Genomic DNA, 121,896 nt, shown 5'->3' with positions numbered 1-121,896 from the left:
AGTAAATTTCAAGTCCTCTCCTGCTGGAAAACTTTACCATTTGTATGAGAAATAAGCATCCTCCAGCCAGCACCTTGCTGAGATAATTCAGATTCATTAAGGTGTTTCCATAAACTTCAGTAAATCAAAGTATGCTGGAAGAGCTCTGAGATTACCTCATATTGAGGTAAATATGCTGATAATGTTCTAAAGTGAAATCACAATGCAGGATATTTATCTTAACCAAAAGTGCAACTCTGCTTAGGTTGGGAACATCACAAAGAACTGCAAATGAGATACACTGTAGAAAAAAAACCAGATAAAAACACAAAGTAGGCAACCTGACAATTTCCTAACACAACAACAACTGAAATCTGGTCTGCAAATATAATTCTATCAGCTGCAATATTAGAATCTGGTTTTGAAAGCCATGACATGCTACAGTCTGGATCATAGTGAATTTAAACAGGGAAAGGAAATCTTCCTAATCCTTAGCTTTGCTTTTTTATATCATTTGGTTAAATTAGATCATCTGTATTGACTGATGCCTTCAACGTGCTCCCAAATGAGCAGAAGTACTACTAGTCTGTCTTTTTTGTGTTTTGATGTGTTTATTTAATGGAACCTGAGGTCAAAATTACTTTTTAAAAAGTTTTTTGCTAGAGTCATAGGAACAACATTCATTGTGAAGAGAAAAGGAGAAAATAGGTATATCAGATGAAAGGTTTCTCTCTCCCCACCTAAAAAGAAAATAGATTGAAAGCATATTTTGATTTTATCATGCAAGTAAAAGTCAAAAATACTAATGAATTTGCTTTTAGTTACTGTTTTTACTGTTTTCGTAATCCAAATAACTTGAAAATACAATTCCCCTTAATACCGTTTAGCTATATAGCAAACAAATGGATTTGAAAACTTGGTAAGGGAGTGGCAGGAGGCTAAATAAACACATAGAAATCACAGTGTTTTGGCATATAACAAACTACAATAGCACTTCAAAGTTTTGGACAGATTTCCTTATATTATGGGTTTAGGGTGTAGCTGTGTGGAAAAATCTAAATGTTGATTTTTGGTATTTACTTTACAACCCTTTGTAATCTTCAGCTGTATTTATAGCTTCAAGCGGGAAGGAATCAAAATTAAAGAGGCCAGCTTGAGCATCCTTTGTAATCAAATGCTTTTCCCATTTCTCCTTAAAATAAATGTGCAGCCTGCACATTTGGCTGTCTGAGGAGACCACCCGAAGAGTTTACAAACTGTGACCTTACAGTGAAATAGTTTTGTGGAAAAGCACAAACTGCAGGAACACACAAAGAGGAGTCGTGGATAAACTAGCCGGTTTTTTGAGGGGAGAACGAGTAATTCGGCTTTGAGTTGGAGGGTTTAACTAGCGGTAAGAGGGAAGGGGTGAGGTTCTTATTCCAAAGGAGCTGGGATCGCCACTCACTCTCGTTCAGCAGCGCAGGCCGCCCCGGGCCGGGCAGGGCACAGGCTGCAGTCCCAGGCCGGGCAGTACACAGGCTATAGCCCCGGGCCGGGCAGGGCAGGGCACAGGCTGCAGTCCCGGGCCGGGCAGGGCACAGGCTACAGCCCCGGCGGTGCCCGGGCCGGGCAGGGCACAGGCTGCAGTCCCGGGCCGGGCAGGGCACACGCTACAGCCCCGGCCGTGCCCCAGCAGCCGCCGCGGGGCCGCCCGAGGCGGGCTGGGAGCTGTGGGGTTGGGCCGGTAGCGGAGCCAGGCGAGGGGGGCCAGAGCTGCCCCCTCTGAGCTGCTCCCCGAGCCAGGCACCGGCCCAAATGAGTTCTATCTGTCTTGGACTGGGAAGATAGGAGGGGAGGGAAGGCCGTCCGAGGGGAAGTCACTCCTGTGAGGGCATGGCTGTTGCAAGGCGATGAATCCAGTGCAACTGGCAGCGCAACTGCGCCAGCTGGCAAGAGCCAGCGACGAGCGCACAGGCAAATAAGGGCAACAAAATGCAGAACCCAAGGCGGAGGGTGAAAATTCGGCCAAGAGTTACCTGAAAATGGCTTCTCTTATTAGAAAAAGGGCTATTTGAGAGCTGCTTTTAGGACTTGACTTTGCCCTGTTGTTTGCTCAATGCTCGAGGCAAGGTTTATGAAGAGAATTGCTTTTTATTGGTCTAACTGCATTTCTTGGCAAAAATAGCTAAGCTTTGGGGTAAACAAAACCTTCAGACTTGTGCAGCTATGGAAAGGTGTCATGGGTACATAAATTACAGGATATCCTCTCCGTGCTGCCAAACACACTTGGTCTAGGATTTAAAAACTGTTGCTACATAGGGAATATCCCTGGGGAGCAAAGTGGGGGAGTTCAAGAAATACAGGAGACTGAGATAGCTTTTGGTTCTGAACTGTCAGTATAGTGAAAGCAGGCCCTCATTCGTTATAACTGAAACAAAAGTAGAAGTGCTAAGGGAAGACAAAATTTATCTCCCTTAGCTGCTTTGGAAACATCCCAGAGGTGTAGTTGGAGGAGTATCATTGCTGTGTTTCATTGCTGTGAAAGAAACAGAACAGGAACATTTTCCAAAATTCCAAGTAAGAGAGTTTGCCTTTTTGCCAGCTAACCTAGGTCTAGGGATTAGATCACAGCTACATTTCATTTAAGTTTTGTTCCTTTATGTTTGGACATAATGTCCGTTTTGCCTTGTGCTTCCTCCATTGCTTAAGTCTTCTGATCTGCTTTATTTCTAAACAGAACACAGGATCAGAAAATATTTCATGGGTGATGGAGTCTAGCTCCTTCCCTGCAGCATTTAAACCTGTCATATAACCCCATTTTGAAATTTATCAAGCTTTCATCTTAAAACTGGTTTGTGGGTTTTGCCCCCATACTCCTATTGGGAAGATGTTGCAGCACTTCATGTCCCTAATAACTGGAAACTTTTTGAATCTCTGTGATGAATTTTCATGGCAATTTTCTCAGATGATTTCATGCTGTGGCAAAGTTCTACTTCAAGTATCTTTCCTTTTAGTGTTTCTCTTACCCTCCTTTATCCCCAGTATAACTGGAGAGAAGTAATAAACATTTTCACAGATTTTCTTTAAATAGCCTAAATAATGTAATGAAGTTAAGGTAACAAGCTAAATTAAATAAGGCAATAAACTAAATAAGAGAAATCCTTTTTAGGGGAGGGTTTCATAAATTCACCTCCCTCATAGTATACAGTTTTGCTGCAACAGATGTATATAGGTTTATATAGGTTTTTTACCTAATTTTTTCTAAACTATAAACTATCATCTGGTAATAGAAAATGCCTGCAATTAATTCCAAGTCTGCAATTGTGCACTTTGTACACTCTAACCTCTTCTTCTTTCAGTAACTGAAGTTCATGACCTGTATGATATTCCAAGCCTTTTCTAGTTTGACACTGCCTCCAGACTTTGTCATCAGTAAATGTCATAAGCACACACTTACGCTGTACCAAAATTAGCCATGATACTATCTGCTATTTTTAGTCTCCAAGCTAATCCTAGAAAATTCGGCTGGTAGCTTTCTTCCAAACATGCACTTTCTCTTTCAATGCAATGTTTGTATTTGTGAAGATAGTAGAGTCAGTCCAACACTGAGGAATTTGTGGTTTTCTCTGTAATTTTGATCTGATTTCAGATACAGTAGTTTCACGAATACAAGGCACACGGATTATAAGCCGCACTTCCGGTGCCTCGACAATGTTGCTGTCTTTGTCAATAGATAAGCCGCACCCCGAATATTAGCCGCACTTTTGTTCGTCGCGAGAATCCGTGCGCAGCTTTCACAAATTGGCCAATTAGTAACAGGATCGCAGCATAGCGGGCTTTACTGGCTCGGGGCGGGGCCAGGAAGGCTCGGCCCGCTCATGGTTGCCGACGGGGCCGGGTGGCCCAGCTCAGTGCCACGGCTCGGCGGGGCTGGCCGGGTGGTGCTGCCGCCGCCGCCGGGCTCGCTGGCCCCCCTCTCCCGTCAGCACCGCCCGCTGCCGCATTCGCTCGCCCGGCCGGCGGGCTGCCGCCGCCGCCGCCGGGCTCGCCGGCCGCCCCGCGCCGCGTTTGCTCGCCCGGCCGGCGGGCTGCCGCCGCCGCCGCCGGGCTCGCCGGCCGCCCCACGCCGCGTTCGCTCGCCCGGCCGGCGGGCTGCCGCCGCTGCCACCGGGCTCGCCGGCCGCCCCCTCCCGTCTGCACCGCCGCCGCGTTTCCTCACCCTGGCCGGCACTGCAGGCCCCCGCACCGCCGGGCTCCCCCACGCTGCTGGCCCCAATTCTGCTGGGCTTCCCCCGCTGCCAGGCAGCCCCACCCGCCGGCCTTCCTGCTTCTGCCATGCTCCCCTGCACTGCTAGCCCCAGTTCTCCCAGGCTCCCCCGCCCTGCTGGCCCGGGCTCTGCCGCCCCCTTGCCCCGCCCTGCTGGCTCAGGCTCTGCCGCCCGCCCCCCACACTGCTGGCCCCGCCTCTGCCAGGCTTTCCCACCTCTGCCGGGGCCGGCCGGGCTCCAGCTTGGCTTGGGGCTGCCGCGGGCTCTCACTTCCGTGTTGGCAGCTTTTAGAATTTTGTTAATGTATTAGCCGCCCCGGAATATTGGCCGCACTTCCGGGTTTCCACCAAAATTTTGGTCAAATTGGTGCGGCTTGTATTCATCAAATTACTGTAATTTCCTTCCTCTAAATTATTTTTTTTTCTCACAGTGAAGTCTTTCTCCCATTGTGGGCTAATTGTTGATGGGCTGATGTATAAATGGTTTAATAAGGTAAACTGGAAAAAAAAAAGGAATTGTTTTTATTTGGTAGAAGGCCATTAGGTAGATTTCTCATAGTCTCATAGTCTGTTTGACATAAAATGATTTTTTATCTTTCACTGTTTCAAAATTCCATTTATGTGGATATGTTAATTGTTCTTTCCCATGCTGTTTGTTTTTAAACCTTTCATAATATTAACGTCATCTTAATGGGGTTGTAGTTTATTTAGTTACTTCCTCTCCTCTTCCATACTGCATTTGCTAATCTTTAGTAATATGATGCAATATGTGCCTCATTCACTTAGCTAACATTCTGCTGTTCAGTTCACCATTTCAGGCAAATGTATTTTTAAAAAGTTAGATTTTAAAAAAATTTTGTCTTTACAAAAATAAGCTTTTTAAGGAGTAATGTACTATTAGGAGCAGAACTGGGGTGCCTGAAGCAACAACTATACAGAACTCACTTGGCTGTGTGCTTAATCGTTAGTAAATTCACATGAGTTTTATCTAAACTGGGGAATAGAAGGAGGAGCCTCACTGTAATTGTATCTCACTTAAGTTAATTGCTGAAGTTCCTGGTTTTCCTAGGCTTTGTTACTAGAAGTCACTGTGATTTACTGTAACAATTACTAATCAGTTTGGTCTGAATCATTCTTCTGATTCATATGCTACGTTCATAAAAAGTAATACAGTAATTTCACTACTATAAGGCGCACCGGAGTATAAGGCGCACTCCCGGGTGTTGGCAAATTTCCAAACTTTGTCCATATATAAGGTGCACCGGATTATAAGGCGCACTTTTCTTTTGCAGCGAGGATCCATGTGCAACAAAGAAACGAATTAGTAAAGGAATCCTGCGATCACGGGGTTTATTGGCAGGTGCTCAATTTAGAAACATTTTTCACAGATTGGCGTAGCCATTGAATGCAGCCCCAGGCGCCCTCCCTGTGCTGCGGGCCGCTGCAGTCCTGCCCACCCCCGGCACCGGCTGGCACAGCTCGGCGCTGCCACGGGGCCACTTCTTCCTCACGGCTCAGTGCTGCCACGGGGCCGCCTCTCCCTCATGGCTCAGCACTGCTGCGGGGCCACCTCTCCCTTGCGACTCCATGCTGCCATGGGGCCGTTCCCCCTCGTGACTCAGTGCTGCCGCGAGGCCGCCTCTCCCTCGCGGCTCAGCTCTGCCGCGGCTCGGGGCGGCACGGGGCTCCTGTGGCACTGGGAGTGCTGCAGAACAGGTCTCCTGTGGCTCGGGGCGGCCATGGCGCCGGGTTGCTGCGGTGCGGGTGCAGCTTGCAGCTCGGGGCGGCCGCGGCTCGCACTTCCGGGTTGGCAAATTTCTGAACTTTGTCCATATATAAGGCGTACTGGACTATAAGGTGCACTTCTGGGTTCGGACCAAAATTTTAGTCAAAAGGGTGCGCCTTATAGTCGTGAAATTACTGTAGTTTTTTCAGTTGTTTATGTTATCCTTAACCTGTTCAAATAAATTTCATAATTAACGTGTGATATTTTTTCCTGTATCTACACCAAAACAAGAAAGATGTGCAGTATTCTGACTGACCAGCATTCTGGAGAATCTTGTTGGAACTTCCAAAGACCACAAGTGAAAATAAAGCTTAGGGTATTCTCATCAGCTGTAGTACATATTGTACAAATGTTACTCCATAGCAGGTATTTAAAATGAAATTTTTCTGTGTTGACAGGTCACTGCAGAGCTCAGGCATCTAAAACTGCCATCCAGATATCTTTTATTTTAATGCAAATGGTAAAATTTTCCATTTAGATTCTTACAACATATATCTCAAACTTATATAAACATGCTATTCTAGGATGAAACAATAATTTCATTGTTTCCCTTATGCTGTAGAAAGGAATGAAAAATAAGACCTGCAAAATTTTTGAGAAGGAATCTGAACTTCTGCTGTTTGCATAAAGATCTTTCTTTATGGATTTTTCTTTGTGATATGCACTGTAAATGATACCACTTAGCATTCGCAGTGATGATTCCAAAGAAATCTGATTTTTGCTTAGTAAAGAAAGCATGTCAAGTTAGAATTTCTAAAAATCATGCATTTAAATTTTGACCATTATCTGGTAATATAGAAGGCCTTAATATTTTCTTTTAGGTTCTGATTCTCTCATATGTTCATCTGTCTTACTCTATTAACACTATTGATACAAAGCCTTAGCCATAGAGCTGGAGCAGTCTCCCATGAAGCCAGAAAATATGAGAAGGAAGCTGTCCTGGTCCGATGCCTTCCTTTCTCAACAGTGGTATTCAAGGACATGCAGTAGCTTATTCTGCATCTTTGAAAACCATGCCTCCTGATGGTTGGTTTCTTTGGTTAATGTCCTGAAATGTAAATAGGAGGTCAGTGTGTACCGTGTCTGCTATTTCAGGGACATAGCTATTAAGATGGGAGAAAGAAGGCCTCTGCTTTGCTAGGCACCAAACAGATGGATCAAAAGGGCCTGAAGCCTGTGGGTTTCCTCATTGACAAAGAATGCAGCTTGCTTCTAAGTTTCATTTTAAATCCCAGTGAATCAAGGGCTTCAAATATGAAGTGAGAGATAGCAGATTCTGAAGAGAAGACTGGCTTCTATAGATGTATCATGTGAGTTGCTGTAAATGTTAGGTCTACAAAAGAGCCTTTCAAGCCAGTGGCCTGAAAATTACAGTCTTAGATGGATAGGGTGAGGCTGAAGTGGAGAGTGAAGGACATTATCCCAATCTGCCAAACTGCGTAGACTCTGAGGAGCATGGATTCTGGAGGAGTGAGTTACATTGTATGGAGACTGTTGATCTCATGTTTTACTTCAGTCGGAAGATACATCACTGTGTCATCTTGGTACAAGATGCTTGCTCTTCTTGTTCTTTAGCTGTGAATCTTACATGGTATGAGGCCATAAAAAACCACCTGCTGGAGCTCAACTACATTTTTCAGAGTAAATAACCTGAAAAGCTTGCATTGTTTAAAGTGCAGGGGAAAGTATGTGAGAAGTTTGTGTTCTACATGTCAAACAAATTATTCTTCTTTACAAAAGGTTTGTCAGCTAACCTTGTGGTTTGAGCCCTCTCATGACAGTGTCTATAAAAAGAAATGACTGGTTTTATATTTGGCTTAATGCAAAGTTCAGGTTCTGCACTTCCCTGATATACACAGACACAGGGATTGTTTAAAGACAGGTGTGTAAGTTGCTCATCTTCTCTTTTTCTTTTCTTCTCTTCTATTTTTGACAGGTTAACTCATACCTCCTTAGTTATAACTTTGGGAAATTTCCCAAGAAACCTAAAAAATTCACTGAGTGTTCTTTGAGCTAAAAAGAGACATTAAACTGTAATTCTATGCTTTCAGATTATACAGGAAGATTATGAAGGTCATACTCATATTTCAGATCTGAATAAAATTTTATAGGCTGCTGTGTAAATATACACAGAGTAGTTCTTATGTGGTTTCCCATGATAGTTGCTTTAGGTTTTCATCTGGTCCAATTTTCACTGAGTGCCATAATGACAGGTTCCACAAAGGCCCCCTCATTCATTTTTAGCTCTAACAATTCAAAGACAGAAAAAAAAGATCAGGACAGAACAGCCAGTATGTAAACCAGACTGAGAAACAAGAACTTCTACTGGTAAATCCTGTCTTCTGACAATGGGAACTGGTCACTCTAACTCTGTTGAAAAGCTGTATGTATAAACAAATATTTAGGATGCAGTGGAATAGAGATGGTTACTGGCATATTAGGCAAGGTGAATGATGAGTGGCAGCAAGAAATGAATTAATTTTATGGGACAGGTCAGTTTAACCAGATCAAAGGGACTAAGCACAAAGGCTAAGGATCAAATGGAGCCTTTCCCACAGCAGGTAGCCAGCTTTGGAATCATGTTCTGGATGAAGTAAGAACTTTACAAGTAAGAACTTTACCAAGCTAAGCAACTAAAATCAGCATGCGTAGTAATTTCACGATTATAAGCCGCACCATTTTGACTAAAATTTTGATCCGAACCCAAAGTGCGGCTTATAATCAGGTGCGGCTTATATATGGACAAAGAACAAAAAGTTGCTGTTTTAGTTTGGAGGACAGGTGTCTGCTGAGAAAGGCAGGAACTTCTCTTTGAAATGGAGAATGTAAACCCCCTCTCTCCAAATTATTATAATTTGGAAATCAAGGGGCTTTCAGGCAAAAATATGGAAATTAGGAATAACAGTTCTTTTCTAGGGAAATCAAAATAGAAATAGAGTACTACAAAGAAACAAACTCCAAACCCTGACAAAGTCAGAGTACAACCTGAGACCCCGTCAGGCAGGGTGTTGGTAGCAGCCCCATTAAATGGTGGCTGCATCCTCCTGCAGTGACAGATGTGGCTCAGTTGGAGCAGTGCTCCTGTACAAGGTGCACTTTCCCTCTGGAGGTCCAGTGGTGATGTGGAAAAATCCGGTTTTCCTCTGGAGTCCAGTGGAGAAAGTGGCTACCTTAGTGTCCCAAAACCTCTGTTTTATCTTGGTAAGAAATGTTGGGCTCTTCCCCCTGGCTGGAGCAATTTCCAATGGGATGCAGTAATTTTATCAGTCACACAGTGGGACTCAATGGGCCATTAGCAGACAATGACTCCCTGGAGGAAGGATGGGGTGTGAAAAGATAAAGAACAATGCCCTGCCTGGTTTCAATGGATGGCCCATTAGCAGATTATCTGCCATTGAGATAAGGATCACTGTCCCCACCCTCAACAGATGGTGATAGAATAGATACCTTTTATCACACTCTGTATTGTAACATGCGGCTTATAATCAGGTGCGGCTTATATATGGACAAAAAAACAAAAAGTTGCTGAAACCCAGAAGTGCGGCTTATACTCAGTGCGGCTTATAATCGTGAAATTACTGTAAGTCTAATGAGTTTGCTGAGAAGATACCCTTCTTAAAAAAAAGAATTTTAATAAAGCAGTAAAGATGCTCTAGAGCATCTGGAGCTAATTAAGGAAAATTAGAATTATTCAGTTAGAAGGAGCTTCATCTCTGTCTGAGCTATACTTTTGGTTAACTGGGGGAGATTAAAATCATAAACTGTAACATAAACAAGAAATGTGTACTTCCTGTCATGATCCTTCTCCTGATCATTGCAGCTTACCTTTCTAAGACAAAATTCTTCAAACCTTCCTCCCCACCAACTAAAAAAAAAAAAGAAAGTTTGTTGAAATATGCATAAAGCAATCCTGTATCAATATTCCACCTTGTTCTAGTAAGATCATGCTCTCCACTCTGCTCTGCTGACCAGTTCCTACAGAGAAAGATTTTAAAGCTGCCTTATCTCAAGGTGTAATTATTCAGGTAAGTTATTGAAATCAAAACTCTACATAGAAGCCTTTTGGCTTAGAATCTAACCAACTAATCCTCATGCTTCTGCTACTCTGTATAGTAGATTGAATTTAGGTAGCACTCTATTAACTGCCAATTGAGATATATAGATGACATTTACATGTGGCAACCTAAACCTCGATGTAAAACCATTTGTCCTAGTCAAAACTACTATGGTATTAATCATCAGTGAATATGTAAACACTGGAAGTGTTGAGATGATGTTTATGGAGCACTAATGTTTGTCTCTAAAATTAGCTCAGGAAGAACAATTTTCTTGAAAGGACTGTATATGAATGCCTGTATTTCAAGTAATTTAATATTGATAATCTATTTCTATTCACAGACTAACAAGATGGCAAGCTTTGTATAAAGGAAAATTTGGATATGAATACAGATATGATTCTGCCAGAGGTACACATTGCTTTACAAACTCAAAGCTTTCTTTGTTTCCTACTTATGTAACTTCTTCCATTTTGCTTCCTATTCAAATGTTTTCTTTTTTTTTTTTTTTTTTTTTTTCCAGATTACTGTGAGCTTTTTTTTTCATTCTGCTATAACATCTTGGAAAATTGTCCTGCAGCACAGTTTTCTAGAGAACAAAAATACACTGTTGAAATACTCTTTTTCCTGCATGACTGTATTTTATATCATTAAAGCCAACTCTGGGTAATAATATGATAAATTACTCACCACAATAAATAAATCTCATAAGATTTCTCTAATTACTATTAGGCATTCTGTTGAACATTACCAGAGTCCTTTGTGGGAATTAACTCATAAGTGAATACATATTAAATGGATTTCAAAGGCCATATACAGACATAACCTTTATAAAGATTTAGAAATGTGGGACAAACTGCAGGATTACCTGTCATGACCAAATGAGACACAGTGTAAAAGAGGAGTTCATGCTGCCACAAATCAGGTCAGTCTGTCCCTTGACTTACCAGATTATCTGTTTGCTCCCTGTTCACTGCCACTGGGCCTGGTATGTGTTAAGCTTCTGGAGTCTGAAGAGAGTGTTCAAATTGTGAGGTACAAACTTTAGTAGTCGCTCTGAAACTGAACATACAGTTCAACAATCTGACTCCCATGCCTGTTCTTGGCTCTTCAGGCTTTTTATTGTTGTTGTTAAAGCCACACTTTCAAGAAGAATTTGACATTTGAGGCTATGTTTTAGTTCTTTGTGCATACATAGAAATGAAGGTAAAGACTCAGTGAGCTGCAAAAGAACTAAAATATGAACCCTCTTTATTTACAAGGTAGTAGATATATTGGTTAAAACCCAGTAATGCAATTCACTTTTAAATTTCAAATTATTAGATGTCTGTCTGTTTAATGTGACAGGACTCCTTCCTGCAAATTTACTTTTTGCTCTGGATGAAAATGCCCATGTTACAAGGTTAGTTCTTAATATTGTTTAAGTTCTCAGCCCCTCTTGCAAAAGACTTCTTTATCTTAGTCATCACCTTAGGCAACCAGGTAATTTGTAGCTTAAATACTCCATCCTTTTCCCCTGCTGCAGACCAGAAAGGGTGCACTGTAAAACAAGTATCTCCGTGGATAAAAGATAATATTAAAAATGTTACAATCTTAGGCCAACTTCCCTTGGGGAATTCTGCTTCAAAATGCAGGTATAAAAATGACATATGGGCTTGCAATCAATGTTTTGAAATAACACAATTAATAATCAGCTTACTCTAACCCTTATAACAGGTACATGAATACAAATGTATTCCACATAGACACAGTATATTAGTATATTTGTAACAAATTTTAACTGTCATCCAACTTATCTGATTGGATTCTGTATTAAATGAACCATTTTATATTGGGAGGAAGCTTGATATGATTAGAACTATTTAAGACAGAAAGATATTATGAGAAAGAAAGATTCATGATAAGGACACATGATTACAGTGCTCATGAAGTAATGATTCATTTTTACTGAGACATTTTACACACATATATTTCAGAAAAACTTTCCTGCCAGGTATATGTCTTCTTTCCTAGTTTTTTGCCTCCTTTTTTTTTCATTCTTCACATGATAATAAAAGGACCTAGTTTTATTCTTCTCATGCCCCAGTATATCCTGGATGCCTTGGAGGCATCATTTTTGGTATTATATTTTTTTTCAGGATTTCTTCCCTCAATTCAAAATTTAAGCTTTTCTGAACATCCAGGTACTAGCCTGGAACCATTAGCTGGTGTTGATGAACGAAATGTCAGATTCTGGATGCAATCCCATCTAGTCTACTCGTTGAAAAGTTTGTCCAAGATATTTCAGTCTTTTTCAGTCAGTAATAATAATCCCAGATCTTTTTCCTTGGGTATCCCTTGACATCTCATTTAGATGTACAGTTAGGGAATACTAGTGACTCAAAAGATTACTCCAAAGAGTTTTTAAAGTTGAAAAAGTTTGAAAGGTGTCCGTTCCCAAGACCTTTATAAAACTATTTCTCCTTTTTTTTTTTTTTTTTACACTGTCTATCGTCACAAGAGAGAATTTTTAAGGCGTTAGAGAGGAGTGAAGGTCACCAGACAAATGGATCCAACCAAAACTGACTGTGCCCACAGAAAAGAACAGTTAAACTGTCAGCTCTTTTTTGTTGGTTTTCTTCTATTTCAGTTTTGCAGGTCAGCATAGCAAATAGTATTATTCTTGGACATGAAAAGGAATAAAAGGAAATAAATTATTACTGTAGGATTTGGAGACTGATCTCCTGTTAGCTACTGGGCTGAAAGGCTCTTTAAAAGGGCTAAAACCTTCAGATCTTTTTGATTTGATTAAGTGCACTAATCATCTGTTTGGCTTGAGTCAGCATGAGATCCAAGTACCAGCACTTCACAAGCTGTTCCCTGTGGCGCTGTGACCAAAGCCACAGAAAAGTCAGCCTGAGACCAGCACCTGCCCAAGGCACCAAGGTGAGAAACTGCTCCTTGGGAACCAAGTCAGCTCTTAGTTAACAAACCAGCCAACCAGCTGCTGCTGCTGCCACCTTGAACCAGGAGAGGGGACACAGGAAGTGACCAGCTCTAGGGTCGAACTATCACCAAGACAATGTGCAGCAGCTCTGCTCTGAACCTGGTTGGTTTTGTATCCCACTGAGGATTGAAGCAGTTATTCTGGGAAAACATGAATTCTAAGTTCTTTAGAGGTGACTCAAAGAAAGTATTTCAGTTAAAGCTGCTTCAGAGTTGCACATCTGACAAACAATTCAATATTTTTAGCTTTTAGGAAAATGTAGCTTAATGAAATATTTTCTATTGGAGAAGGATTTTCCCTGTTCTTGAGGTGCTATATTTAAGCACCTTTTTAACTGAATTAGAAATGTGTTTTGAGTCTCTGGTCACTTTGGCCATTGGGTATTCTCCACCAAAATAGATTTTATAATTCTGTACTAGCAGATGCCACCTAAAAGTAGAATAATTTTATTGAATGTATATGAAATAGTGATATTTTGGGTGTATAAGTCTTCGGTTTCAAAGCATTTTCCTCAATTTAAACAGCTACAGTAAAAAGAATGATTATTAATATGCTACAGAAGGAGAAATGATATGCCGAAAAACATTAGCCATGTAGTAATTTTGCAGACCTATTTCAAGCATTCATTTTTCAAGGATGTTTGGCATCTACATGCTTCAGTAATTCTGCGTAGTCCTCCAAAACTTACATCAATAGGTTTGATATTGAACAACAAATAGCAGAAGAATAATGTATAAATTACCTTTTTCCCTCCCAGTACACATTTTATGATCCCAGTCCTGTTTTCTAACATTTTTTTCTGGAAACCTTCAGTGTTTCACTTTTTCAGTAGTGATTCATACAAAGCTACATTTCAAAGTTAATGCAACTCAGCAATCTGTCTTACAGTATCCACCAGCACAACACTTTTAACACTTTTTTACAGAACGTTTTCCCAAGTTTTCAAGTTGTTGTGGGCAACATTCTACTTAAAAATTATCTTGGAACTTGCCAATTTCATTTAGGAAAAAAATAGAACTTTAAATTACATATATTTTTTTTCCAAACTGATAAAGCCAACTAAAGAAACCTTCATAAAAATTTCTTGAGAATAAATAATTCCTGGGGTAAATATCAGTTACATTCTCAAAATATGCCACGGTTGCATTGGTAATCAGATAGTGTGGCTCCTACAGCTCTTTCCAACAGGTGGGTTTTCATATGATACAGTCCACTAGTCAGTAGTCCAAGACAAGATATATATTTTTTGTCCTAAACTTGTTATTCTTAGAAGGTGGATTTGCATGTTGAAAGCAATAAATTATTGAAAAGCACTCTAATAGTTAACTTTTTGTTTGTAAGAAATCAAATGACTGAAGAAGAAATTGTATACAATTACTTCTGAGAAAGGGTCTTCCCTATTAAAAAAAATTTGTTTGAATTCCAATGACAAAAGCTATCATTAAGTTAAATGATGTATGAAGTGAGTAGCAAACAAAGTGGTAGAATACTTGTAGCTGACGAGAAAGCAATTCAATAATAGAGAGAAATTAGAAATTACTTTTCAAATATTTGTATACAATTAATTTACTTATATTGAAAACCATCTCTTCTTGGAAGGAACTTCCTTTTCAACACTTGTGATTTGGCAAAAACAGCCCTGGGGACATTATGTCCTGACATTGTTGACAGGCGTGAAAGTCCTCTGTATGTTTTCATTCCTAAGAAAACAAACTGATAGCTCACATTAACTTTCATTCTCAGCTTGTGTCTCCTACTAGGATCATAGCTAAAAAGTGCTGGTCCTTCTTTGGCTTTAGGATAAGAACTGTTGCATGTAACTTCTTCATCTTTTGCTCATCTGATAGGAGCTGTAACTGCTCATTATTCCTGTTCTCTTTCCTAAGCAACTTCCTGCCTGATAACCTTCTTTTGTTCCGCACCTACTTCGGAGATCCCACCAGGTTAACTTATTTACGCATTTGCCACAAGACTTTTTGCCCCACTTAATGTCGTGTTTGGAGATGTGGAAAAGGAAAGGAAAAAAATTAGTTTTCTTCAAATGTTGAACAAAGGCTTTAGTAGGAATAGAGGGATAAAACACCTTCAAAGTTACACTGTCTTTAGTTCTGCCTCACTAGAGGTCCCTCTGTCTAGCATTTATCAGTTTTATTCCTGTTTAAATAGACAATGCACGTGTCATTTCTTGTATCTGCCAAAGACAAGGTGACTATATAATACCTAAATTCAAAATAGACCAAGTCATATGGAAAAAAGACATCTCTCATACAGACAATTATTTTTAAAGTTTTGAACACTGGAATTAGGATATTCTGGGTGTTAATTACTAAATACACAGAGGCACACACAGCAAAGTATTCAGGTTTCTAAGTGTACGCCTAGTTTGCAGTCAAATTCAATAGCATTTGTGAAAGTGTCAGTAGTGATGTAGGGCTACCTAAAATCCCTGTGTACTTACAGAGCACACGGGTAGTCATTTATCTTCGGGAATGTAGTACTTAGCGCTCTTGTAAAGTTAATTCTTTTTGTTGTTAATGATAAAGAACAAAATAAAATAAACCCCAAGTAAGAAAATCACCCAACTGAAAACCTGAATTATTTCTTATTCATTGAATGACCTCTAGTGGTCATTCATCACAGCTTTTACAGCAGTTGAAATGCCAGTTTGGAACATGATGATAATTTTTTGTGAAATACAGAGCATGAGAATAAATTCTTTTTCAAAAATGCATTATGAAAATTTTCTCTACCTCTGGCACTGTTAAAATCATATTTTATTTCAATTTATACAGTGACCCTGGGACCTCTGCTGAAGTTTTAAGCCAGAGTTCTAGCACCTGCACTGCCCCTTGCTCTTTTCTCTTTGCTAGCCACTGCCTCTCTCAATCTTTGAAATCTCCCTCAGCCTCTTTGAAATTTGTCAGAGACACCCTTCTTTCGTCCAGCTCAACCTTGGCTGTATTCTGTTACCTTGATAACCTCTGTTCAGCTTCTCATAACATCACTGTATTACCTGAAAAGGGCCACCAACCATCATCTTTCACAGCTGGCCAAGTAGACCATTCTGAATATAGATGGCACACGGAGTGAGCTTATCTGTCTAAAGAGCAAACTCAGCAGATGTAATGCTTGCAATATAATTGGGAAGAGAGCTCTAATCCTCAGTATTGTGGGACATGAAAAGAAGTCTGTGTTAAACATTCAGCAATATGTCAGAAAACAAATAGTATTCTCATCACTCAGGGCTTTTATCAGCATTTCAGCTGATCTTTCTGTGGCTTCTTTAAATAGTTGGGCCAGATTGTTCTGCTGGACATGCATATCAGTACAAATATGAAATAATTTATTGAAAGCTTTTGGTAAAGACAGAAAATAGGTTCTGAGAAATATCTCCTCTATTTTTGTCTTTTTCAACTATGGGTGTTATGCAGGACAACTTATATTTTATTTTGTATGTAAATTGTGTCATATCTGCAACCCAAGCTACATTATAGGTGAAGTATCCACATTATAATTTTGTTAATCTCAGATAGCTCTTAATAGTCATCTTTTCCACTACACAAACCTGATAACAGAGGAAGAATAGCACCTTCAACAGAAGACCAGTAAATAAGGAATTTATGGTTAAAAGCCTTTAGAGATTGTTTCACAGCCTTACTTCCAGTATTGAGCGATACTTGACAGGAACTTGAACAAAATGTTTAATCTGTTTTAAAGGCATTCTGAAACTCTTGCTTCCTAGAATAGTGTCAAAAGAAGAATGATTTATGTGAGAAATAGAGTTTGGAAACTATGCTGACAGAACAGTGATAAGCCTTTTCTATGTAGGCAGCGTAATTTACACTGAAGATATTTTTTTCTTAAAAAAAGAAAAAAAAAAAGGATAAAAACTGTGGACAGCCTGTATGTCAACTTGAGTTGTATTGCTCTGGGTATTCTGCAAGGAAAAAAAAAAGGATAGATCTGTACATGAGCATGAGGTGTCATCACAATGTGATCAGAATGTTTACCAAAGGAGCAATTCCAGTATTAAAGGAAATTTCTCCCCTAATTTTTTCATTCATTTTATTTTAAGTGACAGCAGTAGGTGGATTCTAGAGAATGCTTCATTAATAATTTTTTTCTTCCTAGAAATAAGAGGAGATGCATCTTAAAAGTAATATTTATAGCTGAGGCACTTCTGGACTTATATACCAAGTCATGTAGATGGTCAGTCTTTAATCATAAAACCAAAGTGTTAGAGAATACTTTGTCTCCAGTCTGTAGTCAAGTCTAATTCAGACATTCTTTTTATGTTAGAATTGATGTGTAGAAGCTACTAAAAATATTTTTTCTAATATCCAATATTTTTGAACATCTAAAGCTTGATTTATCTCTGTTTGGTGAAACACCAGTAAAAAGTATCAGACAAAATATTTAGTATTATAATTAAATATTTTTTATTTGAAATGCTGAATTCTCCATTAAAAATTTGCACGTTTCTTTGGAATATAACCTAAGAAGAACTCTTCTTGTCTTGTTCCTAATATGATCAGTTGCTCAGATTTTACTGGAGATTGAAACTGTATGGTACCATGTGTGTCTCTCCTCAGTAATTTTAAATTATACACATTGGGACTCTTATTACATGTTTGGGATTGATTGGTATTAAGTAGTATAATTGGCTACGCAAAAGCTAACTCAGTAGAAAATTATTTTGTATGTAACTAGCCTGTAGAATTAAAAGGATTTCCTTAAGTTTGTCTGGTCAGCGTGTTTGTTTGTACCATTTACTCTGGGCTGAGAGTGCTTCTTCAAGAGTATTATGTGCATGTAGAGTGCTTTGCCTAAAACTACCTCTGTGCTCATGGACTATTTTTTTCCCAACCTTCATATCAAAATCCAACATTTCTTTAGTTTCTTTAACTAGTCCCCGTCCTGGCTATGAAGATTCTGGTACTTGGTTTTTAACAAATAACTCCATTTTAATGTAATTTTCCTTTTTGAAGCTAAGCCCAATATCAATGGCTATTTTGGGTTTGTTGCTCCTGACATTAAATCCAAAATTATTATCATTATTTTACAGAGTAGCTCTTTGACAGAAATATTCAGCATCAAAATCAACTCAAGGATACTAAATGGTGGATTTTTCAGAAGTTGAGTAGGTCTTCTTTTTGGAGGTTCAGACTAGCCAGAAATATAGCTCATGATCTTTTAGCTCAATTCTGCCTTCATTTTCTGAGCAGAATTTAAAATTTAGCAAGGCCCCAGCCTTAGCTGCATAATCTTTGTATAAATGAACATATATTTGCTTCCTATGTTTAAAGAAAGCTCTTCTCACCTCCCTCTTTAATAGTTTGAGGCGGTTAAGATGTTAAAAAGGCAAAATGTGTGGGCAGCAATGGATGGACTTACATATCAAACTTCTGTACGATAAAATTTCACGACTATAAGGCGCACCCTTTTGACTAAAATCTCCCCCCAAAACCGGAAGTGCGCCTTATAGTCCGGTGCGCCCTATCTGATCTACAAAGTTGCGACATTTGCCACCCCGGAAGTGAGAGCCCGTCGGCATCAGGGCCTCCCCCGTGCGGGGCGGGTCCGCCGGCATCGGGGCCTCCCCCACGCGGGGCGGGCCCACCGGCATCGGGGCGTCCCCGCCGGCATCGGGGCCGCCCCCGCGCGGGGCGGACCCGCCGGCTTCGGGGCCTCCCCCGCGCGGGGCGGACCCGCCGGCATCGGGGCGGACCCGCCGGCTTCGGGGCCGCCCCCGCGCGGGGCGGACCCGCCGGCATCGGGGCCTCCCCGCCGGCATCGGGGCCGCCCCAGCGCGGGGCGGGCCCGCCAGCATCGGGGCCTCCCCCGCGCGGGGCCGTCCCGCCGGCATCGGGGCCGCCCCCGCGCGGGGCCGGCCCGCCGACATTGGGACGGCTCCCTTGCGGGGGGTGTGAAAACCGCAGGAATCGGATCGGCTGCTGCGCGGGGGGGGGCGAAAGCCCCCGGAATCACGGCGGCCGCCGCGCGGGGGGGCGAAAGCCGCCGGAAGCACGGCGGCTGCCATGCGGAGAGGGGGAAAGCCGCCAGAATCGGAGCAGCTGCCACGCGGGGAGGGGGCAAGCAGCTGGAATCGGGGCAGCGGCGGCACGGGGCAAGCCTGCCGGCATTGGGTCACCCGGAGCGCCAGGGAACTCCCAGAACAGCGGGGCCCTGGGGATGCTGCACGGAGCGGCGGTGGGCGTAGCCTGGCCCTGCCGGGTACAGGCAGGCCCGGGAGCCAATGGCTGCCGGATTGAGGCGGGGCCTCGGCCAGCAAGCGCGCGGGAGGAGCTGGGGGCGGAGCCTCGCTGCAAAAAAAACCCGGTGCGCCTTATAGACCGGTGCGCCTTATCTGATCTACAAAGTTGCAAAATGTGCCGGCTCCCGGGGGGTGCGCCTTATAGTCCGGTGCGCCTTATGGTCGTGAAATTACTGTACATTTACATTTTCACTGAAAGTGACAAGAGCTGATTAAATGTGACCTATGCTTGTGACATTAGCCTCTGTAAAATATGTTATTGCTTATTCTTGGATATATTGCATTAGGAAGATCATTGCCAGCAGGTTGAGGGATGTGCTCTTCTCCCTCTATTCAGCCCTGGTCAGCCCCATCTGGAGTTTTGTGTCTAGTTCTGGGCTTCTCAGCACAAGAAAGACATGGAGCTCCTGAAGCAGGTCCAGTGGAGGGCTATTAAGTTAGTCAAAGGTCTGGAGCATCACTCTTACGAGGAAAGGCTGAGGGAGCTGTGTCTGTTCAGTCTTGAGAAGACTCAGAGAGGTCCTCCTCAGTGTCTGCAAGAATGTGGAGGGAGGATGCCAAGAGGATGGATCCAGGCTTTTCTCAGTGGTGCCAAACAATAGGACACAAGGCAACAGGCAGAAACTGATGCACAAGAAGTTCCACTTGAATATGAGCAACTTGGTCCCTGAAATGTGTCCCTGCCCACGGCAGGGGTCTTGGAAGTAGACATCTTTAAGGTGACTTCCAATCCAAGCCATTCTATGATTCTGATTCTATAAGGAAGAACTTCTTTACTGTGCAGGTGAACACTGAACAGATTGCCCAAGGAGGCTGTGGGGTCTCCTTACTGGAGATACTGAGGAAACATCCAGCTGCAATCCTGTGCCATGTGCTCCCTGCTTCAGCAGAAAGGTTGGACCAGATGAGCCCACTGGTGGTCACTTCCAGACTTACCAGTTTTGTGATATACCTCATCCAAGTGTATGCCTGTAATATTTTACTATACTATATATGCATATGTATGTATACATTATTTTAGAATGTATAGTGATTTGTTTTAGGAATTGCTGTTCAAAAATGCTTTTTTATTACCTCTAGGATTATGTCATCTGTCTGACCACTACTGTCTACATTTGCAGACATACTTCACATTTCACTCGTATATACTTCATTCATCAGGGTTTCTTCAACAGTTTCTGGAAGGAATCACGCAACTCCCCACCTTCAGTCTGAGCAGTATTGTATATTCATGCTGATCAATACAACTGCATTTCCTTCTCTTGTCGTTTTTCAAGCTGTAAATACCACAGCCTAAAACTTCACCAGTGCTAAATGCCTTGTTTTCTCAACCTTTAAATCAGAATGCAACACTTCTTTAGAAAGTATGTAGCAGAGAAGCTCCTGTGATGGGATGAGACTTCTTGCTGCCAAACAGCTGACCTAGGCTAAACTCCTATGCAAACCATTAAAAAATCCCAAAGTATTTTGCTCTCAGCCCATGTGTGAGTATTACAGGGGAGCCAAATGGACCTGTAAGAAATCACTGCTGCATAGTTAAGTGGGCTGCCTTTGTTTTTGGATTTAACTTAGAACCCTTGTGAATGACTTTTTTCCCCACTATTGTCTCTCAGAATGCAGAAAGAACAGTACCAATCTATACCTATACATTCAGAAGAAAATAGTAGAACTTAAAAAAAGAATGTGACCATAGATAACACTGAGAATTACTCTTAAGCAGTGTAAAATGAGCACACCCTAGCCATAACTGAATAGTCAGCAGGTAGAAGCTCTCAACTCACTGTTTCACAGCAGTGTGCTGGTTCCACACAATGTGATGGTTCTCTTTCCATAACTGGGAGAGCACTGCATGGGAGATTTTGCCCTGGCTTTGTTACTCTTTGTCATGATCAGAATACAGCCTGGGACCATTTGCTGAACAATTACTTACAGAGCATCATGTGGTATAACATTCAAATCAAGTCTAAATAAATAACTGCAATTTTAAATTTTGTAGTTACTTATTTGTTAATTCCATCTGACCTTCAAATTGGCTGAGAGCATTTCTAACTATTTTTCTTGATTTCAGAGACATTATCTACTTTGCATAAGGATTTTAATCAGAATATTATTCTCTCTTTTAAGCCAACACCTTCTTTTCTTTGGAAGGATGTCTTTCTGATACAGCAGGAGTAAAGATTGATCCACAAAGAGAGCCTTTTTATTTCCTGTTTAAACTGTCATTGAACAAACACTCTCCAGACGTTGAATGGCTTTAAATTATTTTTAAAGTAAATGCAACTCCTTTGATTACAGCACTATTTCCACCCATAACACTTAAGTGCTAAAGTACTTCCTTTCTTGAACTATTGTAAATGGACTTATATTTGTACAGTAAATGCCAGTAAATCCTGTTAGCATGGCATTGTCTCCACCTTAAGATTAGCACCCAGCTGCTGAAGCAGTTCCGTTCTGGAACTAAGAACCTAAGAACTTCTAGTTCTAAATCTACACTAAGAGACATTTCCTAGACAGCAGCACGGGATGAGCTTTGTTGGAGAAATTTTTGTCACGGAATAATGCCACTTCGCACATTGCCTGCCTCGAGTTTTTCACAAGGCGCGTACCAGCTTCTCCCCTGTGCATTAAGTGGAAAAGGTGGAGAGGACACGCCCAAGAGATGACATCTCCGCTATGCCGGCCGAGGAACGCTGTAGTGCGGAGGGTGGGAAGCACACCATCCATGGGGCTGGAAAAGACCTGGGAGCACATCGAGCCCAACCTGTGACCGAACAGACCATGGTACAAGTGCCCCATACAGTCTTTCCTTAAACACCTCTAGGGACCGTGACTCTATCCGCCCCCCGGGCAGCCCATTACAGTGTCTCATCACCCCTTCTGTGGAGAACTTCCTCCAAACGTCCAATCCACACCTCCCCTGGCGCAGCTTCAGGCTATTTCCTTTCATCGTAGCTTAGGACTGTGTCCTCTTGAATGAAGCGAGCTGCGTTCGTGGAAGCAGGGCCGGGCCGCGGGGGTCCGCAAGGACACGGACATGGGCAGGAATAAGGGCAGGGATAAGGAGAGGGACACGAACACGGCCGGGGTCAGGAGCGGAGCCAGCGGCGGAAGTGGCGGCCATGGCGCCCCCGCGCGCGTCACGGCGCAGGCGCCTGGCGGGGCTGCGGAGGCTCTGTCTCCCCTCAGCCGCCTCCCTCCGTCCCTCCCTCCCTCCGTCCCTCCCTCCGGCCGCCGGACCGCGGCTCCTCCCTGCACCACCTTTGGCCGAGTCGCGGGAGTGCGCCGACGGCAGCTCCTCGGCGGCAACGGCTTCATCCGCGCCGAGCATCAGTCGGGAAGGCGCGTCCTCATCCCCTGCCTCCTCTTCTCGCTGCCCCTGCGGCCATGGAGCTGCCCGAGAGCCAGTGCAAGAAAGTCAAGCTGAGCAACAGGGTGCCGAGCTGGGTGAGCGGGCGGGCGGTGCGCCGGTGGGCAGGTGGGCGTGCAGGGGCCGAGGAGCGGGGAGCAAGAAGCGGCCGAGCGCCGTGCTGATGTGGCAGTGGGCGCAGCGGGAGCCGGCACGGGGGGGCTCCGTGCGCCGCTGCCGCCCGGGCCGGGAGGGATGCGGGGCAGGGGCGCGGCGGCGCAAGCCCGGTCACGGAGCGGTAGCGCCGGGGCCCCGAGGGCAGCGCGGCCCGGGAGCCCCGCGGGGCGGCCCGGGGCAAGGCAAGAAGCCCCTCCGCAGAGGACCCGGTGTCTGTAGTTTTCATCCCTGCCTCTCCCGCCGTGAGCCCTCGGCTTCAGCTTTTTGGAAGAAGGAAGACTTAAGAATGCGATGTACAATGTAACCATTCATAAACCTGGGTTGGCCAAAGACTGGGGTTCTTTGTATGGTGGGTGTTATGTGGAAAACTGTCGAGACAGGGCTTAAAAAAATCTAACCAAAGCCTTCATTCTTGTTCAGAAAGATGGGGGAAGATCTGTTTACAGCAAAGACCAAAATGCAACTATTTGGAAGAGACATTGCAGGCCTTTCAGAACATTTGGTACCTCTGATGATGCAAGACAAGTGAAAAGAAATGAAAAAGAAAGTATGATTTCTTTCTATCAGTACTGAGTTGAAACAAGCAAGACATAAGATCCAGAAAACATTTGGTATGAATGTAAGAGTGTGAATCAGTATTTGAAGTCTTGCTGTGAGTAGTGCAGGCCACAGCTTTCCTGAAAAAAGCAGCTGTTGCCTGAAAACGGGGAAGTTGCTGTTATGCTGTTCGGTAGCTGTTGTGCCTGTCCAAGCCTCTTCCAGTAGGTACAAGCTCAAACTTGTTTACATGAGAGAGTAATAAGCAGTTTACATTCTTTCAATTTCTACTAGGAAAAAGCAAAATTAGATGTTTAGAAGATAGTGAAATAGACGATGTCTCTGTGGGGCTGACAAAGCGTATGCAAAAGTGTCATGACTCTGTGTCATTTCCTTAGTCTGTAAGTAAAGCGCAGATAGATTTGTCCAAACCAGGAAAATTCCTCAACAGACATGAAGTGTTTGCTGAGTTCAATTGAGGTTGGCAGCCCCCTCTCTGCTACGTGGCAAGCAGAGGAAGTCTTCTACTTCTTCCTTTTTCTTCAGAAGACCTCAACTGAAATGCTCTTTATAAACCAATAAGCTTCACCAGGAACAAAAATGCTGCTGATTCACATGCTGTGCAGGCAAATGTTCTGGCACTTCTGGCTCTGCATCTGTTCAACTGAGAGCAAAGTCAAAGCGACTTATCCTGATGGATCTGACTGCCCCTAGGATAGCAGGCAGAGCGCTGTCTTTCAGAATTTCTCTGTGCTTCCAGTGCTTTTCAAAATACACCTCTGCCTGTGGAAATGCCCTTGACAAGCCCACCTCTGAGAACAGCAAACAGTTACTCCACATTTACAGAGTACAGCATAGCCACAGACACTGCCATTAAGTGTGGAAAACATGGCTTGATAGGCAGATGTGTGGAACTTTCTTTGGAGCAGCTTGGATTCCCAACACAACTGAGCTGTTGTGTCAGTTTGCAGGTGACTCCAAATGAGAGCTTGCTCCAATTCTTGTTTCCAAGAGCATATTCAGTAGGGTAATTCTGCTTTCATTTTTTATCCTTTGCCTCTGATGCCACCAAGTGAGTCCCCTCCAGCACTGATCAAATGAGCTGTCTTTGCCTTTGGTCATGCTGGTACTGCAGCAGGTGGCAAGCAAGGACACATTCCTTAATAATGTCTTTAGCACTGAATGTCTTGTATCCACAGTACTGGAGAAGATTCTGGGTGATTTCTGCTGCTGTGATCTTTCAAATTGTCCCAGCTTTAGAGCACTTGGCAAAGGGGAGCTAGTCTGTGTCAGTGGCAGGAGAGCATGCATTCGGCAGCTCAGGTGGTGCTTTATGTAGAGGTGTTGAAGTGCCTTTTTGTACTGGTATCACTACTTTCTGGTGGGCTGTTGTAAGGATCCAAGTAAGAATTCTTGATGTAGGTGGGAGAAATGTGCTGTTGGCTGTGGCAGAATATGGATTAGGGAATTGTTAAGTTTTTAAAAGACTAGAAGATATTATTGTTTGATATTGCTAGATATCATTTCTGGGCTTGCCCTTCCTTCCCAAGCACAGTTGTCCAAATCAATGCACAGATTTTCAAACCAGAATTTGAGAAAGTAACTAATGGAAGGTATTCCTGATAGGTAGTTTAATCCTAAAATCTCATATAAATGTGTAGGTAGCTGAATTTTTGTGTTGGAACCATGTTTTTCCTTGCTCGTGTTTGTATGTAGGTAGACAAAAAAAATGGGCACTGTTCCATGTGCTTGAGTTGCTGTTTGGCTGAGTTGCTACTGTGAGCAGGACAGTTTGCTGGGGAAAAAAAGAAAACTACCATTTATCAGTACTGAATATTGAATGTCATAAAAATGTGTTGTTGTCGGGGAATCCCTGGTTTATAAGAGGCACGTGGTGAGCAAGTTAGCTAATGACCTAATGGCTGGGAAATGAGAAAGGCATTGGAAGTAAGACTGCGATTCAGAGGGGAACCTGCTTCTGTTCCTTTTCTAGCTTATGGAATTTCTTGGCTTGGGGAACCAACACTGCCATCTTAGAGCAGAAGGATATGCAAATAGTCACAGTTTCTTCAGTGTATGTGGTTTATATGGAAATCATGTCTGTTTTCTCATACTTCCAGCCTCAAGCTGTCCCAAGTTAGTGCTGCACCTTAGGCAGTCTCAGCTTGCCCTGGGAGGATTTACTTCCTTCCCCAGAGGTCTTGCTTTGTGAAAACTTAAAATTTGATACTGGTAATAGAAGTACAATATTGTTGCTTGGAAGTAATGAAGAATAAATTCAGCTTATGCCAGTGTATATGCTATCTGTCTGTTAACCATAAAACAATTAAGCAATAATCTGTTATTTTGGCTGTCTTTTGGTCTTGGCATTGCAACTTGGGTTTGCTTTCTGTCGTCTGGATGCCTGTCTGTGTTCTTGCATCAAAGGTGTTTGGCACTGATAGTCTTTGTCAATAAAAAAATTATAGATATAACTGGGCAAAACATCAAGAAAAGTAAGAAAAAAAGTGTAATCTCAGGAAGTCTGTACAGAGAGAAGTGACAGAGTTAGTATTTCCTTTTGACCCCCATTATCTTTCTTTTGTTACTTTGGTTCTAAGGTGCCTGTAGTGATTCATTTTCTTAGTCAACTACCTGCAAAGCTAAAATTTACCTTCATGGCAGAAAAAGTAAACAGTGGAGTTGTCCTTCCTTCTTTGTCATTGCAGCTCCCCAGTGGACATGTATGAAAGGATTTCTTTAGTACCCCTTTTTTTACTTCAATACCAAGATGTTTGCTTGTTAGAGCAATTTTGATTTCATGTGAGAAACAAACCAACACAGTGGGAGAGAAGAAAGGAATATATCAGCATTCTCAGCTGACATTACTGCTATAATGAAACACAGTTAACTGAAGCACTATTTCAGTTTAACATGGTGAAGTAGGAGGGAAAATTTCAATATGAAGTGTTTGTCTACATAAAGCAGAAGCAGTGTGTTGCAGGGTGGAAGACATATTTTTGTGGGGGTGTCAGAGTGAAAATATCCAATGTCTGTTAAAAAACCAGATAAACATTGGTGAATAATGCCCTTTTTTCATTAGCCCCTTTACAAAAATATAGTGTATCCTTCCGGGAGCGACTACTGTAGTGAATGTAATTAGACTTAGAATTTCAAATCAGCTTTTTCAAAGAGTACTTGCTCATCTCATTGAGTTTTTCTATTCCATGTTTTCTTATGTTTCATTTCTTTTAACATTGTTAATATAGATCTCCAAGGTGAGGGATGCTTTGATATAGTGTAAAAGGAAAAATGACTGTTCTTTATGTCTGGCATAATTTTGGTTGGTCATTTAATTTCCTCAGTTGATAGTCGGCAAATTTTATGTACAAGAATTTGAAGACTGACTAAATAATTTAAGAGCACAAACAATATGTGCCAGTGAGTATTTTTTTCTGCCACATCAATGTTTGTAGCAAGTGTGTATGTGAGAGATAGTAATTAAAAAACTGGCTTGTTGAAGATACAACGTTCAGCTTGTACAGCTGTTTATGCTCAGTGATGTGAGCAAATCATATGGAAGCAAATTATTTAATGGGAAAGTGGACATAATTAGGGAACTCTATTTTTTTTTCAGCCACAGAGAATGACTTGCTAAATTATTAACTTTTTAGAGCTACTATATGAAATTGCTTTTCTGTCAGAAGATAAGGGGGATTTAGATACTGCTTTGCCCAGGATTAGTACTGAACTGCCTTGTTTGTGTGCCTGTACACAGATACAAAAGATGGGGCAGCTGATGACTGGTAGGTGTGTTTTTGAGCGCATGCAGACTCTTTGGGCACTTTAACCTTTAATCTTAGGTACCTGCTTCTGAAGTACAGGTAGATTATTGTCCCTCTGTTCAACCCGCTGGCTACTCCACTGCCCATGTGTGCCTTGTAGTCTAGCAAGGCCTTCTCCTTGCTGTGATTTCTCATCTCTGCTAAGTAGGTATTAATACTTTTTTTTTCATAAAAGTTGTGCCTTTTTCATAATTTTAAGAATCCCTTCAGTCTGCTTCTGCAGGGTTTCATTTGTTTTGTATGCCTAGTGTAATACCCTGATTAGTTTCATTGCTGCTTTCCTAGTTTTGGGAAAGAGAGGAAACTGATGTAACTTATGAAATATGGACTGGAAGAGGTTTCCTTCAATGAGGCATTTGACCTCCAATGTATGAGTTTGATAATAGACTTGTTGCCAGGGGTCAAACGCAAAGCATATGTGGATTTATGTCTTAACCTAAGAGAGCTTAGTGAGACAGTGGTGTGGGATTTGTGCTTTGAGACTATTGTTATCCAGTGCCTGGTACAATACAGTACAACTGCAATTAATGAGAGAGAATGTAGCTGTTACTGTGTTTGCTTGAACGGCTGTGTGCATTCATTATGCACTATATGTCTTTTAATTGAAGCACTTCAATTATTTTTGTTGATTTTAATTCCACAATTTATGCATTTGCTCACTGAGATCTCCAGTTTTATGTCATCCATTATTGTTCCTACTCTTACAAAAAGAAAGATTTTTATTTTTTTAGTTTTGGTTTTAGTCAGCTGTAATGCAATGACTTTGTGCACAAAACAGCTTTGTTTTAAGAGATAAATTATTTGAAGGTAACATGATGAGCAAGGATAACTTCATTTTGTATGGGTATAACCTGTTTGCAGGTTGTGGTTTATTCCTGGTTGATATTCAGTGTTCTAATTTTAGTTGCTGGACTGTCACCACTGAAATACAGAGTTACTGTATTTAAAACCGGAACATAGGTTCTTACTGTGAGCTTCTGTTTCTGTTAGCTATGAGCCCAGCTGTGTGTAGAAGAGGGGACATATAATCGCACAACTTCATAATTTCCAAATAACTTACAGATAAACCTTTGAATAGAAGAATGATGTAGCAGCAGTCCTTGAAGCCACAAGCAGATACCATATTTTTGTTAATTCTACTTTGTGGTGTCTCTCTCTGAAACTATGAACAGGTCTTTGCTACTACTCCATAAAGGAATATAGTCTCTCTTTTATATTAAATATACTGCATGTTTTTCTTTTTCAACTGGCACTGATACAATGATGAAAGAGAACATAGTGCAATGTATTCGCAAGCAAGGGAAGCCAAAGCAGCATTACAGATACCACTAATTCCACTCATCCCCTATCCACCTCCCTACTTTTTTTTAAGTCTTCTTTTTTGTTTGATTGTTCGTACATGGTCTGACAATCTATGGTCTTGATCTTTCACAAACAAACTTCATATAGCCAGATACCATTAAAGTCTGAGATGATGCCAAGGCTGATTTTCCTGCCGGCTCCCTCAATTTAGGTTGTAAAATGTGTTTGACAGCAGAGTCATGTTACTGAATATATTTGTAGAGCAGGTTATTATGATGAATAGTTTTAAGAAAATCAGTAACCAGCTTTATTTTAATTAAAATTATATGAAAAAAACCCTATCTTTTAAAACAAGTTCTTTAAAAAGTTCCTTGAAATAATAATTTCTTTAAACATTTAGAATCTATGATAACTATGTCTTGTCTGGAGACTGGTGGTACCATATGTAAAGGCACTTGCTTAACTGAAATTTGGAAGACACATGCATAGTTTGCAATGAAAAGACCTCTTAGGAGTTAAAAATGATCTAAAGAACCAGTGCCACCAAATTTGACAGGCATGATTTGCCCTTAGTGAAGCCAAGTTGGCTGTCAGAAATCACCTCTTTTTTCTGTGTATCTTAGCATAGTTTCCAGGAGCTTCTGCTCCATGATCTTGATGGGCAGAGAAGTGGGTTTGTAGTTGCCCTGGATTCCTTACTTTCCTTTTTACAAATGGGCTTATGTTCCTCCAGCATCACCAGACTGCTGTGACTTCTCAAATATGATGGATTGTGGCTTAGCCACATCCTCTGCCAGTTTGCTCAGGGGTTGTGGATGTCTCTCCTCAGGTCCCATGGACCTGTGCACCTTCAGGCTCTGTAGATGGCCTCAAACTTGGTGGTCTTCTACTTTGGGCAATGGTTCTTCATTCTCCCAGTCCCTCCATTTGCCTTTCGTGACCTGGGTGGTGTGACTGGAGCACTTGGCAGTGAAGATTGAGGCAAAAAAAGTTGTTGGCTACCTCAGCCTTCTCCATGTCTCTCTTTTCCATCTAGAGAGAGCCTCTATTTTCCATTGTTTTCCACCCACTGTAGGATCTATTTTTGTCTTTGAGTTTGTTGGGAGTTCCTTGTTCATCCATGCAGGTTTCCTGGCTGTTTTTGCCTGGCTTCCTCTTTGTTGGGATGCATCACTCCTAAGCTTGGAGGAGATGGTCCTTAAATATTAACCAGTTTTCTTGGGCCCCTGTTCCATTCAGGTCTTTATCCCATGGCACTCTACCGAGTAGATCCCTAAAATTACTTGAATAGAAGTCAAGTCAAACAGCTCTAGCAGTTCATCTGTCATTTTTATAGTTGGATTTTCTTAAGCAAGTTTTATTTGAAAGTAGTAGTTGATTAACCAATCAGTCCCAAGCTTCACTAAGTAGCACAATGGATCTGGTTGTCTATGGCTGACTGTTCTGATTTCCCATCCCTGCTTTGATCCATGCTGGAGCTGGTGGAATGGGTATTGGTTTTACTTCCATTTTTCTGTCTCCAAGTCTTTCTTTGTGCCTGTGGATGGATTTGTTTGCTTTACCAATTTACCCTTTATCAAAGACTTAATTGATGTCTTCTTTTGCAGGGAATGCAAAGGGCAACCAATGTTACCTACCAAGCTCATCATGTCAGCAGGAATAAGAGAGGCCAAGTGGTAGGAACAAGAAGTGGTTTTCGTGGATGCACAGTCTGGTTAACAGGTACAGCCATGGATTTCTGAGGATCCTTTTGTTTTAGTTGCTCCATGGATTTCTGAGGACCCTTTGGTTTTAGTTACTCCTTTGAAAAGCAACTTAGCTGTAGCTCTTTTTTGCATGCAAAGTTGAATGTTTGTGAAATCTAAGACCTTGATGCAATTTTATTACTATTTTTAGGTAGACTAGCAGGAAGTTGCTTTGGAACAAATAGTAACTTGAGAATGTATTTTGTTCAGTGCTCTGGGAAGGTTGTTTGTTTGGTACTGTCTGCTACTTAATTCTAGTTTTCTTGGTGTATGTTGCTTTTTTTCTTTTTTTTTTTTGTTTTTACCAATTCTGTCTCTTTGTACTGTCCATTTTATCTATTTAGAAATGAAATGCAACTATTTTTGTAAGGGTTTGTACTTCTGGATCTTTTCTGTAAAAGCCTCTTCTCTTTAGATTGTTTTTGTCTCTGTGACTTTTCAACATTTCAACATAATCCTGTGCCATTGGGCAGCAATTGCATGTTCAGGCAACGCATATTGGCAGTTATTTTTGAAATCAACTCTGTGGGTTTTTTTTGTAAATAGATGAGGTAAATACATTGTGGAAGACATTTGTAGTTTCGTAACAGTGAGGGAATTTTTTTGTTCTGTCTTTCAAAGTTTTTGGAAGCTTTAAAATATTTCCTGTAAAGTGGGGGTTTTTTTTCAGTTAAAACTGGAATTTAAAAAATAGCAAAATATGTCATTTAATTGGCTTGTAAATCATTTAGAACACTGTTGTATTGCAACATAAAAGATCCTCACAGAGTACAGTCATTTCACGAATACAAGCCGCACCAATTTGACTAAGATTTTGCTCCTAAACCAGAAATGCGGCTAATAATCAGGAGCGGCTAATATGTGAATAATTTTCTGACATTTACAACCTCAGAAGTGCCAGCCAGAGTGCGGAACCAAGCTGCTGCAAAGTCGGCATTTTGCAATTGTTACAAATCGCTACTCTGTTGCACCGCGGGTGGAGCCTGGCTGCCTGCAGGCAGCACGGGGGGCGGGGAGAGAGGCGGGAGAGCTACCTCCTTCCCTCCTCTACCACAGCCTGGGGGAGAGACAGGGGGCCCCGCACCACCATTGCCGTGGCTCTGGGAGGAGAGGGCGGACCCGGGCCGCCCCTGCCGAGGCTCAGGGAGGAGCGGGGGGACCTGGGCCGCCCCTGCCGAGGCTCAGGGAGGAGCGGGGGGACCCGGGCCGCCCCTGCTGCGGCTCGGGGAGGTGGCGGGGGGCTCCGTCCCCGCCCGCCGCCGCCACCACGGGAGCGGGGGGGGCTCCATCCCTGCCTGCCACCACAGGGCAGCGCCGGGCCGTGGTGACCGAGCCCAGTGGCAGCGGCGGCTGGCCCCCAGTGGCCCTGCTGAGCGGCAGCTCCGGGCTGGGCTACCTGGCCCCGTCAGCAGCCCCTACTGGGCCGAGCCTGCACAGCCTTAGCTGAGCCAGTAAACTCCGCCCTGCCGCCATTCTGTTAGTATTTGGCAACTTTGTTGCACGCGGGTCCTCGCTCCGAATGACAGAGCGGCTTATATTCAGGTACAGCTTATTTATGGACAAAAAACGAAATATTTGCCAACACCCAGAGATGCGGCTTATACTCACTGCGGCTTGTATTCGTGAATTTACTGTATTAGAAACTTACTGCATTTACATTAAGTAAAACTGATTTCCACTAGTGTTAGTAAATGTGTGTGAAATGTAAAACAGTCATTGATAACAAACTGCTGAGAGCCATTCCCAGCAGATTTGATGCAGTGGCTTGCTGTCATGTATTTCTTTGGGAAAAGAATGGAGTCCTTTCTCTCCCTGTTTCCATCGCACAGCTCCAGCCTTTCTCTCAATGCGTAAATGATTTGGTGTGCTGCCTTTCTGTTCCTTCTGGTAATTCATTAATCTAATTTTGAAGAGGTCATGATAAAAATGTTTTCTCAGTTATCTATATGGCAACATTTTCCAGTCAATGTTTTTTTTTTAACAAATGTGATCTTAATGTCCAATTTCCTTTATCTTCAGGAAGGAGGGTGTTGATAGTAAGATATCAAGAATGCGTGTGGGTAGCTAGGTTATTGAAGAAGTTTGAGTAGTAATGTGAAAGGGTATAAAGGATTGTAGGCATTGAAGTAAGCCATTCTAGAACTGTGCAAACATGAGTTTCAAAATTCTGATAGGTATTAGAATAAAAGCTGAAATATTGGTACGCTTCAAGATTCTCTTGCTTTGTCAGCACTCATGGAGTGGGAGTGTATGGAAAGATCTTTTAGGGATTGCTTTTCATTTTTCAAGGTAACCTTTATTTGAGAGCTCTATTTTAATGAATGTTGAGTCAGAGGGTCCTAGTAAACTGAGGAATTTAGCAAAAATACAGAAAAAACGTTGCTTTCATATGTAAAATAATCTGCAATTTTTAGAGTGTAAGTTATTTTAAAGACTTGTCAGCTTGAAGAAAGTTTTTAAATTCATTAATGTATAACCTTAACTTGTGCAATTCACTACATGTTGGAGATCAAATGATGTGTGAAAAGACTGTGTTTGAGTGAATAGCAAGCTAGATGTGGGGACAAAAATGGCAAGTCAAAGACTGCATCAGTGAGAAGTAAATGATGAAGTGCTTGAAATCTTCTTTTGGACTGTTGTGCCTGTTTTCTCTGGTAGGAGTGTACTTAGTTGCTGCCAAAAGAAGACTGTTCTGTTTCCTGCCTTGTGTTCCTTCTCTTGCCTTGCACACACTGTACCTCTTACCCAGCTGAACACTGAGCTGATTCAGCTTGGGGAAATCATCACTGAACTTAACACAGCCTCCCCCTACACACATGAAAGGGAGAAAAGGGGTAAAAACCACCTGAGTATGGGGGGGTTGAATTAACAGACTGAGCTGGTTAAAAGGCACAAAAGTTGCACCCCAAGCTTCCTTTGCACTTCGTGGTTTTTTTTTTCAGGGCACACTTCTTAACATGGTTGCTTATCCTTTGCCATAGATGTCTTGGAAGTAACACCAAGCTACTGCTTTTGTGTGATTTTTCTTATTTTTCTCCATTCTCTGAAAGTTAGAATAAATATTGATCGCCACTAATACTATCTTTTTTATACTAACATTTCCTTTGTTTTTTCCCATCAATCAAAGGGTAATGTCAACTTATGAAGATCTGAGCATGTGCTCCAGATAAATTGAAATCTAGTCTGGAAAAATTACTTAAATACATTTCCAAATGAAAGTGAACAGTGAACTTTCTAGGACCAGCATGGGTTTGTTGCCAAAGATTCTAAATTAGACCAGAGTTTGATAGTACAATTTTTTTTTTTTTTTGCTAACACATGCCAGTGAGTGGAGCATTGCTGCTTTGTGTGAGTCTTGAGTGAGTCAGTGGTGTCTAATTCAGTGCATCATCTCTATAAGCAGCAGCAGAGCTCGAGACCAAACTCTTGCCTGCTTCAAATTAACTTTTACCTTACTCTGTCTTTACCTATTGTTTGTGTAAAAGCCACTTGTTTTATATTCCAAGTAAACTTATCCAGAAGGCATTGCTGCTAATGCCTGTCATTTTGGGATTTTCATAATACACATGTACTATAACTTGCCTTAACTCGTTCCTGTGCTTATATATTTATATTATTATTGAATATTTTAGGTCTGTCAGGTGCTGGGAAGACTACAGTGAGCATGGCACTGGAGGAGTATTTAGTATGCCATGGTATCCCATGCTACACATTGGATGGTGACAATATTCGCCAAGGCCTTAATAAGAATCTGGGTTTCACACCAGAAGATAGAGAAGAAAATGTGCGTCGTATTGCTGAAGTTGCTAAATTGTTTGCAGATGCTGGTTTGGTGTGCATTACTAGTTTCATCTCTCCTTATGCGCAGGTAAGCGAAAAACATCTAGATGAAATGCAGGAAAATTCAAAAAAATTGTTCAGAATCCTAGTTACAGAAATTAATTTCTGAACTTAGCCAGAATCAAATACTTACTTGTTTTTTTGGGGTTTTTTTGTGTGATGTTTGTGCTTTATGGAGATGATTACTCAAAACAGAAATATTAATTTTAAATATGAAATGTTTACATTACTTCTGTAACTGGAATGATCCTTCTATCCATTAGACAGAATTATTACTCTAATATTACAAACAAGCTCAAATGATGTTCCAAGAAAGACTCTTAAGGTTGCAATATCTTGTTTGATCCATGTAGGTTCCAGTAGTTTATAAATATGAAAAATAGATGTACACTTAACCTGAAGACTTAGGTAAATTGCTTTTAAAAGCAATTTTCCCATTAGTGAATTAATGGTGAGAGCTTTATTTTTACCAAGTGACTTAAGGGAAAAGTGTTTTAATTACTTGTAGGTCCTATTTACTTGATTTCATGTGTATACAACATGACATTATATAGTACTAAAAATTAATGTAAATCCACATTCATGTTGTGTGTGGACTGTTTTTGTCCATGCATGAGAACCTGGAGGGCAGAGAAAAAAAGGATATGTGAACATCCAAGTATCTTAAAGAATGACCTAGAGACTTTAAGCTTAGGTGTTTCATGGCGTGAGAATGTGTTATTTCGTTGTTTAGAGTGGTGAAAACACTTCTTCTGATAATAATTTGGGGAACTTGAACCCTACAGCATAACAGAAGTCTTTAGATATGAGAAAAATAACTAATAAAAATAAATGATATTTAGTAAGAAAAGATTTTAGTGGATTTTGGAAGGTTTTTTTTGTTCTCTTCATGAAAGTCACCAATACTGTTCCAATGCTTGTCAAGCCATAAAAATAATATGATAAAATAAAAGAATGCAAATAATACAATATGTTGACTACACAAGTCTTGTCAAATTAAGGAATGTAGGGAAAACTTGTGCTGGGGAGAGAAGGGTGGTTATATCAAGAGCAGCAGGTAACACCTCATCCTGGCTGTACTCAGCTAAGCAGATGTAATTCCTTAGACATATATCATATATGTATAGATATAGAAAACCCTGCATTCTATTGGCTGGGTTTGGTTGTGGGTTTCTCTTACAAACCAATATCTCACATCTTTCTGTCAGCTTTTACCATGTGATGTACTGTAGCCAAAGTGATGTAGCTTGCAGGACATCAGTTAATCAAATCGCATTTCTTTTTTCAAACTTTGAAAGCTTGTTTACATTGTGCTGCCAGCTTCTTTAAAATGAACTTCAAAGGCAAAAACCAGTAAAAATATGTGGGGATAAGCTTTTAGGATTTTTCTTCTGTTTTCTTTCAGGATCGTAATAATGCCAGACGAATTCATGAAGGAACAAGTTTGCCTTTTTTTGAAGTATTTGTGGATGCTCCATTGCATGTCTGTGAGCAGAGAGATGTTAAAGGACTCTACAAGAAAGCGAGGGCTGGAGAAATTAAAGGTGAACTTAGATGTATTCACATCCTTTCTGCATAAATGAAACATTGGTATAATTTGACTTCACTTAAGTGCATGTGCTCAAGTCTGAGTGTATCACCCTTAAAAGGAGCATGGATTCAGGACAGGACTGAGAAGAAAATTGGAATTGACTTCTCACTCATGGAACTGACTAGTTAAATGTGTAGGACAGAAAAAGGGTAAAAGCGGCTAACCACACACAGAAAAGACCTTGAGCATGTTAAAGGTTGCAGTAGAAACCACGTAACGATTGAGGATTAGTCTTGTCTCCTTTGCGTGTCCATTGACCAGTTAAAAAGAACCTGATTCTTAATGAAGTCATTAAAGAAGTGCATTAATAAAACTTGCTAGTTTCTTCCAAAAAGTAAAACATGGCCACTGTCTACCTGCAGACAATTAAGGACATTTCTAAAGATACTAACTTGTACTTTGAAATCTGTGTTCTGTTCTAGTACCCATGAACATTATTTCCTATTTGCAGCCTCAGGTCAATTTAAGTATAACCTGCAATAAAAAAAGCTTAGCTTGCAATCATTCACTGCAAGTATTGTTTCAAATACTGCTTTGCTCTGTGTTGCATTATAGTTTGCAGAGGCTGAGGATAGATAGTAGCAAAGCAGTTTTTTTAAAGTAACCATTTTTGGGGGTGGAGTTTGCAGATGCTTTATGAATTCATGTTAATCAGAACTGATATAAAATTCAAGAAATCTATGACATTCTTTATGAGTGGTTGCTTGATTCTTCTAGTACTACAGAATATTTCATGCAAACACCAGGAATAAAGAAATCTGAACTAAGATTTGTTCAAAATCAAAGCAAGATGGCTTGAGCTGATATGATACAAAGATACAGTTCTGTACAAATCCTTATTTGTGCCTATTTTATGACCTATCTGATATATGAAGGGTAAAAATGAAACAAACTTTCCACTTCACAAGGAATGTCAGCAACTGTTATCTTCTTTTTCTCTGGAAATGGTAATGAGACGCTTTCTTTGCCTCCTGTTCCTGCTCCCCCTGTAATCAGATCCTTCTAAAGTATGCATGTTTTAGAAATGGTATCAGCCTTTCTTTATCACATGGGGTACTGTAGTAATTGGTATTTTTCTTAGATGAGGAACTAAACTACTAATTTTGAGGGTATTTAAATCCAAAGTGAAAAACTGGAGTTCTAAGGTTTGCACTTGTGGAGAATGCAGATATCGAGTTGCTGAAGCCCAGCTGATATTCTGACAAACATCTGATTTGTAGTGCTTCTACTCTTTGCCTTTGGGCTTGATTTTTCCTCCTTGTTTATGCATTGGTGGTTAGAATCTCCACAATTTCAAAGCAGAGTGCAAGCAAGCTAAGTAGGTCAGAACAAGTGTCACTGGTAGCTTGTACAGTCTGTGACAGCTATAATAAACAAAGTCATCAATCTTACATTAGCAGCTATCTTCAGATGAGTATATTAGCTAAACTAACGTAAAAGGTGATGAAATTCCTTACTTCAGAGTAGTGCTTGATGGTATGACTGTGAATTTACATATATACTGGATGTTTGTAATATTTTTTCATCTTTTATTAATTTTTTAAGAGCAAGTCAGCTGATAATGAAAGAAAGTGGATGCATGACTAACTCTGGCTTGATGTGTACAGTTCTTCTGCCAGTGCTCTTTTCTTTATTCACAGTAAAAATCAAATAGCTTCACCAACAAAAAAGTGCTATGTATATACGGCAGAATGCTGAAGTTTGATCCTGTCAGATACTATGATTAGCTAAGAGTGTGAAAAAGAAAAAACCTGCAGATTTCCCTAAAAATTCCAGTATTAAGGAAGCTAAAACTCCATGTTCTTGCCTGTTGTGTTCATTTATATATAGAAAACTGTCTGTGAACAGCATTAAAATGAAGTCATCATTTGGAAGAAGTCACCTAATATTTTTATTTTGTGTTCTATAGGTTTTACTGGGATTGACTCTGAGTATGAAAAACCAGAAGCCCCAGAGCTTGTGCTGAAAACTGATTCCTGTGATGTGAATGATTGTATACAGCAAGTTGTGGAACTTCTTCAAGAAAGGGTGAGCAGAAATGGAGACATATCTTAGAAACTTTTTTCCCAAGTACTCGTACCTGCAATTTCCGAGTATTTCTAGCCTTTAAGTGCTGGGAAAAACAAAGATAGTTTTTGAGACACAAAGGCTTATGCATCATTCAATTCAAACTTTTAAACTTGTCCTATTGTGTGTTTCCTTTTTAAACCTAAACATTGCACAGCATTGATCTCCAAGTGAAGTAAGAGTTGGACAAGTGGAAAATTAATTTACAGTAATTTCATGACCATAAGGTGCATCGGACTATAAGGCGCACCCCCCGGGAGTTGGCAAAACTCGCAACTTTGTAGATCATATAAGGCACCCTGGACTATAAGGCGCAGTATTTTTTTGCAGCAAGGCTCCGCCCCCAGCTCCCCCTGCACGATTGCTGGCCGAGGCCCTGCCTCAACCTGGCAACCATTGGCCCACGGGCCTGCCTGTACCCGGCAGGGGCGGTGCCGCGAGCCACTGGGCCCGCCTGGACGCGGGAGTGGTGGTGCCGCGGGCCCCCTGGCCTGCCTTCACCCGGCAGCCATGGGCCCCTGGGACCGCCTGGACCTAGGAGGGGTGGTGCCGTGGGCCCCCGGGCCTGCCTGGACCCGGGAGGGGTGGTGCTGCGGGCCCCCAGGCCCGCCTCCACCCAGCTGCTGCGGCACTGCTGGTTCCCCCCGTGGCTCGCAGCTCTCACTTCCGGGTAGGCAAATTTCTGAACTTTTTCCATCAGATAAGACGCACCAGACTATAAGGTGCACTTCCGGGTTCGGGGGAAAAATTTTAGTCAAAAGGGTGCGCCTTATAGTCGTGAAATTACTGTATATCAATAACTGGGAGGGAGAGAAGGCTGTCTCAGTTGTTACAGGACCAACAGTCAATGCTGACTTAAAAATGCTAGCAAGCAATTCTTAAGAGTCTGAATTTTTACATTGTCTCTATAGCATACAAATTAATATATACTGCAGATGTGAAGAGATAGGGGTGCACTTACATAGTGATTTGATCTCATTTAAATAGGGGCTGCTGTGCTTGTGTCTGCTTTTCCTTGTTTCCAGTGTTTTTCTTGTACTAGTTAAAGTGGTCCTGCAATTGTGTAATGACCAGCTCAGGAAGCAGATCTTCTTGACATGAGTGAGTTGAGTTTATGGTTCATAGCTTCTGAAAAGGTAGATCTTTCCTTGTTCATGCCTGCAATCTGCACCATCTCTTTTGAAGTCTCTGGGCCTTTTCCTGTTGCCTGATAAGTGGATTTGGCTCATTACCCAACCTGAAAAACCTCACACCCAACAAACCCCACATAGAAAGCAAAACAGGCAGACCAAAAAAAGAAAACCCTAAACCCAACACTAAAAGTGAAGGCAGCAGAGAGATGGCTTTATCCTCTTGAAATCATACCCCCAGAATTTGCTAATCCTCACGTAGAAGAAATGTGTTTCCTTACATTCTTATCTATAGTCAGTGGGTAGTAGATGACATTTCAGACTATTTTTTTTTAAGTGAGATACTCTTGCAGATGATAACTCATGTTTTTTAATGTGAGTTGAATGTTCTTTAAATTTAGGATATAGAGAGTAGTTTGAGTAAAGCTCCACCAAGCGTTGAAGTTGATACAAGCAAAAGACCTCACCATGTAGCCAGCATGAGTTAATTTTAACCCTCTGTGGAAGTATAGCTCTGGAGAGATTTAGTCTCTTGCACTGAAATTTTCAAGAAAACTCCTCATGGATGAGTGCTTGCTCAGGGTTGCTCAGGAGATAAGACAGGGTAGAAAACTGTAAGAGAATTGTATATTTTTGCCCAAATCCCCATCTGAATTTTATTTTTGGAAGAAAATAGGAGAGCTGTGTAGGAGTCCTATGAGAGGTGGCAGTTCCTGACTGGGGGGGGGGCCCTGTGCCTCCTGCTCAGAGCAATTAACGGTTTTAGAAACTTATGTCACATGTGCCAAGATAATGATCCCGAGGGCTTGTACTGGTACACAGTGCTGACTGCTGGCTCCTAGCCCATCAGCTTTGTTTAAAGCACATCTAGCGCTTATTTCCTTTTCTTTGAAGATAACAGTGTAATGAATGGCAAGATATCTTAGTGGTTTCTTAGTTCAATGAGGGACAATGAAATCAAGGCAAGGCTAAACAGGCACATCTTGTTTTTAGACTATGTTAATGCAATGCTATGTTGAGAATATAATTTCTGTAGATTTCCTGTAGTTTGAACAAGATGGCTTATAGGAAGGCTGAAGAAGGGCGTTTTTATAAGGGCATTTAGGGAGAGGACAAGGCTTTAAACTGACAGAAGGTAGTTAAGATTTGATATCAGGAAGAAATTCATTACTGTGAGCCTGATGAAGCACTGGAACAGGCTGCCCATAGAAACTGTGGATGCCCCATCCCTGGAGGTGTTGAAGGCCAGGTTGAATGGGGTTGGTTTTGAGCTACTTGGTCTGGTGGAAGGTGCCCCTGCTGGTGGCAGGGTAGTTGGAACTAGATGGTCCTTAAGGGCCCTGCCAACCCCAACCACACTCTGTGCTTCTATGATTCTATGAAATTAATTGTTTGGCATTTTAAAAACATTTGTCAGCATTAAGAGAACATCTGTCTGTGCTGCAGAGAAGACTAACTGCATGCTCTACTGTAAATGACAAGAGCATAGTCAGGAGCTTGAGGGAAGCAATTTCACAATTTTATATTGCACTTGTAATAGCCTATCTGGATACCTTGTCCAGGTTTGTGCCCTTCTCCTTAATCCAGAAGAAAACAGACATTGATGTGCTTCTGTCAGCTGAGCAGAAGGTCACCAAGATGGTCAGAGGCTGGAGTATGTCATTGCACAAGGAGAGCCTGAGGGGAAGTGATTTGTTCAGCCTGGAGAAGAGACAGCTAAAGGAGTTCTTGTTGCAGTTTCTATCATCCAAGTGGGACAGTACAGGGAAGAAGACTGATGAAGACTTGTGTTAGAGGTGGAGGTGTACAAGGGTAGCATGAGGGACAGCACACATGAGATGAAATATGGGAGATTAAAATTAGACATAGGGGCAAAAACCCTTTTCCTATAAAGGTGGCCAATTATTAGAACAAATTGCTTTGAGTATTCATGGCTGTTCTGTCCACATGCTTGTCCGCATTAAATGCTTGGTTGGCCAATGTCCTGAGCAGCCTGCTGTAGTGGGACCAATTTTGAGCAGGAGGCTGGACTGGATGATCTCCAGAGGCAATCAGTATCAGCAAAGAATCCATCACTTCGTTGTGAGCAGGCACATTTCCGTCACGCATCTAGTTTATTTTTTTACTATTTTTGCTATTTTTTATATGAATGCATTGAGAAATAATAAATATTGGGGAATATTCTGTAACTTGTCCTTTGGGAATTAAGCTTTCAGTAAAATTAATGCCTTAGAATGGTCACTAGATGGCTTGCTAGCCTAGCATTTTCCTGATTCCTAAAATTCATGCAATTTAAAGATGCATGGATTCCTTCTGTTACTGGTTTTCTGTTTTGTTGGGGTTTTTTTTAATCTATGTTGATGTTTTAAGTACCAGTTTCATGTGTGCAAGGGAGTCTAGATTTACCAATCCTAGAAGTTCTCTAAATGTCAGACTCAGTTGCTGAAACTGTCTTCAAGCTGTTTACATTTGTATAATGAAGTAGGTTGTTGAGAGAAACTGCATTGTGAGACCTTTGTTTTGCCTGTTAGTGGGGCACTATAACCAGGATAATACTTGAAGAGATCTTTTTAATAGGCGTGCTTATTTTAAGCTATTGATGGTTTGTAAAATTAGGACATTCTAGCCTGGTAATGAGCCAGGATCCAGAGGGAAATCTGTGAAGCAGCGTAATGTGCACTCCATCATTATAGTGCTGCTTGCAGGAGGCAATACCTTCAATTGATTCTGGGCTTGTTGCTGTGACAGGAGACTACTGCAGCTCTCCTGGGCTGTAATGCTGCTGCTCAGGCAGAGAAAACAAAAGGCTGATTTTGCCAAACTTACAATGTAATAAAATCTGCTTCCAAAATGATGTCTGATACATAATGGATGAAGCTTTTCCTTATAAAACACCATTTTTAAGTGCTAGTTTAATTTGTCTTCTTTTGGTGTATCTTTGAGGATATGAATTATGCAACAGCCAATGAGATTCATTGCATCTTGTTACTCCCATAGTCATTTTCTCTCTCATTCTACTGCCTTTGTTTTACTTTCCATGGAGGTAGTGCCTAAGGTCTGATAATTGCCCTAAAATTCCTGAGCTAACGTTGTGTTTTCTACAAGCATACCTATTTACTCTGGCCTGCATATGCTGGAAAAGTAAAGATAATTTATTTATTGTTATTATGGGTCTGTATATACTCTGCTCCGAGGCCGAGCTTTTTATCATGATGACCATCTCTTCTTTTAATTATGTTTTTATCTTTGTGTCAATCTCTTTGAACAAGTTTAAGGTCTTACGTCTTGAGCATTGTGGAGTGAGAATATCTTGTTTAATACACATGGAAGAACACTGGCTTTTTTTGGTTTTTTTAAAATAAAAAATTGATATGTTGGTTATAGAGCTTGATTTTGGTTCATTGCATATGTATGCGCAGATGGCATCACATTTAAATATACTAAGAGTTAGCATATAGGTGAAAATACTGGTCTTATGTCATTAGTTGTAGAAAGTACATTTACAGTAATTTTACGATTATAAGCCGCACCTTTTTGACTAAAATTTTGATCCCAACCTGGAAATGCGGCTTACATTCAGGAGTGGCCAATATATGAAAAAAGTTTGGAAATTTCCCTACCCGGAAGTGCCAGCCAGGGTGCCGAGCCGAGCACCTGCCAGTAAAACCTGAGATTGCACGATTGTTACAAATTGGTTACTCTGTTGTGCAGCGGGTGGGGGCATGCTCTGTGCTGGCAGCGGAAGGGGAGTGGTGCTCCCTCCTGCTGGCCCCGCGGCCCGAGGACTGCTGCGCCACGAGAGCGGGCGGGCTCCGTCCCTGCCTGCCACCACAGGGCAGCGCCAGGCTGGGGCGAGCGAGCCCAGCGGCGGTGGCAGTGGCACCCGGCCCCGAGCGGCCCTGCCGAGTGGCAGTGCCGAGCTGGGCCACCCGGCCCCATCGGCAGCCCCGAGCGGGCCGAGCCCGCCCAGCCCCAACCGAGCCAGTAAACCCTGCGATCCTGCGATTCTGTTACTAATTGGCAACTTTGTTGCACATGGGTCCTCACTGCAAATGACAGTGTGGCTTATAATCAGGTGCAGTTTATATATGGACAAAGACCTAAAGGTTACCGACACCTGGAGGTGCAGCTTATAATCAGGTGCGGCTTGTAATCATGAAATTACTGTAATTTGTACTTCTGTATTAATTTTCAGTAGAGAAGGAACTTTATTTATTTTACCTTAATGTTACAATTTCTAATGTATCTTGTATAGTGAATGACTTAAATTCAAAAATGCTTAGTCTCAAAATCTTTTTACTTCTTAAGCACGTGTAAAATCATAGAGTCTATCTTTCTACTGTAGATACTGTAGGCGTTAATAAATCAGAAAAACTTAATTCAGTAGTTAAATATTTAATAAGTATGTGTTATATGGATTACTTAAGGTTTAGAAAAAAGTCTCTTGTCAGAATGTATCAGTTTAGCCAGCCTGCTGGCTTGAGCAACTAGCAATATATAATAATCCTGGAGCAGTGCTGGGTTTTAGATGAGTATAATTGCATAATTAATAAACTCTTACTACTCTGTAGTGCAACATTATAATTTTACTTCTTAATGTGTGTTCAGTGCCCAAGAGGCATTCTGAGAAAACATTAAGTTCTGTTTATTCCTTTTATACAGGACATTGTACCAGTGGATGCCTCTTACGAGGTGAAAGAGCTTTATGTGCCAGAAAACAAGCTACAGTTGGCCAAAACTGATGCTGAGTCTCTGTTAACCCTGGAAATAAATAAGGTATTGTGTGTTCAGGTGTCTCATTGCTGCAGTTGAAGGAGGGTCTGATCTGTTGCTTAGTCTAAGTAGATGTAGTTGAAATACCTGTACTGGTTACAGAATAACCTTGAGATACTTTTTCCCCTCTTCCGTGGAGTGAAAGCACAGTGTCTATGATTTCTTTGTTTACAATGCCTGTCCTTGTCAAAAACATGACCAAGTCTTAGTAATGCACATGCAGAAATAATGGGGACCACACACTAAGTCATAATGTGACTGTGTGCTAAGGAAGGAAGGAAATTCTGTGTAAACTTATATGTCATACTAAAATAACTACTAATCCAGTGAGAATTTTACTTCTGGATTGTCTCAGTAGTTTATGAAAAAAAATATTTCTCATTTGTTTAAAGATTAGACCTCTTAATACTTACACCAGTAATTCAGATATTTTTTGTGGTAATTGTGTTGCTATTATTTTTTTCTTTTTAGCATCTTTGTTATCTTGTTTTGTCAGATAAAGGCAAGTGGGATTCTCTCATTTTGTTAAGGTTAACTTTATCAAGATTTCCAAATAAAATTTGTTGTTGTGTGTTTGTTGGTTTGGTTTTTTAAACAAATAGAAATTTGATCACATGTGAGGACTGGAAAATAGCCAAAAATATGAACAGTGAGGAACAAATTGTTCCTTTTTCTTTACTTGTAGAGATTTTAACTTATTTGTGATTAAAAACTGTAATACTGAGAAATCTTCCACTTGTACTGTCCTGCATTTTAGAATTAAATCATGATCTATTATGATTAATACCTGATACCAGTAATTAAGCAGCAACTTTGATCTGCTCTAACTCTATTTCTTCATTTCTTTACAAGGTGGATATGCAGTGGGTACAAGTGCTAGCAGAAGGTTGGGCAACACCCCTGAATGGCTTTATGAGAGAGAGAGAATACCTCCAGTGCCTTCACTTTGACTGTCTCCTTGATGGTAGGGTAAAATACACCATTTGGAAAACCAAACAAACTGATCATACTTCTAAAATATTTTTGATGTTTTGCTTCTTAGTATTGGTGCGGTAGCACATTATCAGGCTTGTGCACAGCTTGAAGTCTGAGATAAGAGAATAGAATATTATAATAAGCAGTTTTAGATGTGCTGTTTTTTTCTTTTTATACCTACCATCATATTAGAATTTGAATATTTTGTCTTTTTGCCTTTACAAAATTTTTTTCGAATATCTTAATTTTTGGAAAATGTTTATTTCTAAAATGCACACTTCTAATTTGTTCTGAAGAAATAGATCTTAGAATTTGGAATTTCAATTTAATTGCTGTTTAGCTCGGTGACCAAAAGATTTGTTCTGTATTAGTAATGAAGGAAAGCACAACAAACTGACTTGAGTGATAGGGCTGCTGCAAGTGTAAAATCAGATTTTGAGTATGAAAAATTGTCACATGTAATTGAATTATTATGATTTAGTAATTTTCCTGGGAGGATTTAAATGAATAAGTTTTATTTTGCATTGCTAGTTGGCTAAGAACTTTGTTAAGAGACTGAATAAGTCATAACATCATCAGATTTTGAAGTTTGATTGTGATCCTCTGTCAATTTTCATTTCTTCCTCTTTGAAGGCTGTTTTACTCCAGCCTTTTTCCTGTATTCATGCTTCCTTTTGCATCACTCTTGTCTTGATAGAGACCAAATAGCAGAACAAAAAGAAGTCACTTTTCTCTCAATTCTGCGATACAGACATCTGTCATCCTTCTTATATTTCTTAACTCCCTTTTGTCTAGGTGCTATCCTAGACAACATAATGCCATCCTGTTACTTTGCAGTATAATTTTGGGTTACTAGTTTTGTTCTCATTTCATTTTTGCCTTTTGTGCATCCATCCAGGTGAAAGGTCCTCTGCAGATGACATGTAATACATTGAGCTGCTAAAATAACTTGTAGGTCCTTGTTCTGTTCTGTAATTTTCTGTAAATCAGGATTTTTATAAGGCATTTAAGACTTTGTTTAGGTGAGTGTTTCAGATATAACAATATAACAATTTTTTGAACTTCTTTTGCTGTTGTTTTGCGTATCTTGTCTGTGCTACAAAAAAATGAGAGTAATGAAAAATAGCAACTTATTGATGGAAACAGTTTTTAGTCCTTAGCTTGGATAAAATCATTATGTTCCTTTAGATGTCCTTTTACTGATTTCTTCTTTTTAGAGATCTACTTCTTTTTAGAGATCTAGGGATTTACATGTGTAAATTTTTCAGAAAAGTATGATTGCTTTAAAGTTACTTTGCTACTTGCAGCAATGGCAACATTGCAAAAAACATCCTTAAAGTTTCCTCCTTCTTGATATGCTAATTCTGAGTCTTACAGCAGTGGTCGTTTTGCAGGGCTTTGATTCTGAAGAGAGGGAAATGGTTTATTACCTGCAATGCATCTCATCCTTTGGGCTTTAAAAGCAGTGTTCATACTGACTGACTTCTAAGCTATGGAGATCAGTGCAGATGTGTTGATAGTCTTCCTTTAAAGATTAAGTTGTCTGGAAAAGTCTCATCCTGACACTGTGCTCATCTGTGATTTAAGAGATTTGCTTCAATACATTTCCTCAGTTTCTTATTTGTACAGTGGCCAAAGGAAAATGTAGAAGATGTTGCTTATTTATTACTGGTTATGGACAAAATAATCAACAGATCTGACATCTCTTCATACTTTGAAATGTTTATTTACTTGTCTACAAAGCAAAAATGTTTTTTTTCTATGATCCATTTTGGGGTGTCAAACTGCTTTCTGTGGTTGCTGCCAAATTCAGTTTTATGACCTAGTTGCTTTGAAAATAACTCTGGACACCAAAACTGAACTTGGGAGAAGATGCACAGCATGCATTATACATTTTGCATTATGAAAGAAGGAGGATCTATTTTTCTCTTAAACTTTTCATCCAGCTTTATAATTTTTAATTTCCTAAGAAGTTTAATTTCCTAATGAAAAGTGTATTGCTTAAATAATAGCAAAATTAGCCTTATTTTAGTCTTGGCAAATGCCAAAACTTCCATTAACTTCCATTAACTTTAAAGGGTCCATGACTTTTTTCCTGGAGGCCACCCAAAAGTTTTGCATATACTTATAAGAGCACAAACCTTTGTAGAAGACTTACGATATTTACTCTGATGGGCTTCTCAAATCTCACTCTTGTAGAAAAGAAAAACAGGACTTTAGCATCTGGCAGTGAAGTAGGTCCCTAAAAATAAGGACCACACATAACATTAAAATTTCAGTTACATTGGCTTAATTTTAGAAGTAAAGTAGCTGGTAAACTTTCAACTGAACAAACTATGCAAAATGTTTGCCTGACTGAGCAGTTTTTTCTGAAAGGCAAATGCTTGAATCTGAATATGGTTTTAAGTAAACAACAAAAGTCACCTCCTGAAATACAGTAATTTCACGATTACAAGCCATACCTGATTATAAACCGCCCTTCCGGGGTATCAGCAACATTTCATTCTTTGTCCATATATAAGCTGCACCGGATTGTAAGCCGCACTTTTGTTTGCAGTGAGGATCCATGTGCAACTTTGACAGAGTTGCCAATTAGTAACAGAATCGTGGGATTGCAGGGTTTACTGGCTCGGCTCAGGGCCGGGTGGGCTTGGCCTGCTCGGGGCTGACAATGGGGCTGAGTGGCCCAGCTCGGCGCTGCCGCTTGGTGGGGCCGCTCGGGGCCGACCAGGCGGCGCGGCTGCTGAACTCATTCACCCCCACCCAACACCTGCACTGCCGCTACCGCCTCTGCCTGCCTGCCTCTGCTGGCCCTGCTGCCTCTGCCGGGGCCAGCCGGGCTCCAGCTCGGCTTGGGGCTGCCGCGGGGTCTCACTTCCGGGTTGGCAACTTTCAGAACATTGTTCATATATAAGCCGCTCTGGATTACAAGCCGCACTTCCAGGTTCGGACCAAAATTTTAGTCAAAATGGTGCGTCTTATAATCGTGAAGTTACTATGTATGTTAACTACTTGGGTACATTTGTCTGCTCCTATTGTGTTGTTTTTTCCCTTGGGGGCTGAAAGTATGTTTGCTGAGAATATAATTTCTTTTTTACTAATTTTCCACTCCAGTAGAAATCTTGTCTGATATTTTAGATAGTCTATTTTATAATGTCATTTGTGTATTTTTACTTTCTATGTAGATTCTTAAGAAAGATATTAATTTGAGTTTCCCAAAATGTATTCTCCTCGCAGTTTGAATATTTTTGTGCAGCTCTAAGTACTTGCTATTTTCAGTACTGTGTTCACTCTTTTTCAAACTTCAGTGGTTGCTCAATTTTATAGCACATGTATTTTATGGAGGCATGAGTTAATTCTAAAAGTTGTTTAATCCCTTTTAAAGTAAGTGTTTCAACTACCTGTCATGTAATACACTTACAGCCTTAAAAGTAACTTGTTAATTAGGTAGATTTGCATAACAACATCGATGACTGTTACTAAGGATAAAGGACGCTTTTTTTTTTCCCTCTGCAGGGGGAGTTATTAATCTGTCAGTGCCTATAGTGCTAACAGCTACTCAAGAAGACAAAGAAAGGCTCGATGGGTGCACAGCGATTGCCCTGGTGTATGAAGGTCACCGGGTTGCTATTCTCCGTAATCCTGAATTCTACGAGCACAGGAAAGAAGAACGCTGCGCTAGACAGTGGGGAACAACATGCAAGGAACATCCCTACATCAAGGTATATGTTTAAAAGTTGAAGATTTAGTCTTATTTGCTGTACTGTTGTGGAGCTGCAAATTAAGTGAAGTGCATGCCTATGATTGATGTAGTTTGACAAAAAAAACTACTTTGAAAATTAATTAAAATATCTGAGCAGAAACAAAGGTAATTTTTTTCTATGCATCTGTTGAATAGTCTGTACTTAGTGTGAAAATCTAATGTCAATATGTACACATGAAATGCATTTAGAATGTACTGTAGAATCTGTGCTACAGGAGAGGGAACTTTGCCCTCCAGTGTGCCTAGGAAACACATCCCTCTGTGTTGCCAGATGGATCATCAAAGCTCCTTAATTAGTGGATATATGCATTGTGAAGGATAGAAAATTTCTTTTCTGCCTGCATGTGGTGCACGTGAGACCTGCCTGTTTTAGATGTTTTTCAAACAGGCCCTCTTCCTGGAGAGTTCATAATTTAACTCTCTGGGGAGTAATTTCCCATCCATTGTGTTCGTTATGTTTTATTATCTTGGCCTTATTTGTGTGTGGTACTGAAATGTTCTAATTGTAACATGCTCATCAGAGTGCTGTGTTGGCTTATGCAAGCTGATGTGAACGTTGCATTTTAGCTCTGCAGAGCCAAAATGTGTTTATTTCCTCATTTGTCTCTGAGGTATTTTTGTTTACAGGTATGACATAAAATTAGGTAAAGAGAAATAATGCTTTATTTCTCAAATTATTAGCTTGCTCTTGAAAAGGGAAGCCTTTGAAATGTTGTAAAAGTGTTTGTATGACTACTAGAAGATTTTCAACGCCCTTGATGTGTTCTATGATGTTGAACTTAAGATTATCCCTTTACTGAAAACTTAACACAGATCTAATACATTCTAAGAAAATCTCATGCAGACAAAATTTTAATGACTTCTTATGTAGGAGGTGAGGAGCTTGTATTCTTATGCCTGTACTGGACTGTATAGTAGTGACATGACAGCACATGAATTTGGTAGCCCTTCTTAATTATTCAGAAATATTTGGGCGTCTGAGAGATTCTGTAGTGCGGAGTTTTCTCATCTTTGTATCATTATCACACCTTCCCTCCACCTGGGTAAGATGTTAAAGTCTGTCATTTTCTTCAGGAAAGGAATGGTTACTGTGGGATCATTTAATTCCAGCAGGTCAAAGGAAAACTAAATTGAAAGATTCATGCCTAATTTTTGCATCTTGGCTTTTTGATTTATTCTCATTTCTAAATTGCATAAGACTAAAAAAGTTATCAGAAATGTGTATGAATCTTGGAGGTTTTTTGTGATTTCATCTTCAAAAGAAAATGCATTATCAGAAATTAAAAATTTTGAAGTAATGTCTATGGCTATTTGTAGAGTATGTTAAGCAGCTTACCATAATTTTTGATAAAGCGTGAGGTGATACTTAAAGATATAAAAAGAAGTGTAGTGGCTGTCCAACATCTGTTACTTGGGTAAACTGCTACCATGAAACAAATCCAAAAGCTGTTCTACTTCAAAGATTCTGATTTTATTTGTAAATTAAAGTAGTTAAGAATTGATTTTTTGTTACTTTATTCCTGATGAAAATCTTGTAAACTACAGAGTGACACTGCAACAGCGTTTGCTTTGACCAATAACTATAAAGCATGCAACTTCATTGTATTGCTATATTGTTATTAAATTTTAAAATATGTACTAATAAAAATACATGCTAATGTATGCTAAATAAATTGTAATAGACAAGGCTTTCCAGACACTATCTATCTTTGTCATGCAGTGCTATTTGCATTTCTGTGTATTACGTCAATTTTGAAAGAAAGGCACATACCTACTGAAGATTTATGCATCTCTCCTGCATCATGGTATAACATGACTGGACTGTGCTCCAGTTAGTGTTAAAAAAAGGAAAAAAATTGATGCTTGAGTTATGACCATAAATAAAATCAACCTGAAATGCATTCCTTGGTAGAGATGTGTTCCCACTGCAATGCTTTAGGTACTCAGGAGAAGTTGATAACTAATCCTGACATGGACTTTTCTTTCTTTTCTTAGATGGTTATGGAACAAGGGAACTGGCTTGTGGGTGGAGATCTACAGGTCCTTGATCGTATTTATTGGAATGATGGACTTGATCAATACCGTCTCACTCCAGCTGAACTAAGGCAGAAATTCAAGGAAATGAATGCCGGTGAGTAAGATTTTTCTTTCTTTTTTCCTGCATACGTTTATCCAAATGTCTGCTGCCACCACTGAGGGGGGCATTGTTTCAAGGATGAAAATTTTAAATGCTCTGTTAGGTGGCATTCTTTGCTTTTTATAGTGAAAATTTTTATGATCTCAGGCTTTGCGTTGCCTCAATACATAACAGAAGCTGGTAATGCCTGAGGTTCTGAACTTTATCTTTCCATGCACTGTAGACATATAAGTAATGCAAGAAAAGATAATGTTAAAATGTGGTAAGATGTGATTTAAAAATTATGTTTGGTGAAAACTACAGAGGTATGGTTGAATGCTGAGCTTTCATACTCTGCTATTTTTAAGTCTGTTCCATGCTGCTTCTGGGGAACAAGGCTTCTGAAAGTAGTGCAGGTAGGCTGGTGCCAAGTTTCTTTTCTGCACAAGAAATAAAACAGTTTTTTTCACCAAGGTAGTTGTGTTAGGCAGATAAGTAAGAGTCTGAGGAATGTCTTAAAGCAGAGAACAAACATGCTGCTTTCACTGTGGCAGTGACTGGCAGGCAACTGCGCTTTTAAATGTGAGGAGAGAGATTAACATCAAGAATGCTAAGCACAACTGGTCCTGAGCTGCTGTTGTTGTTCTGTGTGGTCAGTATGTCCAGGAGCTGTAGGTCTGGGAAATCAGTTTTTTGGCTAACCCCTAAGCAAACACACATTTGAAATCTGAAGAAATCCTGCTCTCAAGGTTTCATTGGTTCCATATTGAAAAACCTCTCAGTTACAGTGATTTTGCTATCTTGTGGGGTACTTTAGTACATCTGAATTTGCAGGAGAGAGAAATTCTGGTTTTGGCAGGGTTTCTCATTTAAGGGTTTGTAATACTCTGGAATAGCAGTTAGTCTGGCTTTCCTTCTTACCGTGCTTAAAATCTACTAAACTAAGGTGAAGGAGACTTAGTAAGGAACATGTTATTAGTTTTGTTCCAAACAGGTCCATTTGTTCTCTTGATGGTTGATTTAGCCTTTAAGATAGGTAGCATAGTTTGATTTCCTCTTAGAATATAGTACCCTTATGCAAGTGAAAAATCCAAATAGAAGATTATAGCTCTTGGAGAAACCAGAGTAATTCTGCGGAAAATTCAGAAGTTAAGGCAGCTGATTATTTTCTTTGTATGTTTGGTTTTTATTAGTTTTGCTTATGAAGAACAACGATTTTTGTAATAATTGAAAATTCTTTAATGACCTGTGAGCACTGCTTTTATACTTGTTTAATGGAGTTCAAAAGAAAGCATGTACTGAAGATTTTTCTGTGGCTGTACAACTCCTGATAAAACAACTTGCTTCCTTTATATCTTGTCTTGTTTTTTTACTGCACAGATGCTGTCTTTGCATTCCAGTTACGCAACCCAGTGCACAATGGGCATGCTCTTTTAATGCAAGATACTCATAAGCAACTTCTGGAACGTGGCTACCGGCGCCCAGTTCTGCTCTTGCACCCCCTTGGAGGCTGGACAAAGGAGGATGATGTTCCTCTTATGTGGCGCATGAAGCAGCACGCCGCAGTGCTGGAGGAGGGAATCCTGAATCCAGAAACAACAGTGGTAGCTATATTCCCTTCCCCCATGATGTATGCAGGACCAACTGAGGTAAATATATCAAAAGTTTGAAGTAAAACAAAACCCTTTTGATAGTGCACTAAAATATTTTGCGCTATGTCTGATGTTTGTGTGTTGTGTTGTTTTAATGGAGGGAAAGAGGAGACTAATTTTCCTTGAGAATGCAGATTATCAAGTCTCTGTCACCAACCAAAACATTCTCTTCTGAAGAAAATTCTATATTGGAGGATTTTGCAGGAAATGGTGGGAGAAAATACTGGGTTTATAATTTCCTTTCTTTACAGTTCCAAGGATATGATAATAATTTAATCCTTCCTCCTTAGTTTTACAGTCTTTTTCAGAAGGAACTGTGATATTTGATGCCAAGTGATTATCCTGAATGTTAAAATACTTAAGTTTTATGATTGTTAAGCAAAAAGTTTGTATGTCGGAGGGGTATTAAGAAAAAAGCAGTCTTTTTTTTTTTTTTGGCAAATGTAAATTCAGAGAGAATTGTTTCAAGGCTTTTGTGTGAAATAATTCTTTGGCAACACTTTATTTAGGAGGAGTCCCTAGTGGTTTATGGGAGGCAGCAGAAAGAATAAATGTTCTCAGTTGAGGACAATTCCTTGAGGGGATATTGATTCTCCATCTCATTCTGTTCCTTTTTTTTCCCCGTTCCTTTCTTTTTCCGTTCCTTTTTTTTTCCGATCCTTTTTTTTTCCTTTAATTTTTTGAGTTATGACCAGGCTCCGAGGTTGACTCCAGGGTAGCTTTTTTGATAGACAGGAGATCTTGCTAGTGAATTTAAATTAGGCAGATGCCACTTATTTTCTGCTGACCAGTTGACTGGTCAAACAGAGCTTTCAGTGCTTTTCAGTCCAGAGAAAAAACTGCAGTCCAGATCTAGCTGAGGCATGTGACTGAGTTAATGTGGGGAATCTTCTACTGTTCTCCATAGGTCTTCTGTGAGAATTAACAGAAATCTTCTACCTCATTCTTGTATGTGTAGGAGGAACAAAATCCACATTCCTTATTCTGAACAGGATAAAACTTTTCTCCTTACCTATATGACATTTTCAGTGACCTCAGAGTACAGCCTGGCAGTAATGTTTGTTCAAGTAATAAAAGAGTTTCTTTCTTTAAAAATTGTTGTTTAAAAACAATTGTTTAAGTTTCTACAGCACAAGTGCTTTACAGAAGAACAAGCAGCTGGTAATATGGTTATCTACAGGTTGGGTGGGTCCTTCCAGTCTGTAAAAATCCTAATGGACAAGTGTAATAAATATCAGTTTAGCATTTTTTGTGTTTTTAACATTCCTGATAAGTGCCTTGGAAGAAAAGAAACAGTTCTGTAAGGCAAAGCTGTATCAAAATGCAATAAATTCACCTGCTTAGGAAAGTAAATCTATTACAAGCATTCATGTGCATTGTGTACCTAGTTTATGTGTCCTTTGGGTTTTAATGTTTACACAGACAAAGTGTTAGTTCTGCTTTGAACAACATCCTTGCCACATGTACAAGTTGAAAATGCTGAACATGGGTTGTTTTTCATTCTGAATGTGTAGATAGTGCTGAAGTAATTTTCTGGGTGCCTACTGTGCAGATAAAAGGGAATAGTATGTTTTAGCTGTGAGTTTGATGGTGATAAACTTAACTGGTTCTTTATTATGTTGTGGCTCCATAGTAAAAGTCGCATCTGATTACACTCATTACACAGTGCATGCCCATTTTGAGAGCTGCAGTTTTGGAGCATTTTCTTCTGTTAATTGTTTTTCCTGTCTCTGCTGTAGGTTCAGTGGCACTGCAGATCACGGATGGTTGCAGGAGCTAACTTCTACATTGTAGGACGAGATCCGGCAGGGATGCCACACCCCGACACTGGGAAAGATCTGTATGAACCAACCCATGGTGCTAAAGTGCTGACAATGGCTCCAGGCCTCCGAGCACTGGAAATAGTACCCTTCAGGGTTGCAGCTTATAATAAGAAAAAGAAATGCATGGATTATTATGACTCTGATCAGTAAGTTGTATTTTCATTTTAAGAAAATCTTGAACAATAGCAGCCTCTTACCCCTGCACACATTAAAAAAAAATTGTTTGTAATGAAATTCATATTGCTCAAATATGGCAGTGTTTGGACATGGTTTTAGATCAATGTGACTTTTAGACAAATGTAGCTTGATTTCAGCATGATTTGTTTCACAGTGCAACTACCTGCTCTAACTTCAGCTGCCACATGGAAGTCCCCCAGGTACTGGGGTTTCTGGGACATAGTGGCTCAGATTGGTAAATCCAGAGAAAGATATTACTATTTATTATAATGGTAAGATTAGCTTTCTGCTGCTTTGTCTTTCTAAATAAGCTTCTCAAGTGTCAGGTGTGCATCAGATAGGAGGGAAGACACACAAGTGACACTGTGCATGGTGAAGAAAGTGGACAAGATGGGGTGAAAAATAGCTATTTATTTTCTCTGTTAGTAATAAAGCACAATGATGCCTTAGAGAATATTGCGTCCCAGGGTTTTCAGCTGTTTTGTTGTTTATTTTTTTAAATCCAATTACAGAACAGTTCATTTCACCTTCTGTGTGCGTATTTCAATTCAATGTTATTTTCCCCTTGTGTGGCCTAGCAGCGTCCAAAACTTAGTGTATGTGTTGCTCTGGTGACTATGAATGATGCTGGGAAGATGACTTGTCATTTTAATTTAATCCTATTTATTCAGATTATTAAAATGTACTTCCGCTTTACATCAAACTACAGTTGAAATTGGTACTGAAATGCAAACTTCTCTGGGCAGCCTGTTCAGTGCCTCACCACCTTCACAGGAATGAATTTCTTCCTAATATCTAATCTAAATCTACATTCCTTCAGTTTAAAGTCATTCCTCCTTCTATCACTACAAGCCCTTGCAAAAAGTTCCTCTCCAGCTCTCTTGTAACTTCTTTTAGGAGCATGAAGGTGCTATTAGGTCTTTCTGGAGTCTTCTCTTCTGCAGACTAAACAACTCCAACACTCAGCCTGTCTGCAGAGGAGAGGTGCTCCAGATCTCTGATCAAATTTTTGCCCTCATCTGGACTCACTCCATCAGATCCATGGACCTTCTATGTTGAGTACTGGGTGCCGTACTTCAGGTGGGCTGTCACAAGAGTGGACTAGAGGGGAAGAATCACTTTTCTAGACCTGCTGCTCATGCTTCAATACTGAAAGATCAAAGTGAAGTAGTCTTTTTGGTGTGTCAATTCTTAAAAAGTTAGAATAATAAGGGAGTAGCAACATTACTGGCCAAAATTCAGAACACTAATTCTCTGATCATCAATAGTGTACTCTCAGCAGGATAGATGTGATTTCAATCAAGGCAAGTAAAATTATACTTCTGTCATTAGCCATAGCAAATGATTAAAAAAATCCAAAACAACTCAGATTTTTTTATAAAAAGTAGTAGGAGCAGATTTTGCCTTCTACCACAAACTGCATCATGTGCACCCTTTTATCCTTTCACTGTGTCTGTGAGGCCTTGGTTTGGGTACTTTTTTGCCTGGTTCTATAACTGTCATGGAAAAAAGGCAGTGCTGCTACTAATACGCGGTTCTGCCCTGGTGCTGTCAGGATGTAAGCCCATTTGTCCTGTCCTTTCCTGAATACTGTTTGTGGATGGTCTGGAGTGTGGCAGCAATCCTCTAGATGTGGCAGCAGTCCTCTAGATGGCAATGCAGACACGTGCAGGCTCCTGTTCCTGCTCCTGCTTGCCAGACGGAGCACTGTGGTAGGCTCCAGACAGAGTTAGAGCTTGGGTGGGTGCAGATGGTTGCCTTTCTAGATAGTCCGTGTAATGCTGAAAATGTGGTGGGCTCCTGGACCATGTGGTGTTTGACTCTGCAAGGAGGATGGCAGGGAAGAGAGGATTGCCTGGAGGCATGAGAGGATCAGTACTAGTGGAAGACCCTTGCATGTGAAATAGTGATGCTTGTGGGAATGTTTCCTGAGCTCACTTGGTGACAAACGCCATTGCTGTGACTTGCTTTAGAAAAGGGTAGTTTGGTATCTCTTGCACCCTTGCCAGGTTTTTGAGGCTTGGACAACCAGCCAGGCAATTCCAGAATTTACATCACTAATGAATGTGTGGAAGCTTATGGCAAGGGGATTGCCTTTGGACTGTGCTATAGCTGGCCATGTATCTTAGCTGCTGGGTGTAGTTATTCTTTCCTTGTGTGATCATATCTTCTGTTCTTTCAGGCCTCCTAGACCCTTCTGTTTGGGAAGGTGCTTGTGAGAAACCATAATAGACCCCATCTGCTACCTTGAGTGTCTCTCTAATTTGCTAGAGTTGCACCCACACCTGGCTTGGCAGCAAAGACATGCAGAGGTTATTGCAGTCGGGCTCTTTGCAGCTATTAGTGAAATACCTTTTGGCTTCTGAGGAAAATCCTAAGGATGGTGGGAGATGAATCTTTGGCTTGTGGTGAGAGGTTACCAAAAGCTTAGTCCAGCTGCCAGAGGGATGTCTGAAAAGTTGTGGCTGCAGAATTAGCAATGGCAGAGTTGCTTTGCTTGGCTTTTATGAGAAAGGTGTAACGCTTGCTGATAGCATTCCTTGTGTCCCTGTGGGGGTGGGTGTTCAGGGGCTGGGTCACCACTGGTCAGCTGCCTACAATAAGGTGCTGGGCAGCTGTGTGAGAACTATGGCTATGGCTGGGCTGCTCATGACCTTGCTGGCAAGCCTGGAATCCACAAAAAAACCTACACTGGCCCGGCCTCCAAATTAGTACCAAAGGCCCTCACTTCTCTGGTGTGCTGCCTGTGATTCCAAGAGATTTTTTGCTTAAGGTCTTCTGCTCCCAAAGGTGTCCCCACAAGCACAGTTTTGTAGAGTTTGTGTAGAAGTTCATTTTGTTTCTTGCTTCTGTAAGTACCTTCCGGAACATGTGCTGCCCTTGGAGTTTCAGTGGACCCAGTACCTGCTTGGGACCAGTCTGGAGACTCGACTTGAGGTGTCAGGACCTCATGCTGCTGGTTAACAGTGCTGAGCTGCTGTGGTGCTGTGTGGAAGCTGAAGTCACTTGGCTCCTGTTAGTAAGGAAAGGCAGAAATATCCTGGTGGCATTCAGGGTAACAGAGCATTGTCTGTGAGGAAAGGGGTAAGGAAAGACTGATGTGAAAGCCTTTATAACAGCTGCAGAGCAACTGTAGCTGCAGCATGATGCACAAAGCTTAACTTGTATAAATTGTTTAAATAAAGTTACCCTTTAGAATATTAAGACATATGAACAACCAATGACTTGGAATTATATTTGTGTTTTACCTCATGAAGCCAACACAATTTTTAATTTGCTTCTTGGACATCTTAGAACTAGTTCATGAAACTGAACTCCTGAAACGTATTTTTGAAAAACAGTTTGTCTGAAACTTAGATCTAGGAGAGTGATTTGTGAAATGCATTTGAAATGATGTATAGCAGTACAGGTAGAGTAAATTTAATTTTTTTCCCCCTTTGGTCTAAATGAGGATAATAAAAATAAAACTGCCATTTTTACTGTTGCTCAAGTCAGATAGAAAGCCTAATATATAAGTTTCTGTGTGGGAAATTTGACCATTTCCACTTTCATAGAATTCTGAATTAATGCGTATAAAACCTAGTATGAATATTGTTACAGTCCTTATCAAAGTTTTTGTGCTTTTAGATTTCATATAATTTTTGATCTATAATTGGATATATCCAAATGTGTTTTAGAAAAGTTTGCAGGAAGAACTCTAGTTATAATGGAGTAATTCAAAATGAATGTCTGACCTGTAAATGACTGGTAGAGTGAAGTCTAAAGAAAACAACCAGAGAACCAAGAAACCAACAAATAACACCACTACCCACCTCCCCTCCCTGAAAAAATAGCTTACCCAATGATGAAATTCCTTCAGAAAAGCAATGTGTGTTTCTTCAGCCAAAAAGGCCTCACAAACAGTTACCACAGACAAGTGTACAGTAATTTCACGATTATAAGCCGCACTGAGTATAAGCCGCACTTCTGGGTTTCAGTAACTTTTCATTTTTTGTCCATATATAAGCCGCACCTGATTATAAGCCGCATGTTACAATACAGAGTGTGATAAAAGGTATCTATTCTATCACCATCTGTTGAGGGTGGGGACAGTGATCCTTATCTCAATGGCAGATAATCTGCTAATGGACCATCCATTGAAACCAGGCAGGGCATTGTTCTTTATCTTTTCACAACCCATCCTTCCTCCAGGGAGTCATTGTCTGCTAATGGCCCATTGAGTCCCACTGTGTGACTGATAAAATTACTGCATCCAATTGAAAGTTGCTCCAGCCAGGGGGAAGAGCCCGACATTTCTTACCAAGATAAAAACAGAGGGTTTGGGACACTAAGGGAGCCCCTTTCTCCACTGGACTCCAGAGAAAAACCGGATTTTTCCACATCACCACTGGACCTCCAGAGGGAAACTGCACCTTCTACAGGAGCACTGCTCCAACTGAATCACATCTGTCACTGCAAAAGGACTGCAACCACCATTTAATGGGACTGCTACCAACACCCTGCCTGACGGGGTGTCAGGTTGTACTCTGACTTTGTCAGGGTTTGGAGTTTGTTTCTTTGTAGTACTGTATTTCTATTTTGATTTCCCTAGAAAAGAACTGTTATTCCTAATTTCCATATTTTTACCTGAAAGCCCCTTGATTTCCAAATTATAATAATTTGGAGAGAGGGGGTTTACATTCTCCATTTCAAAGAGAAGTTCCTGCCTTTCTCAGCAGACACCTGTCCTCCAAACTAAAACAGCAACTTTTTGTTCTTTGTCCACATATAAGCCGCACCTGATTATAAGCCACACTTTGGATTCGGACCAAAATTTTAGTCAAAATGGTGCGGCTTATAATCGTGAAATTACTGTAATTTGGGATTGGTGGCTTAATAATAGAAGCTGGTTTTGTGAGCAGAGATTCCCGGTTCTTTATGGAAGATCAATCCTATAAAATGCAGCCACAGACTGTTGCTGAGAAAAAACTCAATTAAGAAAGGAAATTAGTCTGGCAATTAAAAAAGCCACAACAGTGTCTGAAATTAAATTTCCTGAAAGAAAACCAAAAAGAACATTTTGGCTAAAAGAAATCCAGAAGTAAGGTGACTGGAGCAGATTGTTCATCCTGTCTATAAAATGTGAATGAAGTGCGGGTATCGGTGAAGAAGAGAGATTTTAACTTTATATGTTTTTTTTGGTTTTTTTTCCCAGGACCTTTAATATGGTTACCATTACTGGTTTAATACTATCAAATAATACTTATAGGAGAGCTGCTTCAACTTAATACATACTGTTCTCAAATTTGCTTTTTTTAAGTGATAGTTAGAGGCTGGGATAAACACACTTGATTGTTCTCCTTAATTTAGTTATGTGAAATATGGTTTTTCAAATATGGTTTTTCATTAATACATAATGTAGGATACACTGAAACACTACATCAGGTCGGGAGACTTAAATCCTCCTGCCACTCAGAAAGGAATTAGGAAAGGATTTGCTTTGCATATGTTGATATTAATCACAATATTGTATTCTAATTTCATAAATACTTTTTCTCCTGGCTTGTTGGGATTTGAACCTAGCTGGCAGTAGCTGGTTCATTGAGCATCATGGCGCATTCATTCCCAAGGCCTAAAGTAGACTTCTTGTAGGAGTTAATGGTGTAAGTCATGACTTGATGCTGCAAAGGCAGGTTTAAATTCAGAGAGAGTCCTTCTAAAAAGGATTTAAGGTTAGAATTGGAGCCCAGACAAGGAGGTCTGTGAAGTGTCCTAGAAATTAGTCTGAAGTCTACTAGCTGAACAGAACATAGCAGTTGTTTTGAAGACAGACCAGGGTGAATAACTCATATTATTGTTTTATTTGCCTACTGTTCAACTTGCCTAAAAAAACCTGGCAAAACTATGAACGAATGGTCTTAACTTTTATCACGAGTTTTGTATTTAAGAGTAATTCTTTAAGACCTTGAAACATTGCCCTCCACAGAGAATGGGAATTCCTAGAAGATAATTTGCACAGTGTTAAATACCTAAGAGGCGGTCAGGGTTCCCAAGATTATGACTGATCTTTAGTGCTCCTAGATGAAAAATCAACTATGTAATGTGTAGAAATAAAAATATTCTGTGCAGTTACTGTATTAATGCACTGTATTGAAACCTCAGAGATACAGGACAGTAGGTTTCCTTAGGCCTGTGACAGTTGCTTCCTATTTGCAAACTAATGATGTCCTTGTTTTATCACAGGAACTGTAAGGTCTCTGAAATCCCTGTTCTCCATAAGTAAGAAAATTTCACAGTGTGTGTAGGTATGTTTTTTTCCGCACTGTGAGTGTAGTAGAGTTCTAGGATGCTATGCCACAGAGAAAATACCAGTCCTCAGAGTGGAATGTTTCAGGACTGGTTTTCTGTTGACAAATTTTTGTTGTGGTTTTATTTCTGCCTTCTTTTCCTCTTTCTTTTTTGGGAATGCTTTTTATTGCAGTGGCACAAAGTATTGTGTCAGTACCAGTCAAACTCAATTGCAGTGAAAGGTCAAGTCAATGTTACAAGTATTTAGTAGCATCCAGTGTGGCTAAAAGAAAGCTGATTGCAGCAGCTACTGAGTAGAAATTTCAAAGGCACTTAAATGCCATACTCAGAAAAACCTTGTATTGAGTTTCATTGAGGGTCATTTCCAATCTGAAAAGAATGGAATTTGAATGGCTTTGGCATTTAAATTTTATAGTGCCTTTAATGGTCGAATGTTTCCCCGTCTCATGTTCCACTCAAATCCACCTCGTATGGAGTAACTCTTAGTGTCCTCAGAATTCACTCTGAATGAAATTACTTGGTGACTCCTTTTACTGTCGTCTTCTACTGAAGCAAATGACTCATACTGATATGTTTAATTTCAAAATGCTTGTAGGTCACATCACGCCACAGTGATCACAGTACTGATAAGGTTTTCCTCCTTAACAGGAATCTCAGTTTCTGAAATTTGATTGAAATTTGTTAATGCAGTGATTTTTAAAGAGGCAAAAAATACTGTCTTGTTGTGTATATATTGCCAAGACTCCATTTGAGTCACTTTAGCAATTACTAATTCAAGTAATTTTTTTTAATAGAGAAAAACCTTTTCAAAATAGACCTTCAGGATAATGAGAGGACATTATTAGTATTTTTCTAATTTTTAATAACGTTTTGCAAACATGTCTACAAATGAGATGCTGAATGTACTGTGTTTCTGAAATGATGCACTCACTTTTTTTCCTTTCATTTTTTAATAATTTCTGTAGATCTCCTTAGCGTCATGTTTCTCTCTGGTATGTCTGCTTCTTACCTGCTTTTTGTGCAACTAGGGATAAGAAGCAGCTAAAGAAGTTGTATGTCTTATTGAAGCTTCTATGACATCTATATGTAGTGGCTTAATAGTATTATTTCGCTTGTTGGGTATGGGACGAAGTTGAATGCTTTTCTGAAAACTTAAGAAACAAGGGAGAATTAAGCACCTTTTTTTTTAAATACTCCAACTGTTTGTGTGGAGAAAAACACACACGGAGAAAAACTTCACAGTACTTGCTTTACTCTTCCTGATCATCTGAAGACTTGGTATTTTTATGACAGAATTAACCAGATTTATCACTTTCCCACATATATTTTATATAAATAGTTCTTTGCAAAGAACTCAAGTTACCTTCAGGCAGTGTTAGTGAGCAGCAGACATCTCTCTGCTAAGGAATAAAATTTTCAAATATAAATAGCAGTGCCAACTTTTTCTCCCATGGAGTTACATCAGGTTTAAATTTTCATTTTTATATAATTTATATTTTGCACAGTAGGGTTGTTTTTTGTTTTGTTTTTTTTTTTGCCTTGTGACACTTCAGGAACCCACAGTCCCAAATTTATAGCAACAAGAAAAGAGCATGTGTGATAGTGCTGGTGTGTAAATGTATATAATCCAAATAAAAAAAGTTACGGGGGTAGTGTTGTTGTGAAAGGGAACTGTGGAATGCTTTCTGCATCTTGCTAACTTCCATACCCTACTGAGCATAGACCAGCACTTAGAGCCAAGTTCTGCCCTCTGATGTGCACATTTGGCTCCTGTCTCTGTCTAAGGCATGTGCATCTGAGATTAATACTTGGTTTTTATTTCAAACAGACAAGTAAAGAATGAGTAATGCATACATGTTGCAAATGGAGCAAATGGTATAAGTAAAATTGCATATTTAATTTAGAAATACATATTTTTTTTCCCTTGGAGCATTTGATTGAACTCTGGCATTCATGTCTTACTTTAACTCTTTCAGTGCTGTGAGGAGTAATTTAATTTGTGGAACTTTTGCTGCCCACATAACTGAGAAGTTAATAATAAATCAGATTCTTATGTTAACAATGGTAAACAGTCCTGATCTGTGTTCAGTTTTGCATTTGTCCAACTGAATTCTGTTTTTTAGGGAAAAAACATCTTTAGGAGGAGGTATTTTTATTATTCCATTGCTTTCCTCTTTATTTTGAACCGTATATACCACGTTACTGATATGCATAAATATGTATACGTGTGCTCAGTGTCTTGAAATGGCACAGCTGCGAAGCATGCCTCTAGATTCTGAGGCTCTTACTTTCTCTGTTCACTAAAATGAAATGAAAAAGGCACTGAAATGACCTTCTTGAACCAACATGGGAACATTCAACCAGCTCCTCAGGCTGGTCTTATGCCCTGGCAAGGCAAGGTGTAAATCAGGATGGCTGCTGTTGCCTTGGCAGAGGGCTCAGACAGTAGGTAGAATAGATGGTTCTCTTTAAACAGGAGTTTGTTTCCTCACAGATAGCGAGCCAGGCTCAATGGAAGCACAGACTGAATTCAGTCCGCAGGGGTTCAGTTGCACCGTGCTGCTAAAACCTCAGGAGTTACCAAAGCTTTATATTGTAGAGGATGTATATTCTTGAGATTTACTGGCGTTACTGGCCTTGAAATGACAGCTGCTATACAACATTATACTTCCAAGAAAAAATGTATAAAGCATCAAGAAAGTAGAAGTAATATGAGCAACTTTGCCTGCTTTTAAAGTATGTTCTTTTCCTCCTCCCCTTTTCCTCCACCCCTACTCTCTCAGCCATGAAGACTTTGATTTTATATCGGGGACCCGCATGCGCAAGCTGGCTCGAGAAGGACAAAACCCACCAGAAGGCTTCATGGCTCCGAAGGCTTGGACTGTGCTGACAGAATACTACAAATCCTTGGAGAAGGCTTAGGCCTCTTATTAACTGCAGATCAACCTTTGACGCCTGATTTATTTACGAGAAGGGGACCACACAGTCACCAGTCATGTTGCTTTGTTGTGGTGTCTGTCAGGAAGTTCTCTGAAAACAGACTCTTTCTTCTTAACTTAGCATCATTCTTTGCCTGCCCTTATGGGTTCTATTATGTCCTGGCACCTAACTAGCTGCTGGTTTTAATGTCTTCTCTTTTATTACAGTTAATATTCTTGTGTAGGATTTTTAACTCTCGTATTTTTTTTTATGTTTTACTAGCTCTGTCCTGAGTTCTGCAGCTGTTAAGTAGATGCAGCTTTTTATGTTATTTAAGGTGCTGGATAGTGTCTGGTTTTAGTAGTTTGTAGGAGAAAATGTAACAGTTAATCCCTTAACTATGGATAGATTATCTATAACTCAAAAAAGTAAAGAATGTTTCGAAACATCTGTAAAAGTGTCTTCATCTTTATCTCATCATTATCATCTCCAGAAGCACTTAAAATTTATTTCTGACTATATGTAATCAAAAAGAATAAGGTTTCTTTATGCAGCATAATTAAAATTTTGCTTTCTTTAATTTTGGAGTTTGAGTTGTATAGTGGTTCTCTTCTGCTGTGGACATGTAAAGATGGCCAAGTAATGAATAAAAGAAACTGTCTAGTTTTCACTTTGAATTGTTAACAAATTCACTTATTGTTTTTGTATATGCTTGCTGCCATAGGTGTCAGTAGGATATGTTTTATTTCATTTGATATAATTTGCTGGTTTTTGATTCCAGATATACTTAATCAACCAACTACAACTTTTTAGAAAGCATGATAGCCCAAACTTAATTTCATGTTTAATTATTGCAAGAAAAATAAAGAAAATCCTTAGATTTTGGCATTTCCTGTGGTAAAAATGCTTAGATATTATTTTTCTGTCTATTTTTCAAGGAGTCCAAAGAGTAATCTTCTTGTGAGTCAGCTTTGCTTGCTTTAAAGACAAAGCATATGTTCTTTTAGAATCCTGAAGAAACATAAGAAATGGAAAGTAAAACAGTTCTTCAAGTGTAAAGTAGCACTGTCCTTTTGGTGTCTTTTCAAGGTAATCAGTGGAACAGTCATAACCTCTCTTAGCTAGAAACTGCCTCATATCCTTGCCACAGAAACTTACTTTTTTCTTGTTAAACAGTTTATGTAGGAAGAACCAGCTCATAATTGTTGTGGAATGTTGATACTGGATGGAACATATGTTCATCTAGATTTTTTGGATGGAGCGTGTGTTCATCTAGATTTTTTGGATGCTGGGAAGGGTGTGATGGGGGGGGATCTGTGTAATGAATGGGATGATGCTATTTGGAAGTCTTAATTTACTTTTTCACAGTAGCATTTTAGACAAATTCTTTGAAACTAACCTCCTTTCTCTGTCTCTGAAGAGATGTTGAATGTATTTTTTAGAGGAATTCTTTCCTCTGATAGACAGTAAGGTGGAATTGGGAAAAAGCAAGAGGCTTGTTTATTAGCAAACCACAACAATTGCTTGAGACAAGCTTATTTCTTCAGAATCACTGAACAGATTTTCTTCAAACTTGGCTTTTTTTTAAGATTATATCAATATATAGGATGTATAAAATCCAGAAGAAAGAGTCTGTTCGTCTATCTATGTGCAGCTGTTCATGCAAAACTTCGTGTTTAACCATGAAGGTGAACTAGAGTTGTCAGCTGCTAAAATGGGATTTACTGTTGGAAGTTGTAGTTTGGACTCTCTTCTGTCAGGTTTGATTCTTTTCCTATTTGTGATGAAAGATTATATTTTGACAAAATAGCAAACACAGGTGAATGTCTATAGAAGTTAATGTTTCTAAAATGCTATATGAAGCCTGGAAAATGCGTGATGAAGGTGAATGTGAATCATCCTGTGAAGTTAATTTAGAAGCAGGAATGCTGTCAAGCAAATTAATACAGTGATAACAAGACCTAGTTTTCTAGATGTAACCTATGTTGTTGTTATAATGCTTCTGCAAAACATTTCTTGGAGGGCTCTGCATTAAAGAAGCTGCAGGCTTTTGTGAGCTTAAAGCCACAGCACTCCCAGCATAATGCTAATTGGGAGCCAGAGCATCTGATTAATTTGTGTGCAGGACTTGCTCTATACAACAGTATTTTCCTCTACTGTATGAGTTTTCACTGTAGAGTTCAAATTTTTCCTCCTGTCTGCAGCTTCCTTATTTGAGGAAACCATACTTAAAAGAAAGGGCTGTCCTACCAAAAATTATTCTTTTGCCAATGTCCCTTTAGCTTCTCCCTGCCTTTTCTCAGTGGATAGCACTATCAGTTGACAAGTCCTAATATTCTGCTTTTAACAGTAGGTTCAGCTTTGTTAAGGGTGTTATGGAATTTGAGGTGCTTCTGAGACAGCACTTGCATGTTCTCCGGAAGGCAGCAGCAGGATCAATGAGGTGAGGGTTGTTGCACCAAATATGTGCCTTCCCACAGCTGCTCTGGCACCAAAGGGCAGTGACCTCAGGACATGTCATGCAACAGAAATAATGTGATCCATGGACCACTGTGTGATCTCATATGAGGATAGCACCTATCCTCAGGATTACATTTGATCAATGTAAGTAGGACCTAACTTTGCAGCTGGAAAAATAAGCTACATTGTCTTGCTTCTTCATTTCCTAAAACAGTCTTTTTTTTTAAACTGGAAAAATGCTGGTGTGTACAGGAGTCATGAATCTGAGCAGTTGTATAGGTGTGCTGTTACAAAGAGCAACAAAATCAAACTTCCAAGCATGTTGTCTTTCTAAAGGTTGTTTAATGGTCAAGAGGAGTTTTACTCTCATAATTAACACGAGAAATGTCAAAAAGTGTTCCCCCTGCCTCATATTTTCTGCCTGTACATTGGTTTACCTTATAAATGGTTCTTTACCTGGTACTGTTGTATAGGATATTTCATGGCAATTATCCTGTACTTTTTGTACAGTCTCAAAATGATTATTCTCTTCCAGAGGATCATTCTGATGTATTGGGCATGTGATCTATGAAAGTAGTAACACTCTTGATCTAAATGGCTGATACAAACACAGTCAGTTTTTCAAATCACCAGATGAACAAAGCAGGTGGAGATTACCCTAATTCTTAGGGTTAAATAAATGGTACAAAATTACTGCATCGCCTAGGTGAAGTAATTCCTGCAGTACCCATGAGCAACTTAAGAAAATGGAAACTTTTTCTAAAGGAACTCAGGGTTGAGAATTCATTTTTTTTTCCATTGTGAGTTCTTGTATGCTTTTTTTAAATTTTTTTTTAACTAACATGAATATGTAGAGTAGTTTTTCACATTAGGCTCTACAGGTTGTGATATAAAAATAGTAGATAAATGCTGAGGATGCTGACTTCTCTCTGATTTTTTTTTTCTAGTAGGGAATCTGAGCACTAGCAGCTCAGTAGTGCATCAGAGATGCAAAATGGAGAATGCAGACTGGGTCCCAGGTTGTTTTTCAGATGCAGCTTGGAGCTAATCAAGCTTCTACATCTGGAATAATGCATTAGAAATCAGGAGGGGAAGGAAATGAGAGTCTGTCCTGGCATGGTGGTTGTGTAAATAGACAAGGCTGACACAACCTGTGTAGCCAATACTGTAATTGCCTGAATTTGAACCTCTCTTGGCATATTTCTTTAATTTTAAAAAGTTTAATGAGTGGGTCATTCAAAGCATTATACTTATTGTCTTTCCATGCTAGAAAAGAAGTTATTTTGAGCACCCTAAACAAATATTAATGGTGTAGTCCAGATTATTTTCCTAATAGTTTAAAGGTGTCAACCAGCATATTACACCCTTTCTCTGTAAATGTTGACAGCTTCAATGCATGTGTGCATGCATGTGTGTGTGACTTTCAGCATTCCTTGTTTCTCTAGTCATGAACCTTAAAGTTATCATGCTAGGGATTGTAGGAGCACGGAAAAAAACCTCTCATCTCTGCTTCCCTGTGAGTCAGAAATCTGTTACTTCATCTATGGCACCTTCTCCAAAGAAAAAGGTAAAACTAATACTTCACTTAATATGGGAGAACTGATAGGGTAAAAAGAGGAGGGAAATTGGATCTTCATCTAACTTTTTCTATAGGAATGTGATTTACTGTGTGTTAGAATGTTTATAAGAAGTGTGTAGAGATGGTATTCTACTCAAACCTGACATAGAATCCCTTCCCCATCACCTGGAAAAAGCCAGGGACTTCAGCCTGGAGTGAGTAGGTCAAATTAAACGCTGCAATGAAAGCAACTAATAGCTCAGAATAAGTATGTTGTTTGTCTTCTTGAATGAGTCTTTGAAATTTGCTTACCAAAATTCTTCATTTAAATGCCATTAAAGAGAAGAGTGACTCTGACTCCATTTTTTTTTTTAATGCTTGGTTTTTTACTGGTGGAGCTGAGAGGCTAGACTGCTAAGGGGAAATTTAAAGCCTTCAATGGACAATTTGATGGATATGAGAGTTTCTTGACAGCAACCAAACAAGATAAATGTGTGGTTTTAAAAGTAGCTGTGTAGAGGTTTCTGCTCATTTACGTTGTTTTTACCTTGAAGAAAGCCCTGAAGGGCTGAAATGCTGGTGCCTCTTTAAAATTAGCTTTGTCATTCGCAAAAAACTTTTTGATTATAAGTATAGCTGGATTTCTACTAGGCTTTTGAAGTGTTCATTGAAGGGGTTTCTTTGTTTCTCCTACAAACTCTGTGTCTGCTCTTGTGGAATTAATTTTTTTTTAACCTTTTCATTATTTAGGCTTTATTAAAATCACTTTTTTCTTTTCTATGGAGGTTATATATGCTCATGAACCAGAATCACGCATTCAGTATTTCCAGAACTGTTTGCCCTAGAAATCTCATCTTGATATAATTTTAAAGTTGAGGGGGAAAGGCAGCAATACTGAAAGCTAGAAAACACAACTTTAAAGTCACATCTGGAATTCTTAGACTGTTAGTGGCTCCAACTTTAAACAGAGGGTACTGAGATTTTATATGCCATAAAACTCAAGTAGCTTTGGATTCAGTATAAGAGTAGTCGCCTGGCCATTATGTGAAAATCCATCTACATAATGCTTTGAAGAGTGATACCTGTCTATGTATAAAATGAGGAAAAAATGTAAGTTTCAGTATAAACTTTAGTGGGCTGGAAATTGTGCCCAAATCTTTATTTTATCCTCTGCAAGCAAAGCTGTTTTTTCTGTGGAGTCCTGTGTTCATTACTTAAATTTTATCACATGAGAAGAAAACAAATATTTTGGCCATATCCATTTAGTTTCATCTCATAACAGCAGTTATGGTGCCTGTAAAAAAAGCCCTTTCAGTCCAAGCTGGGAGTTTTTATATTTTACTGTGCACCTGCAGATCTCCCTGCTTTCTACCCAGATGACTTGTGCCTGAATTGGCGTGGTCTAAATCAATTATTTTTATAATGATTGATAGTAAAGTTTATTGCAACAATTGCGATGAGACAGATGAGAGGCACCACTATCCGTGTGTTAATGTTCCCTGAACATTGTCAATACATTTTATTTATTATAAATGTGACAGTTTTTTCAGGACAAATCTACTCTTAATATGAGACTATTTCTCTGATTTCAACAGTGCTCCTTAAAAAATGAGATATTATTTAGGCTTTTCTTTTATTAATTTGATTTCATTGAAAACTTTCTCAAAAACTCAAGTGGAAGCAGAAGAAACTCCTTTACCCTTAAAGACTGGGTTCAAATGGGCTGCCTGCTGTAGAATGGAAAACTGTACTTGATTAGTCAATTGAAGGTTATTTGCAGGATTGCTCATGTGTTATTGAGTTCTGCCTTGTTTATAGTTCATCTACGACCTGTGAAAAACAATATTTTAATGATTTGATCCAATTGTTTCCAGACAATGAAGACAATTAAGAGACTAGTTTGTTCATGTTTAACTTTCCACTAGGAAAAAGTTTAGTGTTATTACTGCATCCTAGTTTAAATATAAACTGTCTGAAAGATACAGTGTTTGTAGTTATATGAGCAAAAATTTCCTATCATACTATGTGACAGCAGAGCAATAAACATACCATTGGAGCCAACATCATAAGTACAATGCAAAATGCAAAGTATTATTGACACTTCTTTATTAGAGACAGTTATTTATAACTTCTTTGTTCCTAATTTCTTCAAGGAAAAATCTGGCTTCTTTCTGAAAACAGAAAATATGTATTCCTTACTTGGTAGTTAGAGACGTTCAGAATAGCAGTGATTCTTCATAGTTTTTCTGATTTGCTGTGAATATTTTTAAATACACAGACACTTATAAGCTCTACCATGAAACTGATTTGCAAATAACATGTAAGTTTAAAAGTTTTCCTGTGTAAATATTCTTGGCTATTTTGCTTATTGTAGTTTGATCATTTTCCTTTCTGTACAAAGAATTTGTCTTCTAAACATCAATCTCATGTAGAGATCAGTGAATTTTCATCAACTATTAAAACAACTCCAACTCTTTTCTTTTTCATATTAGCCTTTGGTTCAGGGATTCATTTGTGTTGTGAGGATTTCTTGTCAAATACTTTATGGGCTGGAGAAAAGTATTTTTAAAGATGGTGATTTGGTGGTAGAGAATTCCAGGATAACCTTATTCAAGCACTGATAATAAAAACTCACATCTTGTAATATGTGGTTTAACCCCAGCTGGCAACTAAGCCCCACACAGCTGCTCACTCACTCCCCCCATGTCTGGATAGGGGAGAGAGTCAGAAGAGTGAAAGTGAGAAATTCGTGTGTTGAGATAAAGGCAGTTTAATAGCTAAAGCAAAAGCCACACGCACAAGCAAAGAAAACAAGGAATGCGTTCACTGCTTCTTATGGGCAGGCAAGTGTTCGGTCCTCCCTAGGAAAGCAGGACTCCATCCTATGTAATAGGTTCTTAGGAAGAAAAACACCATCCTTGGAAATGTAAACCTCCTTCCTTTTTTTTTCCTCCAGATTTTTATGCTAAGCATGCTTACATATGGTATGGAATATTCCTTGGATCAGTTGGGGTCAGCTGTCCTGGCTGTATCTGCTCACAGCTTTTTTGTGCACCTCCCTGCTGGTGGGGCGAAAGCCACCAGCACAACTTTAAAAGAATATGGTGCCTTTTCTACAATCACAATTAACGTTAAATGCAAATTTAAAGCAGCATGTTTTACCTAAAACATGCACATTTTTAATGTGCTTGAAAAATTAAATATAAAAGTACTGATTTATGCAAGCGTCTCCCCTTCATAGGGGACCAATGTGTTTTCTTTCTCTTATTCAACCATTTGCATTACCTTCAGTTTGAGAGCTTGCTGCATGAGAATTGGCAGAGAACTGAAAAATCCTGGTCAATGTAGACCAATCCTGCACTAGACAGTTTCCAACAAGCAAACTCATGTTTTCATCTAGACATAAATAATTAAATTTTTCCACCTGTAAGCAGTAATTTATCTTTTGAGATTTTTCTACATAACCATGTAAGTAATGAAAAAAATTTCAGCCTCTCTATGCACTCTTGGTTTATTATCCTACATGTCTGTGGACCTTGAAGCTAATGCTAAGGAAGTAGGTTCTTTTCCATGTTGACTTTCTGACTTCAACTCTGGAAGATGTGTTTGGTGCTCATCAGTGTGAAGTTGAAGAAAGATCTGTCTGCTTGTGGAGAAATGAGTCTGTGTTGAGAGCCTCCTGAGCTTCTCTCTTTCAGTCTACGACAAAATGTTGGACCACATAGAGCTTTTATTTTGACAGAAAAGGAGTTAGGCACTTTTTTCTAAATATGTGACACAATTGGGTTTTCCAAAGAAACAGACTTATCTCAACAAGCCAAATAAAGACAAAAATGCAGCTTACAAAATGATCAGTACAAATTAAAGAAGGTCTGCCCACTAAAACCCAGTTTTGTGACCGTGTATACTCCCCACGGAGATTACCGCTAAAGTCAAGAATTCCAACATTGAAGAGGATTTTTTACAATATGAATTTATTATGCATTTCATGATTCCTGTGGAATTTTCAATGTCTGCTCCATCTCTGCATGCAGTTTTAACAAAATGTCGTACATTCACACAGTATTGTAACAGCATACGTTCCCCTCTTGAATCTTCTTCTTCCTTTTCTCATGAGATACCATCATTGTTTCAGGCTGAAAATTTTCTCGGCTCAGTTGTTCCAAGGGAAGCATTGCAGCTTAAAAGGGAACGCATGCAGTTCACAGTTTCATCAGTCAGCTGTGCAAAGTGAGAGGAGGAACTAGACAGTGTTCTCTGACAATGGAGATGTTAGTCAGGGTCAATATAAAAGGAGCATACAGTCTTGTCTTTTTGTGTTTATATTGTTTGCTGACTGTCACAGATGTGTAAGGGGTTTTCATTTGTTTTAGTAAACATTAGTCAGCCTGTCATCTTTTAATGGTAGTCTGCGAGCCTTTCTGGGAAGTGCAGCTCACAAGTTTTAAACAATTGCTCTACAAGAATGGTTAATGAGTTTTCATTAATTTTGTTTATGCAAAATTGCAGAGTACAGATACATTTAAAGAAGCAAGAATTTAAATAAAGAGGAAAAAAATATTATAAATTGAGTAGGCAGTATTTGAGATGTTGGCATGTTTCTAAAGAGGAACTGAGACCCTGAACTCTGGGACTGGATATCTTGTGCACAACCTAGTGAGTTGGAGCCAAAGCAAATACTACTATTTGTCTGGTAGAATGTTCATCTAGAAGAGTCTTGTTCACACAATATGTTGAACCTTGTCTGTGTAAGAAGAAATCTCTTTAGAAAAGGAAGTATTTTCTTGGACTTGATGGCCTTGACCTTTCCTACTTTGGGCTTACCTGGACTTTACCTACCATAGTGGGGCTCCAGGAGCTAATTTTCTTTGGGCTCAGCTGCTTCCTAGCTGTGACAGTTGTTGAATGTCTCTCATAGCCAAATTTTTTGGGTTTCCTGAGCATGCTTTTCAGTGAGCTTTGCTATTTTTATTATTTCTGGAGGATGTTTTTGTGGTCTGTGGTTTTGGGCAGGTGGTTTCCACCTCTCCCTCGTCATATATGTGGAGCTGAAAACAAGATATGTAGTATAAACCAAAATGTCCTAATTCACCATCTCTCTCTGCTTCTGCTGCTGCTTTTTATGTCACAGCTTCCTGTCAACAACCCACTTGCTGAGAAACAGCGAATGCACACAATATCCACCAATACTCAAATACTGGTGTGCTACCAATGCTGTTCAAGTTACAAATACAAAATACAGTGTCATAGGAGCTACTGCAAAGAAAGATATTTCCCTCCCAAACAAAGCCAGTACACCTTCTTCACAAGGGCTGTGAAGGTTGTAACAGCTTTAGCTCCAGATATCCTGGGTTATTTCTGTGTTTGGCAGAAACTGCACTTTTGATGTGGCCACATAGTAAAGACAGTTGCAATGCTTGTGGACTGCTCTAATTCCATCGCTTCTAGCTCTAGTTATAAAAGATTCTCTCTGTGGAATACCAAGGGCAAGGCACGGGTGAAGCCTGCTGAAAGAACTTGTGAAGATCTGGAAGCAGAACACTGCATTTATTTGTATTTTTTTTAATTCTTGCCATGTTATATTCCTTTTGTTGGTACAACAATCAGAATTGTTTCTCCTCAAAAATGAGGAGACAGTACAAAATCAAGTGACATGGAAGCAGTTGAACTGAAGATAATGAGGAGCTCTGAATTACCTTTTTCTCTTAATGTCTCTAAATAATACATACTTCATCTTTTGATCTCATCTCTTCATTGTTCTATATTTTGTTCTCTAATGCTTCTCTGATAAGCAACATAGACCAAAGAGACTAAACCTTGTTTGCTACTCATCTGACATAAAGGGCTTGATTCCTCAGTATTTCAAGGTAAAATTATAATCATGATAATGAGGAAAACTTTTTTGTTTGCAGTATGATATAATTAAGCTGCATCTAGTAGTACAGTAATTTCACGAATAAAGCCGCACGGAGTATAAGCCGCATTTCCGGTGTGTCGGCAACGTTGATGTCTTTGTCAATAAAAAAGCCGCACCCAAATATTAGCTGCACTTTCGTTCGCTGCGAACTTTCAAAGTCATCATTTAGTAACACAATCGTGGGATCTCCGGGGCTTACTGGCTTACTGCTGACCTCGGAAACATTGTTTCCAAGTGAAAAAAGACACAGACCATAGCTGCGGCAGCACCCTTTATTTACAAGCCAAAAAAGACACGAACAATAGTATGGTCATTTTGCGAGCGTTCCCAACGGATCCGCGTTGCCTTTAAACAGCAGCTCAGCTGTGCGGGCGAGTGGCCGAGCTCCAAGCAGAGCCAAATCTCCGTGCTGGCACAGCCACCCTGCTCAGCCGTGCGGGCGAGTGGCTCCCCCACCCCTCTCCTTGTGAGCCGAGCACCCCTCCCACCCCTCTCCTTGCGAGCTGAGCGCCTCCCCCACCCCTCTCCTTGTGAGCCGAGTGCCCCCCCACCCCTCTCCGTGCGAGCATGGCCAGCCGCACAGCTGCACAAGACTGAATACACTTAAAAAAGTACAGAGAAATATCACATACTTTTATCAAACTGCCAAGGTAACTCGCCAAGGGAACTCACCCCGATAACACGCCCCACCCCTCAGTAAAGCCGTCATCCACAGGCAGGCAATAAGCTGTTCTCTGATTGGTTCATCGTCGGAACACCAGGAAACCATGGATTTCAAACCATTTTGGCTCGGGACAGGACCAGCATGGTACCAGGTAAGGGCAGATATAATATTTTTTTTGATAAATTAGCCGCCCTGGAGTATTAGCTGCACTTCCGGGTTTCCACCAAAATTTTGGTCAAAACGGTGTGGCTTGTATTTGTGAAATTACTGTACTTAATTTGCGAAGTGTTCACATTAGTACCATCTATGGTACTAACGGGGAATGGTACTAACCTAGGGAATAGTCAAAAAGACTCTATTTTTTAGAAGCTTCATTGGAAACAAAGAGCAGAAGAGAAGCCTGCTCCTTTTCAAGTAGAAATATGCTAATCCTGCAGTGAGTGTAGGAGATATGAAAACATAAAAATTCCAAATCAATACATACAAAATACTAAAGGAATTTAATGCTTTCACTTATATTGGTCTTAATCAGCTTTTTTTATTAGAGACGATTGCATAAAAACTTAAAGATTAAGCTTGTTCAAAGAACTGAATATCACCGTTTTTTGTTTTTGAACTGATTTTCAGTAATCCAAGAGCTACTAAATTTGTTTTAATTAATAACGCTTTTAAATTGTAGGAGGATGGAAAAGTGCACTTGTAAAGTAGTAAGTTTCTTAATGTTTCAGATTTTTCCTTTGTCTCTGGTACCATGACTGTTTTCAACCTAGTCTGAAAATATAACACTTAATCTGCACATTGATGGTTGTTACACAGGAGCATGTCTCTGGGCTCTGTTAGAGCCTCTCTGAGGGCTGTTGACCTTGCCCTAATTAGAAGATGTCATTCCCAATGGACTGACAGCAGATCTGCCCTTAACATTCATGCTCTGGGATTAATTTAATGGGTGCAGTGCAAAATGTTATGTAGGTTTCTGTGAAAACAGGGTACTATGGGAACAGCTGTTTAAGCATGTTCTTACCTTGGTAGACTTTCAAGTCATTTGGACTTTCTTTCTGTGGCAGTCAGTGCTGGCAGATGCCCTCATATTCAGAGGTGAATCTTGTCCCTGGAAAAGTAATTTTGTAAGTGCAAAGAAAGGGCATTGTGGTTTCACTGCAGGAGTCACTGTTTGATCTTTTCCTGACACTGCTGAACAGGCCTTGCTGTCTTGTATTCTAGACTGACTTACTTGTTGAAAACTTAGTGGTTGCTGAGGGATTTTTTCCCTTTTCTTAGTTAGTAAAATTGAACATTCTCTGTAAATACATGTAGAAGAATAAAAATATTCCCTTTGAATATTGTTGGAGTTGTGCTGAATAAGCAGGACTATATCAGTCTTCCCCAAAATTAAATACCAGCTGGACCTGCTGCTCATATGTGACATACTTATTTGCATTTGCTGTGATCTTTTGCCCAAATAAAAAAGCAGGAACTGAATGGGATTTAATTACAGGCTTATTTAAGCTTTGTTTTGTGGAGACAGTCATGAAGTGTCATATTTATTTGAGTAGAACTTTTGAAACGTGGTCCTTTTTACTCTCCATTTTATCTTCTGAAGAAGGAGATATCTGATGTTTGCTTTTTTGTGTTTTGTTTCATTTCCTTCTGACAGAAGCATACATTTAGTGTAATGACATTAGGGTACTTCTGTCATAAAAAATATAATTAATTAAATTAATAATTTTTTCCCATTGTAAGTCCTAAGCAAAACAAGTTTTTAGGGAATGTAATTTTATAAGGTTCTATTTCATTAGAGCATGAAGGCGATAATAGACCAGATTAATCTTTCTAAAGTTTGGTGGGGCTTTACATTGCTTCTCAGAAGAACTTGTCCAATCCAACTTCTGTCAATTTTGGTTTATTGGTTTCTCTGGATTTCTATTAAATTATAGTTATTACCTATGAACCAAATTATTTTACTTGTGGCTTAACCATTTCAATTAACATAAAAACCAGACCTAAATATTCAGCCATTTTTAGAAGCAATTTATTTTTCAAAGTAAGTTTACATTAATTTTTTTTCATGTTGTGGTGTTTTTCTCATTCAGTAGAAAAGTGCACTAGATATGCTGGTCTTTTTCCACAGGACAAGATGCCTGATGATGTATGAGCAAGATCTACTCGGTATGGTGAAATAATGTTACTAGATGAGTTCTACCCTAATTTATGTTCAGGAGATGAGTTTTTTTCAGATACTTTTTGGCTTGCTGAATTAGTTCTGTTGAGTTCTGGTGCTAAGCATTATTTAGTAAGAATCACATTCTGAGAAATACAAGAAACCTCTTACAATAAAAGCGCTACCTGTAATATTTTTTTATATGAAGTGACAATTGAGTGGCATTCTTGTTTTCTTCAATGTTGCTCCCATTCGAGGATTACCAAGGTATTTTTAAGTGTTTGTGTATCCATGTAGAGAGATAGAGAGAGAGATGGGAAAAGAGAGAAAGTGTCTTAACCACAACATATGTTTCTCTGGAGATTCATCTGTTTTCTTCAGTGACAAAGCCACTTGATTATCTCTGTTGGGATTGCAAGCTAATGCAGCTATGGAAGAACAAGCTGGATGCCATATTGCTTAATCAGCCAAGTGGTTGGTTAGTCTAGTTATTTAGTGCAGAGGACAGATGCCATAGCCTCTGGCAGAAACAATATAACTTGAATTTTCAGATCCCGTCATTCTTTGCTACCAGCTGGAAAAAAGATATTTCCTAGACAAGTAAGCTTAGAGTATTGCAAACTAGTAGTATGAAATCAGTGAGGAAGGGTAAACAGTGTCTTTTCCAGGACTGGAATGTTTCTTGGATATTGAGGGATTATGCAGAATATTATTTTAAGCACCTTCAGGTTACTCACTTCAGTTGTCAAAGTTACCTTGACACATCTCCTAGGCCTCTTAATATGGCCACTAGAGAGCAAAGCCAACATTTCACACATGGAGAAAATTTTTAGAATTCAAGATAGCATTATCCCAGCTCAGAGAAACACACTCAATATGAACTTGCAATACTTTGTTTGAACTTCATGATGTGTGTACAATGACACAGAGAGAATAGATATCACCAAGAAAAGCTTTCCTGCTAAACAAAAAGTAAAAAACTTTCACCATTATTAGATTTTATTATTGTCAAGAATTTCATAAAGGCTTCAAGCAGAGCTCCTAGCACCTTTTGCTTTTCTACAAAGAGTAGATGAGTCCTGGTTTGAATTAGCTTGATATTCACTGAGAGTATAGTGAGGAAAAATGCATACAGTTAACTTTCATTTAATAATTTGTTATAATTCAGTTTGGTGTTGTTTAAAGAGAGTAATTCTAGTCTATAATATAGAGGAGTTCTGCAGGAATTTATTCACTGAAAGAGTTGTCAAGCATTGGAATGGCTGTGCAGGGAAGTGTGGAGCTACCATTCCTGGAAGTGTTTGATAAACAACTGGACATGGCACTTAGTCCTATGGTTTAGTTGACATGGTGGTGTTGAGTCAAATGTTGGATTCAATGATCATGGATGTCTTTTTCAACCTTGATGATCAGATGATTCTATAATTGACTTTTCAAGTAGGTATAACTTTGACCCATGCTTAGAATTGAAAAATCCTGAAGACATTATTTCCCAGATGATATTAGAGTTTTCTCTGTGACTGTTTTTTTATTAAGTTGCAGCTCAAATGAATTCTCAAGATTTCATACGGCTGGATTGTCCTTTTCTCCTGCTAGAGATTATGTTAATGAGAAATGTTTTATACCTGGAAGCAAGTAGTAAAGGAGGAAATGGGAGACTGGTATGAAAGAAAACTCTTTAACATATGCACTTTTGCATACAAAAAACCTCCATACCTGTTCTATTGTTACATAACATAAATGTCATGAATTGAAAATAATCTATTAACTGAAATGGAAGACCATAATGAAAAGTCATGTAGAATAGTCTGTAAGCTTTTAGAAAAAAAATCAATATTATTTCCAGGAATTAGTTTATCTTAGGATCCCACTAGTACCTCTGAATAAACCCATCCATGACTTTTTCATCATCTTTTTTTGTTACTCCTCTATCAGTCATATTTGCCTCTCTAATTTCATCTTTTTGTTCTGATGTGCTCCTATGAGTCTGTGTTCAGGACTATTGTGATTAAGAGGTACAAAGCTTGTTATTTTGTGCAAATTTATACTGAGCTGAAGTAAAGCATTTTACACTTGATTATGTGCTAATATTTAATGTCCTTGACTCTATTTAATACTTCAGATTATTAGAATCTGTGCTTTGAATACACTATTTTTGTAACTATCTCATCTATTTTAATTTTTCTCCATGTGTTTAACTGTGGTATTGGATAATCTCAAAGTGAACCTTATTTATTTAGCAGTGATGGCAACAAAATACTTTTAGGACTGAAGTGTAGCATGACAAATAATTGTTAGAAGGGAGTCTATGCTTTTTGAACTTTAAGAGCAATCATAAAATCTACCCCTAGACAGAAGTTTTTGCTCACCACTTGAGCAGAAAATACACACTGATGAAAGCAGGAGCTACTCTTCTGGCTTCATGGGAGCATTAAAAACAGGCACTTTTGGATTTGGCTCAGAAACTTGTAGTGATGTGAGTCCTTGAAGGTTCAAGTGGAGAACAGGCCTTTTAGCCTGGCCTTTGCATAAGAGATTCATATAATCTGGGTGTATGGATTATCCTACATAAAAGGTCTTCATCAGTTTTTACCATATGGTTAAAACATATATACATATTTTTGCTGTTACATTCAGGCACTGTGAGGCAGCTGGTATTAATGAATAAAAATAACCAGCAAAATGCTGGCGTGTGATTGCTAGAAGGAACAATTTATAGCCAAGGGTCTTTTAGATTACTAGAAAGGAGAAAAAAGGAACAACCCCAAAACACATGACCTCTGAAAGTATGTATGAACTCTAAGTTTCATCTGCATTTTGGGCACCTGTATTGCTCAAGGCAACAGAATATGGAACCTATTAAAATATATTAATTCTATTTCTATGGCTAAAAATTATAGGGAAGGCAATTGAGGAGGGTGGTGTTTTGGGTTTCTTTTTTAAACACAATTGCTCTAGTTTGTGTTTTAGCTGATATTAGTATCAAGACATTTTTAGCTTCATGAAGAGCTTGGGAAAGAGAAATTTCTCAGAATAATTTGAATATAACTTACAAGGTGAGCCTTGGAAGGTAGTCTTACTACAATGCAAAACTATGAGTTCTAGTAATTTATTTCAGAGACCTGGTTTAGAATTTTGCCTTCTAAAAAAAAAGCTGACCTTCCTTCTGCACAGAGCAATGACAAAATGCAAGATTCTTATGTTTCAGAAAATGGTTCTTCGGTAGTCCTTACCATTTCATAATTGATAGTCACCAAGCAAAGGAGAGAAAAATACAAAAAAAAAAATCAAAGTAAGATCAAAATAAATTTAAAATTGGCAAACAGTTTATGGAACTATATTTTAAATGTTCCATAACTCCTTCAATTAGTTCATAAAGAAACAGAGTAGTGTCCGAATTATGTTAAAGTTGGGAAAGAACAGAGATCCTGATCTAGAGATAAACACAGCATTAGCATTGGTGAAAATTGGTCAAAGAAATTAAAATGAGAAATAGGAATGTATTTTTATAGTTAGCATGATTATGAGTTGAAACTGTTCCTAGAGATCTGATGGTTTCTTTTCCTTTTGTTTCATAAAAAGGCCACAAGCCTTGAAAGGTGCTTTAGACAAAAGAAGGCTTAGTGTAGGAGAATCCAGGTGAAATACTGTTGGCATGAGGAGAAGATATACAATGGCATAGAGCTGATCCACAGGAAGGATTCTACAGAAAATACTAACCTCTACTAAAATTTACCCTGAATGAGAAGTTCCCAGATTGTTACTCTGGCTGCAGTGACAAAGGAGCAAGACTTGCAGCAACATTGAGATGTGACCAAATTTTACTTCCCTATAAGGCTGATGGGAGCATAAGCAGCATACTGATGTAAAAAGTGGAAAAACTTGTTTCCTGATTATGCGTCTATGAACTCCAGAAAAGCCAACAGGGGCAAATGTCTGGTGGTTTTGTGGCTTCATTACAGAAAAACTTTTGGAGTATGGAAATCATAAACAGCAGGCAGGCAGACAGTTGTAGTGAGAACTCATTTCACGGTTAAAACTGCTAAACTGTGTTTTAGCTCTTTTTCATTCAAAAGATAATGCTGCTTACCATTGTTAAGTTTAAATTTTTGTTACCCACCATTGTTGGTAATGGCTTGTTAGATGTTTGAAAATGTGCATATTATTAAGCAGTAATATCCGTTCTACATTTCTGTTTGGCAAGTGTGAAATGCACATGTGTGGATGGTTCTAATACACTACTTTGGCTTTGTGCTTGAAAGCTATCACCTGCATTTTTTGTGGATTTCCAGTGACTATTGTTAGCAACCATTTGTTGTGAATATCAGAGAAACGAGAGTACCTAGGAAAGGGACACTTGGATTTTTCAGCAAGAAATGTGTGAAGATGGAAGATAATTCCAGGTTGGATGTTTACTTAATCCTAACAGAAGATGTAATTGTAAATTAACAAAAAGAAAATAAACACTAAAGCCATAAAACAACCTTTAGGAAAATTTGTGTTTCTTGTAACAAAGTATGAAAAAAATCAGGTTCACTGTAGTTTGTAAAGATGGAAATAAATATCTGTGGTAATGAAGTACTTTAAAACCTCCTAGTACAAGTGTTTGCACATAGAATTTTAGCATTTTTGCCAGGCAAATACAATTCCAAAGCTCCCACATGTGAGGCATTTCTAATTTTACCCAGCTGAAATTTATCATGTCAGCTGCCAGAGCTGAGTTCTGTGTTGTTTTGTTGCTTAGAGAGGGTTGGAACTCTTCATTTTTGGAAAATTCTTGCTCATAAACGGCAAGTGATTCTTCATTGTGGCTGAAAAAAAAAAAAAATCCTTCAGTGTTTTATATCAAATAGTGCCAATCTCCTCTTAACATTCTGTTCTTACTAATGATTTTCTGTGGAACTGCTGCTTGACAACTTCTAGTGTATGGAGTGTTTTCAAAAGGAGAGCGCTGATTGACTCCCAGAGGTCAGTGGTGCAAACTCACAAACTGGTAGTGATCTTATCACAGAGAGAGCAAACTGGTCCCTGGAAATTGTGTGTGTGTGCAAGTTCTTACCTCTATTGCCACATGGTAAGTTATTTCTCTTCAGAAGGAATAACCCAAGTGAAGCGTGCACATCTGTGGGTCTTTTGGAATAGCAGAGCTGCTGGAGCCACATGGTCCAGCCCCTATCTAGGCACTGTCATCTGCTGGTAGGAAAATGTGTGGAAAATAAACATTTATATAAAAATCCTGGGATTTATGTACTCTGTTATGCCAGTGTGATATTATTATAGAAAGCAGTAGCAGTATAAAGTAGGTACAAGACAGAGATGAGTAATAAAATTACTCCTGTCCTTGCCATGGTCAGAGTGCCTTTCCTGATTGATCAAACCAAAAGCTTTTTTTTTTTTTAATTTTTAATTTTTTTTTTTTCATTGAAAACATTATTTACAAGGAACAGAAATATTTCCATGGCTAACCTAGCACTGTAATTTTAATAAATCCCCAGTTACAGCTCTTTATCAAAATCTTGAGGGTTCTGAAGAATGGATTTTGATGTCACCATAAGACAACTGTCTCACACAAAAATTGGTACCAACTGTACCATATAGAATACTATGGATGCTTTAATGTGCTGTTAATTCTGAAAAAGGAACTTATTTTGCCAGACTACTCTCTGTCATCTTAAAAGTGTGGAGTCTTAGGCCACACATGCAATGTCTAAAAAATATATATGTATATATATAATATACATATTATATATATATTTACATATAAATATACATATTTACATATATATATATGTAAAATCTGTCTTAAAATCCAGATAAACTATTGCATGCTTTTGATGTACAAGAAACTAAAATACCTCCTCTCTGTATTCAGTATACTGGGAATTCCATTCAGATGTATGGGTTGTCACATTTATTGATGCTTTTATATTTACTGAAATGAAAATAACTTCTTAAAATTTTATTGTACAAAGTATGCTGTTATTGCATTCCATTATTGAGGGTGATAAGAATCTCAGAGATCTCAGTGGCTGTTTTATTGCTGGCGTACATTGCACATACCTGCTGAAATGAACACTGTGAAGTAGAGTTAAATGGGTGTGCTTCCAGACCTTACAGCCTTTAAGTATCATACAAGAAGAAAACATGTCAAGATAAGAAAATGTAATGGTAGTAAGGCATCCTGTGATTAAAAACAAATGCAGAGTACAATTCTGTTTATAAACTTTTTAAATTCCTTTATTTTCTTTCCATGCCTGAAAGATAGCTGTACTGTCATTTACCCTCAGAACAAGGCCTGAGGTGGTGATTTGATGAATCTTGATAAGCAGTGCTAGGTACAGTTGTGGGAGGAGGTCAAAGGTTCATATGAGCACCACCTGGCTCCATTAGTTTTACTACGAGTTTAGGTTTTTATGCTAGTTAACTCTGGAAAGACTTACTTATCTATGACATGCAAAATTGCATAAGTGAACACAGGAATGAAAATGTTCAACCTGGAACATGAAAATGTTTAAAAAATACTTTGTGAAGGAAGGTTGCTTAAATATTTTAATAAATAATAGATACTTGTTTTTAATGTATGATGAGGACAGCATAATCTTTTCCCCAGCAGGCCTGTCAGAAGAGTTTCTTTATAAATTCCTCCTGTGTCTAGGTGTTATGTAAGCTAAAAGTCCCTTGGCTATCATAAATTTTGGTTAGCTGACCTTTTAAATCAACGCTTAAAATTGTTTTGTTTCAGCCCAAAGTTATTTGTAAATGAAACAAATGTCCTTGTTTATTACTTATTGATTATATTACTTGTAATTTTAAATTAAACTAAAACATTGCTTATTTTAATTATTATTGTCCTTATTTATTACTCACATTGAATCAACTTCATTTTCCATAGTAATATGATTACATTGAACTGAAAGTAAAGATACCTCATTCATTACTCATCATGCAAGTTTGTGGTAGAATAGCCCCAATAACACATGCAGGAATGCTGTAATTGTGGTTTTTGTATTCTAAGGGCATCTTTGAGAGTCTTTGACTCTTTTCCTCATCATCTTTCCACAATTTCAGACCAGATAGAAACTTTTCAGGAAGAGGACTGATAGAATTCTAAAACTCTGCTAAAGAAAAGCAGTAGGATGCTTCACAAGAGTGCCTACCTAAAATTATATATATATATACATATTTTTTTTCTATAAGGTTAAGTAACAACTATAGCAAAAAAGGACCTGAGATTCCTAGGAAACATGAAGGAGGACATGAGGCACGTGCGGCCATGCACTGGAATGAGCCCATGGGAGTGGCACTAGTATCATTAGAGAGCAGGTTTTGTTCAGCTGTTGGGAACATTAAAGGGAGACCTTGGGTAGCTATCTGATGGTTTTAGAGAAGACAAACACCTGATGGAGGTACATAGCAAGAACTAAGAGGCAGCAGACACAAGTGGCAACAAATGAAGTTGTTAGGTATCAAAAAAATCATATTCACAACAAGGGGTAGTCAAATATTTAAAATAGCTGCTCAGAGAGGAGGTGAAATATCCATCCTTGGGGATATTAGGAATTCACCTGGACAAGGTTCTGAGTAACCTGCTTTGAACAGGGAATCTGATGAACTTCAGAAGTCCTTTCTGAATTATTCTGTGAACCCTGGGGAAGAAAAGGGAAGAACAAAAGGGTTTATTTAGGAAAAAAAAAAAATCTTATGGCTCTGATGTGAATTGTGTGCTGCAATGTTAAAAGTCACCCATGGCAGAAAATTTGGACATTTGGGGAGACACATCTTGGAAAAAAAACCCCAGATGAACTCTCTCCCCATCCTATAATGCAACAGTTATTTATCTTCATGCCTCTTTACCTTTTTCAGCTGTAGGGAACATCTGTTCCATGGGAGTTACCATCTCTTCATTAATTTATATCTGCAGATGGGAAAAAAAAGGGAAAAATATAGGAAAAAGTGAACTTCTGGATAAACCCAGGAAAAATAACATTTTATTGATTGTTTTCTCATTGTAGACTTTCTCACACTTAAGGAAGTTTTCCTTGCAAACTGTAAGAAAACACTTTTTGACTAAAGATTGCCTTAGACCTCCTATGATTTCCATAAAATGGATTCACATGCTTTTAAGATCAAGGCAAGATGTTACTACAATAAAATAATAAAAAACCCCCCAACCAACTAATAAAAATAGAGTAAATAACTTATTGAGTAAATGAAATATTGTTGGTAAGAAGAGGCATGACATGTTTAAAGGTTTCCCATGCCCCCACTCCCTCTCAGTTCTTCTGGCTGCTCTCTTTTTACAGGCTTGTCCTTACCATTGTCAGTTCAATGTCTCTGCCCTTATGAAACTGTGCTGCAACACTTTGGCCTTTGCTGCATCTTGTAATCCCTCTGGCCTTCCCTCACTAATCTTGTCTTGTGTCTGCCAAGCACAGTCTTTTACACCTTTCTTCAAGTTGTCCACCCAATTTCTTAGAGGAACAATGAAATGTAGAAAAAAAATGAAAGAAAATAATAATCTTGTCTGTCACACAAGGTTTAGGCATAAATCCAGTTTCTCTTGTTACGAGCTTCTTCTGTAAAGAAGAGCTTGCAAGAGGGCATGGTACAGTTCCTGTGGAGGAGAAAGGATATTAAACTACCATCTTGATTTGTGGGCAGAAAAAGGAGCTTGGATTTGAGGAAGATTTACTTATGTTGTTGGACAACTGAGTTTCTAGATTATTGAACTTGTAAGTCGAGAGGGAATTAATATTTTGCTACTTTTTTTCCACTATAAGCTCACTGTACTTGAGAGATAACTCCTTCCACCTGTATTCTTATTTTTATAGGAAAGGGAACATCAAGTGTATTTTGTACCAGAGCCCAACTGTGTTAGCAACTGTATGCACATTGTTTTATTTTTTTTCTCTTAGCCTTTTTTTATTATTCTATTGTTCCCATATGTGTTCATTCCAAATAAATATCTACCAACTTTCCTTGGAGCAGTCAGAAACCACCAATGAGCTGTTACATAGCAGCTGTGTCAGATTACTACCAGTTTTCAACCAAATTCTCTGCCCTTCTTGCTCTTCTTGCATGTGCTCTAAAGCAGCACTGGAGATTTTTGACTGACGGTGAACTCAAGAGTTGTTAAAGCACTCAAAACCATGCTTCATGAATATATCCAAGATGGGCCTTTGCTAATGTGTCTTCAAAATGTCAATTATGGACACATTCATTTCACAAAACAGCCAAAAGCTTAGGTCTTGCGCAGGTTCATGCTATGCAACAATAGGTTAAATCAGAATGATCGCATCTAGCATGACTGTGCCAGATTAGGATGTGTTTTTCTTTTCCACTTCTGTCTGATGCTTTGAATGTCATAAATGGTCTCCTTGCTGAGCTGTCTTTGACCAACTGCTGTCATGCCTGTGCTCTTTTCACTGCCGCTTTCTTCTTCTCATCCCACAGGCAGCTGAACAAGTTGCATGCCAGAAGCTCAATGGGAGCTGGAAAGAGCATTAAAGTGTCCCTTTGGCTTTATTTCAATATCTTTGCCAGATCCTGATGTTGGGTGGAACCCGGAAAGTTTTCACATAAAAAAACAATTGAGAAAATACCATTGATAGTACTAATTTGGTTTTTAACAAACTTGAGACTGTCTTAAAACTTAGATTAACCTTCTACAATGGTTTATTTGTTTGATGTGGTTACTAATTGATAATGAGTATAATTTTTTTAAAATTTTTGACATGGGAAATACAAAGTCTAGAATTTGTACTTTTTAATGCTCTAAGTCTTCTGGATGAGATGCATAAGTTAAAAAAACCCAAATTAACAACTCACACCCACCCCTTCAACTTCCATCCCCCCTCAACTAAACTGAAGTCCCAAAACAAAAGAGCCCCAAACTTTTAAACTGCAATTATGACTGCTGCAAGGGGTGAGAGGGAACTGCATCTGTGTCCTAGCACTTGAGCGTCTTGTCTCAGTGTTTTTAGTACACTGCTCTTATTCTAAATACAGTAAATTCACCCTCCAAAACAAGGGCTCTCTTATGATTAAGAGCTAGACTGTGTCTTGAAAGAATGGTGATGACATCGGTGCCCCTCTACCATTGGCTTTGCTGCCTCATTCCAATGCCATCTGGAGCAAGGCACTGTGCCCTGATGTTCAGAGGCGTCCAGCTGAGTGGGCTGCAGCTTTTCCACAGCCTGGAAACCACATGGTTCTGGTTCTACCACAGCTGGTGCTTCTGACTTTTTGGTGAATCTACCCCTTTGTAGGCTTCTAACTCCTTCTGGTTTCATTGTTCTTAGACTTGCGTTATCTACCTGTTGATCCTTTCTCTAGAAGGAATCTTTTAGTCTCTATTTAAATGTTAAGTAAGCCCAACACCACTTTCCTGTAGCTATTAGTGAATGGTATAATACAAATAATCATGTCTTAATGGAGCTGAATTAAAAGATCTCTGTCAAAATTGATGGAGAGAATAAATGACTGTACTATTTCTGACTCCTCAATGGATAATTTTAAACTTTTCTAGACTCTATTTAATTAAATTTCCAAGGCTATCAAGTGTGAAGTAGTGTTGAATATCATATCAGTACTTAGACATAGGTCTTCACTGACTCATGATGGAATATGGGCCTCATGTTTAAGCAAAAAAAAATCATACAAACAATACATACAAACAATATTATGGAAATTCAGAGCCATCTCCAAGTGTTACTGTGTAACAAGGCAATGTGGATGAACAATGCAAAACTAAAACCCTGCCATAAAAACACATTTTAGAGTGGTAAATGATTCTGAGTGAGAAATAGAGGAAAAAAAGTCATTTACTGATGATGCATAGCAAGCGGTTGAAGGTCAGAATCAATCTCAGACACTTTGCTTTCTAATATGCTGGTCTAATAATTATTTCTTCACAGTATTAATAAAGGACATAATGAAAGGATCAGAAAGTTCACCAAATATCGAAGTGCTCTTCAGAAATTTGACAACACTATCTATGGCCCCAGATAGTGTTTTCAGTGTTTGAAACTAGTTTTTAGCTTATTATGGATCCTAAGAGCAGTAATAATCACAATCCTACTTTCTCAGACAAAATTTCCACTGAAGTTCCTCTTAGTGAAGATAAGAAGATATATTTTATGTTTAAACTCAACCCTAAAAAATCTCCTCCCCTAATCTTTGATGTTGACTTCAGAGTTGTTTCTAACAGGTTTTCCTTTAATAAGATGCTTGCATCAAAATGGCATGTTTGGTTAGATAGTTCATTGTATTCATGAAAGATTATATCAGAGTACAGACCTCACTGAAGTGTTTTGTATCACTGGCAATTCAGCAAATAATCATCTTTTATTTTCATTCAGTCCTGATCCAAACTGTTGGAATAAACCAGGCTCTGTTTGTTGGAATGGACTGTGCAAAAAGACAATCAACTAGCCAACAGTAAACTGTATTTTCAAAAAATTCTGTCCGTGGTTTGTGTTTTAAAAATATTGAAAAAATAATCTCTATCTGCAGTCAAAAGAACTGCACTCAGATGTATCACAAGAGCAATTTGCCAAACAATCATCTGAAGTGGGAGGTTCCAATTTTTCAGAACTTTAAGGGCTCCTGGCAGAGACAAAAGCAGAGTTATGTACATGTTGACAAGTATGAGATAAGCAAGCACTTGCTGTGGTGTTGTTGGTTTAACTACCCTCCAGTGTCTAATTGTGATCCCCTCTTGGGAGGTCAGTACTGAGGATACAAGTTTAAGGCTCTCCTACTTTTAAAATAATTGTACAAAAAATAAGACCTGATTTAAAAGGAGTGAATGCTACAATTACAGTAAAACTAAAAAGAAACATCTCTCTTTAAAACAGTGTCCAGATCTATGATGAACAAAATTCCAGAAGCAAAAATACCTCTTTTTAAAGTGAGCTAAAACTACTCAGGTATTAAATAATTATATGTAGTCTGTAGAATAGACAATTAAGCAGAGCTTCTGGATATCTGCTTTGATACATATAAGCATAGTTAAAGGAATCTATAGTAGGGTTTGAAAAATAAATTTCTTTAATTATGTAATTAATGTAAGTTTTGCTTAATGTCCTGTGGGATTGAGGCAGATTCTGTAACATTTTGATGTTTTCTTCTTCATTCCATGATGAAGTCATATGAGGAAATGTTACCTATCTGGTAAACTGATTACCATTTTCTATTCTTGTACATGAAGAAGTTCATTTTTTTGCACAAGGAAAAAAAATGCAATCCCTTTATGATGTGCTAATACTGTAAATATTTACCCTTGAGGGTTGGTGACATTACATTTGTGTTAATAATATATAATTGTATCCTCTCTGCCTTTGAAAAATACTGCTGATATTTATTTCACTTCTGATTTCCATGTTTTCACTTTCAATATTTGAAAAGGCCTTTTAATCATACCCTTCTTTTAATATTTTGATTATTATTGATCTTTTTGTAATTATAAGATTTTTAATTTCTCTCCCATTTAATTGTATTTTTCTGATAGTCTAGCTGCAAAGGGCACAGCATAAGACCACATTGCCAACAGCTGTGGCTTTTTACAGAACTAACAGCAGAGGACCACCTCTTTGGTCCTTGACATGATGTAGCTTTATGCCATGCTTTCCTGCTTTGCTCTGACAGAAAGAAGTCTTTGGGGATCAAGCTCAAGCTGTTTGTTTTGCTTTGCTTTGTTTTATTTTATTTTTCCACAGCTCCTAATACATTAGGGTCATGTTCTCAGCAGGTCTTCTGGACATTGTTGCAATATACAGTAATTTCACGATTATAAGCCGCACCATTTTGACTAAAATTTTGGTCCGAACCCGAAGTGCGGCTTATAATCAGGTGCGGCTTATATATGGACAAAGAACAAAAAGTTGCTGTTTTAGTTTGGAGGACAGGTGTCAGCTGAGAAAGGCAAAAACTTCTCTTTGAAATGGAGAATGTAAACCCCCTCTCTCCAAGTTATTATAATTTTGAAATCAAGGGGCTTTCAGGCAAAAATATGGGAATTAGGAATAACAGTTCTTTTCTAGGGAAATTAAAATAGAAATACGGTACTACAAAGAAACAAACTCCAAACCCTGACAAAGTCAGAGTACAACCTGACACTCCGTCAGGCAGGGTGTTGGTAGCAGTCCCATCAAATGGTGGCTGCATCCTCCTGCAGTGACAGATGTGATTCAGTTGAAGCAGTGGTCCTGTAGAAGGTGTAGTTTCCCTCCGGAGGTCCAGTGGTGATGTGGAGAAATCCGGTTTTCCTCTGGAGTCCAGTGGAGAAAGGGGCTCCCTTAGTGTCCCAAAACCTCTGTTTTATCTTGGTAAGAAATGTTGGGCCCTTCCCCCTGGCTGGAGCAACTTCCAATGGGATGAAGTAATTTTATCAGTCACACAGTGGGACTCAATGGGCCATTAGCAGAAAATGACTCTCTAGAGGAAGGATGGGTTGTGACAAGATAAAGAACAATGCCCTACCTGGTTTCAATGGATGGCCCATTAGCAGAATATCTGCCGTTGAGATAAGGATCACTGCCCCCACCCTCAACAGATGGTGATAGAATAGATACCTTTTATCACACTCTGTATTGTAACGTGTGGCTTATAATTGGGTGCAGCTTATATATGGACAAAAAACAAAAAGTTGCTGAAACCCAGAAGTGCGGCTTATACTCAGTGTGGCTTATATTAGTGAAATTATGTAGCATTAACTCTATTTGATAAATCCTTATTCCAGCTGACTGATGGTGTTATCAATTATTTTTATACAGTTATACTGAGTTACCTACCCTTCTATATTTATTTTGTCATTTACAAAACAATTTGCAAATTATTTTTTTGGTAAATTATATCTCTGTTTTTAATATTCAGAATATTTCCCAGATCAATATAATATTTTATATTTGTTGTTGGTTTTGTTAAAAATTCAAAGATAAATAGATTATTAAGTATAAAACTGAGATATAAAGCATTCTTATCTACTGTGATACTTTGTGTGGTTGTGTTTTTTATGTTTCTTTGTTCCCTTGAAAATTTCTGATTGCAGTGATAGAGACTTGCTTAGAATGTAATTTAAATTGAACATTATGTGCCTGAGAACAAGCCTTTCTCTCTTATAATGGAAGAAACGACATAAAATTGAGGTTTGTGGAGTCTGTACCATGCAAATAATACTGGACATTTTTTTTCTTAGCATAATCACAGAGCAGATTACTTGTATTAGTCAGCAGGGTCAGTGAGTCTTTGATATTTGCTGTAAACCATAATGTGACTTATGAAAAGGCACCTGTGAAGTCTCTGAGGCTGAGGAATATTACCAGCTGAATGTATTCTGTGGAGGCATATCCCAGGCTGCTTCCTGGGTTCTGCACTGTTTCCTTGTCATGAGTCTGACTACTTTTGGAAACAGGGGCTCCATGGACTGTTGATGTGACCCCATGTGCGTGTTCTTAAATCCCACCAGAGTCTGCCCCAGAGCATATTTTCTCCCTGCACACTGTCTGTGGATCTTACCTCCAGGGGCTTCAGGGGCACAGCTGCCTCACCATGCTCTGCACCATGGGCTGCAAAGGAATTTGACACCTGGAGCACCTTCTGCCTCTCCTTCTGCACTGACCTTGGTGTCTTCAGAGCTGTTCCTCTCACATGGTCTCACCCCTCTCTTCTCTGGCTGCAATAACTTCTGTGCAATAGCTTTTGTTTCCTTATTCTTCAATAGCTTATCCCAGAGGTGCTGGCACTATCATTGGCATAGCCCAGTCTTGCCAGCATTGGGTCTGTTTTGGAGCCTGCTGGTGTTGGCTCTGTCAGACCTGGGGGATGCTTCTGGCAGCTTCTCACAGAAGGCAGCCCTGTGCTCCTGTACCTCCTTCTACCCCTGCATTACCAAAACCTTGCCATGCAAACCCCACACAGCATTTCAAAGGAGAGGATAATTTGAAGGTAAGTGAAGAATGGAATTAAGTGCAAAATGGGTTTCCAAATGTGGGTCACAGCCAACTAATCTGATAGTGTTTTTTAAACTTGTAATATTTGCCAATGCAGCATACTTGGATCCTAATAACAATCTTTCTGAAGTCGAATACTGAAATTTAGTAGACATCAGACAGAGTTGAATCAACTCCAGAGCTTGTTTGACAATAATCAAGCAGTCCTTTCTGTTTGTCATTAACAAAAATAGAGTTGTCAGGACAGTTTGCTGTTTTGCTGATGTTGGTTTCATTGGCTTTCTGGTGTTATGCTAATAAAATCTGTCAGCAGATGCAAATGAGACCTTATTTAGCAACAGCAAAACTTTTTGACAAACCTATTTTTTTTCCATGCAGAGTTACGTTTTTAGTGCTGAATGGAAGCCACGTGAAGAAGTCAGATATAAATTTCTTAATGTAAATCTGCAGTCCTGTTTTTGCTGACTTTTTTCCTCCCTCCTGCTTTCATGTCCAGCCAGGTATGTCCTATTAATTTAAGACTCTAGCCTTCCACAGATTCTTAGAAAACTCAGGATCTGAGGCATAAAAAGTTTGATACTGTAATTTGACTAAGATCAGTTGGAAAGAAAATGCAAATGAATCTAAAGAAAATACAGGATCTTCCTGCAGTAAAGGTCCAAACTTAATTGCTTAGGTCCTTACTAAATTCCCTGAGACAGCCTTGGAATATTACTTTTTATGTTAAGAAAATAAACAAAACTTTCTTCCTTTATATGAGAAATGAAATCTAATTTATTATGTTCATAAAGGCACAACATTTCTGATATTTGAGAATGAAATTCTGTTGAACAGCAGGAAATTATAGCTAGGCTTGGCTAGGCTAAACAGCTGTGTAGCTGTCACATGCTGCCTGGGATTCTCCATTAGTCAGAGAAGTAAAGGCTTGTATTTTAATGAAGAAAGTCTTATTGCTGTATCACCATGAAGTTCTTAGCTGTAACAAACTTATTACAGTAAATATGTTTACCAACATGGGTTCAGTATTATATGTATTAAACTGTCATAAAATGAACTGTTCTATAAATGATGGCATTGTGAAAAAAATAATAATTCTCTTTAAATGTCATAAACTGAGCTGATGAGAAGAAGAAACATATATAAAATGAAGAAGTGGATTCCAGTCACTTCTTTCACTTTATCCAGGCAGAAATAAAAAACACAGCCACCATATCTCCCTTTCATTTGGTTGACTTTGTAATCTGCTACATGCCGAAAGCACTGGGTGTATTCTTTGAAAGACCACCAGAAAGATATTAATGTATTTTTATTATTTGGAAGACTACCAGAATTATACTAGTATATTTCTGTTCATTGAGTATGAAGTTAAAAGGTAACAGGCTCAAAAGAGAGCATTAGAGAAGCTGAAAAATTGCAAGGATTCCCACTAGTCCTGTTTGAATGCACTGACCTCCTAACACAGCTCGGGCCATAGGTTGAAAAAATGATGCCAAACAATGCATATGACTTGTAAACTGCTAAACTTTTTCACTTTTTGCAGGTGAATCTCTCCACTCTGGAGATTGAAAAAAATAATCTAGAAAATAGGAATATCTTTAAAGCCCAGACAAATTCCTTAATTAAAATGTTTTTTAGCTGTTACATGTTCAAACTGAAATGAGATCTCTATTAATATTTTCTTTGATTTCTGTATGTCAGGTTATACTGCAAAATAAAATTTCTCCTGCAGCAGGAGAGAACTTTTGTGTTCCTTAAGATTCTTATGTTTTAAGTACCTACAGGGAATGCTTTGCATTAGCTGGAGAATGAAAGAAGTAAATGTTATCCTGCAGGCCCTTGTTTGTCATTTGTTGATAAGCAGTCAAAAAGTCAATGTGACCCATATGTCCAAACAATATACTGCTGGATATATTTTTCCTAATGCACTGCAAATGAGATCATACATTGTATAACAAGCATATACATTTATTCTATTTTTCCTTTGTAGAAAATTATAAAATATTATTTGACACAGTAATGTAAATGGCTTCCTTCCTTTATTAGTCTTTTGTGTGAAAGGCAGAGATAATGGGATTGGTCCCTTCCATCCAGTTATTTTCAGCAAGATGAATGAGAAATTATCATTGTGAATTATTATCCTCATTCATATTTTAGACTAGCTGTGAAAATGGATGCAAATGGTGGACAGCAGAAGGGATTTTCTAAGTATAGTTGTGTCTGTGGTGTCACACAGTACAGTAGTTTCACGAATACAAGCCGCACGGATTATAAGCCACACCCCCGGTGCCTCGACAATGTTGCTGTCTTTGTCAATAGATAAGCCGCACCCCGAATATTAGCCGCACTTTCGTTCGTGCGCAGCTTTCACAAATTGGCCAATTAGTAACAGGATCGCGGCATAGCGGGCTTTACTGGCTCGGGGCGGGGCCAGGAAGGCTCGGCCCGCTCATGGTTGCCGACGGGGCCGGGTGGCCCAGCTCAGCGCCACGGCTCGGCGGGGCTGGCCGGCTGGTGCTGCCGCCGCCGCCGGGCTCGCTGGCCCCCCTCTCCCGTCAGCACCGCCCCGCTGCCGCGTTCGCTCGCCCGGCTGGCAGGGCTGCCGCCGCCGGGCTCGCCGCCCGCCCCGCTGCCGCTTTCGCTCGCCCTGCGCCGCGCCTCGCGAGCGCCGCGCCTCGCGAGCGCCGCGCCCGCCCCGCGGCGCTTTCGCTCGCGGCGGCGCTTTCGCTCGCGGCGGCGGCGCTTCGCTCGCGGCGGCGGCGCTTCCGCGAGCGGCGGCGGCGCTTCGCGAGCGGCGGCGGCGCTTCCGCGAGCGGCGGCGCTTCGCTCGCGGCGGCGGCGCTTCCGCGAGCGGCGGCGGCGCTTCGCGAGCGGCGGCGGCGCTTCCGCGAGCGGCGGCGCTTCGCTCGCGGCGGCGGCGCTTCCGCGAGCGGCGGCGGCGCTTCGCGAGCGCCGCTTTCGCTCGCCCCGCCAGCAGGGCTGCCGCCGCCGCCACCAGGCTCGCCGGCCGCCCCCTCCCGTCTGCACCGCCGCCGCGTTTCCTCGCCCTAGCCGGCACTGCAGGCCCCCGCACCGCCGGGCTCCCCCACGCTGCTGGCCCCGATTATGCTGGGCTTCCCCCGCTGCCAGGCAGCCCCACCCGCCGGCCTTCCTGCTTCTGCCATGCTCCCCTGCACTGCTAGCCCCAGTTCTCCCGGGCTCCCCCGCCATGCTGGCTCAGGCTCTGCCACCCTCCCTGCCCCGCCCTGCTGGCTCAGGCTCTGCCGCCCGCCCCCACACTGCTGGCCCCGCCTCTGCCAGGCTTTCCCACCTCTGCCGGGGCCGGCCGGGCTCCAGCTTGGCTTGGGGCTGCCGCGGGCTCTCACTTCCATGTTGGCAGCTTTTAGAATTTTGTTAATAGATTAGCCGCCCCGGAATATTAGCCGCACTTCCGGGTTTCCACCAAAATTTTGGTCAAATTGGTGCGGCTTGTATTCGTGAAATTACTGTACATGAGCACTGGTGAGGTCACACCTCAAGGGCTGTGCCCAGCTCTGGGTCTCTCTTTTCAAGAAGGACACTGAGGAGCTGGAGCGTGTCCAGAGAAGGGCAGTGGGGCTAGGGAATTGTCTGGAGCATGAGTCCTGTGAGGAGCAGCTGAGGAACTGGGGGTGTTCAGCCTGGAGAAAAGGAGATTTAGGTGAGACCTTATGGCTGTCTACAGCTTCCTGACAGGAGGGTGTAACCTGTGGGGTTTGGTCTGTTTTCACAGGTAGCAAGTGATAAGACAAGTGGAAATGACTCCAAGTTGCACCAGAGAAGGTTTAGATTGAATATTAGGAAAAATTTCTTCACTGAAAAGGTGGTCTGGCATTTGAAGAGGCTGCCCAGGGATATGGTGGAGTCACCATCTCTGGAGGTATTTAAAAGACATGTCAATGTGGCATTTAGCGAGATGGCTTAGTGGTGGATTTGGCAGTGTCAGGTTTAGAGCTGGACTTCATGACCTTAATGGTCTGTGCTTATACATCAGCATATACATAAGCTGTCCCAAGTGTTTTGCAAAACTTGAACATAAAAATCCTTCATCAGTGGCAGGGATGGACACGATTGCAAGCCAGTAAGTCATTCAAGTGGTCAGCAGCTTTCAAATTCATGCTGAGAAAAACTTGGAGCAGATGGAGAAAGATCTCAGAAAACAGTGGCTAGAAATACTGTATGATGTGTTCAAATTGTCCAAAAATGTTGATTCATCTCTTAACTGTATTCTGCTTTAGACTAGGAAAGAAAAAAAGCTGCTTTCAGTTTTATTTATGCCTCTATGAATAATTCTGAAAAATGTGGAGAGAAAACATGGACACCAAAAGTGGTTGAGCTGCTCCCTTGTGCTTTGTTCCATGCAGAGCTCAGATCCTGTCTTGTCTCTCCCCTGCATTTCCTTCTTAATACATCTGAAAGGCATGACAGTTTTTCAAGTCACAGCATAGCTCTGAGAAGTTTACCTTCATTAATTCCATTTTCTCCTGATTGTTGGTCCCTGTTTTTTAGGTATGGCCTGCATGTTATAATCCAAAATGTATCACTACATATTTCCTCTAAAGGAAATTAATATAATCTGCAAGGTTGCTAGGAAATTCAGGATTATTTGTCTTGAAAGCCTGTCATCCTTATAACTGCTGTATTTAATGTACCAATTATCATCATCATTAAGGACTTCTGGAGTGTGTAGACAAGGATTATTTGAGTGGCATTTAATACTGCAGAACTCCACATGAACAATACAGTTTGATGTTTTTTCTAATACTGACACAAACACTTTGGTTTTAAACCTCCTAAGGTGCCTTGCTCTTGCTTAAGATTTACAGTAATTTCGAGACTATAAGGCGCACCCTTTTGTCTAAAATTTTCCCCCCAACCCGGAAGTGCACCTTATAGTCCGGTGCGCCATATATAATGGACAAAGTTGTGAAATTTGCCAAACCGGAAGTGTGAACCACAATGGGGGGGCGGTGCTGCGGGAGCACTGAGTCGCGAGGCAGGGCGGGAGTGGGCGGCCACGACGGGCAGGAGCCGCGCGGGGAGGGAGGGAGGTGCCGCTGGCCCAGGCCTGGGCACGGGCAGAACAAGAAGCCAGGCGGTGCCACCCCAGGCGCGGGGGGAACGAGAAGTGGGTGGCCCTGGCCCAGGTGCTGGGGGAACGAGAAGTGCGAGCCTGCAACAGCCCTGAGCTGAGCAGAGCCCGCCCAGTGGCGGCATTGGGGCAGTGGTGGCGCGGCCTGGGCAGCCGTGGGAAAGCGGCAGCGGCAATGGTGCGGCCCCTGCGGCCGTGGTGAAGGGGCAAAAAGCGGCGGTGCCACCGCCGACTGCGGGGAAGAGGCGAAAAGCGGCGCTGCTGCAGGAAAGCATCGACAAGCGGCGCAGCCGTGGGGAAGTGGGGAGAAGCGGTGCTGCCGCCACCGCAGGAAAGCGGTGAGAAGCGCCGCCGGCCAGGGGGAAGCCAGGGCACAGCACGGCTGCATGGTGGGAGCCGTGAGCCGTGCCAGCTGGCGCCGGGGGTGGGTGGGAGTGCTGGGGCCCGCTGCACAGGGAGGGTACCTGGGGCTGTGTTTAAAGGCTACACCGATCTTTGAAAAATGTTTGCAAATTGAGCACCTGCCAATAAACTCCATGATCGTGGGATTCTGTTACTAATTCGTTACTTTGTTGCGCACTGTGCGGCTCCTCGCTGCAAAAAAAAGTGCGCCTTATAGTCCGGTGCACCCTACATGATCTACAGAGTTGCGAAATTTGCCAACTCCTGGGGGGTGCGCCTTATAGTCTGGTGCATCTTATGGTCGTGAAATTACTGTAAACTGAATGTGATGTAGAATGAAATCAGAGATGTCATAAAATTCTGTATGTTTCATCCATGCAGTTATATTTTCTGGAATAAGAAAGAATTCTTTGTGTCTTTGTTAAGAGTATTCCTTTCTCAAACTATCAACTGGCATTTGTTAGCTTTGTAAATTCAGTAGCTGTCAACTGTACACAAAATATATTAAGACAGCCTGCAAAGAGTGACTAAGAAGAAAAAAACCACTTCTTTAGGGTCTTAGATTCACTATTAAAGATTCTGAAAGTCATTGTAAAATATATTTGGTTATAAGATTAGAAAAGGCAGAGGATTACTGTTAGCTCTGTATTAAGTTAATCCACATAAGTTTAATGCCCTGAAGTCCTCTCAAGGTATCTGACCTGCTGGTGTCTTGTCTTCCATATATCACACAGTGAATAAAGTCTTCAGGGATTTTTTTGACGCTTATCAAGATCCCAAGATTAATTTTAAAAATATTTATAATTTCACCAACTCTTGAAGGAATCATTAGAAATATTTTTTCTTTTTAGTCCTGAAATGTTGCTTCACATTATCCTTGATTTCTGAAGTAATGGATGATAAAAAGGCAACAGTCTAATCTGATGGTAGTTCCATTACATCCATCTTTTAAACACTTCATTCTTCTATTTTGTTCTGCTCCCATGGTAGAATATCCTTTACGGTTTGCACTTATAACTTTGCTTCTAAAAGCCCCAGTTATGATATGTTGATTCAATAGCTTCACATGTAATACTCTTTTGATAGAATATTACTAACTGTATTTTTTCCTGTTTGCATACTCTTTGCTTTCAAGTCTCAGTTGAAGATGTTTGGTTTCCCTTCCTTGCTTCTAATGTCCTGTTTTAAGTTCTTGTGACCTTGTAAATAGTGCAAAATGTTGGTAAATATTAGTAGATACTCCCAAAACATAGCATTTTGATTTTCTGCATGGTTAAAATGCTTGTTTTATTATTTTGTAAACTAATGTATCTTAATTTTTTGTTAGGTTAAAGTGCCAAAATTTAACTGAGAACTCACACCCCCCAGCCCCCATCCTACCCCCAATGACAGTAATTTCATGATTATAAGCTGCACCTGATTATAAGCCGCATGTCCGTGTGTCGGCAACATTTAGGTCTTCGTCAATATATAAGCCGCACCTGATTATAAGCCGCACTTTCGTTGGCAGCAAACCTTCACAAAGTTGCCAATTAGTAACAGAATCGCGGGATCGTGGGGTTTACTGGCAGGTGCCCACCTTGGAAACATTATTTCCAAGCAGAAAAAGATACAGACAATAGCTGCAGCAGTGTACCCTGCAAGTTTTATTTGCAAGTGGAAAAAGGTACGAACAATAGTGTGGTCATTTTGCAAGCATTTCCAACGGATCCCCGTTGCCTTTAAACAGCTGTGCAGCTGGGCAGCCGCACAATTGCGCAGATGGGCAGGCAGCTGGGCGGGTGGGGAGCCTGGCAGCCGCGTGGGCAGCCGGGGAGCCGGGCAGCCGTGCGGGCAGGTGGGGAGCTGGGCGGGCGAGGAGCTGGGCAGCTGCGTGGGCGGGCGGGGAGCCGCTCAGCCGCACAAGACTGAAAACACCAAAAAAAATACAGAGAAATATCACGGGCTCGGATCGGCAGCACTGCCCCGCTGCCAGGGCCACGCGGGCTCCGGCTCAGCTCGGGGCTGCTGCAGGCTTGCACTTCCAGGTTGGAAAATTTCTGAACATCATTCATATATCAGCTGCTCTGGAGTACAAGCCACACTTCCGGGTACAGACCAAAATTTTAGTCAAAATGGTGCGGCTTGTAATAGTGAAATTACTGTAATCCAACCAGTCACTAAGTTTTCAACTGTTCAGCAATGGCTGGATAGTCACTAAAAGCACCACCCTTGGCAAATTTGCCCATTATGACAGAGAAATAAGATCAGGTATTAAGTAGATTTGGGGTGTCTTCTCATTTTTTTGCTACCAGGCCTTTCTCTCATCCTTATCATTTCATTGAAACATTTGCTCCCTCTTTATTTTCTGGCCTTACACTACCAGAAAACTTTTCTCTTGGATTCACACTCTTGATTGTGAATTGTACAACCAATTGCGCTTTCCAATTTCTTTTGTCCCTGTACTCAGCTGAGGTTTGGCCTGATGGAAGCTGCTGAAAATAGAATGCTCTTCAGCTGAGACAGCACAGAAGATGTAATGTGCAGCCCAGGAAGAAGAGATTAATGTGGCAAGAAAGAACTTCGAGAGAGAGACAGATAAGAAAGGTGAGAAAGACAAGGCAGCGGAATGTGTGCCTTCATTAGGTCTGGCTAGAATTGTGTCTGGCATAAAACCTTGAGCTTTTGGACCTGTGTTCATACAGCATACAGGGGAAAAGATAGAAACATGGATAAAATTACAAGTATAAAGACTGGCATGCTATAGGTGAGATAAACAGGCCTCCTGCAATGGAACGATGATGTGCTTTGCCCGTCCTATTCCTTACACAGTTTGGACCTCCCAGAGGTTGATTTACTGCTCTTGGCTACAGTGTTCATGTTACACATTTGCTTTTTGCTTGCACAAAAAAGCGTGGTTTTAGAAGATGAGATGAACTCCATAATGTAGTTTAATACAAAGACAAAAACGTGCCATGGGCCATTTTCTGAGAGTGAAACAACACTGAATGAATGGTAGGAAATGAGAAAAGCTCCTGTTCTGGCAATTTTTGGTGCTGGCATTCAATCTGTTTGTAGTAGGTACATTAAAAGCGGCAGCACTGTGACTTTGCTTAGTTCAGATCCCACAAGAAGTTATTACAGAAGTATTGACTTTGTTGCAGTTGCTCTAAACACTGTGGTTTTACTGTTGGCATATACAGGTAAAACAGAGTGTAGCATTCTTTGTAGCCATCTGTTTCTTACATGTCCGTTCTGCAGATATCTATATATAAATAAAAAGTAGTGTCCTTGTTAACTGAAAATAAAAACCAAATTCAAGTGCCAAAAATTATTTATTTTTTCTTCCAGTGAGTGAGTCTTCTATGTCTTTTACAGCACTGAGAGATATACTTATTGTTTCTTTATGATTGTATGGCAGATAAATATTGATTACACAGCCACCATGCAGTCCTTGTCAGGTTGTTGCAATCCAATAATGGAAAAATTCTTTGCATACATCCTCATGAATAATTACCACTTCAGAGTTTGCCTGGAAGAGTTGCACCTTAAAAAGACCAATCATGATGTTTCAGATTAGTTGCAGTTGCAGTGTCTTGTCCTACTGGTTTTACTTTGGAGGTGCTGAGTGTGAAGGCTTTTGGTTTCCCAAAGTGATTTTGAATGCTTTGCTAACAGTCTGCAAGTTTCCAGTGTGTTTTTAATTTTCAGACAATCAAGTCCCTGTCATTTCTGTTACAGACTTCAAACACACTGAAGAAATTAAAATTGGAAAGAGTTTTTCACCTTTTTTTGTGAAAGGAAATATATTTCATAAGGTTTTCGTTTTCTTCTTTTTTAATGTAACTACACAGTATGAAAAAACTATTGGTAATGAATGTTTTTCCCAGAAAAGGTGTAAAAGGAAAATCTCTGGATGAGAAAAGCTTGGTATGAGCCACAACAATGAAGAAATAATTCCTGCATCTATCTCTGACAATGAGTATGGTTGTGAAATTTTTTTTAAAATCTTTCTGCCAGGTATCTTTTAGAAATCACTGATAAGTCACAGTTTCTGAGTTGTTGAGCAGGGTATTGCATTCAAGGGAATGGAAAAGAGCTGAGTTGGAATGCTAGTGATTTTATGTTTTAAATTAGACACAGATCATACAGAATGCATAAGTAATTAAAATGGAGCATCTTCATTTGTATCTATAAATAATCTTGATAAATAGATGTGTTTCCAGTTTTATCTGGATATTCTTCCAAAATATCTGTCTTGTGGATATGTGAAGGAACATATCTTCATTTTGTTGTGGAGTCTTAAGTTTCCTAATTGTAAAAAACCCTATTCTTTATAGAATGAAGGGTGTTTTTTTATGCAATCCACAATAAAATTGGAAGGAAACCTATTCCTATTCAAACTGTCTCAGGCAAAACAATTTATCACAACCATAGAAGTACTATTGGTCCACCAGTTGTAAGGAATAAAACTTTAGAGACATGTCCTGGCTATTTTCACCAGCCACCATGCTCAGGAGGTGGCTAATGTAATATTTTCTTTTAGTTTGGAGGAGCAAGAGAAAACGAGGGTAGATTTTTTTTATTACTGTTATTATTATCATTATCATTGATCTTTTGAGAGCTTGAGAAAAAAGCTGTGTTAAGCATAAAAAATGTTGATATTTTCTTTCAAGAGAATGAAATGCAACCAGAAATTGTCTTTTTTTTTTTTTTTGATACTGTTAATGGATGCTCTCATGAAATAATGCAAACACCTCCAAACATCTGTTTTAATTTATTGCATATCTAATATTGATGAAAAATGAAAGGGAATGTTTGTGAAATCCTTTCACAATAAAGTTCAGTCTTTCAGTTGTTTGTCTTTTAGGGTTCAGTGAAGATCTCCTAGTTTTTTAGGTCTAAACCAGTCTCAGTTGCTTTCAGTCCATTTTTACTGTACATGCAACACCTCAAGATCAAACCAATCACTACCACAAAATTCAGTGAGACTGAAATGAGTTTCTGTGTCTGCAGTTATGACATCTTTTCTTCCAAAGTGGCAACTTCCACTCTCTTTCACAGTAGCCTCCATGTGTGAGCCAATAAGCTAGCATAGAAAAATATGTCAAATTTAGATGATATAGGCATGTCTACCTTAATTGTTTTAACTTTTTAGACCTTCAGAGCCTTTTACATTTACTTAGTGCAAAATTATTCCCTTTGACTATGGTTAATTTTATCATCTTGGTTAGAAATAGAGGGAGAGTAAAAAACTCCAGACTGGTAACAGTTTAAATTACCCAGCAGTGAGCAATTAGAATAAGATCACAGGAAAAAAGAGGAATTCTGCAGATCAAGCCACTGCATTTTTAATAAAAACAGATTTATATAATTCTTGGTCAGAGTAAATTGATGCTACTACTAAGAAGTCAACAGGTTTAGACCTTTCAACTTAATACAGGAGTATTAAACCATTGCTTTCCATCTATGAAGCGTCACTGTAAACAAATGTTGACCCACCGAACACACTGAAAGCCTCTATCCCAAACCAGCTCCCTCCCTCCCTTCCCTCTCTAAATTTCTGGTTTACTTCTGAAGTGCTCTTCAGGTCAGTGCCATTCACTGGTGTGAACAGCTGTCCCTGCCCTAGGCCTCCCAGCCTCGCTACCACATTCCTCCACAAACCACCCTGTCCACAGCAGGGAGCAAAGCACAGGGCAAACTGCTCCTCTGCTGCTCCCAGGCGCTCCTTGCACACACAGGCAACGCAGAAACAGGTGAGAGGACAATTTTAAGGTTTTTGGGTGCCCACTCACCTGCCATGCTTTAAGGTGACACAATTGGCTGAGTTAATTAATAGCTATACACCCATCTGGGATCTTGTTCTGGTTTTGAGACAAAACTAATTTCACTATTCCAGCTGGGTTTTCCCCATGCCAGACCAGGCTTTCCTGCAAACCATGTCCTACTTACCAATCACATTTAGCTTTGTGTTTATGTGTGTAACATTCTTGCTAAAGCTATGTAGTGTCACATGTCTCAACATGACAGAATAGTGAAAAATGAATAGATTGTTATTGGATTTCTTTTAAATTTAATTCTTATAGCTGAGAAATCAGAGGGAAATGCTATATTACCACTCGACTAGGAAGTCACCCTGTTTCCATTAAACTGCTGTTTGCAGTGTGATATGAACCACTGTTCAACTCTTGGGACAGACAGGCAGTTTAAAGATAAAGTTGTCATCTACCTTCTGTCCCCTAATTGTGGATGATACAATTCCTCCAAAGCCATCTTCCCCTGGCCCCTGGAACTTACTATAATAGACAAGATCTCCTAGATACCAAGGCTGAGCCAAATTCCTTAAGAATTTGGTCACTCTCTAACATCTTGGAAGACAATTGGTTAGAAATTAATTTGTGTAATTGGTCAGTAAACCTTTAGAACTTTTGACTTAGATTGGATGCTGTTCTTTGTATAAACTTTTTATTGGCTATAGTTTCAATCCCCCTTGAACCTATAAATATGACTGTCTGCCCTTTGTTCTGAGAGAATCCTGCTTGACCACGCTTCACATGAAATAAAGATTCTTGTGGTACGCGTCAAGTAAGGCCTCTGGTCTTTCTCTGCTGGCTAAATGTAAGCTTTTGAGAGATGGCTGATTGATATTAGCACTCTCAGGTCCTGATAAAACAACTACCTGAGACAAAAAGAAAGCTTACACCTAATGAGTGTGTTTAAAAAAAGACAACATGTGTGGGCAAGATTTCTGGCCATGAACAAGAGGAAGCATTTTTCAATGGAATTAGAGTTCATCAAATCTGAAAAACAGTGTAGATCCCTAGAACTAAAGTGAGTGCAGCTGTGTTCTCTGCATTTTACTTTATGTTGTATTTCATGGGTTACACATAACAATAGGTAACAAAGTTTGTTTAATTTATCCTGGTAACACTGAGTGTGTAAGAATTACAGTAATTTCACGATTATAAGCCGCACCATTTTGACTAAAATTTTGGTCCGAACCCAAAGTGCTGCTTATAATCAGGTGCGGCTTATATATGGACAAAGAACAAAAAGTTGCTGTTTTAGTTTGGAGGACAGGTGTCTGCTGAGAAAGGCAGGAACTTCTCTTTGAAATGAAGAATGTAAACCCCCTCTCTCCAAATTATTATAATTTGGAAATCAAGGGGCTTTCAGGCAAAAATATGGAAATTAGGAATAACAGTTCTTTTCTAGGGAAATCAAAATAGAAATACAGTACTACAAAGAAACAAACTCCAAACCCTGACAAAGTCAGAGTACAACCTGACACCCCGTCAGGCAGGGTGTTGGTAGCAGTCCCATTAAATGGTGGTTGCATCCTCCTGCAGTGACAGATGTGGTTCAGTTGGAGCAGTGCTCCTGTAGAAGGTGCAGTTTCCCTCTGGAGGTCCAGTGGTGATGTGGAAAAATCCGGTTTTTCTCTGGAGTCCAGTGGAGAAAGGGGCTCCCTTAGTGTCCCAAAACCTCTGTTTTTATCTTGGTAAGAAATGTTGGGCTCTTCCCCCTGGCTGGAGCAAATTTCAATGGGATGCAGTAATTTTATCAGTCACACAGTGGGACTCAATGGGCCATTAGCAGACAATGACTCCCTGGAGGAAGGATGGGTTGTGAAAACATAAAGAACAATGCCCTGCCTGGTTTCAATGGATGGCCCATTAGCAGATTATCTGCCATTGAGATAAGGATCACTGTCCCCACCCTCAACAGATGGTGATAGAATAGATACCTTTTATCACACTCTGTATTGTAACATGCGGCTTATAATCAGGTGCGGCTTATATATGGACAAAAAATGAAAAGTTGCTGAAACCCAGAAGTGCGGCTTATATTCAGTGCGGCTTATAATCGTGAAATTACTGTAATAACATGGTGATGAGTGAATCTCAAAACATCCAGAGGTTTGTTCTAGTTTGGATAGCTGTAAAGAGTGCAGATGACGATCTGAATGTATTGAATCTCTCAAAACAGACTGGGGACCCCTGTACAGAATAATTTTGGCCACTGTGAGAATTAATTTTGTACTGAATGGAGCAGTGTCCAAGGCAACTGAAACCAAATGGTAGCAATCAGTGGCAAGGACAGTGAGAGAAAAATGCAAAACCTCCCCGAGTTATGTAGCCAGTTTCATTTCTATTTAACTCTGGCATGTTTTTTCTTGGCTCTGAAATCTCCTGGCATGTAGATGAAGATATCCAAGCAGTTGGAGAGGAGATTTACTCTTCATCTCTTTGAAAATGCTTTGTGCCTGCAGTTAAGGAAGCTCAGTAGCAACCTGAATCTTCAGACCGAGACCAATGCCAAATTTTAGTCTGTCCTGTCCATACTACTTCCACTAGAACTGTCTGGCTCCAAATATCCTGCTCTCTTCAAATGTTTGAAAGTACCAATCTGCTGTCCAGTGTGGAAGTCATAAACTGGAGTGGAGAGTTGTTTCCTCTCTAGAGCAGAGAGAGTTGGCATAAACAACTTGAAAGGGAAGTTACAGGATGAGAGATAAGGAGCTTAACCACAGATTTCCAGATTTTTTACATGTAAAAGATGTATATTTTAAAGAACAATGTATTCTCAGCCTTAATTCTGTTTTACCCAACAGTTTTGTTAAGAAATTAATTTATTTTTACTAAAATGCCACTTTGGTACTGAAACAACAAAAATAACTGAATAGTATACAATTCTAGATGTAGTGAGACCTTAAATGCATTAGAAATTCACATGAGGTTGACACCTCTCTAAGAAGGCTGTCAAGAACCTGCAAGTTCAGTGAACGTATTTCATGCCTAACCAGTAAGAGTTTTAAGTTTTTGGAAAAAACCCAGGCTTAAAAAAAGACTAAAATATATTTAATCTGAGATTCCTAAAACAACCATTAATTGAAGAAACTCTTCTTGATTCTGTGAGAGTCAAGGAAATCTGTATTTTTAAAATACAGTAGTTTCTTATAATGAAAATTAGGACTAAAAGTTCATTAGAAATCTGATTTACCAATATTTATCTTGTATATCTCTGCTGTCAAAATTACTTGGCCCAAAAATTCTGCTGTTAATCCCTGGGTGAATTAGATTTATTTTTGAATGTCAAGTAAGTTGATCAACCCCTTCTTGTTTTTATTACAGAACTCTGTAAAACTTGCGAGATACTGTTGATGAGGGGTGGTTTATGAAGATGCTTGTCAATGGCCTGATGTAGCATAGAAGTAGAAGGTCAAGGAGGTTATTTTTTGAATATGCAATGTGATATTTTGTGTTTTCACATTTTGTTTGAAGAGAGATAATAGACTGTGTGAGGTATTTTAAGTCCCCAGCTTTTTCTCCTGATAGCTTTGGGTTATTGTCCTTAAACAAAATTGGTTTGTTGGTGAGTTGTTTGTTAGTTTTGTTTGTTTGTTTTATTTTATTTGAGACAATAAGCAATGGTTGTCTGAAACTTGTCCTTTGTGTTGATGGGTACAGAACCTTCTGATCACACCCACTACTGAGCAAATACTAAACATGTGGTAACTGCCCTGCAAGTTTGTCAAAAAACTATAGAACTTGAGCTAATTTCTTAGACTTCAGTATGTTTGGTTTTAGTCACTTGAATCATCTGCAGTTCTTCAGGGAAGTAAAAAAATCAGTGACAGGTTTACAAGCTGAGATGCATGTTATAGGATATAATTTACTTCCATAATGAAAAGTTAACAAGAATATGAAAAATTTACATAAGGCATGGCAAAGACTGTAATTTTCACCAGTAGTCTCAGCCAAGCTCTTGAACTCTGTGCCAGCCATTTCACATATATCCAAATTATTAATTTTATTGGAAATAGCCCTTTGTGCCCATTGAGGACTCTGCACAGGAGTTTTTTAGTCTCTGGATTCTTCAGCTTTTGAATAGGAAAGAGGGGAGAGAAAGAAGAAAGAGAGAGTATACCTTTCAAACAGCATCCCCAACGCAAATTTTTCAGTATCCTAGAGTTAAAAAATTGTTGTTTGTCTGATTTTTTTATAATAAATGTCATCCTCTGGGTACAGTCTAGACAAGAGATATTTTAAATGGAAAGGCTCCTTTCCTTCCCTCTGTTACAGAAATGTAACAATCCAGTGTTGGGATTGTGGTTTAAAGGAAACCCTTACCTTTTGACTATGGAATTATTGACATGACCTCCTTATAAAGGGTTGGAAAGGGGTTTTACAGTTCTCACATCCAGGAATTTTTCTAGTCTCTCCACTTTAGGGGAGGAAGTGAGGTTGCTCAGGGAACTTGGTGACTGCAGTGGAGGAGCTGGTGGAGAAAGTCCTCGTCCAGTTTTTCCGGCACATCTATCAGCACTAAAGGATGCAAAAGAGACATTCCAAGAAGTAGTGATAAATTTGGCAGCACTCATGTGGCTAGTCTCAGTGAAGGGAAACAGACATCAGAAAAGCAGAGCAATTTTATTTAGTCATGACTTAAATAACAGTCTTCTAGTTCCATTAAATTAAATGTAATATAAAAAAATACAATGTTTCTTATACATGTACCCTCTAACAATGTAAAGCCAACATATACATTTTAGTTACTCAGTCAGTTTATATATTTGAGTGATATTATATATAGAAAGATTCATCCATGTTAGGTTAAAAAGGGGAATATTGTTCCTTACCTCATTCTTTATGGTGTAAGCTGACACAGTTTAATGAGGACAAAGGAAGTTATCCAAGGAATTCTATTTGGCTCTACGTACAAAAACCAGAGAGGCAGATCTGTAGAATGAATTCCAAAGCTATGCTTCAGAACATCATTTATATGCATGTGCATGAACAAGAATTTTTATTTTGAAGTGGCTGGTTTTATGTCCACTCACTTGTGTACTCCTCTTGGGAGATGGCACGAAATTTCCAATGAAACTGTTAGTTACTTCCAGAAAGCTGATCTGAAAAATATAAAACAGATAATGTCACACTTGGAGGAACCTGTGTTTTTTACTACCAGTAAAGTAAAAGATACCACATCTTGCTCAGGAAATAGTACTGATATTTTTTTCTTTCTCTTTGCAGCACCTTCACTATATAGTTTATTGGTTTATTGATTGGTATGGTTTACTGATTCGCCTTCATTACAATGAGGCTGTGTTTTGCCTATGTATTGTATATCCAAATTTCATCTTAAATTAAAGCTGAATATAATAATTTTCTTTTTGTTTGAGTTTGATTTTTTTTCACTTTGCCTGAGATTTGAAAAGGAGGGCAAATGCTATTTTATGAAAATCTGTTGTCTCAGGCTGGAAACCAGAATCATGTTAGAATGTAGATAGACAGAACATTTCTTTCTCTTTAAATTCTGGCAACTACATAATAATTTCAAATTAAAAGTGGATCAAGTTTTAGGATTGTGTGTATCTTGTGACAAGAATATTCCAGAATAAGTTCAGTTAGTTCTCAGGTAACTAAAGTAGTAGTAGCAGTAGTAGTAGGTCAAGCATTTTGCTAAAGGATTATATTCTTGTATGTGTTCAACAATAAAAATTCTGAAATCATGTAATATTCAAATACATGTATATTCATTGCCAGCACTGTAAATTTTCTGCTTTTGTTGTATCTTGCCTTCACTAAAACTTCACAACGGATGATTTAATAGAAATATATTAAAACTACATTTTTATTATCAAAAATCACTGGGCAAAGTTCTGTTAGTTTGAGATGGTCATTTGAGACCCTACAAACTGTATGAACAGGTAGACATTTATTGACAACAGGAGATAAAATTGGAGCATTTACTTGTCTATGCTCTCTTTTTACATTTTTTTAGGAGAGGAATATGCACAGTTGTAGCTTTTGAAGATGAAACAAAAGGCTGATACCAAAAATTGAGTTTTCCAGGAAACCAGTCTGTGAGCTGGAGGAATGGTAGGTCTAGTCACAAGCAACAGTCTTAACTGAATTTTCACAGGCTTTTGATCAAAATCCCATAGATCTCCGTTGTATTCATCGGCAATTGTACTTTGTCCTGTATGAGCCTGAGGCCTTTATGTACCTGAGATCAGGGAAATGGGATTTCTGTCCCACATTATTTTTGGACACTGCAAACCACTGTGGGCTGCTACAAAAATAAAGTCTGAAGAGGAATCCCTCAAAGTTTTGGTGAATCCATTTAATAAAACATGCAACAAGTTAAAAAAGAAACCAAAGGGAAGTGATAGGGAGTTCGTGGGTTCCTCTGGTCAGAGTAATGTAAAGCAGTGTTTACTCTTCATTTTACATATGCTCTATGTGTTGATATGACATCATTCCCTCTAAAGTTAGGAATACAGTGCACACATAACCACGAGTTTGTATGAGATGCAGAGAATATCCCATGAGAGAAGGAACATGACATATTTTAAAGTTGGAACCTGGAGTGATTTATGAAAGTCATTGTCTTACTGATTTAAATACTTTCCATATGTTGTTGTAAAAACTCCAGTTTGTATTGTATGTGCAAAATGTGTAGCAAATTAGTTTCAGTACAACTTTCTTCCTCCAAAATGTTTTGGTTTTAAAATGTTGATGTGTTTTTTATCTCTAGTCTGTGATATACCACTATACTTTAATGGAAGGAACCGTAAGGTAAAAGATTTTGAGGTGTCTTTGCTAAAGTTTGGCATGGTGGACAATAAGTGCTGCAAGTGCTTTTGATGGTAAAATATCCTATTGCACTGAATTTATGGCTTGACTTCTGTGCCATGCTTAGCTGATACAGGGTATGCCCTGTGTCATGCTTGAAGCCCTGAAGGTACTGTCCTAGTAGGGAAGGAAGAGAAGAATTTTTCTCTTACCAGGTGTAGCCCATCATAATTCCATCTCATTTTATTTTGGAAATTACTTGAAGATGGATCTAGTTACATTAAAATTATGTGATGGCAACATGATTGCTAAAAAATACATTACTGTCTGAGGTATTAAAAGGCTCAATTTAATTTACCATAATATATAAAATAATTTTATTGCAGGGAGACTTTATTCCAGAGGTTGCTTAGTAACTGAACAGACATTTGTTAATCAAATAAATCAACACTACCCATGGCAAACTGACCCGGAAGTACCTGCTGAGGAGAGATAGATGAACAAAGCATGAGGAAAAAGTTATCTGGTTTGTGTTGTGCGCTTCTGCTTGCAATTTCCTAGAATTTATTCATTGCTCAGCATTATTCACCAACCGGTGTCTGCAGAGTAGCTTACCTTGTAGCTTGTTCAGAAGCAATTTGTAGCGAGTATTCAATGTATACTTCAAGCAGAGATTATTTATCATTAATATGGGGGTAGGATTTTTATTTGTGCATCATCCCCTACTCAGAAAAAGTTTGTTGATGACAAATAAGGCTCTTAAGTATTACTGTGATACAAATTAATATTAGCATGAATTATGCTTTAGTTTTTGTTTCATAGTGATCTCCATAGACTTCAGTGGTATTGAAACCAAGATTTAAAGTATTTTCTTCAGCACTGACATTTGGAACAGGCACTTTAAAATACATCAGGTACACTTTCTCTACTCCTTTTTTATCAGTCTTTGTTTTGTGTCTTTTTCTGTCATTAAAGTTTTTGCTAATATACCCATGGAAGTGAATTGCAAAAGAAGATATAAACCTACCTGAAACAAATGATTCACATACCATTGGAAATTGTGAGCTTTCTTTTCCTGCAAATGCAAACTATGGTATATGTTTTTAGACCTTCTCCCACCTACCCATCTTGTAAGGCTTTTAAATGTGAAGTTGTGTGAAACAGCATAAACCAAACTCATACGTACCAAGAGTTCACTTTACATTTGTTTAAAATGTATTTTCAGAAACACAAAACACCATCAGTGCCAAAAACCAGCAATCCAGTCCCTTATTAAACACATCACAGAGAAGCATTCAGCTGGAGCACCAAGGGCGATTTTTTGGTTTGTTCCTCCCCTTGCTGCGCAGCCACGGAGTTGGGCGGGTGCAGAGGGCTGAGCATGCTGGTGCATGAATGGCACAGCAGCAATTCTTTGGCCATTCTTTGTTGAATCCTCTGCACTGCTAATGTATCGGTCCCCCACGGCTCCCACGCTGGGCGAGCTCGCTGCTGGGAGAGCAGAACAAACGTGGCTGTAAAGCTTTAACATCCACGGCAGCCACGAGTGGTTTGCTGGATGAGCTCTCCAGCAGGTGGGACAGCCTGTTCCTGATACCATTAACCAGAGCCACTGCTGCTCACCCCCGAGGATGGCTAATGAGTCTTTTGGGGCTTGGGAAAAACTGGTCAAACAAACAAGTATTCTCCTCAGAGCCTAAAGAGCAGGACAAACAACTCTTTCTGAGGCAGCTGTGGAAGCTGCTTCTGCATGCATAAGGATACAAGGCACATTTGCTTGTCAGAATGAAATTTATCCACAGACAGGACTGGGACAAGGCACATGGGATTCCTCCACTCTCAGGAGAATATCTGAGGTGTAAACATGAAGTGAGAGGACAGAATGCTGACTCTTTGAGTGGAATGCAGTTTACCAGAGATTAAAGCATTATGAGCATGTCAGGCAGCTAATTCAAAATGAGTCTATGGTTGTATCTTCCATCTTTATCTGGGTGCTTAAAACAATTTATCATCAGCTGCTTTCTTCTGCCCATTGGAGCACTGGAAATCCCATTCCAGTCCATCTTGCATTTCGATGTAAATCAGTTTCATTTTTCTCTCCATGGGCGATATACCTAATTGGAGAAATGGGAGGTATACATGACAACCCTGGGAGACCCTTTCCCAAGCGGAGTCACCCAAGCAAGGACTGCACCTCTTCTTGTCACTAGTTTGAACTTACCTTCTGATCGATGTTTCTCTGTTTAATTAAGTTCTCTGTAGCTCATCTCTTTCTCATTTTAATTTTCAAAAGCATTAATTTTTCTGACACTGTAATGAGTCTTCTTCAATGGCTTCACTCAGGTTCTCAGCAAAAATGAAAGTGGGCACCAAATACATCCCCAGCATGGAATAATTTCAATTGTCTCAGCTGAAGAAATTGCTATCTGGGTTATTTTTTTTTTTTTCCTTGAAGGTGCTCTGGTCATTCGTGAACCTGGTGCTCATTGTTTGAATACCTTTGCTTTGACGCTTTGTTCCTGGAAGGAAAAAGAAAGTTGTGCAGGCCACAGAAGGTTATTTTATCCCAACTCCATGCCCATATCAGCCCCTGCCCGACGCTGTTCTCCCGGCTCCAGGGCGCGTGTGGCAGCAGCAGGTGGCGCCCGAGCCCCTGGAATTCGCCCTTTTCCCGAGCCCTTTTCCCAGCACCAGCGCGGGTTTGCACCACACGCTCTGCCCACGCCCGGGAACGTGCATACCTAACAAATACATTTAATGATAGCAAAAGAAATTACATGGAGTTGTGGAAATCCCTACAGGCTATGGATGAGCCCTAATAGATTTTTAATTAAAAAAAAAATATATTATTTTTTTAAATTTTTTTTTTTAGTTTTTTTTTAGTTTTTTCAGGAAAGGCTATCAGTTCTCCTGTGTCAAGCAGGAAAGTGTTTCAGGACACGCTGCGAACTTTTTAGTTCAATCTAGCAACAAAATTATGTCATTTTACCCTGTTTATCAGAACACAAGTAATTTGGCAGTGCTTTTATACTGACTGCCTTCTCTAGTGACTGAAACAGGGTTAGGCAGCTCAGATACTTAGGGCCCTAATGCATGATCTGCATCCTTAATAAATGCAGACCTGACAGGCTTTGGCTCTCTGTGCAGTTAATGGAGAAAGTAGATACAATTCCTTAGGCACAGAACACTGTGCACCAGGAATGCATATTTCACAAGCATTTTTTGGTAGTATTTTTCTGTTCTTTGAATCAGCACTCACTACCTTCTAGTCCTTGATAATCCCCTCCCAACTTTTAAAAAAAATGTTCTGTAATAACTACTGGGAAGAAGTAAATTCTAATAGAGAAGACCCAAGAGAATGAAATTAGACATCTCTATGAAAAGGAGTGAAGAGAGATGATCTGTCTTTCTGGGTAAAAAAAAAAATAAATTTGCAAGCAGGGTTAATGATGAAAGCATTGACAGGAATGTCTACCTAGTGTCCATCCAGTGCTGTCCCACGTATTTACAGGGCCCCTCTAGTCATGCTTCACTTCCATGGCCTTGGAAAATAAGGAAATTGAGCAGACTGTAAGTGCTGTAAAGATATGAAAAATGAAGTGACTCCTATGACATTAGTCATAATAACAAAGAGGATTTCAGCTATAAAATAATAGTGCATTGCAGGATTATTCTTGCAAATTGAGATTAAAAAAGAGTTAGAAAGAATTATGTTTAACCATGTTTTGGGTGAGAGTGTATTTTTTTTTGTATGTCAAGGAGATTTTCACATTGACAAATGTGGTTTATGTTTCATTTCTGTCACAAGATGCTGGCTTCTAGTCGTATAGTCAAGTCACCAGAAAACAGGAGAAATGTGTAGTAGAAACATACAGAGTAGTAAGAGAGTTCCTACTGATTCAGTCAAGAGTCTGACTTCTAGACAACCTGTCAGCAAGAATATTTCTTCTTTTCACCTAGTGTTGTGTAATTACAGTAATTTCACGATTATAAGCTGCACTGAGTATAAGCCGCATTTCCGGGTGCCAGCAATTTTTCATTCTTTGTCCATATATAAGCCGCACCTGATTATAAGCCTCATGTTGCAATACAGAGTGTGATAAAAAGTATCTATTCTATCACCATCTGTTGATGGTGGGGGCAAAGATCCTTATCTCAATGGCAGATATTCTGCTAATGGACCATCTATTGAAACCAGGCGGGGCATTGTTCTTTATCTTTTCACAACCCATCCTTCCTCCAGCGAGTCATTTTCTGCTAACGGCCCATTGAGTCCCACTGTGTGACTGATAAAATTACTGCATCCCATTGGAAGTTGCTCCAGCCAGGGGGAAGAGCCCAACATTTCTTACCAAGATAAAAACAGAGGTTTTGGGACACTAAGGGAGCCCCTTTTTCCACTGGACTCCAGAGGAAAACCGGATTTCTCCACATCACCACTGGACCTCCGGAGGGAAACTGCACCTTCTACAGGACCACTGCTTCAACTGAATCACATCTGTCACTGCAAGAGGACTGCAACCACCATTTAATGGGACTGCTACCAACACCCTGCCTGACGGAGTGTCAGGTTGTACTCTGACTTTGTCAGGGTTTGGAGTTTGTTTCTTTGTAGTACTGTATTTCTATTTTAATTTCCCTAGAAAAGAACTGTTATTCCTAATTCCCATATTTTTGCCTGAAAACCCCTTGATTTCAAACTTATAATAATTTGGAGGGAGGGGATTTACACTCTCCATTTCAAAGAGAAGTTCCTGCCTTTCTCAGCAGACACCTGTCCTCCAAACTAAAACAGCAACCTTTTGTTCTTCGTCCATATATAAACTGCACCTGATTATAAACCGTACTTTGGGTTCGGACCAAAATTTTAGTCAAAATGGTGCGACTTATAATCGTGAAATTACTGTACTTCCTGAGAACCATTTAAGGTCATTACACACTCATCATTATAAAGTCTGATCTTTTCCCAGAAAGATATCAGATATCTGGTACATGGTCAAGCATGTTTTACAAGATCTGGTTTATCTGGTATTTCTGACCTGGTACTCTTAGACTAGAGACACACAATACCTTTTTGTATCTAACTTCGCCTTACTTATCCTCTGTGTCCTCTGTCATGACTTGGAATAGAGGCAGCCTGGTATCAAGACATTGCACACTTTCCCTGAAGGGACTTGATCTGAACCCCAATTTCCTGGCTGCATTGTTGGCAAATATATATTAATGATCTTGCCAGTCCATTGAAAACAACTTACAGTTTATCATTCTCCTTTTAGAGGAAAATATTTAATAACTTTTGCTTTTTCTTTTCTATATTTTATATAGAATGGGCTTAATACCTTTTCCTGGCTTTCCTTAATTGGTAAGTGTCAGAGTTGATTCTCTCTGCTTTCCATACTGTATAAATATCACCCTTTGTCCTGATAATCTGCAGTATATTAGCATGTTACAAGAGTGACATTTAAAATCTATTTGTCAAAAATATAGATAATGGATGACTAGTAACTTTGCTCAAAGCTCCTGCTTAAAAAGTACTTCACTCAGAGCCACAGTATTCAATGAATGGTGTAAATATACTTACAGACTATACAACTCTCAATACTAAATTCAAACAAATAAATGACATTGTACATGTTCTATTACCAAAATCATAAAGAATTAACAAAATCACCCAGACCCGAAAATCTGTGCCTGTTTTTTGTAATTAGTGCGCGTTGCCAGTCAAAAACAGCTTCAGCATACAGAATGTTCTAAGTGTTAATAAATTCCAACATAAACATTAAGTCTGTTCTAAGGAAAAAATAGTATTCTATGGTGTACATTTGAAACTTTGAGCCTACCACAAATCCCAGAAGCTCACATTCCCAAAACAAATGCTCTCCATTAAATACCAAACAAAAATAACTTTTCAACAGAAGATGTCACTGGAGTGTAGAAAAAATACCAGCTCTCTTAGGACAGTCATGCAGGAGAAAGTTAGTAAATAGTCATCATAAACTGCAGCTTCTTCTGTGAGCTCAACCAATAGCCATCACACTTGGGTGGTGGCAAGAAGAACAAGATTATTTTCATTTTCTCTATGTGACAAATTCCTCTGTTCTCCAGATTAAATGAAATAAAGCCCTCCACTGCATCTGGTACAATAAAATTATTGTACTACCCCCTTCTAGTCCAGATGAGGCAACCAGAAATGAACACTTTTCCCTTACAGCTGCTGCTGCTTCTTTTAATCAAAGTTTCTCTGTGTTCTGAGTGACAGTAAATCTGAAAGAGGAAGTGTTTTTAGGAGACAGAATAGATGTGCATCACCCTCTTTGGTAAGCATTCAAGGCTTTCTGTACTCTGGGGATTGCAAAAAAAGCTTTCTGCATAGTTTGAGGTCTCAGATGTTGTTCTTTATGAATGCTTATTAATGGGATTTTCCACATCAAAATCTCCAAGCATATCATGGATATTATTCAGCCCAAATGAATTCATAATTAAGAGTTCAAACAGTGCAAAATCCAGGATTTTTTTTGACAATCTTAATAGATCTCACATTACTAGGCTGTTACCAGCCCAATCCAGAAAGGAATGAATAATGCTTAAACCATTAAGCCATTAGGGTTTTTGAGGAAATGGAAAGCATCCACCCTATCTAAGAAATCAACTCCACAGAATTTGTTCCATTGTCAGACACTCTGGGAAAGCAAGTTCATTATTTTGTTGCGGTTTTTTTAAGTTAGCAGGGTTTCATCAAGACAACTTCTTTTTTAACTGTGCAGTATTATGTATAATGTTTCAACATAAACTGAAAAATAGGATGCATTAATGGCAAGTGCTGTCACATGGGCTACATTCCCAAATGAGACCATTCTTATTTCGAAACTATGAATTCTCACTACCTGCAGCAATAACACCTTGAGCTATTTATCTGGCTCTCTGCCATCTCAGAGTATCCAGCATGGATATTGGGTACAGGCTAAGTGTGAATGGAGGTAGGATCACAGGTCAGCAGGAACCTGGAAAGGTGAAGATGAGGAGACATTGCTCAGTGTAGCCGCATGGATTCACAGTGACTAGACTGGATTTCGTGAAATCCCAGCTTAGAAGGAAATTTTAAAATATTTTGCCATATCTCTGGTTTATCACAGGAGATATAGTTCACTCAAATATCCCTTTTCAAGCCCAACAACTTTGCATAAAGAACTTCAGACCAAGTAGGAAAATAATTTAAAGCAGAAAAACCCCAATATCTGAGGCTTCTGTAGTGACAGAAGCCCAAGTAAGCAGTACATTCCTCAGTGATCTGTGAGGCAGAAGACCTTTTTCACAGTTTTTCACAGTCCAACCTGGGAGGTAAAATGATTTTATGACCATTTAGTGATTGCCCTGGTCCCAAGAATTCAATTGATATAAATATCCATTTGAGACTGTAAAATCAAGTGTGCTTTACATCTTTGCCATGTGCTCATAGACTTTCTTGGCTAATGCTGGCCACTAGAAAATTCTTTTTCTGCATATGATTCTTAGGATACCAGCTCTAAAATCAGGCAGTACAGATGCCATTTTGTTAGAGCCCGGTAACTTTTGAACAGCGTAGGAAGATGTAGAGGGGAGATGAACACTTGGTAATAGGTTCAAATTCACCCAGTTTCACACCTGCCATACAATGGCTGAAGAATAAATTTATTATTTGGGAGTTTGTTATTATCTTCATTAACTTTCAAGCAAACTGTGATAAATTAATATGTAAACAGAATATTTGAAAGAGACAATACATGTATGGACTTTAAAAAATATAGGTTGAGGAATGTATGAAAATCTCAGGTATTTTGTACCAACATAAAACCTGTAAAGCATCTCTTTCATTTGAATAAATTGATGTAGGTATCCAGCAATTCTTTCATCTCAGAAAAGAGCACTTCCTGATGGAATTAATTGTCAATACTTTTTTCTGAAAGTGATTTAGATGCATCATGCACATTCAGTCTCCTCCCAATTATCTCTCAGCAAGGAAATTGTCTCTAACCTTTTCAAGAAGCAGTTTTGAAATTCCTCCTGTTGAACACAGTCCCAGTTTTTGGAGGTGTGAGTGCTTTGACAGGCTCTACATCTTCTGTGCATGACTGGCCTGCATAACATTCTTTGGCTATGATTTTCCTTTTGCTTCTCTGAAGTGTTTTCATCTAGGTGCAATATTAAAATCAGACAGTTAAATACTGGAGGCTTTGGGAAGAGCAGCACCCAGTATTCTTTTCTGAAACAGAGAGACTAGAGATGTACCTAAAAAAATTCCCTGTTCATCTCAGGGAATCAGGTTTACCTGATCCAATATCCCATCTCTGGCAGTATTCCACATCTGATCCTTTTGATGAAGATGGAAAAAAACCCTATGCTATGGAATATCTGGCCAAATACATATATTTATATCACTGTGTAATTTAGGACAGTGAAGTTACAAACTCATTGAAGGTTGTAGGAAGAAGGCTGAGTGGTGCTCCCCAGGGATGGGAATACAGAGAGTCAGAAAGTGAGATAGACGTTTCTGGAGAAGTCTGGGTTTTGAGAAGCATCAGACTTAAAAGGAAGGCACAGAACTTGGTCTAATACCTCTCAGTAAATATCCTGTCTCACCTACTGCAATCTTTGTTACCTGGGAACCAGTACTTTTCATCTTTTAATAGAATTTTTAAGGCAGTTAGGTGAAATAATTGGTAATCTCATTCATTGCTAGAGGCCTTTCAAGTATTATCTTCATGAGACTATTCTTTGGAACTTCAAGACCTTGAATCTGTGTGTTTCAGATGGGGAACAGGATTTCTAATTCTAAGGTCAAAAATACCAACCAATTTCCATAAGATTTTCAGTCTTGAGATTCAAGCAACTACAAAAAGACCATTTCCTTCCAAATTGCACTCCTTTTGAAGTGTGTGTCAATACTTCTGCGTTTTATTATTAACAAAAAACCCCAACTAACTACTTCTGATTGAATCTGTTCCATTTTCTCTGTCAAAAAATCCATATTCCATAATTGGTGTCTTGTTATTCTATAATGACCCACCTGCCTTCCAAGCTACAAAACCTCTTAAGAATTGTTTAGCTATGGATTTTGTTTTAATACCTCATCTATCTCATGCTGTCCATTTGAAAATCATGCTGTTGGTTTTTTACCCCTATGGTTTTGCAGTTAACCTCTAGTGATTTGATCTATTTCATAATCAGTCTTATGTCTAGAATGCCAAGGAGTTTCCTCCCCTTTCTGTGTCAAGGAGTGATTTATACCTGTGCTCTCCAGGGAACAGTGTTAAGGTTATACCTTCCTCTTTCCTGCTGTTCCAGAAACCAGGAAATTTCTACTTGTTTCTACTCCAACATTGTTCAGGGTTAAATGCTGTTAAAAATATGTATGTTGGAGCAGTTCACAAATTACAGGACAGTTTTGTGGATAGTCATATCATAAAAGGGAGATGTTTAATCTATACTCAGTTTTCACTGTTGCTTCTTAGGATCTTCTTTAGAGCAAAAGAGAAAAAGCACTGTCAAGAATGACAGTTTGGTTACAAGAATGAAAAATTGATCTGAAGACTTGTGTCAGTGTCCTGGTTTCAGCTACTGTGGAGTTATTTTCCTTTCAGTAGCTGTTACAATGCCATGTTTTGGATTTAGAATGAGAATGGTGTTGATAATATGCTGATGTTTTAGGTTTTTGCTAAGTCATGTTTATCCTGAGTTAAGGACATTTTTCCTTGGCTCATGCTGTGCTAGTGAGGAGGTACACAAAAGAAATTGGGAGGGAGCAGAGCTGGGACAAGTGACCCAAAGTGACCAGTGGGAAGATATTCCAGACCACATCACGCCCATCATCAGCTGCATCAGCTGGGGGGAGTTATGTGGAAGGGCAGCCTAGCCTGGGTCCAGAAAGGTCTGGCATCGGTCAGTGGGTGGTGAGCAATTGCATTTTGCATCACTGGTTTTTCCCATTTTATTACCATTTACCATTATTACTGTATTTTACTTTATTTTCAATTATGACACTAATCCTATATAGACCTACAAGTTTTACCTTGATTCTTCTTTCCAGTCCACTGAGGTGGGGCAAGAGAGGGAGGTTGAGTGAGTGGCTGCATGGTGCTTAATTTCCGACTGGGCTTAAACCACAACAGGCAGGTAGACCAGGAACTAAGTTTATCTTGTTCAAAGCATTTACTAGATTTTAAGATTATAGTGACTGTGTGTCAATTCTGAGTGATGAGTATAGTAAACTGGATACAAATTAAGGTGTGTATATTTGCTTTATTGCATCTTATATGAATGAGTGTTTGTATGTATGGAGATGTGTACAGATTATGGAGGAAAAGAATAATATAGCTGTCATCCTGTATGAGATGTCAATTTTGTATATTGAAGGAATGATTCAAAAATTATTGTCTATATGATACATAGATTCTACTGTAAGATGGTGTCTGTATTGGAAAAACACTGGCATGTCTAGCTGAGAAAGCTTTACATTTGGTATTTGCAAAGAGTGTAAAATAAATGGCTTGAACAATTTAGATTAAATTAACAGAATAATGTCAAAATCCCCAAAGGAAGTATTTTTCATTATAATCAACGCAATCAAGATTTCAGGAAAAAGTAGTATGTACAATTGGCTGCAACATCAAATTATAAAAGAATAAAATATCCTCCAGAATGTACTCTTAAATGTCTATTATGGGACAGCACAACATTATGTAAATGCTACTTATTTTTTCTTCTCGAAACAGAAGAGGAGCTAAAATAAAATGCTTCTTTGTCTGGTTCAGGAATAATGTCACTGAGAAGGTGGAAAGCCCAAAGAAAGCTCAGCTCAGCTCAGCTCAACTCAACTCAAATTTTATGCACTTATGTGGTGTCCTATATTAATAATAAAGATCTGTAGTTAAATAATTTTGCATTCTTGTAAACTGGTTAGGAGGACACTTATTATTAATGGCAATGTCTGCACAAAAATGTTTTTAAGGAAGCCATTAAGGATGATAGATGACATTGGAAACATAGAAAGAAGATAATGACTCCTTTCTCAGTGAGCAGTTGCATCTCTGTAAGAACCTAACTTATCCTCACTGCTCAGTATGAGAGTATTGCTCAAGCATTTGTGTGTTTGGGGGAAAAAAATAATTTTCCGAAAATGATGCTTGAGGAAGAATGTGCCCTGGTCTACTGTTACAGTGTTTTAAATTGAAGGAATCTGCAATTTCAGTTTGATCCAGGCGGCAGTCACTTTCTGTGTTAGTGGAGTTGCATTACAACAAATGTAATTTTTATGTCAGAAGATCCTTCAGGGGTAAGGGGATGTTTATTGGTTGTAAATGGCCATAGAAAATCGAATATGTAAGCTGGTACGGAAACTTTAGTCTGTAACAAGAGTTGTTTCTCCACTGCACTGTGCAGGTGAAGTTTTAATGATCTAGTCTAAGCATTATTACTCCACAAGGAGGGAAAATGGACCTCTTTCAAACACCTTTAGTTTTCATTTCTTCCTTTCTTTTTGCATTTCTTTGTATTTCTGCAAACCTTTTATAAAATCTTCTCCTTTATTTAAGACCATCTGTTGAGTTCTGGAGATGCTTCTACAGTCAGAGACTTACATCAGGGAGATGTTTCCCCCTCTGATTTTGTGAGGCAGCAAATGATGAGGTAGGCAGTGGTTTATGTGAGGACAACACTGCTGAAGGCAGCAGATGGAGGCAAAGTGCAATAAAAATTCTCCTGTGTTGTACTTCAGTCTCCATTCCAGGAACATCCCTGACTATTTGCTTCAGGCAACTTCTGAATGCCTTGTGGAACAAAGCTGCAGCCTGTCCAGTGGTCAGAGACAAATGGAAGAATGGAATTAAGACATTTTCTTGACTGAGCAGAAAGGATACCCTCTGAATTGGCTTGAGGTGGCTGCTATCTATACATGCCTCTCAGAAGGACATACAGAGAATTTGCTGAAATCAGGAGATGGCTGGGGTAGTAAAAAGTTCATGTCACAGGTACCTTCTTTCCTATGACTTGACTGTGGAAGGACAAGCTGTCTGCTCCACATTTTCTGAAGGATTTCAGGAGCAGTGGCTGTTATTGGGAACATTGCTGGAACACACAGTCCCAAACATGAAAATTAGAAAAGTATAGGCTAATCTGTGAAATACTTGTACAGTAGTTTCACGAATACAAGCCGCACGGATTATAAGCCGCACCCCCGGTGCCTCGACAATGTTGCTGTCTTTGTCAATAGATAAGCCGCACCCCGAATATTAGCCGCACTTTCGTTCGTCGCGAGAATCCGTGCGCAGCTTTCACAAATTGGCCAATTAGTAACAGGATCGCGGCATAGCGGGCTTTACTGGCTCGGGGCGGGGCCAGGCAGGCTCGGCCCGCTCATGGTTGCCGACGGGGCCGGGTGGCCCAGCTCAGCGCCACGGCTCGGCGGGGCTGGCCGGGTGGTACTGCCGCCGCCGCCGGGCTCGCTGGCCCCCCTCTCCCGTCAGCACCGCCCCACTGCCGCGTTCCCTAGCCCCGCCGGCGGGCTCGCCGGCCGCGGCGCGCCGCGTTCCCTAGCCCCGCCGGCAGGCTCGCCGGCCGCGGCGCGCCGCGTTCCCTAGCCCCGCCGGCGGGTTCGCCGGCCGCGGCGCGCCGCGTTCCCTAGCCCCGCCGCCGGGCTCGCCGGCCGCGGCGCGCCGCGTTCCCTAGCCCCGCCGCCGGGCTCGCCGGCCGCGGCGCGCCGCGTTCCCTA

General features: G+C 39.7%; 1 protein-coding gene across 1 annotated transcript; it reads left to right on the top strand.

Annotated features, from left to right (window-relative positions):
- The first annotated feature begins 22,506 nt into the window (after nucleotides 1-22,506).
- Nucleotides 22,507-64,262, top strand: PAPSS1 (3'-phosphoadenosine 5'-phosphosulfate synthase 1). The gene is made up of 12 exons (XM_033059994.2): nucleotides 22,507-22,773; nucleotides 30,123-30,237; nucleotides 33,893-34,128; nucleotides 35,506-35,644; nucleotides 37,601-37,719; nucleotides 43,551-43,664; nucleotides 44,514-44,625; nucleotides 48,153-48,358; nucleotides 50,395-50,530; nucleotides 51,896-52,164; nucleotides 53,907-54,136; nucleotides 63,239-64,262. Exons 1-12 carry the CDS (start codon nucleotides 22,714-22,716, stop codon nucleotides 63,375-63,377), a joined length of 1,875 nt encoding a protein of 624 aa, XP_032915885.1. The 5' UTR covers nucleotides 22,507-22,713; the 3' UTR covers nucleotides 63,378-64,262.
- The last annotated feature ends 57,634 nt before the right edge of the window (nucleotides 64,263-121,896 follow it).

This window comes from Catharus ustulatus, chromosome 5 (genome assembly GCF_009819885.2).
Source record: "Catharus ustulatus isolate bCatUst1 chromosome 5, bCatUst1.pri.v2, whole genome shotgun sequence".
Classification (NCBI taxonomy): Eukaryota; Metazoa; Chordata; class Aves; order Passeriformes; family Turdidae; genus Catharus; species Catharus ustulatus.
This window is presented reverse-complemented; position numbering and strand designations above follow the sequence as displayed.

What these genes read in the sequence shown, in the direction of transcription:
- PAPSS1 (XM_033059994.2), top strand. Translation starts at nt 22,714, where the DNA reads ATGGAGCTGCCCGAGAGCCAGTGCAAGAAAGTCAAGCTGAGCAACAGG. An exon ending in GAGGGCTGGAGAAATTAAAG is followed by an intron (nt 35,645 to 37,600) that starts GTGAACTTAGAT and finishes TGTGTTCTATAG; the next exon opens with GTTTTACTGGGATTGACTCT. An exon ending in TGGAACTTCTTCAAGAAAGG is followed by an intron (nt 37,720 to 43,550) that starts GTGAGCAGAAAT and finishes CCTTTTATACAG; the next exon opens with GACATTGTACCAGTGGATGC.